At 32.8% G+C, this 127,473-nt stretch overlaps 11 protein-coding genes across 20 annotated transcripts; 5 read left to right on the top strand and 6 right to left on the bottom strand.

Moving 5' to 3' along the window:
• Positions 1-28,774: 28,774 nt before the first annotated feature.
• On the top strand, positions 28,775-31,594 carry LOC147408006 (1-aminocyclopropane-1-carboxylate synthase-like). The gene is made up of 4 exons (XM_086436829.1): positions 28,775-29,096; positions 29,212-29,343; positions 29,440-29,600; positions 30,399-31,594. The coding sequence occupies exons 1-4, from the start codon at positions 28,929-28,931 to the stop codon at positions 31,387-31,389; spliced, it is 1,452 nt and encodes a 483-aa protein (XP_086292955.1). The 5' UTR covers positions 28,775-28,928; the 3' UTR covers positions 31,390-31,594.
• A 2,930-nt stretch (positions 31,595-34,524) lies between these two features.
• On the bottom strand, positions 34,525-39,960 carry LOC147408005 (1-aminocyclopropane-1-carboxylate synthase-like). The gene is made up of 6 exons (XM_086436827.1): positions 39,820-39,960; positions 38,237-38,326; positions 37,834-38,023; positions 37,597-37,728; positions 37,314-37,474; positions 34,525-35,647 (listed from the first exon to the last, which is right to left on the bottom strand). Exons 1-6 carry the CDS (start codon positions 39,834-39,836, stop codon positions 34,663-34,665), a joined length of 1,575 nt encoding a protein of 524 aa, XP_086292953.1. The 5' UTR covers positions 39,837-39,960; the 3' UTR covers positions 34,525-34,662.
• Positions 39,833-40,445, bottom strand: LOC147408004 (transmembrane protein, putative (DUF3464)). The gene has a single exon (XM_086436828.1). The coding sequence runs from the start codon at positions 40,403-40,405 to the stop codon at positions 39,833-39,835; it is 573 nt and encodes a 190-aa protein (XP_086292954.1). The 5' UTR covers positions 40,406-40,445.
• A 1,437-nt stretch (positions 40,446-41,882) lies between these two features.
• On the bottom strand, positions 41,883-54,557 carry LOC147408003 (protein neprosin-like). Its single transcript, XM_086432648.1, has 9 exons — positions 54,520-54,557; positions 54,215-54,278; positions 46,950-47,120; positions 45,484-45,570; positions 44,293-44,502; positions 43,313-43,480; positions 42,828-42,881; positions 42,582-42,728; positions 41,883-42,305 (listed from the first exon to the last, which is right to left on the bottom strand). The coding sequence occupies exons 1-9, from the start codon at positions 54,555-54,557 to the stop codon at positions 41,913-41,915; spliced, it is 1,332 nt and encodes a 443-aa protein (XP_086288774.1). The 3' UTR covers positions 41,883-41,912.
• Positions 54,558-55,442: 885 nt separating this feature from the next.
• Positions 55,443-60,690, top strand: LOC147408002 (uncharacterized). 5 transcript variants are annotated; one of them, XM_086436818.1, is made up of 3 exons: positions 55,443-55,601; positions 57,154-58,951; positions 59,982-60,688. In XM_086436818.1, exons 2-3 carry the CDS (start codon positions 57,170-57,172, stop codon positions 60,309-60,311), a joined length of 2,112 nt encoding a protein of 703 aa, XP_086292944.1. In that variant the 5' UTR covers positions 55,443-55,601; positions 57,154-57,169; the 3' UTR covers positions 60,312-60,688. The 5 variants fall into 5 exon arrangements, with proteins under 5 accessions (XP_086292944.1, XP_086292946.1, XP_086292947.1 ...); XM_086436820.1 differs by lacking the exon at positions 55,443-55,601 and adding an exon at positions 55,607-55,731; XM_086436821.1 differs by lacking the exon at positions 55,443-55,601 and adding an exon at positions 55,738-55,895 and having other exon boundaries at positions 59,982-60,689.
• Positions 60,691-61,176: 486 nt separating this feature from the next.
• On the top strand, positions 61,177-72,188 carry LOC147408001 (signal peptide peptidase-like 1). 4 transcript variants are annotated; one of them, XM_086436823.1, is made up of 4 exons: positions 61,177-61,330; positions 64,306-65,188; positions 68,701-68,901; positions 71,838-72,188. In XM_086436823.1, exons 2-4 carry the CDS (start codon positions 64,391-64,393, stop codon positions 71,952-71,954), a joined length of 1,116 nt encoding a protein of 371 aa, XP_086292949.1. In that variant the 5' UTR covers positions 61,177-61,330; positions 64,306-64,390; the 3' UTR covers positions 71,955-72,188. The 4 variants fall into 4 exon arrangements, with proteins under 4 accessions (XP_086292949.1, XP_086292950.1, XP_086292952.1 ...); XM_086436824.1 differs by having other exon boundaries at positions 61,317-61,457; XM_086436826.1 differs by lacking the exon at positions 61,177-61,330 and adding an exon at positions 61,357-61,494.
• Positions 72,189-75,912: 3,724 nt separating this feature from the next.
• LOC147408000 (late embryogenesis abundant protein At1g64065-like) lies at positions 75,913-76,575 on the top strand. Its single transcript, XM_086432647.1, has one exon. The coding sequence runs from the start codon at positions 75,913-75,915 to the stop codon at positions 76,573-76,575; it is 663 nt and encodes a 220-aa protein (XP_086288773.1).
• A 4,804-nt stretch (positions 76,576-81,379) lies between these two features.
• On the bottom strand, positions 81,380-81,946 carry LOC147407999 (late embryogenesis abundant protein At1g64065-like). Its single transcript, XM_086432646.1, has one exon. It carries the CDS (start codon positions 81,944-81,946, stop codon positions 81,380-81,382), a length of 567 nt encoding a protein of 188 aa, XP_086288772.1.
• Positions 81,947-86,669: 4,723 nt separating this feature from the next.
• On the bottom strand, positions 86,670-87,236 carry LOC147407998 (late embryogenesis abundant protein At1g64065-like). Its single transcript, XM_086432645.1, has one exon. The coding sequence runs from the start codon at positions 87,234-87,236 to the stop codon at positions 86,670-86,672; it is 567 nt and encodes a 188-aa protein (XP_086288771.1).
• Positions 87,237-93,480: 6,244 nt separating this feature from the next.
• On the bottom strand, positions 93,481-95,191 carry LOC147407997 (putative membrane-associated kinase regulator 2). The gene is made up of 2 exons (XM_086436816.1): positions 93,960-95,191; positions 93,481-93,815 (listed from the first exon to the last, which is right to left on the bottom strand). The coding sequence occupies exons 1-2, from the start codon at positions 94,888-94,890 to the stop codon at positions 93,736-93,738; spliced, it is 1,011 nt and encodes a 336-aa protein (XP_086292942.1). The 5' UTR covers positions 94,891-95,191; the 3' UTR covers positions 93,481-93,735.
• Positions 95,192-101,125: 5,934 nt separating this feature from the next.
• Positions 101,126-104,183, top strand: LOC147407996 (reticulon-like protein B5). 3 transcript variants are annotated; one of them, XR_015176941.1, is made up of 5 exons: positions 101,126-101,785; positions 102,353-102,547; positions 102,650-102,979; positions 103,599-103,668; positions 103,743-104,183. XR_015176941.1 is itself a non-coding variant. In XM_086436815.1 (5 exons), exons 2-4 carry the CDS (start codon positions 102,383-102,385, stop codon positions 103,907-103,909), a joined length of 402 nt encoding a protein of 133 aa, XP_086292941.1. In that variant the 5' UTR covers positions 101,131-101,785; positions 102,353-102,382; the 3' UTR covers positions 103,910-103,953; positions 104,055-104,183. The 3 variants fall into 3 exon arrangements, 2 of the variants coding, with proteins under 2 accessions (XP_086292941.1, XP_086292940.1); XM_086436815.1 differs by lacking the exon at positions 102,650-102,979 and having other exon boundaries at positions 101,131-101,785; positions 103,743-103,953; positions 104,055-104,183; XM_086436814.1 differs by lacking the exon at positions 102,650-102,979 and having other exon boundaries at positions 101,132-101,785; positions 102,367-102,547.
• Positions 104,184-127,473: the final 23,290 nt, after the last annotated feature.

Raw genomic sequence — 127,473 nt, 5'->3', positions numbered from 1 at the left:
AAAATCATTTAGGACATATTTAATTGCATGGGAAATCAAAATTTAGTCCTTGGAAAAATGATACGGGGAAATGAGGATTAGGGGGAAATTAATTTTATTGATCGATCGCATTTAGATGATTGTGACAATGGCGACGACAACAGTGACAACCAACAATAATGATTCTCGTATGATAGAAAGAAGATTAGGGTTCTAATTCATGGGTAAATTTCATTTTCCTATGAGGATACTTAGAAAAATAAAATAATTCCTTTGTTGGAATTTTGGATGAGTAAGGGGAATCCATTTTTCATGGAAAAAACAATCTAACAAATGAAAATTGAAATTCTCGCCCATTTTTTTTTTCAATGACAATCAACCATACTCTTACTAATATAAAAATAATAAATATTTAAATCATTAATGATTATGTATCTTTTATAAAAATCAAAATTTATATTAAGAATCACGTTAGAGTGACCTTAAATTGGAACCTCATATCACACTTCTTGATCGACGTAAAAGTGGATAGGAACCATAGATGCTTTTTCACTCATATCTCGTTAAAACATTTATAGTTCCCATATACTTTCACGTCAAGAAGTGCGATATGATGTTCAGTCTGAGGTCACTTCAGCATTATTCTTGTATTAAATTGATTTTTTGTTTTTATTAAATCAAACCATTTAACTTTTTACAAAACTTAAAGGTTTTTTAAAATTAGCCTATTTGAATTGACTTCATGGAGATGTTAGCATCTTGCACAACTTTAGCTTTTCAAAAATATTCTTGAAATACTTTTATTTGATCATATCAATAAATCAATAGAAGACCACAAGAAAGTTGAGAATGTCATTACAAACGATGAAACAAAAAAGACACATTACTCTAATTATTTGTTTTGAATTCATAATAGGTTTTGTTGGGTGTTTTTGGGTATATATTTGATCCAGTATTACATATAGGATGGTTAGATCATCAAATGGGCAGAGTATAATCCTCATCTCTTGCACTCACAATATCTCGAAAGCACCCTTCAAGTATTTTGTGTTTATTATTATTATTATTATTATTTCTCGATTTTTTAAAAATTTAATAGAGTCATGATCGGAAGCACCCTTCATTACTCCAATTATTTGTTTGTTTGTTTGTTTTTTTGTTTTTTTGTTTTTGTGTGAAATAAATTACGTCCAACTAGGGGGGCTGAATGAGTCAAGATCGAAACCAAGGCATATGGGACTGTCCCTTGGCACGTGCAACACTAGGTAAGTGAGGGAACACCTTCGCAGGGAGTCCTGAGGAAATATTGCTTATATTAGGTATTGAACACATAACCTATGGATTCTCACTGCTTATAAGATTTGAAATTAACATTGAGTCACCCCCTCAGGATTTTGTTGATTAATCCTTCACGTAAATATTGATAGGAATTGATTGGTTTGTTGTTCATCGTGGGCTTTTACATCTTCATGGATTTATTTTATTTTTATTATATTTTGATTTGAATATTTTATTTAATGGAGAAGCAATGAATTTTTATTTGAATTCGTATTAGTAGCTTTTCTTTTGTAGTTACCATTTTATTAAGAAAAAAGCCATACTAATTAAAGTCTATCTTTATGGTCATTTCTGTTTCTTCTTCTTTTTAAAATGAAGTTCTAAGAACATTTTTTTAAGGAAAATAGATATCTAAAGTGGCGACTTCCTTGTTTATTTGAAAAAAAAAGAGAGAGAGAGAGAGAGAAGAAGATGAGAAGTGGACATTGTTTTAATATCCTTCATTAAATGCCATTTGCCCTCAATTAATTAATTAAACCTAATCATTGATTATAATAAATAAAATAAATTCACATATTTTGATTAATTTCGATTTTCTAAATCATTCTCATAGGGGTTCTAGGCCAATTTATTTTTTAAATCATTCAAGAAAAAGATTCATTCTGTTCACAGAAAATAGGAGATAAAACTATTAAAATTAACTTGTTCTTTTCATCCAAGAATTTGAATATATACATCACTCGATAATTTCCTTATTTAAACCATATGAATATAACTCAATAAAAAAGGAAAATCCCTTGTTATACACCACCCGACTTGATTATTGACAAAGTGAATGAAACCGTCATTTCTTGAATTCTCTTTATTGATTCAAAATTGTGGTGTAACATGTATCCCTTGTTAAGAGGAAATAATTAATTGAGAGAGTCACTAACGCCACACCAACTACGTGCAACTCTTTGATGATTTTCATGTGAATTGATGTGGCATTAGTAAAAGTTTGCGTGGCAATAGCAACTCCTTTAATTAATTTGTGGAGAAATTTATCAAAATAGAGAATTTTTCAAATTTATTAATCAAAATGGAGCATTATATATCTTATTTCTGAAAATGGTAATTTATCATTTTTGAAAATGTTTTATTTTATCAAAACGGTAAAAATAGTAGTTTTCATATTTATAATGTCAAAAATACTATTTTTTGATTTCATGTCAGAAGGATCCTTCTGACACTATATAAAATACATTTGGATTTTATGTCAAAAGGTTTATTCCGACAAAAAAGATATTTTCGATAGCAAAGATATGAAAATTACTGTTTTTACCGTTTTGATAAAATAAATATTTTCGAAAATAATAAATTACTATTTCGAAAATAAGATGTACAGTTCACCATTTTGATAGATAATCGATATGTCGTGCATGTTTTGATAAATTTGCCTAATTTGTTAGCATGACAAAGAAAAATCGCTAGTATTGGATGAGAGGACTACCTTCAATATATAGAATTTTAGAATTTGGATAGAATCTCTACTCTTCTAATTAGCTTGTAGACCACCATTCACTTAAGAAAGATTTTTTCAATTTATTAATAATAATCAGAAACACGAAACAAATTTCATTAAGGTCAGGAAAACACAATATCTTCGAAAGAGTGCAACCCATCAAATATGGGAGTGAACGTTAGCGTCCTTCCTTGCATCTGGCTAACATGCACCAGTAGCGGTGGTGTGTTGTTCACTATAGTATTCTTCTCCTCCGTAGTCATCTTAGAAAGTTTCTTACAGTCCTCCACTTTCTTCAATTTAAGAATCTCTGTTTTATTAAACGAAGTAGGCTGCAGAGGAGGCAAACCAATCTCATCCCCAAAATAATCAGCACAGATTGCATCATCACCATACACACAACTGAACATCGACATGGTCCCACGTGTACGAACTACTTCTGAATCGTCTGATTAATTATCAACGGCCACAAAAGAAACCTGAGAATCACAAATCACAAAAGGAAAAAAAAGATTATGATGGTAAGATGGGAGAGAAAGCTTGCTTTATATAGAGCTTGTAGAGGGGGGAGACGGGGAGTTGAAAAAGGCAAAAGATTGGTCAACGCGGAAGTTAGACGAGTCAACCCGACTCATTGTAATTTTGTTATGAGTATTCTAAAACTCATTCGAACCAACTCATGGTGGAGTTTAGTTTAGAGTAGAAATTTGGGGAAATAAAAAATAAAAAACGCACACACACACACACACACACACACAGAAAAACAAAATTTTCAAATATTTAATGAATTTAGTATATATTTATTTGATTCATCCGAGTCAGTTTGTGAGTAGACAAGCGAGACGAGTTGAGTTTTGATGTTTTAAGACGTAGCTTGTAGTTGTAGGTACGAGGAACGTTAGGTGCTCAACGCGTATTACTTGACCGTCAAGTTTGACTAATAGCATAGTTGGTCAATTTCTTTCAAGTCCTAGCTGGAGTAGAACACAACAGCTGAACAGGGAAACTAATCCATACCTATTTGCAATAATTTTACAATAATACCCTTCTTAGATGTTGTCCGTCAGGTATTATTCAACGTGGCATACCACCTCGACTTACATGATAGGTTCAAGAATCATAGATCTGCTCTTCTCAAGATATAAAATTACAATTCCCCATAAAAAAGTGGAGTTTTGTATCTCGAGAAGAGTAGATCTACAATTTTCGAGCCTGTCACATCAAGTAAGTCGATTGAGTATGTCACGTGCTTAAGTCAGATTATCACGACCCTTGGTCAAATTCCTTTCAAGTTCTAGTTTCAGTTGGAGTACAACAAGTAAAATTAATCCATACCTATTTGCAATACTTTTACAATAATACCCTTCTTAGAAGTTGTTTCTAAAAATGATTTAAATAAGAGATGCGTCCTAGAGTTTGGTGAATATTTGAGAATTGAGATATCTTTCTTGTGTTTTCAAATTGATGGCTGACAAATGCTTTGGGAGTTGATCCTTCTTTTTCAATTATTATTTTTAAAATGTTAAATTCTACATTTTAAGAAAAGTCGTCATTACTTTATTTTATTACTTACTCTTTCTCTTTTAAATATATAATTTGTTGATTTTTCTATTTAAAAACAATTATTCCAATCAGATATAAGTGTATTAGTGTAATAACTAAGGTCCTATGTGGATACACCGCTTCACGCAAGAGCAAAAGCTTAATCAAAGTCGTGCTAAAGTAAGATTGAAATGTATGTTAAATTTGACATTCTTATATGTTGGTGCACACATAACCATGGATGTTTTTTACTCGTATCTCAATGAATTTTTTTTATCATTATGCGTGCACCACTACATCAGAATGTACAATCAATATATATTTTAATGTTACTTCAACATTAATCATAAAATATAAGATAAAAAAATTAATTATTAAAAATACATATTAAATAATTTTTTTTAAATAATATTCAAAATTGGGGTTGTGAAATTTTTATGGGGGGAAATTACCGTGTGATCATGGAATGCCCAAGGTGAAGCTACCTTGGGATGAGTGGGGGTATAATCCCACTGAAATTTTTGAAAAAAATAATGCTGATTTAATCCTCATGTTTTGATTGATATTATATTTACCCCGTTCAGACTGACGACATGTTTTATAACCCCCACCGAAGCATTAAAATTGTAAAAAAAATAATAAAAAAACTGACTTTACCTCTTATGTTTTGATTAGAATTAGATATACCTCCCCCTTTTTCAAATTGGCGATAAACTCTTTGTCGGGTCCTATTGAATTTTATTTAAAACAATGAGAGTTGCTTTTGCACCCCAATTTTTACTTATTACACCTTAATTAAAAATAAATGAAATAAGTTAATTGCTGAAAATAAGTAAAAGTTGGGGTGCTAATAGAAACTCTCTCTTTTCTTTTAGCCTAATCGTAATTGTACACAACCACTAAAATTGTTTGAACCGGTGTTATAGTGTTTTGTATTATTGAGATAATATTTTGAGCAAAACCTTTTGTAATGTTTGAATGGTGTGTTTTAATATTTAATTATGATGTGATAATTAATTTAAGAAATTGGGATGTAATTACTAAAAATTGAGGTGACAAAAGCAACTCTAAAAAAAAAGAAAAAAAAACAAAAAAATAAGGTGATTTAGCTCCCCCACATTTTGTATTGATATTAGAGAGACCTCTGTACTTTTCAAACCCATGACGTGCATCCTAAGCCTCGATATTCTTGTACTCACACTATATTCAAAATTTTCAATTTTTTTGTAAAATCTCCAAAGTAGGATTTAACCCATTAAATCAATGAATCAATTAATTAATAGATGATTTTTTAATTAATCATTGAAAATGATAAAAAATTTATCGTGTAGTAATCTAAGCTGCACGTGTGTCCAAACTAATTAAGTTGTATCAGATGCAGGTCAGCATGCAGGCATTGCTCTTCAAGCAGGGCAACTCAAAGTAAAGATTTCCCTAGTCTGACTTGAGGGGCAGCATAGCATTAAGTGAGACCATGCCAACCAAAAAGGGCAGGCTAGGTCATAGAATAACCATAAGTCTGATACACGCACGTCAATCTTAGAGAGTTTGGAAGAGATCTCTACAATTTAGTACAATCAATCTAAAAGATTTTCATTATGTGAACAACTCTGCATAGTTAGTGGATATCTCATGATTACAACTTAAAGAACAGGAAACTCTGATTTACGAAAGGGAACTATAAATAGTATAATAAGCACTGTTGAAAAGAATCTTTTTGAAGGATCATAAGTCTAACCAATTTTATGAGACTATTTCTCTTCTTCTTTAATTTGAGTATCATAGTGATTTTGACAAGTACCACGCCACCAGAATGAGGGAGGTGCTCGAAGCGACTTTGGATCAGTGTGGCACGGTCCATCAGAGTCGTTGATCAGATCACGATCACATAACCCTCATTTTTTTTTTCAACATATAAATTTAAAAAGAAAAAAAGGATTTGAGAGAAGTTGAAGATGACGTGTCCTATAAAGACATCTAAAAATGCCATTTGTATATTTTTCAAAATTTGCTCCATTTTTATATGAAATTTTTTTGAACTTATTTGAATTAATCATTTTGAACCCTTATCATATTATTACAAAATCTGATTTTTTTTATTAGGACTCATGAAAAATGACTTTAGGACCCTCACTCCCAACATCTATCTAACTTTTTAGGAAAATAAATTTGATAAGTTAAGCCTCCCGTTTTGATCAATATTATAGATAAGCTTGTGTTTTCCTACTTCACAGGGATTCCACTGAATTAAAAAAAAAAAAAAAATGATGATCCAACCCCCCTTATTTTGATGGATATTAGAGATATCTCGTGTTTTTCAAATTGACGATATGCTTCCATTAACCTTAATCCCTACCTTCTAATGAAAAATGACTTAAGGGCCCTTATCTTCAACCGTTATTGACTCCCAAGAAATATATTAATAAAGTTTGGATTTTTTATATCAAAATTTATCGTCATCAACTCCCTTAAAATTATTTCTTATCCTAAAAAATAAAATTTTGAAATATTAAGTCTAAGTCAAGAATTTTAGCAAAGTCTTCGACATCTATGATTTTAATAGAAATCTTTTATCACTATTATGATTATTATTGGACTATTATATTTAATTGAATTAATTTATTTTTTATTAACGGGCCGACGTGATAATAGCCATAGAAAAACAATCACAAGGAGGGCAAATTAAGTGAAAATAAGAATAAACTAATTTTCATGGATTTATCATAAAATCTCAGAAGTTACAAAATTTAATTGAATCAATAAAAGAATATATAGGAATTACAAAATAGAATTTAAGGAATCAGAACGAGACGATGGTTTCGAAACAGTTCAACCCGTCCAACTCGGCAGCGAATCTTGGTGTCCTCTTTTCCTGCAGTTTCCTAACGTGCGCCGGTGGTGGTGTACTCTTCGCCTCCTTCAAATTCAAAACCCCCTTTTGGTTCGACTCGTTCTTACTGTACTCCTTAAAGTACGCTACGGAGGAATCCACCGTCTTCCCGAAGTATTCGGCACAAACTGCATCAAAGGAACTGAAGATTGACATCATGATTGGAGCTCTTCAGTCGTCTGATCAAAGATCAACTGCTGTAGTTGTAGTTGTAGCTGTAGAGAGAGTTGTTGTTGTTGAAAAAGTGAGAGAGGACTTGATTTTATAAAGGGGGGTAGGGGGGGACGTGTTGTTGTTTCTGTGAAAGAGAAGTGGTTTGACATGTGTTTAGTGTTCTACACGGACCTGGAACTTACTTCGTCAACGGTCAAACAAAGTAGACGCAGTCAACATACATTCATCTATTAAACGGCTGAGATGGGAAGAGAAGGAAGAGTTTCCTAGAGATGGCTTTAGAATTAGTTTCCTAAGAAATATCTACTTAATATCGTTTTGTTTAGCGGTCAGAGAAGTTGGACGCTAGAATGTTCTTTTCTTTGACTCATTACGCATACAGTAGTAGTGCTTTCTCAGTATTTTCTATGACTAATGACAAATGCAAGCGGTAAATATACGCGGTCTCTATGTGGATGATGTGGTAAGGGTACATAATTGCAGATCTTTTCCTTGAGTATCCCGAAGAAAAAGCTGTGTCCTTGCCACGTCAATCGTGTACAGATTATTATGATTTAGGGCTTAAATGGGTCGGATTCAGTTCGGATCCAAGTATATCCACATTCATATCCGACTTTCTTTATCAAGATTTGAATCAATAACCAAATCCAATTCAGATGTTACTAGATAAACTATGTCTGAATCATCCTGATCTCACTTAAATTGGATTCAGATTTGACCTAATCAAATTGGATCAGAAAATTCCAAAAAAGGTTTCAATTTTTTTTTTTCTTCTGCGGTTGCTTGTTAATTACTATAGTAATATTCTATTTTACCATTATAATCATTTTATTTTATAAGAATTAATGTTATGTTAGGTTAAAATAAGTAGAAAATAATATTTGAAAAAAAAAATCTAAAAATATAATTTAGATTTTATAACTATGGATGCTTTTTACTCGTATCTCAATGAAATTTTTTTATCGTTAAGTGTGTACACCACATTAGAATATACAATTGATGTACATTTTAATGTTACTTCAGCATTATTCAATCATAAATTATAAGATAAAAAAATTAATTACTAAAAATACATTAAATAATTTATTCAAAAATAATATTCAAAATTAGGGATGTGAAATTTATATTGGGGCAATTAGTGGTCATACTAGTCGAACCATAATAAGGGTATACAAAATACATCCTAGCGAAGGACATGAGACTACTAAAATGTAATCAAAGCTCTATCCCATGCTAGAGCAGTAATTGATTTTTTAATGCTATTTAATTATAAAAATTAATTTACCCTTTTAATTACAAATCAATTGCTAGTAATAAAAATAATTTGTTTAAATATTTATAGATTTTGTCGTTCAATGTGCACTAACGTCTCATGATTTCATTGTCCTTTTCAAAAGCAATTGAAAATAGTTTGAGAGGTTTAAGGCTCTATCCTTGGCCATGCTTCCAACATTTAGCGAAAAATGTTATCAACGGTGTTGTTGAGCTACCGTGTGAGGGTGAAGCTACCTTGGGACGAGTGGGGGCTATAAACCCCATTGAAAATTTTGTAAAAAACAATGCAGATTTAATCCTCATGTTTTGATCGATATTATATTTACCCTGTTCAAACTGACGACATGCTTTATAACCCCACGAAGCATTAAAATTGTAAATATATATATATATATATATAGGGAAGGGATCAACAGACAAAGTCCTATACAAAGTCTTGGACAAAATGTCATGTCCGTTGGATTTGTCAAAAATCAACGGTGGAGATCGTGTAAGACCACAATCAAAGTGATTTTACTTAAAAAAAATTATAAATTACAACCACCTCCTCGAGTATACCCAAACCAAAGCAAAAAAAAAATCAGCAGCTCTCGTCTTCTTCACTCTCCTTCAACCCTCTCCCCCTCTCTGTGATTTCTGACAATTGTAACTCAGGTGACGACGATGATGGCTTAGCTGAAGGAAAAAATACTACATCCAAAGAATCATCTGAATCTAAAACCTAGACCATGGCCAAGATTCAAACCCCATTTGCAAATCCTAAAGACCATTCGTTTAGAATTGCCTTGTTGTGGAAATGTTTTCCAAGCCCAAATCACCCCAAAAGACCATGTTTTTAGCCCAATTTAAAATTCTAAAAGAATCAACCACAAACATAAATGAATTGTAAAAAACCCAAATTGGAAAAGTGAAGAAGCTAATAAATAAATTGATTTGAAAACTAATAGCTTTAGTCATTAATCCAGCAAGAAAAAAAAAAATGAAAACTCGATGAGTAATCATAAATTTTTGATGAAATTCCACAATGAGGATAATTAGGTCTTTGAGACAGATTTTCATGATCGTTCAAAGCGAAAAAGATCAATTTTTTTTTTTATTGAGGTGAAGATCAAACGATCGGAGACTTACAAGTTTGATGTTTTCCAAAGCCATTTAGAATTAGAATTGAAATTTCAAGTGGAATCACTGAATTCATCTTTTGAGATGAAGTCACAGAGAAGAGAGTGACGATTGTCATTGTAGAGCAATATTTGGGGTTGTGTGGTTCCAGGGAGGTAGTTGTAATTTGAAAAAGTTTTGAGTGAACCAATTCATCATATGCCATTTAATATATCTGCATCGTTGGATCTTGACCCATCCGACGATCTAAGGGATTTGTCTAGATCTTTGTGTTGGAATTTGTCACGTGAACACGACCTATATATATATATAGGGGGCGGTTCGCGGGACGTCTTGCAAAACGGTTAGAAAATCGATGCAGCTCAACCGTTAGATTTAGAGTGATTGATGGCTGAGATTTAAGTTTTTAACTCGAAAATTACTTTACAGCTGTAAAGGATTTCAACATAAATTCTCTGGTTTTTACAAACACCTCCTCAATAAAAAAAAATTATTTATTTAAAAAGACGTCATTCTTCATATTAAAAAAAAAACTGATTTGACAGATGAAATTTTTTTTTATTGAATCCGGCCATCTCTCTCTATCAGCTTCTACAGAGAACCAGACCAGCTCTCTCTCTCTCTCCATCGGCTTCTACAACGAACCAGACCACATCTCTCTATCGACTTCTACATACATTAAGATCATGGATAAACATTAGAGAAAAACTGTGGGCACACCTCCCTTGACCACAATCTCCTCTGAAATACTTTTCTATAATTACCTAAAGAACTCATCTACAAGACTACAACTTCTACCCACAAAACAATCATCTACAAAAACCAGTGTATCAAGTTGTTCACCCTAATCTCATCTTCTGTTGAAGGAGAGAATCTTAGGTTGAAACTAGTCATGCCGTAGATGACGGAATAGGGGGAGAGTTACAAGGCAAAAAAAATCCATTGTGCTTTCTAGGGAATGAACTTCAAATGAGAAAGAGGGGAGTTGAACTACAATCCATACATCTAAACTTGGCTTCATGTTCAGGATGCAAGATGAAACCCTTTGGTTTGATCTACATTTGCAACCCTGCAATAAAATCCTCCACATTTCATGCCCTCATACGCCTAAGACGATGGGTTTGGGGATGGGTTTTGAGAAAAAGAATCTGTTTTTTCCTTACAATGCATCATCGAGATTCATTTTCATCCAACGGCTGACATGCTCGTTCGCACACTTCTCTCCCACGAACAAGCGTGGGCTAGCCGGACTCAATTAAAAAACTTTTCATCTGTGAAATCAGTTTTTTTTTAAATGGAGATTGATGTCTTTTTAAATAAATAATTTTTTTTATTGAGGAGGTGTTTGTAAAAATCAGAGAATTTATGTTAAAACCTTTACAGCTGTAAAGTAATTTTCTGAGTTAAAAATTAAATCTCAACCGTCAACTACTCTAGATCTAACGGTTGAGTTACATCAGTTTTCTAACCGTTTTGCAAGACGTCCCGCGAACCGCCCCCATATATATATATGGGAAATGTTCAGCAACAAACATTTTGGCAAAACATTTTTCAAAACATGGGTTAGAGGTTTTGGAATGGATTGATTTTTGGTGAGGATGATCTCTACGGTGAGGAGATCATCCTCACCAAAAATCAGCCCATTCCAAAACTTCTAACCCCATAAAAAATGGACGATCCATGATTTTTCAAGTTGTAAACTGGGGCTAGAAGTTTTTGAATGGGCTGATTTTTGGTGATGATGATCTCCTCACGGTAGAGATCATCCTCACCAAAAATCAGCCCATTCCAAAACCTCTAACCTATGTTTTGCCAAAATGTTTGTTGCTGAACGGGATCATATATATATATATATTGACTTTACCTCCTATGTTCTGATTGGTATTAGATATACCTCCCCCTTTTCAAGTTGGCGATATACTCTTTGTCGGTCCTATTGAATTTTATTTAAAACAATGAGAGTTGCTTTTGCACCCCAACTTTTTACTTATTACATCCTAATTAAAAATAAATGAAATAAGTTAATGGTTGAAGATAAGTAAAAGTTGGGGTGCTAATAGAAGCTCTCTCATTTCTTTTAGCCTAATCGTAATTGTACACAACCACTAAAATTGTTTGAACCGGTGTTATAATATTTTGTAATATTGAGATAATATTTTGAGCAAAACCTTTTGTAATGTTTGAATGGTGTGTTTTAATCTTTAATTACGGTGTCATAATTAATTTAAGAAATTAGGGTGTAATTACTAAAAATTGAGGTGACAAAAGCAACTCTAAAAAATAAAGAAAAAATAACACAAAGTGATTTAGCTCCTCATATTTTATATCTATATTAGAGAGACCTCCATGCTTTTAAAACCTGTGTATCCTAAGTCTCAATATTCTTGTACTCACACCATACTCAAAATATTCGAATTTTTTTAATTTTTTGTAAAATCTCCAAATTAGGATTTAACTCATTAAATCGATGAATCAATGAATTAATAGATGATTTTTCAATTAATCATTGAAAATGGTAAAAAATTTACCCTTCATCCTCAAATATTTTTTTTTAACATATAAATTTAAAAAGAAAAAAAAGAAGATAAGGATTTGGGGGAAGTTGAAGATGACGTGTCTTATTAAGAAATCTAAAAACACCACTTGTATATTTTTCAAAATTTGCCCAAATTTTAATTGAAACTTTTTTGAACTTGTCTGAATTAATCATATCGAACTCTTATCAAATTATTACTAAATTTGATTTTTTTTACTAGGACTCATGAAAAATGACTTAAGGACCCTCACTTTCACCATCTATCTAACTTTTTAGAAAAACAAATTTAATAATTTAAACCTCCCGTTTTGATCAATATTATAGATAAGCCTGTGTTTTCATCCCTCACAGGGTTTTACTGAAATTCAAAAAAATCGATGATCCAATCCCAATGTTTTGATGGATATCGGAGATATCCTGTATTTTTCAAATTGACGACATGCTTCCATTAACCTTGATCTCCACAAACTAAGGAAAAATAACTTAAGGATCCTCATCTTCAATTGTTATTCACTCTAAACAAAATATAGTAACAAAGTTTGGATTTTGTAGTCATTGGAAGAAAATTCAATTAAGATAAATTCGTAAAAAATAAATTGTAAGATAAAGAAAATTTTGGAGAATATAGAAATGATGTTTTTAAAATTTTTTTATCAAAACTTATCATCTTCAACTCTCTAAAAACCCTTTCTTATTATTTAGACTTTAATGTTAAGGGAGTGAAATTTTGAAATATCAAGTCTAAATCAACAATTTTAGCGAAGTTCTGACATCTATATATCTATGATTGATTTTAATAGGAATCTTTTATCACTATAAAATCACTGTTACGGTGATGATTGTACTATAATTTTTATTTCATTTTATTATTTATTAACGAGCCGACGTGATAAAAGCCATAGAAAAACCATCACAAGGAGGGTAAATTAACTGAAAATAGAAATAAACTAATTTTCATGGATTTATCATAAAATCTCAAAAGTTACAAATTTTAATTAGAATCAATAAAAGAATATATAGTAATTACAAAATAGAATTTAAGGAATCAGAACGGGACGATGGTTTCAAAACAGTTCAACCCGTCCAACTCGGGTGCGAATCTTGGTGTCCTCTTTTGCTGCAGTTTCCTAACATGCGCCGGTGGTGGTGTACTCTTCGCTTCCTTCAAATTCAAAACCCCCTTTTGGTTCGACTCGCTCTTACTGTACTCCTTAAAGTATGCTACGGAGGAGGAATCCACCGTCTTCCCGAAGTATTCGGCACAAACTGCATCAAAGGAACTGAACATTGACATCATGATTGGAGCTCTTCAGTCGTCTGATCAAAGATCAACTGCTGTAGTTGTAGCTGTAGCTGTAGCTGTAGCTGTAGCTGTAGAGAGAGTTGTTGTTGTTGAAAGAGTGAGAGAGGACTTGATTTTATAAAGGGGGGTGGGGGGGACGTATTGTTGTTTCTGTGAAAGAGAAGAGGTGTTTAGTGTTCTACACAGACCTGGAACTTACTTCGTCAACGGTCAAACAAAGTAGACGTGGTCAACATTCATTCATCTATTAAACGGCTGAGATGGGAAGAGAGGGTAGAGTTTCCTAGAGATTGGTATAGGAGTAGTTTCCTAAGAAATATCTACTAGTATCGTTTTGTTTAAGGGTCAAAGAAGTTGGATGCTAGAATGTTCTTTTCTTTGACTCATTACGCATACAGTACAGTAACAGTAGTGCTTTCTCAGTATTTTCTATGATTAATGATGAATACACGCGGTAAATTGTACGCGGTCTCTATGCGGCGGATGATGTGGCAAGAGCACACAATTGCAGATCTTTTCCCTGAGTATCCCGAAGAAAAGATCTATGATTCTGTGTCTTTGCCACGTCAATCGTGTTCAGATTATTATGATTTACTGCGTGCATTCACCGGATTCATTTTCTATTGATTCTACGGATTTAAATGGGTCGGATTCGGTTCGGATCCAAGTATATCCACATTCATATCCGACTTTCTTTATCAGGATTTGAATCAATAACCAAATCCAATTCAGATCCTACTAGATAAACTATGTCTGAATCATTCTGATTTCACTTAAGTTGGATTCAGATTTGACCTGACCAAATTGCTTGATTCTGATCAAATTCGATCAGAAAATTCCAAAAAAGTTTCACTTTTTTTCTTTTTCTTTTTTCTTTTCTACAGTTGCTTGTTAATTAATTACTATAGTAATATTCTATTTTACCATTATAATCATTTTATTTTATAAGAATTTATGTTATGTTATGTTAAAATAAGTAGAAAATGATATTTAAAAAAAAAATAATCTAAGAATATAATTTTTAAAACAATATATAATTCAAATCTAGGCGGATGCATGATGAATCAATAATGTCCCAAGGTGTATTTATTGTACTTTAACCATTAACAAAACCCTTAGGGCACACCTTCTAAATGCAAAAGCCAAAGAATACATGACATCTTATCAAACTATTAAATTCTGAATCTTTGAGTTTTACTTGTTAGAAATCGAATAAAGATCATGGTTTAAAGTCAAGACTAGATCATGGACAAGACCAAGTTGTTGTCATCTCATGTCGGATGAGATAAATTATTCAAGTTCGTTTAGAATTTTTTTATTTATTGAGAAGTTCACAATTATTTGTTAGTATATTTATATGTAGGTAATTATAATTTTTTTATAAAATAAGCTAGATTAAAAGGTGCTTAGTCACAAAATCACAATTCATCCAATCAGAGAGATATTATTGAAAAAGGGGAGAAGAGTGAACTCTAAGTATTATTGAAAAGGTGATGGAAGAGAAATAACAATAAACTTGAAGAGGTATTCTTGTAAAAAGATGAGAGACAAGGGAATGAAGTTAAATTTATTCCTCAAGATGTGTTTAAAATTGAATTTGTTCCACCATTCATGGTGGTAAACATTGGGGGAAGACTACCATTGTGTTTTATTATATAGATTATAATATATTTTATCATTTTAATTAAATAATTCACATTTAATTTTGCAGAAGGTTCCCTCATTCCAAATCAAGGGATTTTATTCAAGAGTTGCAAAACATGTTGTCTTTGGGTTTTGGATCATGTGGTGCACAACGCAAATACAATGTTTTAAAATGTGCTTCGATTTTAAAAACTAATTAAATAATTGAATCAGCTAAAGAAATACAAGGAAAACAACTATGGTTGATAGTTGAAACGCACCCGTCAATCCCTTGATTTAGCAATATATATAATGAATAAAGGTTGATTTACCAAAACATGCGTTGATATGGGAATTTCATATTTTTGTCCATCTTTTTTGAGAATTTTTCTGTGAATCAAATGAGAAAACAATATAATACCAAGGGATTGACCTAGTAGCAAGTGGAGCCTTGATAAGCTTCTCAGGAAAGGTAGGTCAAGTGTTCGAAACCCCATGAAACAATGAATTCATAGGGCCCACCCTAATTGACCCTTAATTCAACTAGTTTTACATAGGACTTTCCGAAGGGGTGGTGCATGTGACTGTGGGATTAGTCTCACCCGAAGGACATGGATACCTACGATAAGAAACAATATATATATATACTAGCATATGCCTGTGCCTATGGCATGAGTCATTCACTTTTGTGCCTTACACGTCTAAAAATCAATGATGACTATATATTTGAAGAACTTAAAACATTTATTAACCTTGATCTCTAATCAATCTGAAGTAGACGCTTCAGATCTTTTATTGCCATGTCATTAGTGATCGCCAAACCAAAAATGTTGGTAAAGGCAACATACTCAAAGAAGGAGAAAGAAAATTATAATCCATCATACACATCGGATAGGACAATTGAATGAGACATTGAGTATAAATACATATTTAGCATACACATTTAGGCTGTGTTTGGAATGAAAGAAATGGAGAGAAGAGAAGAGAAGAGAAGGGAAGAGAAAATAAATGAATTTCTTTCTATTTCTCTTGTTTGGATTGTTAAGTGGGGATAGGAGAGGAGAGAGAAGAAAAAAAGGTGAGTTTTCTTTCTCTCCAAAAGTGGAGAGAAACCATTCTAAAATATTTTATAATTCCAACTCTACCCCCTAGATCTCTTTTTAAGGTATTTTGTAGATTTTGATTAAAATAATTAATTTTTTTAGAATTTAAATATTTAATATAGAAATAGAACATGATTTTAGGACTAAATATTTTCTACTACCTTATTTTATTAAAAATTATTTTAATTTAAAAATATGTAAATCAAATAATCAATCATTGTTAACCGAGTTAAAAGGTTTGTTTCATCTAAAATGAGTTGACTCGTTTTAGACAACTTGGTCTCGTCCATGGATGAGACGAGACATCAAACCGAGCTTTGAAACCATTCGATAATGGGTATCCCTATAGACAATGAACCGGGCCCTTATCTGGGCTTTGCCCAATGCATAGACCATGGTCTTCTTGTCCAAGGATTAGTCATGGGGCACGTGCAACGCCCGCACATCACATGCACCAGGTAAGAGAGCGTGCACCCTCGTGGGTGGCCCCTAAGGAGTTAATTCTCATATTGGGTATCGAACTCACAACTTACGGGGATTAACAACTTATCAGTCCGAAATTGCCATTGAGCCAACCCCTCAGGGTTACAAACAATCAACTTTTCTAGTGACTTCTAATTATTATATTTGATTATTTACCATCAACTTTATTATTATTATTGTTGTTGTTGTAGTACTGGTTATAGGCGGAACAAGATATGGCCCGAATTATGCCTGTCGATCCGTTCGGCTGAGGAAATCCAATCCATGTAATGGGTGGATTAGACCAAATACAAAAGTCTAGGTCCAAGCCCAGTTCAACCCGCATGTTTTTGGACCTATTAAGTATTACCGTTAACTAGCACAACTCCCAAGTCCAGCTCTAAAACTGAATCGGGCCTAACCTACCCCAGTACCGACACAAGCTTAAAACCACAATCAAAACCTAATCAATGCCCGACTGGGCCAAAACGCGGTCCCTTGGGCCTTGATTGTCCTAGCTTGAATACCATAAGGTTAGTGAATAATGTCCTAAAATGTATTTTCCATATTTATGAGAATACCAAGTTAACTTTTTTACATTAAAAAAAAAAACCCCCAAAGCAATATTAATTTTATTATCTATTACTAGAATAATAGTAATTTTTAAAATTTACATTTTTTAAAAAATTGTATTGTTCAACATTTTCTGAAATTTCTAGAATCTAGCATTTTAGATTCTCATTTTATAAACCCTCTACATAAATTGTTGGATTGTCTAGTGATTTAGGAAAAATGCAGAATATTCTAATGATTTATATATGAGTTGTGCTAGAATGACCTCAATGGGGGATACCTTGACATGGTGGCACACTTATGTCCGTAGATGCATTTTACTAGTATCTTGGAGAAAATGCATCTAGAAGCATGCACGCGCCACCTTGTCAAGATGTCCCTTGTGTCTCTCCAATGAGGTCACTCCAACATTAATCTTTATACACATATATTATTTTAGTTATGCAAAAAAAGGTGAGAGACTAAATGTCAGAAAACATTGGACATTTTAAATTGCATTTGGTAATTTTTGAAAATTTACTATTTTTTACATAACAAATAACAAAATGAATGTTCTTTTAGTAATTTGTACTTTAAGGACATGTGGTTGGGCTTCCTAGTTTTTCTCAAAACTATTACTCAATGGATCTAATATGAGAAAATTACTTAAAGGACCCTCGCGGAAGGGTTTCTTTCTAAATAATCCCTAAGTTTCCAACGGTACCATGGCAGGACATTTAGTAAACTTTTTCTTTTTAAATGGTCCTTGGACCTCATCTCCCACATTTTTCATGATTGAATGCTTTAAACGTTCAAACTCATTGTATTCATCCAAAATTTAATTTTTGACATCTCTATTGAGTTTCAAAGACTCATTTTCGTCGAAAAGGATTTAAGAAAGAAGAAGTCATTTTCAAACATTTTGAAAATGTATGTACAAAGCAGGATTTTTTTTAGTTTTTGGATGAAAATTGACCAAAAATGGTTCTTTTGAGTTGAAATCACCATCTTAAGTTTTTAATTGGAAAATTTTGAAAATTGAAAATGGGTTGGTTTTACCAGTGTCGAGTTCAACAATAATAAAAAGTGGTGAACTCGATAGCAAATAAAAAAGCGGTGAATTCGACAGTAATGAGGGACCATTAATAAAGAAAAAGTCTACTAAATGTCTTATCAAACTACAACGCAAAACTTAGGAACTATTTAGAAAGAAACCCTTCCACAAGGGTCTTTTAAATAATTTTCCCATCTAATATAGGATTTTCTTCCTAAATGCCCTTATTATTTGGGCTTAAATTTAGCAATCGAGTTACTGAATTTTGTTTGATTAAATGTACCCTCACCTTGAGAAATGTTTAAATTACCCCCAACGTACTTATTCTCACCTTTTTAACCTAGCTAATTTTTTTAGTAATCGTTACGATTCATTCTGATGATTTGCGACGATGAATGAAGAACAAAGATTTCATACTCATAAATTTAAAGATTTAGACCTAAATTTCAATCTATTCATACAATTTTTCGTGAAAAATAACATATCGAGATTAACATACTCATGATTTTGAAGATTTAAATGTCATGTTCAATTCAAATGTCCATTGTACTATTATTCTCTATGCATTTATGGTGTTTCGTGAAGATCCATCCACTAGAAAATCCCCACTTTTCAACTACAATCAATTCACTAGTTTTGCTACGGGGCAAACTCCACTTGTTATTTGTTTAAAAGAAATGAGTTTGTCATTTTGTAAAAATAGCGAATTTATCGTTTTTGAAAGTCCTCGATTAGATAGATTTTCACGAGATACTCCAAATGCATATATAATAGTAATAATGAAACAAAAAACTTGATAAAGAATTACATTTTGATTAAGATTGGAGTTGACTAGAGGTTTGTTATTTCAAATTTTATGTGAATCATGAACCAAATGTATGCCACGTGCATTGGAAAACAAGTAAAATCCAACCACTTAAAGTATTCCGAAATTTTCTCTTCACAAACCAATCACTCTTGTTTTTTTTTTTTTTCAATACACATGGCAACATGCAATTGGTTCATCAACTTAGTACATAAAATTCAAAATAACAAATCTTTTTTTTATTTTTTATAATCGGGTGTCCCTTTAGATAGTAGATCGTGCTCATATCTGGGTTTTGCCTAGTTCATAAACTATGGCCTTGTGTAAGGACTAGTCCTATGACACGTGCAACGCCCACACACAAGAGGTTAGTAAGGGTGAGTGGCCTCCCAAGGAATTAATGCTCATACTGGATATTTAATTAGGCTATTTTAAAAATTAAAAAAATCAATAAGGAGGTATTTAGAAAGAAAATCTTATATAAGTGAATAAAAATTCACTGCTGAATTATTAATTTATCATCCAAAATTTAGAAGGTATTTAGAAATAAAACCCAATATAATTTTCCTTGGTTTCCAAGGAAAAATTCTACTATTCCTACATTAATTTGGTCTCCCCCTTAAGTCATATAAGGAGACATAAATTGTGACAAGTTTTGTCAAACCAACCCCCTCTTGGGACCACGAAAGCATTAACTAAAGAAGAAAAATAAACAAGACTTTTGCTCCGTCAAACACGGAAAAAAAAAAGTTATCTATTGCTAATTACCAACCCATTATATAAATCAAATGCTAATTACCTACCCTTTATATAAATCTAACCATTGAAGCAAATATTTAATCTGACGGTCAAAATCATTTGATGAGTTCTTTGCATTAATTTAACGGTCAAGATTGATGGAATTTATTTGGATGAGCTGTTCTTGCTTACGTCATCACTAAGTTGAAATTTTCAATGTGAGAAAGTCATACTGACCTTCATGAGAAGTTTCAGCCGTCCACGTGTTAAAATCTAAGGTTTGATTCTGGTAAAGAAAATTACCCCCTATTAGTGGAAAAAAACAAACCAACGGGTCCAAATGGCTTGGTGACCAAGAACACGAGGTTACGGTTGACCAAAATCTCAGACAGTCAAATTTTTTGAACACGTAGCCAACACAAAAGTCAAGGTTTCTTAGTTGGACTTCAGACAAATTAGGAAAAACCTCTAAATAGCCTACAAAATTAAGATTATTGGAAATTTATTTATATAGAAGAAAAGGATAAGTATATGCCTTAGGGATTGGCTTCGTTGACTCAAGAATTAACATCGACGTTGACTGTATAAATACAAAATCCAACAGTTTGAAATATTTCTTGGATTTCTGGTCGATATTTCCCCATGTTTTTTTGATCTTAGGCATGTCACTTGGTGGAATAATAATAATAATAATAATAATAATAATAATAATCATAATAATGCCTATGATGAATTTCGGCCATAGAATGGATCGAGGAACTAGGGACAATGCCGACAACAATTCCCCCTCCCCGCCCACTTTATTATAAGGATTGGAAATCCTCTTCGTGATTTCCAAGAAGTGAGAAAGAAACAATAGGAGAAAGGAGTGTAGGATTGGGTCGCGCGCGGGCTGCCCCAGCTCCCAACTCATCTGGAGAATGAATTGGGCCCCTGTGTTGATGATCTACTAGTTGATTCAAGATCTGGGTGATTCACCCCATTTAACTAGTGTCAAACTAGGTTAGGAATACAAATCGGGACATATATATATATATACAAATGACATCCCAACCGTTGGATGTTATATTTAGATGGTTTGAATCATTTATTATTTCTTAAGTCAATAGAACCCGACCCTTAACAAAATTATACTGCTTACAAACACTCCATTGAAATGATGTTCGAGATAACATATAATAGAGAAAGCTCAAATCTCTATTATAGTACAAAATCACATGGTATAATAATCAAAACATAATTTTATTTAAAATTTTCTTACATTGGTGAGGAAATTAATCGAATGTTTATAGATATCAAATAATTGTGAATGTTTGGACCAAAGTGACCATGATTTTAATTTGAGATGATGAGCATCCGTGCCGTGTGCCAAGGATAACCACATTATATAAAGAGTCCACCAAACCAATGATTTGGATCGATTGGTGCCATGGGTTATGGTCAAATCATCACCAATTGCTCGTCGACACCTGTAAGAAACAAATTAATGAAAATAAGAAGAGAATGCAAATCCAATTCTTGCCTCTATTTTTGTTTATTAAACTTTGTAATTCTTAATTAGTGAATAATTCCTTTTTGGATAGGTGATTTTGATTAAAATTTAGTTCAAGAATGACTTATGCTGACTTAGTGGATCGATCGTGCGCAGACGCTGACAGTACTGCTTATCTTGATGTGACATCCTTCGGTTGCGGAAAAAAACTAATTTAATCATAATTTGATTAATATATATAATTAATCAACAATTTTACCTTACTTAACCATCTGTTTTAGTTAATATAATTAACCTTGATTAGAGAAAGTATGAAATTGTTTGAGCCAAATTGAATTTGGATTCATGACAAACATTCCACTTAAGTAACACGCAGCAAAAATAGTTTAGGAGTCAAAAAGCTGCCGTTTACTTTGAAATAATGCTACAATGAAGATGGATCAAATCCTTTATTTAGAGATCTGCTATTGGCACCTCAACTTTTACTTGTCACACTCCAATTAAAAATAAAGAAACTAAATGAATGATTAAGAATAAGTAAAAATTTGGGTGCCAATAGAAACTCTCTCTCTCTCTCTCTTTTGTGCTAGATTTCTAGTATTTTGGTTTACAATTTTATATGAGCCTCGTCATAATTGTAAATAATTGCAAAAATTGTTTGAATGAATGTTATAATGTCGAGAATATAATTTCAACTAAACCTTTGGAATATTTGAAGAATATGGTTTAATCTGTAATTGAGGTGTGTTAGAATATTTTAAGAAATTGAGAGTGTAATAAGTAAAAGTTGGGTGCCTATAGTCCCAATATATTCATAGATACTGACCACCTAATATTCTTCGAAATTCAAACTAGTAGATCCTTGAATACTATCAACATTGTACGCAGATCCGTGAGGACTTCACCATCCTTTTTATATAATTTTTTTTTTCTCTAATACAATCAAATTCCCCATTAATCAGTCTACCATCATTATTTTGACTTGAAGACTTTCTTTTTTCTTTTTCAAATCATCATATCTATTTAATCTGCTTTTACTTTTAGATCCACACGTGCCAGCATTTTTTTCATGATCGAATGGCAAGAATCCACCGACCCATGCAACTTTTGGGACTCACACATTTCTTGATCATGTTATATGACATAATTATGAAATACAATATGAGATGGTCATAATTATAAATCATGATTCAAGTAGAGTCGTGATCAATGCAGACGGTTTTAGTACGAGGTTAGGTACGCGTGTGATGTGCCAAGGATACAGAACCATAGATCTTTTTATTATTATCAAGATATACATGAAAAACATGTGTAGTTCTATGTCCTTATCATGTCAAATGCATACCAAAATCGCGTGCATTTATCATTATTCTTTCAAGTATTCTACAATTTCAAATCACTAACACTTTTCTGACTAAAATGGTAAGGAAAAAAAAAGCATTATTAAGGCTCATCTATAGTTAAAACAAACTTTGAGATTTGTAAAAACCTCAAGATTTGTTACAAGTCTCGAGTTTTGTTTCGATGATGGATGAGTACCAAGACTTTTTTTTTTCCCCTTTAGTTAGTAGCTTGACTAAATTGATTCGGAGAACTTTTCTAGAATTGAAAGGATGGGTAAGTCTTTTTAGGGTTAACACCCATTTTTACTTATACTAGCATATGTTCATGTAAGGAATGTAGACATGAGATGTTCATTGTTGAACCTCAATATTACATTATTTGGAGTCGCCACTATTCTTTTTTGAAAATAGGTGTAAATGAGTACTCATATCAATTTTTTTAGAAAAATTATTTTTCATAGCATGATAGTGACTCTCGTTCATTGAAAATGTATGGTCTACCTAAGATCGAAGTAGAGAGGTCCGGTTAGAGGATGGGAAAGGTGTTAGGCAGCCCATCCTTTTCACCATAGGTACTTACCTTGAAATTTCCCCATCTTCTTCACCATAAGTACTTACCTTGAAATTTGACCAAATTTTTTTTAAAGAAACTTGAGAAAATAACAACTGCATGAAAATGTATGCTTGGAGGTGGTGTATGCAATAAGTGAAGATGTTCCCTTAAAAATGGGTTTTGATGTCAATATGAGACATTTATGACATTTTATAGAAAATGATGACCCTTATAACCTACATTATTTTTATGAGTAGGAATATTGATTTAAGACTTTAGAGAGACTCCATAATGAAGTTTCCTTAATGTCACAACCTTAATGCATGTATGCAAGGCTAAAAACTTAATGTTTCAATCCTAATAAGAGGGTGATACATTTCTTCATCATTGTCCAACATATGTGAGTGGGTATATGATATATAATATGATGCATTAGATATGTTGTAGGAGAGAAAAGGCTTCAACTCCCATCATTTCGGCCAAACCAAAATCTAACTTATAGGAGGTGGGAGAGGGTGTGCATTATATCCTAAAGTTTTCTAGAACATACAAGTGCTTGAAAATAAAACATAATCTACACCCATCTTGTCCCTTAATGTTCTTGAATGAGTTTGAGTTTTGAGAGATGAACTTGAAGGTTGAGTATTTTAATTGAGGGTAGATGGTTAAAGAGGATATGAGTTGTTGGTTGAAGATTGAGAGATGGATACAAGTTCTTGAGTTGAAGGCTGGGTTAAGAGAGGGTTAAAGAGATGGAGTAGGGATTTTAGTAGAGTTTTAAGTTTAGAGATGGGGGCTTGAGAACATGAATTACTCATAAGAAATTGGGTTATTTACAGAGTTTTTGAAAAACTTTTGGGGATAAGGTTGTCCAATCCAAAAAATAATGAGAATGGACATGAGATTTTCATTATTTTTTTTTTCATTTTTATGAGGGTAAGGGTAGAATTTATGAGAATAAAAATATTTTTTATCTTCGATTTTTTGATAAATAAATGTGAGAGAACAAAAATATTTTTTAAGGTGAGTAAATAAGTAACATGTGTAAAGGTGAAATGGTAGGTAAAAATTAGACCTTGATTTATTTGTAAATAACTCATAAAATAATGATAAATATATACTTTTGAAATTGATTAATGGGATAGCTTCATGTATGTACTTGAAGATTCCCACCTTTTAGGGGCAAGATTAGAAATTCTCCCTATTTTAAAGATTTTTATCACAAACCAAAGTGCCTTTTTAGTTTAGCTACACTTTTTGAAAATTGAATTCTTGGGTTTTTACAAGGGAGTTGACTCTCCAATTAGGTTGGAGCATTGGGTATTGAGACTTATGAGAAACTACCATGTGTTCTCTTTTGGGAAAATGTGTAAGACTATGGGCTTAGTATGGATTTTATTTTAGACTTGGGTTATGAACTTATGATGATTTTATGTATTTGGGCTAGGTTTGAAAATGAGCTTAATATTGGGTTAAAATATGGATAATGGATTGATTAATAGAGAATGGATATGGATTAGGGAGCAAGTATGAAATTGGGTCGGCCTATAGTTAGGAAAATGGGTATGAAATTGAATTAGATTAAGGACAATGTTTAAGCATGCAAAACAATATGAAATGATGCATGTGTGTATGCGTGTATGAAAAATGTGCAAAGTGGTAATGTGGGCTCGTTGAAAGGCTTTAAGTTCTTAATTGAAATCAACTTAAGAAAATTTGAATTTTTCTTGTAGATTCATGCAAATTGGAGTGTCTACAAGAAAGCAAGGCACAAGGTTGCCAATACCATTTTTCAAATCTTAAGAGATATTACATACCATAATCTTTATATCTATGCAAAAAGGCAAGGAACAAAAGAAGGTCCCTCTTATGACTTCTCCCTTCCATTTTCAAATCAAAATCATTCTTATAAGATAGGGGTACATTTTATGCATCATTTAGTTCATTTTCACACTATTTCACATATTTACTCATAATGTAAAGCATAAATTGTTGGAAAGCATGGAGTTTTTATGCAAAACATAAAAGTATGAACCTCAATTTTTCAACCTTATTAGAGTCTAAAAAGGGTTCAATCTAATTCAAAATTTGAGTAACGAATTCAATCTAATTTTTTTTATTTGGAGTATATCTAAATAAAAAAATGGTTTGCATATGATTTGATATCCATTCATTCGAGTTGGATCTGGGTCGGATACGCTCCTTAAAAAGGCTAGGTCAAATGTTCAAAACCTCACGAATCTTGAGATCACTCTCTAGGGTCTGGTTGACCTTCTACTCAACCAATTGCATGTAGGACTTTCTAAAGGCGTGATGCTTGTGACTGTGGAATTAGTCTAACTCGAAGGGTAGGGATGATACCCACGAGAAGTAAATAAAAATAAAAATAATGGTTAAATAGAATAGTATAGTAATTAACAAAAAAATATAGTAGAAAGTTCAAGAATCAGGAATTATCTGACCCAAGTCAAGCAATTCAGGGCATTTGAGATAAATGAAAAGCAAGGATTTAGATATGATTTTATTTAGTAGGATCCAAATCAATTTGGGTCCAAATAAAAAATTTGAATTTGAATATGGACATATTTAGATCCAATCCGAGTATGACCCATTTTAATCCCTAAGCCTTATAACTTTTGCTATACAACTCCGATTGAGATGAATCTCATATACTAAGTGAATCATTAGAAAGTCTAGTTGAACTCATTCAAGTTATAGCTCAATCAAAGTATATTAAGTAAGGTTTTGACATATTTTTACCTAAACATAAAAAATCCAGCATCCCCCACAAGCATCGGTGATTTCTAGGATAAAAATCCCTGAGGGTAGCTCCTAAGGGGGGGGTGTTCGAAATCAAGACCTCTACTTCCCGAGGATGGTCTTGGCCATCTCACCAACCCTTTAGATGGTTACATTGTCTCAACTTAATTAGTATAAAATGGACTCTCTCAAGAGTTTTTTTAATATCAAAATTGGGTCGAAGTAGTCCTTAATCAACAACCCTCTAATTATTATTTTTATTTTTCTTTTTAAAGTCTTTACATTTAACAGTCCAAAATCCTAAAAAAGTATAAAATTCAACAGGTGGAAAAAATGAAGTGACTAACACATTCCTTTGTTTAATTTGAATCTACCCAAATATTTTTGGTTTTGATAATGGAGTTATTTTTATTTAAAAGTACTTTTTTTTAAACGAAAATATCTAATTTCAATAATCATTCGCACCTTTAAATTTAGTGAATGATGATGATTCCAAAATTTCAATAATTTTGATTTTTCTAGAAAGAAAAATTACATTGTTGCTAGGATTGCAACTTTGGTGGGTTGGAGGGTAAACCCAGGCCCAATCCAAGTAGTAGAACCCTCAACTCGAGCTCAACTCAACCACATCATCGGACTGAAGCTCACTAACCCAAGCTCAACCCGAGTTTAATATTATAAAATTGGGTGGAGATCGGGTTAGCCTAAGTTTAAATGATTTTGGGTGGTTTGGTCGGGTTGGGCTCATTGAATAATCATAATTTCATTTTGATTAGCAAATAAATTTAATATTTTCAAAAAATATGTACAACATAAAAAACAAAACTATTAGTAAATAAAATCGCATACAACCTTCAAATCCATCATTAAGAGAATATTTAGACAAATCATACTAAATCAAAACTCACATTAATATTAATTAATTGTCCACAAGTCATGATAATAAGATGAAATAAAAAATCTATAATTAATATAAAATATTTATATATTAATATATGGCATCAGGTTCGAGTTGAGTCCAGTTGCTCGTACCCTCAACTCGAATTGAAATCGAGGTTGAGATATTCTAACCCAAGCTCAACTCATTTTCTACATAACTTGACCTAAGCTCACTCATCTATCGGGTTGAGCCCGGATTGAGTTTGTGCCTGCCTGCCCAGGTTGCAACCCTAATTGTTATAATAAAAATTAAAGAATCTATAAATAAAAGATAAACTAATGAAAGTTATTTGTATTAATTTTTGTCAAAAGAATAAGTGTTAGATAACTTGTAAACTTGAATGTTAAATTTCTAAGATATCCCGTCAACAAGGAGTTTGAACTTTCAAGACGACAGAGATGTCGATAGGTCAAATAATAGATCTTGCAGTGTGGAAATTCCCAACCCACGCACAACCCCTGGGCTTGAACTCGGGTCCAACGCAACAAATGTTTTCAATCACGCAAACAAATTAGGCCCGTGCGATAACCCATGTCGTCTAATAGTGGGTCCCTTGAAAGGTGTACCCTCTAAAAATCTCACTTTTCACTAAGTACCCCCAAAAATAATGTTGTGGCCGTGAAATTCTCCTAAATACAGCTGTGACCAAAATTACATGCAACAAAAGTCAAATTGTCCGACAGCCGCCTAACTAATGCAATGAGTCAGAACAATTAATGTCCTCAGTTCTCATCTCTCTATTCCTTTAAGTTTCAAAGGTCGTAGATTTACTGAAACTTCTTGCAACCTTCACTTTCCACCAAATCTTCCTCTAATAAGTCAAAGTTAAAAAGAGTAAAATAAAAAAAAAATTGTAATTTAGATCTGCTCATCTTTTAAGTTGGTGAATATTTGAGATACCCTTTTATTATTTAATTTTATAACATACCCCTTGACATAGGTCTTCAATGAAATATTAATTAAAAATGGCCATAATATTCTCATCTTCGATCGATCCCTTATAAAATATTCTTGTACTTTTTTTTTTTCAACAAAATGGGGATTTTCTTCCCATTATAAAATAAAATGTTCGAGCTTATCAATAAAAAAAAAAAAAATACAAAATGCAATTAATATGATCAAAATACTGTCATCTTGGCGTACTTGCCAAAAATTCCTTGATTTTTGTACTGTATCGATAGTATCCATCCCTTATGTTAAAAACTTTGATTTACCTCAAATAATAAATAAATAAAAATAAAGCCCCAATTTTATTTCCTTGACTTCAACTCATATTTATTTGGTAAAGTCATTTAAAGTGAAAAACAAATTTCATTTTTATTTTTTTTCATTGATTTGGAAGGCTAAATAGTTGAAATCGAGTAACTAATCAAATGGGGTGGGAATAGGTGACGATCTTTTCGGGAAAACCCAAGGTGAAAGAATGATTTTGAGGGAAAAATCAAGTGTCTTTGGCAAGATATTCAAGAGTATGGTATTGTGGTAAATTTTCTATTAGTATGTCAGTCAGAACTCAGAAGTATCCTCTGAAATTGAATGTAAAAGGGTATATAAAATATTAATCAAAATTTGGAGGGGTATATCTGAATTAAAAGAATAGCAGGAAGACCCAATTAGCAATACCACAGAAACAAGCACACGTAACACGTAAGTGCTGATGTCTGACCAAACCACACTCGTTTTCCCTTCTTGCATTTATTTCAAGGACTATTATTATATAAGGACTTTCGAACTTTCAAAACTTATCAAAAAAAAAAAAAACTTTCAAAACTTTTATAGTCCTTTTCTTTCTCTACTGCCTATATATTTCGATCCCCTTCTCTCCTTTCCCTCTATCTCTCATTCATTTAAAATTTTCTCTACTTGTTCGATTTTTACTACTAGTAGTTTTCTTGCAAGAATAATGGTCTTCATGTTAAGTAATGAAAACCTTCTGTCTAAGCTAGCAACCAACGATGGACACGGCGAAAACTCACCTTACTTTGATGGTTGGAAGGCGTACGACGATGATCCTTACGACCAAACCAATAATCCTAAAGGAGTTATCCAAATGGGTCTTGCAGAAAATCAGGTTTGATGAAAAACCCTTTACTTTGTTCTTTTTTATTTAATTTCTTTTTAAGAAACCGAATTAAACGACATAAGCTTATGTTATATGTTCTTAATATGTTTGTTATATATTGCAGCTTAGTTTTGATGTAGTTGAGCAGTGGATTAAAACACACCCAGAGGCTTCAATTTGCACCGCCGAAGGCATTAACTTGTTCAAGGACATCGCACTTTTTCAAGATTATCATGGCTTGCCAGTCTTTAGAAATGTAATGTGGCTTCAATTATTATATTAATCTTTGTGGTATAGTAGTGCTAATGTTGATAATTAATATATTAATACGATTAGTGGTAATAATTTTCAGGCTGTCGCGAAGTTTATGGGGAGAGTGAGAGGAGATAAGATTACATTCAATCCAGATCACATAGTTATGAGTGGTGGTGCCACTGGAGCGGCCGAGACAATTGCCTTTTGTTTGGCTGATCGTGGTGATGCTTTCCTGGTCCCTACGCCTTATTATCCTGCGTAAGTTCCCTTCCTTCCTTTCTTTCTTTTAATTTGTATAAGATTTCGATTTAATCGAAACATAAAATACATACAATAATGTAATATAGGTGGGCATACTAAGATGGGTTTAAACTAAACTGATTTAATTTCCATTAACATCTCAAAGCCTTATTTCAAGAATTTGGGTCGATCCTCCAATTATGACAATAGCCATGTCTCATGTTAATTTATGGTTTATTGGGGGCTACTTTTTTTATTTTTAATTTCTTAGTCTAATATGCTAATTCCATTGAAAATTGAAAGAAAACAACTGACCCCCAAATTGTGACATAAATTAATATATTATTTCATTCAATTACCAAAACTACCCTTTATGAATAATTGTGGTTGAAAAAATCAAAATCAATTTAAAATTTTAAGTCAATTACTATTTGTTTTTTCCCTTTAATTAATTTAATTCCTTATATATACATCAAATAATTTGACCTAACCTCAATTATGAGTGTGCCATAGCATGAAAAGGACCATTTAAAAAAAAAAAAAAATTTCAAAAAGATGTACAATAGATTCTTCTTGTAATGACTTTACCCAACCATATAATTGTTACTGAAAACTATGTGAGGGAACTTTCTTCCTCAGTGGTCCCCAACATCTCTGCCCTGCTACTTCTTCAAGTTAGCTACAGACATTAATTCGAAGTGATGGCCAGCTCTTACTGGGCCATACTTAATCTCAAATAAACCATTTTTAGATCACATCTACTCTTATATTATATGCAATCAATTTTACTTACAAAATTTTTGAATTCTATTGCAGATTCGACCGAGACTTGAGATGGCGAACAGGAGTGCAATTGCTTCCCGTCGTTTGTGAGAGCTCTAACGATTTCAAGATCACAATACCAGCATTAGAAGCTGCATATAACAAAGCTCAAGAGGACAACATCAAAGTAAAGGGATTATTCATTAACAACCCATCAAACCCATTAGGAACCATATTAGATAGAGAGACACTAAAAAGCCTAGTGACCTTCATCAACCAAAAAAACATCCATCTAGTCTGTGATGAGATATATGCTGCCACTGTCTTCAACCAACCTGAATTTGTAAGCATCTCCGAGGTAATAGAGGAAGACAAGGAGTGCAATAGAGATCTCATCCACATTTTGTATAGTCTCTCAAAGGATATGGGTTTCCCAGGCTTTAGAGTTGGCATAGTTTACTCATACAACAAAACTGTAGTCAATTGTGCTCGAAGAATGTCAAGTTTTGGACTAGTTTCCACGCAAACACAGCACCTAATTGCATCAATGTTATCCGACGATGAATTTGTTGATAGGTTTGTCTCTGAGAGTGCGATGAGGCTAGGGACAAGGCATAATGCTTTCACGAGGGGTCTTTCTCAAGTAGGGATTGGTAGTTTGAAGAGCAATGCTGGTCTCTTTTTTTGGATGGACTTGCGGCATCTCCTTAGCGAGCCCACATTTGAAGCTGAGATGACGTTGTGGCGTGTTATAGTCCATGATGTTAAGCTTAATGTTTCACCGGGTTCATCTTTCCATTGCGTGGAACCTGGTTGGTTTAGAGTTTGTTTTGCAAACATGGATGATGAGACCATGGGAGTTGCTCTTACACGGATTCGAAAGTTTGTTTGTAAAGGCAAGGAGGTTGAGGTTCCTGTAAAGAACCAACAACGCTGGCGGAGCAATCTTCGTGTTAGCTTCAATAACTCTCGAAGATTCGAAGATATCATCTCAACACCGCACATTTTGACACCTCATTCACCTCTTGTTCGAGCCAAGACTTAAAAAGAAGTATAACCAATTGTGTGCAGTTAAAGATTGTTGATTTCTCTACAAATAACTCTCATTCTTTCCCATTTTAACAATGTAACTTACATTTTTTGTGGGATTAGATTTGTTTCAATTGTATTTTCTCATTAGTTTGTATTAAACACATAAATAAACAGAAGAATAAATGATTTTTCTTGTGAAATTTCACATATTTGAATAATTCAACTCCTTATTTCCAAGTGAAAGGATCTCATCATTGCCCATGGACATAGGCAATCTTGTTGAATCACATACTTTCTGTGCCGTGCTCTCTTCTTTTCTTTTTAATTTGTGTTTTATTTTGATTGTCATCTGTTTCTTCTTACACCTATTTTTCCACGGCAATCGTCGAAGTGTCAATTGTGTGTATAACAACTAAACAGTTAATGCAAATAATATATGGGGAGGCCCCTACATTCTCAAAGATATAAATTTTGGTTAATTAGATATGGATTAGAATGAATTTAATTTAAAGGCTCTAGCTTGATTTTATATATGTGATTCATGTAATCGAAGAGTACTTAGAAACTCGACAATTGGTATCAAAGCATCAGCTGAGCTGTTGAATCAAGTCAAAACCTAGGTCTAACAGTTTTCTTTTGATGAAATTGTTTGAATAATTACTAAGGATCATGTTTGATCAATGATGTTGGTATGAAATTGTGCATATGAACAAGAATAAAGATTCAAGTTAAACTCTAACATTCATCGTGCTAGGATGAAATTGATTATCATCAAATGGTTGGTTGTGTGCATAGCCAAACCGATTAATTGAAGGAAATAATTAATCAAAATTCCATTTCACATGGCCGAACTTGGCCCACTTATACATGGTTCAACTTTTGGTCCAATGAATCAGACACGACCCATTTAGAGAGTGATACCCAAGTCATGACGGGTGAGTTGGGTCTAGTCAGGTTAGCCTGGCTAACTTAGTAACATTTAAAATCTTCCTGAGGGTCATTGGGTCCCACATGGATTATCAAATTGGCAATCCAACACCTCAGCCCTATAGATTTCATGGAAAAACTCAAATTCAAAAAAAAAAAAATTCAAAATTCAAATTTTTTTTACATTACTCAATCTAAGGTGTTGAAAATGGATGGTCACAGAAGTCCAAATTTAAAATTAAAATTTAATGATGAAAAAGAAATTGATTTTTTTTTTTTTTTTTTTTTAATTTTTAGAATTTTGTCCTCTTCCTACAAATTTGTGGCATTGAATCATGTTTTAGAATGTGGCAAGGAGATGTGGTTAGGAAATTCCTTATGTAAGGATAGTGTCCAAACTTTACGTCCGACTAGGGGGATCGGAATACCCAGGGCTGGAGCCGAGGCTTATGGGTCCCTCCCCTGAGCAGATGCAAGGCTCACACATCACACACACTGGGTAAGTGAGAGTACGCCCTCGTGGGTAGTCCCAAGGAAATACTGCTCATACTGAATACTGAACTCACAACCTACGGACTCCCACTACTTATTGGATCCGAAATTGCCGTTGAGCTACCCCCTTGGGATTATGATCCATATTCGTTGGTCTCACATGAGTTGAACTAAGTAAATTTGAATGTCAACTGAGCTAGCCGAGATAATCCTTGCCCCCTAAAGAGGGGTGACTTTTTATGGAATTCCTAAGGTCTGTTCATTAGGATTGTTAATTTCTATTTTGATAATTCTCAAATAATGTTTCTGAATCTAGAGCTTTGGCTGAATCTCTAAGAAGGATTAATATTGAGATTTCTTCTAAATGCTCTAATGTTTTAGAATCAATGTTAATGCTACAAGATGGGGTAGATAAAATAAAATAAAAAATCTTTTGTGGATGATTTATCGGGGATGCTGAGTCCACGGCTCCACGTGTAAATATTGGGGTGCATGTGCCCCCTTCAAATAGTTTGTATCTTTTATATATATTTTTATAAAATCCTCCGCTTGACTAGCAAAAAAATGTTGAATGTAGGACCAGTCTCCAATATTTCGATTCTCTTAATTATACAATTCTAGAGATGAAAATCTTAGTCTTCAAAGTAAGAACTTTCCTACCCACTTGTGTGTAGATTCAGTCCACTCTCTCCAATGGCTGGAAATTGTTTGCACATATGGATGACTTTGACGATCCTTCATCTCCACCCCATCATGTATGAAACCAATCTAGAGCCTTTGAATCAAATCAAATCCAGATCTATTAATTAATTAACCAAAATTTCTATCTTTGAAAAGAACAAAATCCTATGGATGAAGCAAGATTGTCTTACTTGCATGTACACTGACTATTTAGTCGTTATACATACAAGTCACACACGCTTCCACGGGTATCATAGAAAAATAGGTGCAAAAAGCAATAATAACAATCAAAATAACTTACAAATCAAAGGTAAAGAGAGTAGGACGTCGAAGTTATAGTTCAAAATCAATTAGACCTTGTCCAAGTGTATGTGTTGGGGGCGGTCTAAGGTACTTTCGGTCAGGCTTGTAATTTATGTAAGTACCCCACTTTATGGTGTTTCTAAAAGGAAGGGTTTTGTTTTCTTTTGTTGTAAGTCTAAATTTTTTCTTGAGAAAATGATAAAGAAATAAAGAAAATCTAAAGAGGAAAGGTTGAGAGGTTTAGGAAGATTGAGATCTAGAAGAAGGTGAAGTTAATGATAGAGATGATTCCTTATATTGATTTGTCTCATTTTCTTCATAGTGAAATCGAGCTCTAAGACTCTTACTTCCAAGGACACAACCTTTAGGTGAACCATATAAAATTTCATATTGTGGGTATTGCGTTCTTACTCTTTCTTTGTGAGATTGTTTATTTTCCATACATTTGCTACATTAATTGAGTTTATCCTTTATTACCATTATCAAACAAGGTATTGGAAGGAGTGTCATACAAAGTGTTTGGTGAAATACCCAATAGATGTTTGATCAAATCACTAAATGAATTTCATAAGAGTGTTACCATACACTACATATGACACATTATTTATGAGGTTTGGTACATAAGATTTCCTGCATCCATGGGCGATGATGAGTTTCTTTCACTTGGAAATAAGGAGATGGATTAATTGTTCAAATATGTGAAATTTCACAATACAAATCTTTTACTTTTTATTCACTTTATTCATACAAACTAACGAAATACACAAACAAATCTAATCCCATAGAACGCAATAAGTTGCATTCATTGAAAGGGAAAGAATGGGAGTAATTTGTATACAAAAGAATTCGACAATGTTTAACTGCACAAATATCCTACTTTATTTTAAGTCCTGGCCCGAATAAGAGGTGAATGAGGTGACAAAATGCGTGGTGTTAAGACGGAGTCTTCGAATCTTTGAGACGAGAAGCTAACATGAAGATTTCTCCGCCATTGTTGGTTCCTTACTGGCATCTCTACCTCCTTACCTTGAAGAACAAACGTTCGAATCCTCTGAAGAGCGACTTCCATGGTCTCATTGTCCATGTTCGCAAAGCAAACCCTAAACCAACCAGGTTCCGAGCAATGGAAAGATGAACCCGGTGAAACATTAAGCTTAACATCGTCGATGATAACATGCCATAACGCTATCTCTGCTTCAAATGTGGGTTCTTTGAGGAGAAATCGTAAGTCCATCCAGAAAAAGAGACTGGCATTACTCTTTAAACAACAAATGCCTACTTGAGAAAGGCCCCTTGTGAGAATATTATGCCTTGTTGCTAGCCTCCTCCCATTCTCAGTGACAAACCTAGCAACAAACTCATCGTCAGACAACATTGATGCAATTAGGTGTTGGGTTTGTGTGGAAACTAGTCCGAAACTCGACATTCTTCTAGCACAACTCACTACATTTTTGTTATAAGAGTAAACTATGCCAACTCTAAAGCCTGGGAATCCCATATCCTTTGAGAGACTATACAAAATGTGGATGAGATCTCTATTGCAACCCTTGTCTTCCTCTACTATTTCGGAGACACTTACAAATTCGGGTTGGTTGAAGACACTGGCTGCATATATCTCATCACAGATTAGATGGATGTTCTTTTGGTTGATGAAGCTCACTAGGCTTCTTAGTGTCTCTTTATCTAATATGGTTCCTAATGGGTTTGATGGGTTGTTAATGAATAACCCCTTTACTTTGATATTGGCCTCTTGGGCTTTGTTATATGCAGCTTCTAATGCAGGTATGGTAATCTTGAAATCGTTTGAGCTTTCGCATACAATTGGAAACAATTGCACTCCTGTTCGCCATCTCAAGTCTCGGTCAAATCTGCAATTCAATTCAAAATTTGTAAGTCAAACTGACTACATAAGAGAAGTTTCTTGACTACATGATCATAAAACTTTTGGTCCAATTTCGTGATCAGATATGATTTTGAAGTATTTCCATATAGGGATAAATTTATTATTCGTCCCCCATAAACTTTTAGTGATTTTACTTTTATACCCCATTATTTTTTTTTTTTTGAGAAATAATGTAATCGGATATTTTAAATCAAAGGGGTATAAAGGTAAATTCACTACAAAGATTTCTGACACAAATAAATTATTTGGGTATGTAAATATTTCAAAATTGTATTGGATATATAATTGGACAAAAAAATTCATCCGTTTCCATATTTTCACCTTTTGCAAATGGTTTATTTTAGAAAGTATGTGGCACCAAGAGCTGGTCATCAATTCAAATTTCAAAATGTTTGCAGCTAAGACCCTGCTTAAAATACTGCAAATCATTTGCAAATGCAAATAATTTTCTTAAATCAATTTTACTGGTGCTTGGTTAAACAATACAAATGATTTGCATTGCAAAAAATTTGCATGGATCACCTAAATTCTTAAGAAATTTCGACAAATGATTTGCGACACAAAAAATATCACAAATCATTTGCTAAGTCACAATAAAATTTTTTATTACAAAGATCAACCAATCACAAAAAAAGATTTGCAAGAGATTTACTAATGGTTACCAAGCAATGGTAAATCATTCATTAGAGACCATTTGCAAATGCAAATGATTTCTAGTGTACCAAACAGGGCCAAAGTTGCAGAAGTAGGGCACAAGGGTAAGGGAGATCCATTGCGAAAGATGGTGTTCATGTTCCCTCACATAGTTTTGTAACTATTATATGGTTTAGTAAAGTTATTGCAAGAAGATTAATAAACCACACCAATAATTGAGGTTAGCTCAAAAGATTGGATGTATCTAATAAATTAAGTTGAAGCCAAAAACCTTCTAGTTGAGTTACAATTCAAAACCGAGTTTGAGTTTTGTTTGTTTTGTTTTCTTTGGGGTGGTGTAACCACCTTTTAAGTAGTTGAATTAATGAAATAGATTAATGATTTATGTCCCAATTTAGGGGGCAGTTGGAAGTAGTTTTCACAGGGCCCGGGCATATTTTTTTAATGAAAAATCTTTCAAAAATGTCCTTTTTCAGATTCAAAATGACGATATAAGCCGCCCATAACAATTAACATTTTATTTTCTTTCTATTATCTATGGAATCAACAAATTAGAAATGAATGCACATTCATGAAAAATATAAGAATAGCCTCAATAAGCTATTAAGTTAAGATAAAGTTGATTAAGGTATGTTTTTGTCACACGCAACGAAGACCAAGCCAGTCAGAACCGAACGAACTAACAAGTTGAGGGTTTAAAAGGGTGAGAGAAGCCCAACAAAAGAAAATGGATTAAGGTACTAATGAGAGCATATATGAACATACTTGTAATAACATGAGACGAGGCTTGTAGATATAATTGGAGGAACATGATTCATTAAGCTGACACAAACTCTTGAGAAAGGATTTGATATATGATGTTGGATTCAATCCATCTTAGTATGTCCCAAGTAAAAAATTATTCAATGCAATTTATCTTTCCATTAAAGCAAAAAAACTAATAGAAAAATAGAAGAAAGGAAACAAGGGAAGTTTACGCGGGATAATAAGGTGAGGGGATGAGGAAGGCATCACCAGCATCAGCCAAACAGAAGGCAATCGTCTCGGCAGCTCCAGTGGCACCACCACTCATAACTATGTGGTCTGGATTGAATGTGACCTTACTTCCTCTCACTTTCCCCATAAACTTCGCGATGGCCTAGAGATTATTTAACACTAACCTTATTAATATAATTAATCACTATCACAAGTACTACTACCATAAAGATTAATATAATAATTACTCCAATAATGGAAAAGAGAAGCTTCTCCATTTCTTACATTTCTAAAGGCTGGCAAACCATGATAATCCTGAAAGTTAGCAATGTCCTTGAACTCATTAACTCCTTCGGTTGTGCAAATCGAAGCCTTTGGGTGTGTTTTTATCCATTCTTCAATCAAGTCAAAACAAAGCTGCAAATATATATAACAACCATAATGAACACTAATGTAAGTTTAATTAATTCCATTTTCTCGAAAAGAAAATGAAAATGAAACGAAGGGTTTATCATCGAGAACCTGATTTTCTGCTAGACCCATTTGAATAACTCCATTAGGATTCTTGGTGGGGTGAAAAGGATCAATGTCGTAGGCCTTCCAACCATCAAAGTAAGCCGAGTTTTCACCATGCCCATTGTTAGTTGCTATCTTAGACAGAAGGTACTGTTGATTGTCTAAAATGCACTCCATTGATATTCTTCCAAGAAAACTATTGAGTAGGAATAGTAGTAATTAGAAGAATCAATGAAAATTATTGAGGAAAAAGAGATGAAAAAGAAAGGGAAGAAGATAAAGGAGATATATAGGCAGTTGAGGTGGCATGGGTAAGATAATAAAGAAACAAACAAAGAAGTTTTCAAAGTTCAAACGTCCAGTATAAAGAAGGAAAAATCTACTGTGTTTGTTGGTTGGTCGTTATTACTTGGGATTGCAAGTTGCAACATGCATCATCATGTACGTGAGCTTGAGACACTGAGCAAAGTTGTGTATTTTCCAATGATGACCAAGTATCCTGTAGAACATACAAGAGTTTTTTACTAAAAATTAAAGACTAAAAGAGCATTTTTCATCTAGAACAGCTATGTTCTTTCAAATATACATAATTTAACCAAAAAAACAAGTTCATTTTTTTAAGAAACATCGATCTCATGTTTGGTCTCATGAGAAAATCACTAGTTTTTTAAAATTGAAACCTAAACCATTCGGAATCATATTGTATCACAAAAAGCAGCCTTAGACCAGATGGCCATTCTATTCAAAACCACCTTTGCCCTCTGTTTTACAATTGTAGACCACTTTTTAAATATGGGCCTTCTTCATATGCTGATTTTCTAACTAGAAAAATTCTTCACTCCGTCACTATTCGACTGACGTGGAATGGAAATGGAATCATAGATCTTTTTTCTCAGGATACAGAACTGCACATCTACATAAAAGATGTGCAATTGTGTATCTTGACGAAAAATATAAAAAAAAAGGTCTATGATTCTTTATCCATTCCACATCAGCCGAATATTGTCTTAGAAAATCATTATTCATTGTTAAAAGTATTATATTTGAGTTTTGTTTTAAGAGATCGGTCGTGGTTCATGGCTGACGTAGTAAAGAGAACAGAACAGAGCAGAACCGCACTTTTTTTATCCTGTGTATCCCGATGAAAATTATCTATGATTCTGTGCCCTTACCATGTCAGCCGCTTACCCAACTAGATACGAAGACCGTGTACATGCATTCTTCACGACTCTTTAGAACAATACTGCCTTAAAACTAAGCTGACGTGTTAGTGTGCACAGAATCATTGATGTTTTTCCTCGAGATACAAGTTGTATAGTGTACAAAGTATTGTAAAAAGTGACATAGGGTGTCAGTGTGGCACAGCTCAAATATCTTAAGACTAATGATTTCGTAACTCAACCTGACAGCAAATGACTCAAAAACTCACGGACGTGTCATGTAAAAGAGCCGTAGATTTTTTCACGCTCGGGATACACAACTGCAGATGGCAGTATCCCGAGAGAAGAATCTATGGTTTTGAGTCACGTTGAGTTACAAAATCAGCACTCACATCTTAAACATTCCTATAATTTAACATCTCTAATAAAAAACATTTATTTCCTTCAATAATTTCGAAACTTGAAAATCCAACTAGACTCAAATATCTTATGAGTCGAATCAACTAGCTGACTCACAAATCCACTCATGTAGGACTGCAGGCCAAATAAATATAAATTAATAATTTTATAAAAATTTCAAAAATAGTTATTTTTCAATATTTTAAAATTAAAAATCATATTCCTTTTTTTTTTTTTTCCAAAAATAAAAATAAAAATTAAGACAACATAAATCTATCGAGTTTCTAATTTTAAACTCGGTGTATTTCCCAGTTGCCTCAGCTGGTTCAAACTTCAAACAAAGTTTATTGGTTTTGAAACATAAATTTCATCTTGAAGAATAATACATGTATGTTTTAAGAACAAAAACAAATAGCAAAGAAACATATATTACATCCTTAAAATCATCATCTCTTGCTCTCATCCTCATCTCTCCACAACTCAGGCCAATTCTTCTGAACTTCTTCCCATCCAAGAACTGTTCCCTTCTTCTCTGCATCCAAACTTGTAGATAAAGTCCCATATGCAATCCCAAGCGCCGATGTCCCAAATGATAGTAACGTCGTAACGAAGGGAAGCCAAAGAGGTACATCCCATATTTCTTGTTCCTTAAGCGCGCTTAATATATATAACAATGCTATGCCAATGGCCATTGGAGTTCCAACGTAAGATAATATCCGTATGATCATTCTATCCCAAACAACTTGTGGGATCTTGTCGTCATCATCGTTGTTATTATCGTTGTTGCTTCTGTTACTCTCATTCTCATTATTTCTTCTCTTCTTCTCCGAAACTGTAACCGCTGTTGGACCAAACCCTTTTGCCTCGGCTTGAAGTTTCCATGATTTCTTGGTGAAGTAAGAGAGATTAGTGTTGTATGTAGGAGATTTGGGGTGAAGAGTATGGTTTCTTTGTAGATGGGGAGAAGACCTTGTGTTTTGTGAGGGGAGTAGTAGTAGTGGAGAAATCAGAGTGTTCATGTCTTCTTTAACTTTATTTCTCTTGTGTCACCAAATATGTATGTACCCCATCTTTAGAATCTTATCCTAAAGGGATGAATGGTTGTGCCTTGGCTCAATAGATATTTGTGTTTGATGTGTGATTCAGATGTACCCCTTGGGGTTTTGGTGAATATTTGAGAAACCCCTTGACCATGATCTTATTTGATAGACTAACCACTCATTAAATGACTGAAATGCCTTCTGTTAAGAGTAGTTGGATATGATGCGCTGTAATCAGGTGAGAATAGAATAGATATTATGAAATTAGCTTAGATTAGGTTTACTTGTATAGAGTTACTTTGTTTTCCTGATAAGATTTTTTTTAATTTCTATACAAATCCTATTAATTAGATCCCTTGTAAATCAACTAAGAAAGTGAATGGGTTAGATTTAGGATTTGATAACTTTTACTAATCCTAATCGTTAAAAACTGTTGATCTAGTGGTTTGGATGTGTTATAATGCTTTATAATGTTGACTTAACAACTTGATCTTTAATTAGGGTGTGATATATAATTTAAGAAATTGAGGTGCGAATAGAAGATCTCTCTTTTTCTTTTCCCTTTGATTATGCAGGGTACATCCCATCCTCACAAATGTTTTCCAATGTATCTAACCTCTCAAAAGTTTTGTAATATGCAATAGAATAAACTAGGCGGTCACCCAACTTAAAGCACATAACTTGAGGGAGCAAACCCCCCATTTATAGTTTTACGGTGTCATATCACCCTCTTCTTCAACCTCTGATTTTCCCCAAAAAGAAATTTGTGTTCAATCTCTAGGGTAAAAATTTTAAGGCCTGTCTTCAATCTCAAAAGACCATATCTTACAATCTTAAAAACTGTAGAGAGAGATAAAATGTTTTTTTTTTTTTGGGTGCAAATCCATGAGTTGAATGGGTAAAAAAAATTAGCCTGGAGATTGAAGAGGTAGAAAACAATAGGTCACAAACAAAGTATCAAAGGTTTTATATATATATATATATATAGGGGAGGGGGGGAGAGAGAGGGGACTGCATGTGCCCCTAAGTTAATTTTTACTATTGAATTTTTAGAGTTTTGGGTTGCCATCCAATGACCCTTACTAAGATTTGAAATCAACCTATATAAGTAAGACTAATCTGATTCTTATATGTATGCACATGCCCCTGTTACAAACAACTCTAGAATGGTGAACCCGAATTTGAACGCAATCAAATAACATAATGGAAAAATAGGTTCAAACTCATATTTAGCATGGTCATGGATTAAAAAAGTTGAAAGTTTAAGTGGCATACTTGAACGGGGTACACCATTTTATTTTTATATATGGGTGTCTTGCTAAGGAGACTTCTAGGTAATGAACAACCCAATTTTAACTTTTATGTCAACATAAGCTTATTGAATGTGTGTGTGTGTGTGTGTGAGAGAGAGAGAGAGAGAGACTGAATGTTTTATTTTTGTTTATCAACAGAAGCTTATAGATCTTTAAAAAATAATAGGTTTGTCTTATGCAACACAATTATCTCCTCCAGGCCCACCCACCCAGAATGTGTGTCCCAAATCTTCTTCAAATCCCACATAAGCCAAGGCATGGCAACCCACCTCGGCAAAAGTTTCCAAGCGAGATGCCTGAGGATTTACTAAGAAAAACGATGTATTAACAACTTTGAGTTGTTTAAACCTACATGCATTGTCATAGTGATGACTGGGGAATTGTCCATTCCCCATAGGTGGACTAACTACGTTTGGAGGGCTTGTTGCCCGTCCTCCCCAAGCAACGCTGGACGCACTTTCACCTAAATGAGGGAGTATTTCTTTCGGCCAATAACCCACAACTATATCTTTCTCTAGATCCGGTTCACGCCCAATTGCCAACCACCAATTACTAGTTGCAACATCCTGCAATTATAAAATAGAAAGTCACGTAAATAAGTGAAATTAACTATTACTAATAAGATTTATTTTGTTCCAAAGTCCGGTTGAACCTTGTTGGATTACCAGTTCAGTTCGATTTTTGAAAAATGGATAAACAGGAAAGAGAGTTAGCGATTGTAATTAAGAATATGAATATATATATAAGTTTGTGATGAAATTAAATGACAAAATGGGGATCATGTTGTGTATCCAATCAATCAATAATTCACATATGTTGTAGATATATAATGATTAAATTACCTTAAATATTAGCATTCTAATTTCATGTTGAGGTCCATCATTTATGGAGACTGGATTTATTTGGTCTCCAATAAAATGTCGATTGTCAATTTCTATAAAGCCACTGCAAAGTAAGTTGAAGCAACCTTTCTTAAACTCATTATCTGCCTGTTAATATGGGGCCAAAAAGAAATATCTTTGTCAAGTGCAATATGTAATATAAATTTATTTTAGAAAATGGTGTAAAGTTAAATCTTTATAACTCACCGTCCAATATGCAAAGCTTCGAGTTTTGTTGTCACCATAAATTATTGGTGCCACCTGTTAAATTACATGTTTGTCAAAAAAAAATTTTAATTTAGTATTAAACATGTTAAAATAAATAAACAAAAATGTCTATTTTGTATTCTTCACAAAAAGCCTTTATATAATACAATAAGTCAAGTTAATCATCCTACGGTGCAAGTTCGAGGCATTTCAGGGCCGGGTCACCTAGAAATGCAAACAAGTCGAGCCAGTCGAGTCGACGATGACATTGATCATGAAATGAAATTTAAAATTTATCACTCTCTACTAATACTACTACAAAAATAAATAAATAATAAAATAAAATAATAATAAAATGAGACATCATGTTTTATGAATATTATAAAATTATCTTCCAAAATTTTATAAAAAATGAAAGGTGAACATATATAGATGAAACAAATAAATTAATTAATTAATTTCTTACAGTAATAGATGAGCCTTACCATCCAGCCAGCTTGTAAACTATTAAGTTCATTATCTGGACCATTTTCAATCCATATTAGAGCTGAACTAGTTTGGGCTTCTACCACTGTTGGATTGTCCACTTTCATGTAAGCTCCAACTCCAAGATATGCATTTGTTGGGTCATTCTTGGATCTAAGATTCGCAATCTGCATAAAAAATTAATTTCAATGATTTGATAGTTAACAAAATGGAAAGTCAAAATAAAAAAATTCATGTTTTTTTTTTTTTTAAACGGATATGTTAATGTAAAGATTAATGTTGGAATGACCACAGTAGGGGACATCTTGACATGGTGGTGAACGCATGCCCGTAAATATGTTTTCTCCTAGATACGAATGAACAATTGCCCACCACAACGTCAAGGTGCCCCTCGCTGAGGTCACTCCAGCACGACTCTAATGTAAAATACTTGATTAAAATAAAATAAAAATATCTTTTTTCGTTTAAAAATGTATTTACATAAAGGGTGAGATTTTTTTTACCAACCTAATGCAATTTTAGCTTTATAACATCAAACACAATGTGAGAAAAGCCTATGTTTGACAGCTCAAAGATGTCGAATTTCATAAAATTTGGCAGACCAAGGCTTTTTTTTTCTGCAAAGTTTTCCCGTAGTGAAAAGAAATTTGAAAACATACAAATTTTGATGATTAAATTTATAGACCATCAATTCTTGTAAAAGTAAAAGGGTGTAAGTTTGAAAAGTTGTTTGTTTTGGTAAATAATTGATACGTTGTGCATGTTTTGATAAAAAAAGTTTGAAAAGTTATCTGTTTTGGTAAATTTCTCTATTTTAAAACTATATGATAAGACAATTTTTTAAAAATCTCTCTTCCAAGAGTTAAAAAACATTTAATAAAATTTACTCAGATGAAATTTACTGGAAATATTCCCAATAATATTATTATCAGGTTGAAATGGATATAAATGAGCACTAATTTTGAAGATGATAGCTTACATGTTGACCAATGTGAGGGGTCCATTGTGGATGAATATTTGCACCAAAAGATTTCGAGAACGATTTAGCTCTTATTAAATCTTCCTTTCGAGTCCTTGGAATTGGGACCGTTCCTTGTGGGCAACCTATACTTCTTGGCATGGACCTTGAACTTTTATCTACCCTTGAATTTTCATCGATCAACTCTTTTGGAAGAGAAGTAGGTCTCATCTGAATTGAGAAACTCAAATAAAGAAACTTGTAAAAAAATCAATCACCAAGATTTTCTTGAGTGAATAAAATAGAGCAAATTACCAAAAATGGAGCATAAAAATTGAAAATTTCTCAAAACGGTGCACTATTCAAATTAATTCTGAAAATTGTAAATTATCATTTTCAAAAATAAGTTTGTTTGTCCAAAATGATAAAAATAAAATAAAATGAACAACACTTTTTACATTTTTGGTGCCAAAAATACCTTTAGAGAATCCTTCTACATTTTTACCTTTCACATTTATTAAAATCCAACTCTTTTATATATTGTTTGGTAATATAAACATTTGAGGTTATAAATATAATTTGAATATAAATTAAAAGAAGGGTAATTAAGTATATTCAATATAAAGTTTAAAAAGAGTATCATGGATACGAAACAATTGTAAGAAAATATTGTTCACTTTATTTCTTAGCATTTTGGTATAAAAAATAAAAAATAAATCTTATTTTTGAAATGATAAATTACTATTTTTGGAATTAATTTGAATAGTACACTGTTTTGGGAATTTTTCAATTTTCGGTGCACGTTTGGTAAATTAGACAATAAAATAAGGCTAATTTTCCAAAACATGTGCAAAACATTGTGAGATTCCCAGCATGATATTTCTTTTAATTTCAAAAATGCTAAATTTATCTTTTTTAGGAATTAAACATTTTACTTAAGTATGGAAAAAAAAATTATTGTTTTATAAAGAGGACATTTTTTAATCATTTACAGAAACTAAGGTGAGAAAAATATTTTATTATTTTATAAAATAGAAAAAATTTCCCACTTCCATTAAACGTTTTAATTTTAAAAAAAAAAAGGTGAGTTTATTATTTTCAAAATTAAAATAAATAGTGCTTTGATATAGGTATTTCACAATTTTTTCTACCTTTTTGGAAATTTTTCATGTAATAATAACAAAGGGAGACGAAATAAAAGAAATTAGATACCTGAATTTTGTGATTCTTGAGCAAGGGATGGTCAAGTGCAGGTTGTCTATGAATATCGATACAATCGATTATGTCCCCTTCTTCAGTCTGGAGAAAAGTTATCAAACAATAAGCATATATAAAAAAAAATTGAATATTGATATAAAGTTTGCTTAGGCCTACGACACATGCCCTTTTTTAGGAAAAATGGTTAAAATGAAAAAAATAATAAAGTTGAATGAGAATTATTGAAAATTTTTAAGGTTAAAAGGGTAAAAGAGGGAAGATAGTAAAATTGGAGAGATGTTATTAAAAATAAGAGAAAGAGAAGATAATAAACTTAAAGAGGTAAAGAAAAAAAGCAATAAAGTATGGTAGTGTGAACCTCCACTCTATTATTGTTGGAATGAGATATTTATACCCCCACAATTGTAGTTGGAGTGGATTGAGGTTAAAAGAGTAAAAAGAAAAAATAATAAAGTTGAAAATGTATTATTATTAAGAAATGAAGAGGAGAAGAGGAAAGACAATAAAATTCGTTAGAGGAAGAAAGCATGAAAGATAGTAAAGTTAAAAGAGATATTATTGAAAAGTGGGTATAAAAAATAAAAGATATTATTGAAAGGGGATAAAAGGAATGACACTAAAATTAAAGGTGGCGATGAGGAAAGAAGATAAAGTGGAGTACTGTGGACTCCACTCCACTATAGTAGGGGTGAGTCATTTATCCCTACAAAATTGTAGCAGAGTGGGACTCATATATATATATATATGGGAACGGTTCGGCAGCCCTAAAGTTTGCCAAGTTTTGTGTCAAACATATTTTGTAAATCACTTTTGATGGGGTTAGAAGTTTTAGAGATCATCCTCACCAAAAATCAGCTCATTTGAAACTTCTAACCCTAGTTTACAAGTTGAAGAATCGTGGACCGTCCAATTTTTATAAATCACTTTTGATGGGGTTAGAAGTTTTGGAATATGCTGATTTTTGGTGAGGATGATCTCCTCATCATAAAGATCATCCTCACAAAAAATCAGCTCATTCTAAAGCTTCGAACCCATATTTTGAAAAATGTTTGGCACCAAACTTGGTAAACTTTAGGGCTGCTGAACCATCCCCTATATATATAATACAACCTAATATTCAAATATAATAGCTAAACCCAAAATAATAGGGTGATTTACCAAAGCATGTGCTAAAAATTGAAAATTTATGAAAATGAGACATTGTCCGTAGATAATATATCATTTTTGAAATTGAAATATTTTTGTTAAAATAAAGTAAAATTCACTGTTTTATAAAATATAATATTTTTTCAACAGTTTTGTTGAAATTAAAATAGGAAAAGTATTTACTGTATTATTGAATAGGGAAAAAAATCAACTTAAATTATAATTTACTTTTTTCAAAATTAAAATGAATAATATACTATTTTCAGAATTTTTTAATTTGTCTATTTTTTGATAAATTTCCCCAAAATAATTACCTGAAGAGTCTTGATGGGGGGTTTATTGAGAATCTTGAGCTGTCTCTCAAACTCCGCATCTTCTTCATTACAGATACTCCACCCACCACCCTCCACTGGATAGTGGCTCACAACGAAACACAACGCTACTAAACCAATAGATCGAATTTCTTCTTCTTTTCTTTTGGTTTTCTTTAAAATTTATGAAAAAAATGAACATTCGTCTTTATATAGTTCAATAAATGATACTAAGAGTCCTGTTCAATTTAATGTATTAAGTAATACTAGGACATATTTCGGATGAAATTAATGACACATTGAAAAGTATTCCATATTAATCTTATATGCCAACTCATTAATACATATTGTTTCCGGATTTATACAATTAAGACTCTTATCTCAAATTTTATATTGCTTTATTAAGAAAGATTAATGACAAAAATATATCAAAGAGAATTGGATATTTAATTGGTTAGGAAAAGCATGCTCCCTACCAAGTAGAGTTTTAATTGTTGTCTTGTTTTATTTAGAAAGATTAAACAACCAATTAGTGATACATTCAGACAATTTTATATTGGATTCAAAATAAATGCAAAGTATCCCTATAATTGGGATTTTTTTTCTTTCCAAATTTAATCTATAAAATCTAGAGGGCTGAGGTGTCATTTAGGCCATATGAACCTTGGTCCAAGTTCTACATAGTCTTTTGGTCCATGTAACATTTTCCCATATATTTGACATGAGGTTAAATGGAATGAAGGACAATCTATCTTCGCAGACCACATGTTTTTATGTAGCACCCATAAACACTGGTACCAACATGTATGTGGAGTACAAATTTTATGAACTTCAAAAAACAAGAAATCCAATGATCGAGATTTATAAGAATCCAATAATACACTTCTTAAAAATACTTAACTCGAGGATAAATCTTAACAGTAAGATTTTGAGACATTAATGGGATCATGTGTTTTTCACATGAGTCACTATAGCCCGATTGATGAGTTACAAAAAATCAGCCCAGTTGAAACTTCTAACCCATGTAGGAGAAGTGGTTGTAAGCTTCTAACCCATTGTGTTACAGTGTTTTTTCACAACACCAACAAGATGTCATTTATTTTTTCAATTTATTTTACAACATCGCCAGGTGTCGTAGAATCTTGAAAATGGATGACATCTAGGTGTTGTAATAAATAATTGTCCCCCAATCCTAACCATGTGTGTGTGTGTAGATCAGGATTTTTTTTTTTTTTTGGGGTGGGGGGTGGGGGTAACCCATATATCCAAAACATATGTCAAATTTTGTCCCTTGAATTGTCTCCCATATATATATGTGGGTAGCGTTCAATGGCAAACTTTTTAGCAAACTTTTTGACAAAACATTTTTCAAAACATGAGTTAGAGGTTTTGGAATGGGCTGATTTTTGGTGAGAATGATCTCTATGGAGAGGAGATCATCCTCACCAAAAATCAGCCCATTCCAAAACTTCTAACCCATGTTTACAAGCTGAAAAATCGTGGACCGTTCATTTTTTGTAAACTGTTTTTGATGGGGTTAGAAGTTTTGGAATGGGCTGATTTTTGGTCACCGTAGAGATCATCCTCACCAAAAATCAGCCCATTCCAAAACCTCTAACTCATGTTTTGAAAAATGTTTTGCCAAAAAGTTGGCCATTGAACGCCCCTATATATATATATATATATATGTGGGAGCGGTTCAGCAGCCCCTTATGGTGCCCCATGTGGTGCCACGCATTTTTTGTAAATCACTTTTGATGGGGTTACAAGTATTGGAATAGGCTGATTTTTTGTGAGAATGATCTCTACGGTGAAGAGATCATCCTCATAAAAAATCAGCTTATTTTGAAACTTCTAACCCTAGTTTACAAGTTGAAGAATCGTGGACCGTCCAATGTTTGTAAATCACTTTTGATGGAGTTAGAAGTTTTGGAATGAGCTGATTTTTGGTGAGGATGATCTCCTCATCATAGAGATCATCCTCACAAAAAATCAGCTCATTCCAAAGCTTGTAACCCATGTTTTAAAAAATGCGTGGCACTATGATGGGGCTGCTGAACCGCTCCTATATATATATATATATATATATATATATATATGGGTAGCGTTCAATGGCAAATTTTTTGGCAAAACATTTTTCAAAACATGAGTTAGAAGTTTTTGAATGGGCTGATTTTTTATGAGGATGATCTCTACGGTGAGGAGATCATCCTCACCAAAAATCAGCCCATTCCAAAACTTCTAACCCATGTTTACAAGTTGAAAAATCGTGGATCGTCCATTTTTTGTAAACTATTTTTTATGGGGTTAAAAGTTTTGGAATAGGCTGATTTTTGGTGATGATGATCTCCTTACCGTAGAGATCATCCTCATCAAAAATCAGCCCATTCCAAAACTTCTAACTCATGTTTTGAAAAATGTTTTGCCAAAAAATTAGCCATTGAACGGGACCATATATATATGGGTTCTGTTCTCCACACAACATTAGGAAGACTATGTTCGGAGACAAAATTTGTCTTGCATGACTTATAAGTTTTGGATTTAGTTGAATTTTTTTTTTTTTTAGGATGATCTCTATGATGAGAAGATTATCCTCATAAAAAATCAACCTAATTTGAAACTTTTAACCCTATCAAAATTCAAAACTTTTAAACCATAAAGGATAACCGTTATCATCCTAACGTTATTTGCCAAACACTACCCTATATATACATACATAGAATGAATTGATCTTCTGTGAAGATAATCTCTATTGCTAGAAGACCATTCTCGCAAAAAATCAGCCCATTTTGAAACTTGTAATCCTAATTTACAAGTTTAAAAATATGGACCGTCAATTTTTACCGTTCATTTGTAAACCACTTTTGATAAGGCTAAAAGTTTTGAAATGAGCTGACTTTGTGAGGATCATATGATACAAATACTCACAAAATCACATATACCATTATGGCACATGCATTGTTTCTACTATTGAAAATTGCATATGTGATAGCATATGAAAACAATGGATGTAACACCAGAAACTACTATAATAAATTTTGATTAGGATTTCAATAAGGATCCAACTTGATAACTTATTAGTTGGTGATCGATTTTGAAAAAAAACTATGCCTTAGTTCAATAGGACCTGATAACAAAACATATCGTAAAATATAAAAATTATATTCTATATTTTGTTTATATGTATAGGGGCATGATCGTGAACATGTTTTGTTTTAAGCGGGTTAGATATTTATGAATGAGTTGATTTTTGGTGAAGAAGATGTTTTGGCGAGGATGATCATCTTCTCCACAATCAACTTGTTCTGAAATTAAAAATCCCATCAAAAGTGATTTACAAAAATGAGATGGTCGGGGTCCACCTTCCTTCAACTTGAAAACTGATCAAAATAAAAGGGTCTACCTTGTATCAACTTTAAGTCATTTTATTCCGTATAACCTATAATTTTGAAATGGAAATTTTTTCGATTGACATGGTCCGTACTTAGTGATAATGGTCCAATCAAACACAATATTCATGTGGGTCCCACGAGTAGAATTTTTAGAGATAGGAATCCAGCGAAATATTGGATCATTCTTACGTAAGTTAAATAAGGGTATCTAGACAGGCCTGTATATTTGAGATATACCCGGTCACTTCGATGTTCTAAGAGAGACCACTTAAAATGACCTATATGCCCTTTTTCTCAACCTCTAATTTTTCTATCAAAAAATCCGATTATCTTCAAAATCTTCAAACTCTTCCACCTAAAGGTAATTCTTTCAAATTTTTGGAAAGTTTCTTGTTGTGCAGAAATGTAACAAGAGTAAAGATAAAAAACAAAACGAACACATAAGATTTATGTGATTCGATAAATTACCTACATTCACAGAATAGAAGAAGAAAAATTCACTATCAACAATAAAGATTACAGACTCTCTATTAACAGCCACAAGGAACCTCACAAAACAAAAATACCTTACTCAAAAATACAATATAAAAAAAAAAAAAATCGAACTGAGGTCTGGAACGAAAAGGAAATGTCCATTTTGATACTACCTTGCCTCTTGATGTTTAAGCCCAATAGAAATACTACACAGCTCACAACACTTCTTATATCTATTATCTCGAAAGATTCTCCCTTGATATTTCAATAATAATAATAATAATATTCCTCGGTTTTGAACTTCTCCACAAATCTTAACTTGTTCATTTGATTTGAAAATGAAAAGAGATTGAATATTCATTTTCAATCTTAAGAGTCTATCTTCTTAAACATTCAAAATTCAAGAAGAATATATATTTTTATGGAGAAATAGAATAATGGATTTTTAAATGGATAAATTTTGATCCTAGAGGTTAACAAATTGAAGATGAAGTATTTCCAAGGCAAACTCGTTTTCAATCTAAAGATTTTATCCCTTTCAACCTTCAAGTATGAAATTGAATTAATGAGTTAGAAACAGTTTATTACATAAAATTAGATAACTTAAATATGATAGATTTTTGGTTGTATAAAAACAAGAGGATTTTTTTTGCTAAAAGTTATGTGTAATGATTTTCTAACACCTACATCACAGAATCATAGATCATTTGCCTTGGGATACATAAAATCATAAAATCTTTTTATTATGTATCTCAAGGCAAATGATCTATGATTCTGTGATAGGGACATAGGGGGGGTGTCATATTATAATCACTCAAGAGTTATATATATAAGGGTGTTTAAGTCATTTTATATTAATTTTTAGACGAAACCTAAGTCAATGTGGGCCTGAAATTAGTTTGAAAACATATGGAGAGATCTCTAATATTGATTACAGTTTGAAGAGGTAGGCCTAAAATTCTAAATCACCCCCCAAACTTCACCTAGAGCAAGATAGTAGGTTTCTCATTTATTCACCAAAACTCGGAGGCCTATGTCTAAAATCTAAATCACTACTTGGAGATGTTGAAGGTTAGGGCATTTGGGTCAATCTTTATCAGTCTCTCAAGGAAAATTGAGGTCAACGAGTATGTTATCAGTTAAAACTACGGTCTCTCACATATTAACCAAACATTCAGGGTTATATCTAAATCGAATATATATATTTTTTTGCTCTGCTTTACAAAATCCGGATCCACCAATCACATGAGTCCACTTGTAATCAATGACATCTTCAATTTACAGAATTACCCTTATTAGTTACAAAATTACCTTTGCTATGCTTGACGTGGCACACTGAAGAGTCTGTTAGCCAAAAAAAAAAAAAACCACTCATCTAAATGGCCCCATAAAATGAGATTGCTTAAATTTGGGGTTACGTCATGATGGAATTAGTGTTGGTAGCCATGTGCTCACGTCCTCTCTCCGTGAGTCCAATGTGGCCTACCACCTCGATTTTGCCTCTTCTCAATCTTGTTACACAAAACACACCAAAATCTCCTCTTCACCCCCTGCTGTTCCTTTTAAATATTTTCATGATGGGACAAAATTGACCTTACCAATGACAATTGGGGGGTGGTAACCCTAATATCGATTAGCCTTTTCTATATATTATTATAATATCAAAATAAAACATATATATATATATATATATATATTTGAGTTAAAAAGATTATATTTCATTGTTATTCCCCCCAAGTAAAGACATATTTACAATGGGGGACTTGTCCCCACAAGAATTTTCTAAATTTATAGATTAATGAGCTATTGCATCATATATTAATAGTAGATAAACAAATCCATTATTATTACTCTTATAATTTTTTTTCTACTCTTAGTCCCCCCTTCAGGGCAAAATCCTGGCTCCAACCCTGCTTATAAGTGTACACAAAATACTTTGTGATACACATTAGAAACATATATTGTAGAAGAAAAAGAGGTTGTAAATGATCCTAAGGCCTAGTAGTAGGATAAATTATGCCTTTACTTATGGTGGGATTCGAAAGTTGGCTTGCCATGAAACAACATGTTCCCACGCTAGGGATATAATTCAAATATAATTGCATTTGGTGAGGAGACTGACGGTCCCATGTCAACACATAATTTATAGTACACACGATTGTCCAAGAGGCTAAGATCAAGTAAAGCATTATTGACATTAAAAAGAGAATTAATCAAAGAAACCTTCATAAAAGGGAGTAAGAATTCATGAGCACGATTATTAGATTCTTGTTAAAAAATAATTTGTGAATTTGATTTTAACATAAAAAAACTATTTGGTAAGTACTACGTTGGTGCCTAGAGATAGAAAAGGAAATTGAAGCTAGGTTGATCACAATGGAGATCTTGAGGTGTTAAATTGACATAAAAAACATCCACAAGTCTTAAGCTTGTTTTGTATACTAGGAATAAAATCAAGGCCTTGTGTGGAAGCTTAGATATTTTTCGATTACATTTTTTTTTTTAAATTGACCTTTAAAGGAAATTTGTTGAACACGCCGTACTCATAAAAATTTAATTTTAAGGAACATTTTCTTTGAAAAAGAGAGGTTTATTATTAGACCCGTGCTGGAGTGACCTCAATATTCTACCTCATATCACACATCCTAACATGAAAGTGCATGGCAACCATGAATGCTTTTCTACTTGTATCTCGATGAAAGGCATCTATAATTTCTATACACTTTTATCGATGGATGTGCGTTGCAAGGTGTACAATCTTGAGGTGACTTCAACATTGTTCTTATTTTTATTATTTTTTAATCTTACATTCTTAACTAGAAATTTTTTATTTATTAGCAACATTTCTAAAACTTTAATACCATTTTATAGAGTGTAAATTACAATCTATAATTACTTGTTATTCCAATGTCACCCATTATTCCACTTATCACATTAGACATACGAACATGTGTTTGCCTCTACATATCACATTTTGAAGTTTGTTAAACCCTAACTGATAGGGTCATTTGTGGGAATACAATGTCATATATCTTCGTCGTACACCTATCACATTGAGATAAGTGATGGGAAGTATCACGATTAATCCTAATTATGGAGGAATCTCTACAATAAGGAAAATTGTTAAAATATTAAGGAGCACAAAGTTTGTAAATGAGAGGTAAAGAAAGATAATTCATTAAATTTTTTGCTAGACTACTAATTTGTTAGCTAATTTGAACGTTGGACTATTTTTATTAAGTATTACAACCAATGAACAATTCAAGATAAAGAAACGCTAATGGGTTGGCTCAATGGCAATTTTGGACCGATATGTGATTAATGCTCGTAGGTCATGAATTTGATACCCAGTATGAACATTAATTCCTCAGGGGTCACCAATGAGAGTGCATCGTAATTTACCTGGCGTGTGTGACGTGCAGGCATTGCACGTGTCCCATGACTAGTCCTTGGACAAGACCATGGCCTATAGACCGGAAACAAGCCAGATATAGATCATGTTCGTTGTCTACCAGGATCATGGTTTTAAATCCCTTCTGAGACTGAGATGACTCAAACATATCGAAAACCTCATTCATGGACGAGATGCCAAAACGAGTTTTAAAACCATATCAGGGATACCAATTATCCAAAAAAGGAAAAGAACTTAAGATGAAGAACACAAAAATCCAATTAATTTATACAAAAAATCTTGGTATACAAGATACTTCATTCCCCTCCCTCCTGTCCCACTACTCATCCACATTCCACCCAACCATAATATTTGAAAAGTCCATAAAAGAACATAAATAACAAAGGAAACATTGAATTCTCCATTTATGTAGATCTAAATCTTGATTGTCAAATTTTTTATGGTAAAGCATTGCATCAATGTTGAAGTTGACTATATAAATTCTAATCTCAATTGTTTGGACACATTTCCCAAGGTTTGAGAAGAAGATTAAATTTTCTCCTACCATAAATGATACACTAATGCTAGAGTGACATTGGATTTATTGCGATTTTTACATTTCTGATATGGTGGTGTGCACATAACCATAGATGCTTTTTCCAATGTCACCCAGAATGACTCCAAATAATATTGATGTTATAAGCTGCCCTAAAATCAAATCAACTTGCCCACAGAACAACTTTTAAGGGATTTTCAACTCAAATTTAATTTAACAAAAAAATGGGATTTTTTTGGAATAAATTGTGGGCATTGAAAATTTTTCCCCCTTAGGGCCATACTTACGTCTTCACATCAATTCTCTTGTAAGAGAAAGGAGAATTACGTAATTTTAAGTCGAATCCGATAAAGTGCTTTTCTATTACATGATCTCAATTTAATATTCGATATTTATTGATGTTTAAAATAGATCAACATTAAAGTACGGATACAAAGAGAGAGAGAGAGAGATTCCCTGGAGTCCAATCCTCTGCTCTTGGAGTTGAGTATCTTACCCAACTCCAAGTTTTATTTTTACTGTGTGAATTTATATAAAAGATTTGATACAACACCTTCAGTAACCCATTCCACTCGACAGAAGATCAACCAAGGTGATTTTTACAGTAAGAATATGCCAGGTGGCAAATGAAAGGATATGGAGTTGGGTAGTTTACTCAACTAGAGGAGCAGTGGAACATCCACACTCAAAACTTTGAAATAAGGAACCAAGAAAAGGAAAGAAAGCGCACACCATCTTAGAAGATTTATCATGACTTGGCTTTTTTTTAGCGGACAAAACGAGGACCAATGCAGGCTTCTGTCTCTCACATCTTAATGTGATCTCACAACACTTACTCTCAGGCATGCTCTCTCTCTCTCTCGAACTCTTTTTGTTTCTTGCTTTGTAGGTCTTGTGCTGGTTTGTCTTTATTGATTGCTGGAGAATTTTTTTTTAAGAAGCTTTTTTGGGTTACAAATGAGTGTTTTCTAGGTGGGTTTTTGGTTCTGATGTTTGTAGGTTGTAGTCCTAGAATGAAAATTAGGGTTTGTGATAACTAATCTGGTTTGTCCCTCTAAGCTTAAAATGATCTGAAGATATATGATCTGTTGGTTTTGTTTGAACTCACTTCTTTAGAGATCTGGACTATTCACAAGGTTTTTTTCTTTGCTAAAAATCTTTTTTTTTTTTTTTCTTGAATATTACTTTATCTGATACAACATTTGGGTTTTTTTTTTTAACGGTGTGGTAATTATTAGTAGGATTTATGTTATTTGTTTATTTTGGTTTGGTTTCTGTAATTTGAAATTAATGAGTGTTCACATTGGATTTACAGGGTAACATTTTGTTTTGAAATCTGTTAGTTTGGTTTGATCCCCTCACGGTTCTGTAATCTAAGCAAATGGGTTTTGAATTTCCATGTCTACAAGACTGCAACTATGCAAGATCTGTTATGGTGCATCATAGTTCACACGTTTTTTCCCTTGTTTTATTATAGAATCTCATAATTGCAACCATGCATCTTGTGTTTATGGGATTATGACACATAGAGATGGGTAAAAGACAATGTCGGTAGGAGACATTTGGGTTTGAAAGAAGATTATGGACACCACTTCCATTAGAATTTGCTTATCTATACATGTTAGTTTTGTAGATCAGATGCATTAGCTTTATAGAATTTGATTAAGAGTCGTGATAATATGAATCCCCCATGTGGCATACTCAATCGACTCCTTGACGTGGGGTGTGCTAGAACCATAGACTTTATGCTTCGCGATACACAGCCGCACATCCCCATATACACAACTGCACAGATTATGGGCATGTGTGGTTGTGTATCCCGAGGCATAAAGTCTATGGTTCTGGCACACCCTATGTTAGGAAGTCGATTGAGTATGCCACGTGGGGGACTCATATTATCACCACTCTTTGATTAATCTTGATTAATCGTTTAGATTCCTAATGATTACCATGACTAGAATCTCACACACAAGCGAGGTTACCATCATGGGTTCTGTTGTCGACCCTGATGTGTGAATATATGCCGGTAATGTCTCTTTCCGTTTATTATATTAGTATAGGAGGCGGGTGATCTGACTCTTTATTCTTAAAGAATTATTTGAGACCATATATTTTCAACAAGTAGAGTTCTCATATGTATGTGCATTTCTATGGGTATACATGGGTTTCAATTGACATATAGCATTGTTTCAATTGTACCTTGGTAACCAATTAATTCAACCATTTTCGAATGGAAAAATCGTATAGTTTTCATCTTGGCTTATGAGTTTGCAGTTTAATGTTTTCTTTGTCAAATTTGATTTTAACGAGGGATTGATTATTGTTATATTCTTTTTGGAGTGCTAGAGTGTTGTTTCGATACAATCGTGATTTGTTTATTTCTATTTCCTGCAGTGTCGTCTATCTGTCGATGGGGTTAGACACAGACTTGGAATTTGAGAAGTATTGCAAAGTAGCGCAGAGCCCTAAAGTCGATCGTCCTTCATCCCATGGTTCAAAATCTGAAGAGGGTGACAAGAAAGGAGAACCCATGATCAGAAGCTATCCCTTCAGGAGTCAGGATGATGACTTCATAGAAATTAGCTGTGATAAATCACATAGTTCATTTGATGGGGTGGCGGGTAATGAAGTGTTGAAGAGGGGTTCTATATATCAAAGCTCGAGAGAAGTAAAGAAGAAAATGGGAGCCCTTGAGGAAAGGAGAAAGATAGAAGTGTCATGTAGGAGTGACGCCACTTTGTCCTTTGGGATTGTTGATTCTTTGTGTGGGTTAGATGAGACCATCCCACTTGAGGAGAAGAAGAGATCATCACTGATGTCTTTGAATGTGGACTCAAATCAAACATCTGTTTCCAAGAATCATATAGAATCAGAGTCTCTGGAATTTCTCGATGTTACCGATCAAGTTATCTCATCAGATGACTTCCTTGAGATCTGTATGGACTCAGATGACATAAAACAATGCTCTCCCCTAAATGACAGTAATGGTCAATGGGATAGAGACACAATGCTCATTTTGCACAAATCCTTGTCAGAGAAAGTAGGAATGTTGTATTCGCCTTGCCAAGCAGAAAGCGATCACTCCAAATCGAGCCCTAAAGTTCGTTTCAGCCCTTTTAAAAGGATGCTCGATCCGTTTATGAAGTCCAAGTCTCAGCGGAGCCCGTCAGTATCTGTTGCAGAATTAGGTGATGTCACAAACATTAGGTTGGAAAATGTTAAAAGAAACAGAACACGTAAATCTTTATTGAATGATTTCTCAAATGTAGGGCATGGTATCGAAACTAGTTCTCAGTATGTTGAGAAAGACCACGGTTCAACGGTGAGCTCTTCACCAGCTCACCTACATGGCCTTCTTAACTTGGAGTTTAAAAATGGGGTGCCATTGTTTGAGTTCTCATTGAAGGATCCGGAAGACTTCCTTGCCGCCAAGACATGGAGCGGAGACAAGTCCTTCAATTGGGTTTACACCTTTCACTCTATGAACAACAGAAGGAAGAATAATAACAGCAAATGGAGTGCAAAAGAAAAGCAGAAAGGGTCCTCTATGGTTGGTCAGATGCAAGTTTCGTGTTATTTATGTTCAGAAGTGAAAAATAGTGGAGCATTCGATGCTTCTATGGTTACCGAATTTGTTTTGTGTGATGTAGCACACTCAAGGAAAAGCTTGTCTACCCAAGAGAGCACTCACTGTGCCACTGATTCCATTAAACCATCCAAGTCGAATGATGTATCTGTTCCTTTGGATCTCAAACTCCGGTTGAGACATACTTCTTTCAGTGATGGTTCTGATGCATCTTCAACTCCTTACCCTGCAAAGTTGCATCCAAATCTTGAAATTGCAGCCATTGTAGTTCAAGTTCCATTTGGAAAGAAAGAAAGTTTGATAGACAAGCGAGATGATGACATTGTGGTTAAAAAACATCCATATTTATCTGATTTCTCAGCTGTCAATCACAGAAGTTCGGCAAATGTGAAGGTTGTAATTCCATCCGGATCACATGGTTTGCCGAGTACTGAAGAAGGTGGTGGCCCTTCACCATTACTCGATCGGTGGAGATCAGGCGGAGCTTGCGATTGTGGTGGTTGGGACATGGGTTGCCCCCTAGTTGTTTTTGACAGTCCAGGTGTTCAAAACATGGCTGATTCTCCATCCATGGAGAATCAACGGCCTCTCAAATTCTTCTTTCAGGTATGCTTCTTGTTTGATCCAGATGGTGCAACTTGCCTCATAATTGGAACTACTGCTTTTAGTGATTGGTAATTATGTATTCTGGGTCTTGTAGATGAAGTAATCATTACATAAATGGAATGTCAAAGACACTTGGCTGACATACATGCTAACGGCCAGGACCATCATTTGATTGGGTCCTAACTAGGAGATCGTTATAGTACATATTTCTCCCGGATGATCACTGCCATGGTCACCAAGTCGGGGTTCGGGAATAAGTCGACAATGTGAAAAATCAGTAAAATTTAAAATAAAAAAAAAGTTGGAAAAAATCTAGCTAGAATTAGGGCTGAGTAATTGTTCATGCTACATGGTGGTTTCATAATATATCGTATAATCCCATATTACAATAATAAATCACCCAACTCGATATTGAAATTACCCATGCATCCGTAGCAAGTACCACAAGTCCTCAATGCATCCAAGGTTTGTATTGTTCAAACTCCAAAATATAAAAAGATAACAACCATGAGTCCAATTAAGGATTCATTAACCGATCAACATCATCAAAATCAATGTCATCCTCATTATACGATGTTTCATTGGTAAAATGGTTACCATCTTCTTTATCAAGTTCATATTTTGTTAGTAATGCATCAAGGTCATTTTGCATTTTTATCGATTTAATCGCAAAGTTCATGATTTAATCATGAAGTTCATAAGTCTTTGACTTTTTAAAACAGTTGTGATTGAATCAGAGAAGGAAAATGTCGTGATTTAATTGCAACTCTTTTCAATAAATCACAAAATTTGGTGAACTATGATCACAGTCACCTGATTGGCAAACCCCCACCATGCCACCTTGCCTAGGAGATCTTTCCTAGATATAGTAACCCCGACCTTCCCGGTTCAAGAGGATGGATTCTAATGCATCTACTTTTCCTTCTTTTGAGACCCCCACAAATTATTTGATGTATTTAACCAAATCTTTATATTCTTATATAGCCATTAGTAGTCTCTTACTGTTTATTTGTTTCTGATTTCTACACAGGGAGCCAAAGACGAGATTCCAGCATTAACCATAAAAGCTATTGATGAGGGGTCATATTCAGTTGATTTTCACGCTCGATTTTCGACATTACAGGCCTTCTCTATTTGTGTTGCTATCTTGCACAGTACGGAAGTCTCCAATGCGGTTGGGCAAGAGAGGGACAGACAAAGATTGCAATGCAATTCACTGAAGTTGCTACTTGAAGAAGAAGTGAGATTCTTGATTGAAGCAGTTGCAGAGGAGGAGAAAAGGAAAATGACAAAGAGACTCGAAGAAATCCCTCCATCTTTCAATCTCAATCCACCTTTTTCCCCGATTGCGAGAGTATAGTTCAAAACACCATTTCTTGATACAGTTGACCCAGCCAACTCTGTGGGAGAAAACCCGGGTTACCTGAGATTGATGTCGAGAGTATCATAAATTCCCCTAAAGGAGTCGAATTCCACTCTGCGGCCGTTATTCAATTCTTTGTACCACTCTTTTTTAAGTAAAAAAATTTTGTATGACCACGGCCTTGTTCATATTGTTTAGTACATATTTTAGAAAGAAAGTTCTTAACGTTGTTGAAGAGAAATTCTTCCACTCTTTTGTAGGTCTTGTACAATCTTGAAGTTAGCAGTTACAAAGCTTTTCCCATCACTTACATTGATCATACAAAAGTATAAAGTAATAAGAAGTTTGTCCTGAAACTTCATTCACAAATGAAACTCTCTTTGAATCATTATGGAATAAAATTAGAAAATCATTTTTATTTTGATCATTTCTTTTCTGTTTCAATTGTAAGGAATACATTTTATACTTTGGAACGTCCGACCTTAATAACATCTATTACTTGAAAACGAGAATCACTGCTCAAACTCATTAATAAAACAATGCCAATTTTTGTAAAAACGTGTTTCCCAGTGTGAAAGGCATGAGAAACTCCACTTGATCAACGGCACCCACATTATCTTTAATTTTGATTTTATTTTGGTATACAAAACAAGGCCTATATTCTTTATATTGTTCTCGACTTGCCTAAGTCAAGTCGTTTATATCATTCAAATATTGGAAAGTGAGATATGAGGTAGAATCTTGAGGTCACTACAGCATTATTCTTTTTAAAACCATCTTGAGGTCATTTTCTCTCAGTCTTCCAGAGAAGACCTACGTCAAGGGGAATGTCATCAATTTGAAAACATGAGTACATCCCAAGATATTCACCAAAATACGGAGGGGTATATCTAAATCACCCAACTTCGGTTCTCAAATTTCATTATCAGAGATATACGGTACAAAGCTCGAATGAGTTTTTTCCGGTGTTGAGAGGTCTATTCCAATTTCTAAGTTCCCACTCTTTCAAGTCAAAGGTCAGTCACTCTCTAAAAATCCCCCTTTTGTGTGTGTGTGTGTGTGTGTGTGTGTGTGCGAGAGAGCGAGAGAGCGAGAGAGAGAGATCTCAATCTTTTCGATCGTTTTCTTCTCCAATTCATGAAGGTTTTTTGCTTCAAAATTTTTGATTTCTGTTCTTCAGGTTTTTTCTCCAGTTAGTATGACTTTTCCTCATTGAATTATAAATGTATGATTGCGTGCTTTCGTGAAAAAAAAAATACATCAATTTTTGTTTGATTTGGAGCCCTAGGTCGTTGTATTTCAAGAGTAGGATAGAGATTTATCACTATCATTAGGTCTCAGAGCTGAAATTTTACTGTTATTGTTTGACTTTATTAATTAGTTTGGGGAATTTGATCATCCCTTTTTGGTTTTTTTTTTTTTTTTTTTTTAACATCAAAACAGAAACTTTAGGAAGGATGGATGCACTTTGGACACCCCTCTTGTTTTATAAGAGACCCTATACTGCCACTTTTTTTATATAAAAAAAATAAAATTAATTGAGACCAATTAACGAAATTATGTATCATCATCAGCTAAACAAATCTTGTTTCACCATTCATATCTGTCCAGAACCATGTCTTCTGATATTTAAAGAATTTTCATGTCCACTTTTGCTATCTCAATTCACGTTCTTTTGATTCTTTGTGTTGCTTTTTTAGATCCTTCAACTTGTACATTCTATCTAAATAGGGCTATAATCGAACTTTTTTGAACACATCCAAACCATCTCGATTGATTTTCTTTTAGTTTATCACCTATTTCTCGAATGTGCTCATTTTTAATTTCATCTTTCCTAGTTTTTCAATTTTTCTTTCAATAAAATTTACTTTATCTATAAATATATAAAAAAGCCTTTCCTAGTCTTTACATCCATCCTCAACATCTCATCTCTGCTACACTTAATCTATTAACATGATGTTTCTTGACCATCCAACAGTCAGCTCTATAAAGCATACTGGTTTTACTGCCATTGGTTTTCCTTTAATTTTATTGGTATACTTGATTACTGAGCACTCTAGAAGCACCACCACTAACTATCAAGCTCTGATTCTATGAGCAACATTTTCCTTATTATCTCCATCCTTATGTACAATAGACTTGAGATAAGGAAAATGGTCGCTTTGAGGTATTTTTTTTACTACCAATTTTTATTGAACATTCCTCTTCATAAGTCTTAGTACTAAAATTACACTCGATATACTTGGTCTTTGGTTCTACTTATTCTAAAAGCATATGTAGCTTGTCATCTCTCTCCCATATTTTAGTTTTACATTAACTCCATCTTTAGTATCATCAACTAATACTACATCATCTGAAGTGCCAACTTAGCTAAGTGGTAAGACATGTGGAGTGTTGTTCCCTCATCTTAGATTCAAAATCCCTTGAACCCAACTTCATTTGCTAACTACTAACCCATACCTATCAAAAAAAAAAAAACAAACTAATGCTACACCATCTACAAATAACATGCATCAAGGTACGTGTTTTGACTATGAACAATTGCCACATTTATAATTTATACTAATTGTAACTAGGAATTCATTTGTCTCCTCTCCATTTTCTCTCACACTAGTCACAACCCTCCCATACATGTCTTTAATTATGTTACTATATACATTCAGGGCTCCTTTCTTTCCAATACTCACCAATTAACACTCTAGGTATGCTATCATGTACTGAATAAAAAATCATGTAGGGGTTCTTCTTTTCACTGACATTTTCTATCATTTGTCTAATTAGAAATATTGGCTCAATGGTTGATCTACTTGGTGTAAACCCAAATTAGTTTTCCGGTGTATTTGTTTTTGGTCTTAACATTTGTTCAATCACCCTTTCTCATAGTTTCATAGTGAGACTCATAATATTAATACCTCGATAGTTGGTACAAGTCTTTATGTCTCCTTTATCCTTATATATAAGTACAATATTTTTTTCTCCATTCATTCACCATCGTTTAGTCTTCTATTGAACTGTGTGTGCTCTCGAATCTCCCATGTATCTCTTGTCAGCCCCAATTTTCTTATTTTTTCCTTTAATGCACCTGCCATTATCTAAGTTTCTGATAATTCTTTTTTTTTTTCAGATCACGCTAACCTGTAGACGTCTTTCTCACCTTTTATATCGCCCTATCTATTTGTATATATTACTATATGCCTTATGCTTAGTTTCCCTTACCATTCTCTTCGCTTCTTTTCTTCTTGTTCTTTTTTTTTTTTTGGTTGTATTTTTATATTTCTTAAGTTTTATTGGGTTCTACTATTTGTCACAACTTGTAATGGATCTTTTTTCGCTAATGTTTAGGACATTACCATTCGACCACCAAGTTTCCTTATCTTCATGTTTTTTTTCCCATGGATTCCCCAAGGAACTCTTTTGTCTTTTAATGTCTTTAGCTATTTCATCCGACAACATTGTAGTCTCAACTTCTAAGTGCCACTTTTCTTCCTTTATAAATTTATTTAAGAAATGAAGATATATATAACATCCCAAATAACAATTATATACACAAAAATGAGGTTATGGAGAAAAGAGAAAGAAGGGAAGGGAGGAGTTGCAATGGCAATCTAACAATAGCTCACATTTGATTCCATCCCCTCTCTCTATTTCTCACTCATAAACAGTTTCTTCAGAACTTAAAAAAACTTTTCTACATAGGTAGAAACTCAAATCGAAGATCTTTTTCAGAGAAGCAGCAAAAAAAAAGGTGCAGTTATTAACAAATAAAATGGGGTTATATGCACCACCAACACTACTTAATTGCATTGTAAAAAATTTGGTGTGGCATTATAAGCTTCCTTTTTTAAAATGGGACGCATTCATTGAGCGTCCCATTCATCAAAGTATGGCGTGCAAAGATGGATGACATGAGTTCCTACACTCTATTTCTCTTCATAAGTTGTTTTTCACGTTGCATGCATTCTCATTTTCTTCTCAGTTGATTGTTTTGCAGGTTACTTGAATTTTTTGGTCAAGTTGGTGAAGTCTTGAAGGTTTGGGGATCTGCATTGAAATTCAATTTCTGTGTTTGTTTGATAATGGAGCCGATATGGAAGCTCATGTCTTTGTTTGAGCCTGCCCCTATCGCGCTCATCTTGACAGCAGTAGCTGTCACCTTTGCGTCAGCATTGCGGGCTCTAAATTTTGAGAAAGAAATGGAGCGGAACCGCGATTCCTTGGAGTCGTCAATCACATTAGATTTGTCCCAAGCTCTTATGATCCCTATTATGAGCTCATGCAGCTTAATCTTAATGTTTTATCTGTTTTCATCTGTCTCACAATTCCTTACAGTGTTTACAGCTATAGCTTCAGTCTCCTCACTCTTCTTTTGCTTCTCACCTTATGTCACCTATGTCAACTTGAAGTTTGGGTTGGTGGACCCATTTGTGTCACGATGCTGTTCGAAATCCTTCACACGTGCTAAAGGGATATTGGTGTTGGTGTGTGTTGGAATAGTTATTGCGTGGCTTGTTTCAGGGCACTGGGTGTTGAACAACTTGTTGGGCATTTCAATTTGCATTGCGTTTGTGAGTCATGTCCGCCTTCCTAACATCAAAATATGTGCGTTGCTCCTTGTTTGCTTGTTCGTCTATGATATTTTCTGGGTTTTCCTTTCGGAAAGGTTCTTTGGGTCTAATGTTATGGTCTCCGTTGCTACACAACAAGCATCTAATCCTGTTCACACGGTAGCGAATAGTTTGAGTCTTCCAGGGCTGCAGTTAATAACAAAGAAGTTGGAGTTACCGGTCAAGATTGTATTCCCTAGGAACTTAATGGACGGGATCATACCTGGAAATAATGCTACAGATTTCATGATGCTTGGTCTCGGTGACATGGTATGGCATTTTCTGTTCTTTAGTTATTTTACAGCAGCAAACTTATTAGGTGGTTTTCTAGCTAACCACTACAAGAATTTATTTACTTGTTTTTTTTATTACTGCTCACAGATTTCATGCATATTTTTTTTTTTTGATAAATAGAAATTTCATAGGTATCGAAAAGAGTTACAAACAACATTCGGTTAAGATGACCAATTGAAACAAGAAGATCAACTGTTGCACAAGGAATCCCAATGATAAACAAACTCCTCTAAGAACACCCCTTTGAATTTGTGGTACAGTTTACACGAAAAAAAATAATAGTCCTAAAACGTCAAAAACAATGTCTGTAATAGAAGAATCCTCCCAATTGAATATCCTCTTATTTCTTTCCAACCTAAGCCCGCAGGTTATTGCAAAAGGAAGTAAATTCCAAATGATTCTCTTTCTCCCTGAAAACAGATTAGACTCCCAACCTTTGAACATAGACAATGGCGATTTATGAGTGATTGAATACACTTTAAAAAGTTGAAGGAAATGGGACCAAATGAGATAAGAGAATTCACAATGAATCAAGATATGATCAATTGATTTCCTGTCCGAAACACATGAAACAATCATAATTGGGGGTCACAAACTTTTCTTAATAAGGAGGTCAAGAGTCGGTAATTTGTTGTGAGATGCAGTCCAAGAAATAATAGAAAACTAGGAAACTACATTATTTCCAATAATATTTTTCATAATTAATTTTTATTTTTATATTACTAGGATCAATTTTATATTATGTTTATTGTTCAATACATGAAATATATATTTTATATTTTTCATAATTAATTTTTATTTTTAAACTGAGGTATCCAAGCCTCTTAGAGCACTTGACTAAACCTTGAGGCACATGCCCCCACCCCCTCACCCACACCTGCCAAGTAATTTTTGGGATAAATCCCTGAGGATGGCCCCTAAGTGGGGATTCAAATTCAGGATCTATGTTTCCTGAAGTGTGGTCCTGACCATCTCACCAACTCTTACTTTTTTTTTTTTTAATATTAATTTTCCCGATGTATTCCCAATGTTTTCCCACGTTCTAGACTTCTGCCAAATTTTTTTCCTAAAGTTTTCCCAAGCTGAAATGTCCCTAACCCCAACTTTGTCAATATGTTTCGAATAAGACCATGACATACATTGGCAGGTAAGACAATGACTCCTATGGTATGCTTGTACTTTTTCTTTTCTTTATGTTGCATGAACTCTTAAAAAAGGGTGAAATACATGAAAGATTCTGACATGCCATGGTCTATACTGTGATATTGTTCTCTTATTGAGTGATAGCTATTAATATTCTTAATTGATTATGATTTGTAGCTAATCTAATTGAACTTTTCTCTGCAAAAATATAACACAGAATATATGTATTCTTTTGCTTATGCGCATATGGTACTGATGTAGGAAAACTAACTTTGATACCAAAATTGATTTAGGACAATAGGATTTTGTTTGACGTGGGGTTTAATATGGGTCATAAGGTTTTGATAAGCTTGTTTTAGGGTGCTGGAATTTAGGATTCAATGGGTTTGGAAAGAGGGAATTAGGATTAAGGTATAAGGTGAGAAGGTCTTGTACTAGCTAAGGATGAGAAGTTAGCTGCATGAAGGTTCTTGCACTAAGGATGAGAGAACTAATGTTATGGGTTTTTTCTGTGGGCCGATATGGGTTTGATGACTGGGTTTTTTAGGTTTTATATAGCTGGGTTATGCGGACAAATAAGAGAGAGTACTTGTAAATCTTTAAATAGAGTCATACCACTTGAATTTCTACTTCTATGGAATTTCACCATACCAGGTTTTTGATGGAGTCACACCACCATAATAGGAGTTTTACTTGTCCAAAAAAATAAATAGGTGGAAATAAAAATTAAAAATAGAGGAGTTATACCTTAAGAAGAAACTAAGATTTGAAGAAGCACATTGCGTTCAATTCTATTCCCTTAAGAAAGAAAGCAATATAGGACCTTAGGCATGGGGTGATCCCCTGTTGTCCTTCTGGGGTGACCTCTTGTTCTTTTTGGAATAGAGACTTTTAAATAGAATCCTACTACTAACACGACCAAAATATGGACACTCAATAATCAAACAAACAGAACAGGAATTCCACTAGTTGATCATACCTGTGACCCACATAAGCTAGTGTCAACCAACTCAAGATTCCTACTCTTTAGGCTGTAATAGAACCCACTTTTGTGCTGTTGGCATCTCTAAAATACTCATTTTTAACTTTTCATGTTTGAGCTATCTACCTGATCTGAACTATCGGACATAGATATGGTTTTGGCTTTTTTTCGGATCGGCTTCGGCTTCGGCTTTGGCACTCTATCTCTGAACCATATGCCTGAACCTAAGAACTTTGCATTTTTCCGCAACAGAAGCAAGACACCTACTTTTTGTTACATAAGTGGAGCCCAGTTATGTCTGTTTGACCATAACATAAACCATATTTTATGACTTGAACGTGTCCACATAATCACATATGGCTGGTGTGAACCACACAAATCCCTTATAGCATTCAATCTTCGTAAGGGATCCACTTTTGGGGCCTTATGAACAATAAAAACAACTACCTAAGGAGTTGAAATTTTGCTTTATTGGACTGCTGCAACAGGCTCTAGAAAGAACTGCTAGTGGATTGGACCACAGACTTGAATTTTTTCGGATTTTATATTGATTTGGGCTTGTTTATGAAGTCGAAAAGCACCCAGAATAATTTGATTTCGGCCTTGGTTTTGTGTGCATAACTTATGTGCCAGACATATCATCATAAGATACTCATCATATAATCCATTATTATCCGTGTCATTCCATAAAATTAATTACTTTGTTCTGAATGATTCATAATATGATGTTGACCCCATGAATTGTACTATTCAGAGTGTACCAAATCCAATACTCTGTATCCTCAGATTTTGACAACCATATATGTATCCATGCAAACTAAGTTTTTCCTAAAACTTAAACTCAAAAGAGAGAAAAGAAAGAAAGAATATTAATGCATGTTCTTAACAAATTAGCTAATAATAATATCACCTAACGTGTATAGCAAGAAATGCATATCCATAAATGCAATTTGAAAGTATTGAGAACTTAGATTGTTGATTTAGATGGAACAATGTTTAATTTGACAATGAAGTGAGGATACATGATTCTGATTTTTCTTTCTGCTAAAGATCTTTTGTTCTTATAAGTTCAGAACAGTCTTTATGGGGCATGTTGAGGTTTACAAGTAATTTTTTTGTCATTATTGTTAGTGTTTGCATATAATCTTTTTTACTATATGGAGTAGTTAGGCATATTATGTCTTGATAATGTTTCTTATATTCATTTTCTTAACTCAGAAAACTATTTATGAATCTTACCATTAAATGACTTGGATTCCAATTCAATTTGAATCGTAAACCTGATGATGTTATGATCCCATTCGATTAAAATAACGATGTTCCGACAAATTGCACACTTTTGAGTTTTGTGTTGGTTTTGTAGGCTGTTCCTGGCATGCTTCTGGCATTAGTAGTCTGTTTCGATCACCGAAAGAACAGGTATTTAGCAAGTCATTTGGATACACCTGCCTCCAAAGAGAAGAAATACATATGGTTTGCAATTTCTGGATACGCCATTGGACTGGTTTTTGCTTTAGCAGCTGGAATCTTGACTCGTTCACCACAACCTGCTTTGCTTTATCTGGTATGTCCCCATCTGTATTTCATTCCAAGCTACCTATCAGAAAAGAGAAGATAAAGTTGTGTTTGGTTTTGCCAACTATTATTTTCCGGATCATCTTCTATTGATCGCAGAGTTGACCTTTAAAATTTTATCTGAAAACAAATTTCTCTCATGTAATAATTGTTACAAATTAAAACCTTAAGCATCTTCCAAAGGAAATGACACCTTTAGCATAGAATGATTTGATTTGCGTAATAACGCCTGAAAATTCCAATGCCACTATAATCCTCTCAACCGTAGGTTCACAGAGCTACTGAGATACCAGGGGTAGCATAAATAACATCCGAAGCTTTTGTGGGGTGAAACCATCTGATGGAAGAGGCACCTTCATGGAAGCAAAGAAGCCTTTTTGTTTCGTTGCTGATATTTCAAAGACAGAACTATAGCCATAGAAGCACCTCCTATGTCATTCTTCTTTCCAAGAAAATAACTAGGGCTTGAGAGAGAGAGAAACTGAGGTGGAGCTGTGGAACCATGGAGGATGTTGATGATGGATTTGGGGAAGAAACCTTAGGTTCTTGCTTGAGGTCGATGGATTTCAGGAGATTTTGTTTTTAAAGAGAAAGTATGGGTTTGGGGAAGAAACCATGGAAGATGTTGAAGAAGATGGGTTTGTGGAAGAAACTTGAGGGTTCTTCATTGAAGACGATGGATTATTTATTTAAGAGAGTGATAAAATAGGTTTTATATTTGAAATCAGATTGGATATTCATTGGATCGGGTTGGGATTAATCCTCAACCAATCCAAAAATTTATTGAATCCATTAATTTCAATCTGAATCTGCTCTGGACATCCAAATTCTTGATCCAAATCCAATTTTTTCAGATTGAATACTGGATAAAATTTGGTTCATTATCAACCCTACAAGAACAGTCTCTATAATAGATATGCAGTCAGCACTACATGAACCACACAATGAGAAAAAAATATAAGTATCATTGCGGCGTTAGTTTCACATCCTTGTATAAGAAATCGTGCTTTACCTATGAAAGGAACCGCAGAGATTAGATGTTTCCTAGTAGAATGTTGCATTCTACATCTTTTTCAAAGGTTCAATTCCCTTGTTCACGTTCCACGAGGCTCCATGAACCATTTTTTAAATCTTTCACCCCTCGCATACATTAACTAATTTTTTTCATATTCTTTTTATTTTACATTGAATGAAAAATGTTGCTAGAATATTCAACTTATCAAAACATGGATGATTGTGTGTGAGCTTAAATGAACGTTATAAAATGCTTAAAAAACATCAAAATAATAGGATATAGTAGTATCTAACTGATCAAAATCGTATGTTTGAGCTAATATGAACTTGTTCTACGCTTGATGTTTATATAAAAAAGATGGTATATTGACAAAATTATTACATGTCATTTCTACTAATGAATAAATATGTTTGCTATTTTTTTTAATAGATTTTATCAATATTTTGAATAATGTTTTCAAAAAAGAATATCTCAATCAGATTTTATTGTTTATTGAAATATTTTAACCAAAGTCTTTTGCATTTTTATACCTGAAATTTGATGGTTCGATCAAAATTTACAATTCACCAAAATATATTGCAAAAATGAACATCGATTTCCACCTAAACATCTACAAAAAGAAATTGCCTGTTAAATTTCGTAGCAAGCTTTGTGGAATGGAAATATGTTGGTATCTTTTGTGGAGATATTTCTAAATTAATAATAAGCTTACCAGAAGAAAAAACTCTTGCAATATCGAAGGCTGTGTGTTTTATTCTACACTGCACTTGAGTTGTTCATATTAAGACCAACACGGAAGAAACAAAAATACTGAAAGGGGCAAAGGAAACTGAAAAGCTTGAAATCACAGGATGAATGCCCAACCAATTTGATCCAAGAATCTTTCCAAACATGGCAAGGTGAACCTAGGTATCTTCTAATTGCTTTAGATTCCTCCAATCTCTAACAAATTTTTGGAGAAGATTAGGCACCACACTATCTTGATATTTCTTATCGAAGTCTCTTTGCAGGTATACCCACTGACACTAGAGAAGATTGATCAATTGAGAAGAAGAGGAGAGTGGCAGTTACTCTTCTCATCAAGATAGTGCGGTGTGGACCTTGAACTCAATTTTTTGGCAACATAATCCCCCCCCCCCCCCCCCCCCCCCCTCAATTTGTTTCAAATCCATTTTCCCCTACATTATTTTTCCTACTTGTTCCTGGTACCCACATTAGGCATAATGTTCAGAAGTCCTTTCCCATAACCATTTCTTGCACATTTACCCCTCTTGGCTCCTTCTCTAGTAACAATTCTATAACTACTGCCTTTTATAGTTTAGGCAGGCAAACCATTAAAAACATTGTTATTGAAATACATAATTGAATGATGGTGCTTCAATGATCTGTTGGAGACAATTAGTTACACAAAAATAAAGTATGAATCTCTTATGTAGAGTGTAGACCTATTGTATTGTATAATTTATTTGGACTTATATTAGAATGGTGAAATGGACTTTTTGGAAATTCTAGTGATGTATGTGTCATGGGTGAGATTTGGTTCTCTCATTTTGTCTGAGAAGACGCACAAAAGGCCTAGATGAACCGAAGATGTTCCAAGAACTATGGAGGACACTGGGATAGAGGCTCTTCTCAGGGATAAAGAGTCGGCTAAATTTGACCTATGACAGCATGTACAACATTGCATTTAAAGATTGGATGGCTATATTGTTGTTTCGTACAACTTTTCTTCGTGATTCTGTTCATTAAGTTGGAACTCCTATTGGGTGGCTTTTTTTTAATGAACCACATTCCTCATCAGACACAAAATTCCTGGAAGAATCCTTTTTTTTTTTTTCTTTCAGTTGTTGTTAGAAATGCCACACAATCTTATTTACATTTGTTTTGACATTTTGTGATTATGACTTCAGGTTCCTTCTACATTGGGACCTGTCATCGCTGTATCATGGATGAGGAAGGAACTCAAGGAGCTATGGGAAGGAAATGATCAAGACTTAAGGGACAAGGCTCATGTAGTAGAGGTTTGAGCTCCGTTAATCACTTACAAATCCAATCTATACCGTATATTTCCATTGGTAGAGAGCAGTCCTCTTTAGGAAAAAAAAAACACTTGTAAAAGCAGGTTAATGTTTTTGAAAAGTTGTCTTTTTTTTTACATTGAACTTTTTCAAGTACTCCACTTTTCTACAGCCCAAAAACAGCTGCTACAGATTCATTTCAGTTAGCTTTATTAATTAAAAGCTTAAGGCAAGTTTTTTTTTTTCCCGCTTGTGTGTGTGCGCGTGAGAGAGAGAAATTTGTAATAGGTTCTGTAATGGGATCTTTCTTTGTTATTGGTAGGAAAATGTTGGACTGTCTGCGTTCAACAGTGTTGGACTGTCAAACCGTTGATTTATTAAATTGTATCTCGAGGAAAGAAGTCTATGGTTATCTGTGCACTGCCATGTCAGTGCAGTGTTGAATGCAGGCAGTGTATGACAGACTCTTATTGGTACTAAATTTAAGGATGGAGTAGCAAGTGAGTTAAGATTTACATACCTTCAATGGAGTGTTCTGATAAATAGTCGAATAAAATGAAAATCGTGTCATGTAGTCTCTCTCTCTCTCTCTCTGCTTCGCACTTGATTGATTGAGAAAGTGATTTCTTGATTTGTAGATAATTGCTTGGGAAGTCTGATTCTCTGTAGAGACTTCGTATAAATTTTCTTGACCATTATCTGATCGGCTGAGAAGGATTTTTGTGCTTGTAGAGAAGGGCTTTTGGGTTTTATCTTCTTTTAGAACTGGAGTCCAAATTTTTTGTTGTAGAATCTTGCTTCTTCCTTGAATGAATGCTTGAGAGCTTTTTCTCTAGAGAGGGAGCTTGTGTCTTGGCAAAGAAAGTGATCAAGGACACTCAACCATTTCATTGAGATGTTGTTATTGCCTTAAAGATATATGGCATTATTTTGTAGGAATCCTTGAACAACGATATTGAATTGTGACATCATTTGGAGTACAACCCTTCTTTTCCATTTCCTTGAACAAATCTGCAGCTTCATTTAACATTCCTTCATTAAGAAAGCCTTTGATCATTGTTGTATATGTTACAATGTTCGGTTGCAAAAGAATTCCTTTTCCATCTTTTATGTTCCCAGCTTTGCACATATTATCAATAGTGAAGTTGCAAATTATAATATCAGTTTCATTCCACCAAATTGATGACATACCCACTTTCTGCCAAATTTTTTGAGTGATTAGACCCTCCTCAAATTGGTAATAAGATGCCTACATTTTCAAATTGATGACATGCCACTTTGATCTTCTACGGCTTTACTAGAGTAGCATAAAATGACTTAAATACTCTCATTTTCAACTTGTAATAAAAAAAATTCTTAATTTTTTCCCTTAAATGAGTCATCTCCAAGTTCCCTAACCTCTATTGTAAATTAATCTAAATATAAATTTCATCTTCAATCTATCGTTTTGAACATCATCTTAATCTCTTTGTAGAAAATCATAGAATTTTCTAAATATAAATTTCATCTTCAATCTATCGTTTTGAACATCATCTTAATCTCTTTGTAGAAAATCATAGAATTTTCTATTAAAAAAAAAAAATCTCATGATCTTCTAATTGAAAAATCTTATTTATTTTGATTTGAAGCTTAAATTAGATTAATTTAAAGGTTGAAAATTATGGTAAAAATTTCTTCTAAATGGTTGAAGGTGACTTATTTTTAAAAGAGAAATCAAAGGTATTCCGCTTTCAAGTTGAAGATGAGGGTAATGAGGTTATTTTGCATTAATCTATTGAAGAAGACTAAGGTAGAGGGTGCATATAGGAATTTTGGTGAATATTTGAGTGACCTCCTATGTTAAACTGTTGGCATTACTCTTTGACTTGGGTCTTCTTTCATAGACTAATGACAAATACCCTAAATGCCATTTCTTCAACTTCTACCAAAAATGTTCCCCAAAAACCAATCATCTTCAAGTTCATCATGATGTAGCTACAACAAAAATGTTTTCACTAAAATTTTTAGTAGTAACTTTTGAACATTAAATGATGAAAAATATTATGACTAAATATCAAATTTCTTATAGTGACTTCAAATCATAAATTCAAATGAAATAGTTTTTTTTTGGGTAATAAAACATACCACAATTTAACTGATAAAAAACATATTTTAAAAGTTTTTTTTAGGAAAAAAAAAACTCACAAATCTCATGATGTATTATATATATATATATGGAAAATGTTTGGCACGCTATTATTTGCCCAACTTGTTTTGTCCTACATGGGTTAGAAGTTTTGGAATTGTCTGATTTTTGATGAGGATGATCTATATGGTGAGAAGATCATCCTCATAAAAAATTAGTCCATTCCAAAACTTTTAACCCATGTAGGACAAAACACGTAGGGTAAAACGTAGGATAAATAGTAAGGTGCCCAACATGCCCTTATATATATATATATATTTGTGTAAATTCTAATATATATTTTGTATTTATCATTTAAGTCCTGATAAAATGACTCGCTAGGTGACATACTCAATCGACTCACTAATGTAGATAAGTTTGGAAATTGTAGATCTTTCCGCCTCGGGATACACAGTTCCCTCGGTATACATTTTTTTATGGGGAAGTATAATCGTATATACCGAGACATATAGATCTATGGTTCTTGAACTTGTCACGTCAGTGAGTCGATTGAGTTTGCCACTTGGCGAGTCATTTTATCACGACTCCTCATTTTTCCCCCAAAGTTTTCCCTTGTTGTTTTCAATCCGTATTCTGACTTTTTGACTATGCTAATACGTAAATTTAAGGGTGATTATGAAAAATTACCAATATTTATCTATAAATAGAAACAATTTAAACAAAATTGTCTTATAAAAAAACACACTTTGTAGTGTGCTTAGCAATCAAATGGTGGTGGAAAATGAATTTTCACAATATTCATTTTTCCATGACCATTTTAAAAAAGAATTAGAATTTCTTTGGAAAACAAATTCCTTGTAATCAACAAACCCTCACTATAACACTTCGTGAAAAAAGGGGTAATTTTAAGATTATAATGAAAAATGCTGAAATCAATTGATCAGAAAATGGTCCATCAAGTTGAGGTATTGTGTGTAGGCCCAACAAGAGATGGGTAAATCATTCATGAATCTATGGTCTCAATTATGCCACGTGGTATTTAGATGAAACATCATTTCAAGCAAACCTTTTGTCCATTTGCAAGGATTCGAAAGTAGAACGTTTTTTTTTTTCTTCCATTCGTGAAGTGTAAGAATACTTGTCTCTGGTTCTAAAGAAAAGGATCTTCGACCGCAAATTACTTCAATAGGTACTTATAGGACAAAATGACAATTTAATCCCCTATCACACATATTCACACTTGAGATACGAAAATAGATGGGTGTTGCTTTAACTTAGCCCCACCTAGGAAACAATGGAAGCAAAGGAGCCCAGACAGAGACTCGGAGCTTAACTCAATTTCAACCAACAAAACCACCGATTCACATGTCAGTGGGTCATCAAGGTTAACAACACAGACTATAGAGTGCTTTAATTTTGACTAACCTTTTTTTTTGAAAGTCAACTCAAATAATTATTGAGTCAACTCAAATAATTATTGAGTCAACTCATCCATTTGGTTGAGTCAACTCAAAATTACATTGAGTCGAATCAATAAAACTAAATATTTGTATTTATTTAAAATATTAAAAAAATTATTTTTAAATTTTTATATATTTAAAATATTTTTTATTTGACTCGTTGAACTGCACTGGCGAATTTTTGACTTGGACTTCACCAGGTAGATATCCGAGTCGAGTGAGTCGAGTTTTCTAGTTTCATCAAATCATATAATATAAGACCCTCCCCATACTCCCCAAGCATCCAAACAACATAATCAACACTTCACCCTTTATTCTTCCACAAAAAATATATAAAAAAAATCTTCTCTGTTGTGAAATTCCTTCCAAGATGAATCATAACATGGCCGAGAACAACCCACCGAAGCCGTGGTCACCCGTCCATGGCAGCGTTCAAGCTCATCGAGACGAAGAATCTGCGGCAATTCAAGCCAATGAACTCCTTCGAAAGAAGAGAATCGAATGGTGCCTATGCATTGCTGGTTTGACAATAGTTAAAATCATAATATTTGCATTCTTGGCATTAGTCGTATTTCGTATCAAATCGCCTAAGATTAAAATCAATGCGGGCGCCATCATTAGCAGCACCATTAGCACCACACCCACACCTGCCTTCACCATGACATTGAACACCCAAGTGTTGATGAAAAACAATAACTTTGGAGCATTCAAGTTCGATAGCGGTGCCATGATCGTAACTTATAGAGGTTTGAAGGTTGGGGAAACTCAGATTCCCGCGGGGAAGGCTAAGATGAAAGGTACATGGTGGATGAATATTTGTACAGATGTGAAGTACTCTGATGATCATCAACTAGGGAATAATTCAAGCCTACTTGGTACTGATTTAAATTCAGGATTATTGGTGCTGAAAGCTAATGCTAAATTGAAGGGTAAGGTTTCACTAATGAAGATCATCAAGCGAGGTACATATGCCAAAATGAACTGTAATATTATAATTCGTATCGCCAACAAGTTGATTTTGATTCAGAATGTTCATTGCAAGTGAAGTAGAATGCAACTGGTTTTTTTAATTTTTAATTTTTTTTTGCTGTATTTCAATGCGAATTGTGAACAAGGTGATGTAGAACGTTAATTACAAGAGTGACATGGAATTAATGCATTTAATTGTTTTAGTTAGTTTGATTTTATTTTTAAATAAAGAGATCAGATTTATTACTGCTTAAAATCTACATTTGTAATATTTAATATTTAATATTCTCTATTTATCTATATTGGAATTGATATAACTTAGTTGGATTTAAGTAAGATTTTCAGATTTATTGCATGAAGCAGATACTAGTGATGCAAGATTAGTCAGGCTGGTCAGACCTCACATTTGAATTTTTATTATAAAAACTCTCCCAGAGATCTTACTACTCAAGGAAAACTTAAGTTATCAAGATTGTTATTCAATTAATTTTGGAGTGGGATCTACATTCTTTTAAAAGATTAAATATCTATAATACTTTCATTTTTAAAATCAAATGTTTATTAGATCCTTTCTCTTCATTCAATATCAATTATCTCTCCCGAAATCATTATTGAACCAACATGACCATGTTAGCAATCTAACAACACAATCTTTTAGATTTCATTATAAAATTTATAGTTAAAAAATAGAAAAACAAAGAAGAAGAAGAAGAAAAGAGGAATAATAAGTATTTGATTTAAAGAATTAAATATATTATAAGTATTTAATCTATTAAGATGATGATGTGGATCCCACTCCAAGCTTTGTTGGATAACAAGTTCGATAAAGTAAGTGTAATAAAAATGTAACAATGAGCCTGCCTAAAAGGTTTCAATCATTTTTTTTTTCAAAAAATAAGGGATCAGATGCTTTATCTGATAACTAATAGCATGGATAGTTAATTCAACAATCATTTAAGAAAATGTCGATTAATTCAATTTTTGCACGATCCACACTCCACAAGAATGAGTAAACATTATTTTTTATGAACTAAAAAATACTAACCTATGATTCCTCACTCTATAATCAATTCCAACTATGGATTGTTATGTTACAAGGAAGAAATCATTTTACACAAGTAGACTACTCGAGTCATCTCAATATTGCTCACGAATAAGATGAGATCACAAAAAGCTCAATAAGTGATTAAGATAAAATTGATTTGATCTTTCTTAATTAAATTTATTATAATATATAAATAATTTTATATGATTAAAACATAATTTTAGAACTTGACTTAAATATTCATTGATTGATTGAAATAAAAAATTAACAAGTCAATATAAATGAGTCAAATAAAATTATATTGAATTTATGAATACCTTTTAATAAATTAAAAATATATTTTTTTCACAGAAATATTAATAAAGAAATAAATTGGTTAAGTTTTTTATATGACTCCGTATATTTTTAAATCAAACTACTTTTTAAAGTTGTTAAAAGGGTATTTCAGGGATTTTTCTTAAAAAGATCCTTAACAGGTTAATATTTTATGGGACCGACTAGTTGCCAACTACCCATTACCAATTGCGTTCCATCACTTAAAAAATTCCCCTTTGCACTCCATTTGAATGATTCCACTCAAAAAATAATTAAAAATTGTTGCACTCCTTTTCTTTTATAGTTTTTTTTTCCTCAACTATACCTCAAATTATTGTTGGTTCAGTAATTTTTACAAGAAATATTGTCATTTTGGAACTATTTAGAAAGTTACATTCCACAAAAATTGAAAAATCAATACTTTAATAATAATGTTGCAGTGACCTCAAGATTATACCTCATATTGCACATCCTGACGTGAAAGTGTGTAGGAACCAAACATGCTTTTCATCGATACACAAATCAAAAAACATCTATGATCCTTACACTCTTTCATGTCAGGATGTGCGATATGAGGTACAATCTTGAGGTCACTCCAACACGACTTCTACTTTAATTAAGTTGGAGCCAAAGAGATCACGAGCAAAATCAACCACAAAATATGAGCAAAGTAGAGGATGAGCATAGAATACAAAACTACTAATTAAAATAAAGGTTAGGTCCTAAAAGATTGGGTATTGGAGTACAAGTAGTAAGTTACAATAGAGGTTATAAGAAAAAACAAAAACAAAAATAAAAGATCTGTTAAGATTGGTGGGCAACCATCTATTAGTGGTGTGCAACTGGTCGGTTCCTATTTTATTTAGTGAGATTTAAATGATCTGTATTATTTACTAGGGACCATTTGGTACATATTTTCAATAAAGAGTACTTCACAGTCATTATTCTTTTTTTTTTTTCCAAAGATGGAGTTGGCTGTGGGGAGGATTTAGCTTAAATATAATGTATGTTATGGAAAAATATTATCTTGGGCTTTTTCTTATGGGCTTTTCTAGTCTCGAATCAAGAAACATCTGACGTAAAACGTTAAATGTTTGGTTGAGCTGAGTGGAATGGCTCTAATTTCCTAGGGATAATCTTTCTGATTTTTCATCTCAGCCGTTTGTTTGATATTAAACATCAAACCTGATTTGAGACTTTGAGGCTAATGGTCATCTTTTGAAGATATCAACGCTCCTGGGCGACTAATATTTCTGACTTTTGGTCTGGGGTACGTTTGCCATCACTTTGAAAATTGAATATTAGAATACCAATAGAAGCTTCCAGAGAAAATTACACAATGGACCTGATAGAGGGACTTCTTTCTAAATATCCCACCTAACTTTTGGGAGGTAACTTAAATAACCCTGATAGTAGACTTTTTCTTTCAAAACACCCCTCACCTTAATAAAATTTATAACTGTAATTTTCTAACCTCTTTTAACTTAAATAAGTTTTTTTAACGACGATTGTAATTCATTTTGACGATTTATGATAACAGATGATGAGTTAAAGATACAATTATAATTTCAAAATTTTAAATATAACTTTTAATCTATTCTAACAATTTATGACAATGAATGATGAACGATTAATGATAAATTCATAATCTTGAAGTATGAAGATTTAAATATAAGATTTGATCATATCTGACATTTGTGTTATTATTATTATTATTATTATATCCCTCAACTCCTAAGAATGACTTATGAAACAAACACATGAATCCAACACCTTAAATACAAAATCCAATGGTTGAGATTTATCTTAGGGATAAGTACCTCTGAGATTTGTGTTGTCAAGATACTCTTAAATCTCAACCATTGGATTTTTTGTTTGAAAGGTTGGGATCATGTGTTTTTTTCAAGAGTCATTGTTCGGAGTCAATGGATTCCAACCCTATCATTATTATATTATAATTATCAAGTATTTTATAAAGATCATCTGGTGCCAAGCTCGATGTTTTATGACTTTTCAATCTCACCACTAGATGAATCATCGCAAAAAAACTTAAAATTCATGTAGAATGATAGTGAAATTGATGCTTAAATATATTTATAAAAAAAATGTTCTTTGATTAAGATTAAATTTTGGATAAAATCAAGCATAAATTTTTATGATAATTAATATTACCACATGTACACCAAGTTTGACTAACGCCACACCAATTGTGCGCAATTCTTTGTTAATTTATATAAGAATTGGTGTGGCAATAGTAACTCTCATCTTTATTTGAATGCTCGTTTCATTATTATTATATATGCATTTTAGATATTTGGTGAAGATCTATATAATAGCAGAGATCGTCAATCATTTAGATCAATCTCTGATCCTATCATCGAGATCAATCTAATACAATTCATCTTGATCTATGATTACAAATCGTTAATCACAATGATTGATCATGAAAATTTGAGATTGACGATTTAAAGTGTCACTCTCAATGATTTGATTCGTCTATCACGACAATTTGAGTATTATGTTGTATTTAGGTGTGGCAGGCATTAAAAAAGAAAGACTTTACCAACTAGGCCATTAATTAATCGTCTAAAAGTCAGGGTGCATCTAGAAAGAAATCCCTATGGTAGGGTCCATTAATTAATTTTCCGTTAGATTTTAGACCTGAAAAGACATCCACGCATTTTACTTTACAAATTACGTGGGTATTCGGCTATGTTGATAATTGGATCGGAAATTTGTCAAATTAGTCCTACTTGCATTTATTACAAACTACAAAAATTAGAAACATATATAAATTTTATTAATTTTTTTTCATTTATATTGGTAAAAAGAAAATATTAAAAAAAGCAAATGGTTGAATTTTATGTCAAATAAAAATATATTACTTTATAAATACTTAGAAAATAATTGTAATGTTTCATAATAAAATAAACATATTATTATGTTCTTGACAAAAATATTATACATGGTCCAATAATTATTGGTTGAGTTTCTAAGCCGACTTGATACATTTTTGGCCTAACTTGGTCAAGTTGATTAAGATAGCTGGTTTTATCCAATTTTGAAGCTGAGTCGCTAGAAATCCAATCCAATCCAATGAAATCAATTCAACTTTCATTCGATCCAAAAAGTTGTGAAGCTGTAGTTTTGACTACCATATTCTCTAGATGAACAAAAATTAATGAAAGTTAGTACAAAGAGTTCGATCAGTATTAAAAAAAACAAAATCAAATCCAATATAAAAACTTAATACGAAGAATACATGAAAGAACACCATTTTACATATGTAAAGAGTAATATAAGTGCTCTCTCTTTTATTTTATTTTTTCTAAGAAAAACAATAAGTAAAACAAGTGAAATAAAAACATATATGGATATCCATACAATCAATCTCAAATCCTAAAATAGTTCATAACTCATATGTCACGGTTCGATAGTAGAGACCATATGATGCAAGTAATCATAGTGATGGTCTCACTCCGGACACTAAACTGGCCATGACACTATATATCTCCACGTTTCACCTACAACTGATGCTTCCAATCGATATTGGGTTTGTTCTAATAATTATGATGCAATTCATTTCCCCTGATTTACGTTTCTTCATAACGTGCATCACTGTCGATTTCCCTCTCAACCTGGCATGGCTTCTCAATGTCAAAATTCCCGAATTCAATTCATTGGGAAGGTTTAAATTACCTTGTAACAAATTTGAATTAACGTCCACCGCAATCGGCAACGTTCGAGTTTTACGAGCCTTAGCCTTCCCTTTAGAAATCTCGGCTGCACCGACTGCGGTGTCTTGATAATAAAGGGTCATCGTGGTATTGTCGAATTTGTATTCGCCAAAATTCCTATTCTTGATGGTGACCTCGGCGAGCAACTTGATGGCAAAGGATGTCGGCGATGTATTAATGTTATGATCGATGAAGGTTATGGTCTCAATCCTAACCTTAGGACTTTGAACACGAAGAACAGTTAATCCCAATCCTGTCAAGACAATTACTTGAAATACGACGAAAATACTACCATATATGATCCATTTCTTCCTCTTTTCTCTACGGGTTTCTTGCTTGGATTCCAACATGGCTAACTATGCGTTATTCGATCGATCGATCGATGGCATGTATCGAAATCTTGGAATGAAATCAGTTTTGCTTGCCTAAGATGGTGTTGGCTGTTTGGAGGATTTAGCTTTAAACAAGCTACTTATATAGTATTTGTAATGGAAGAATATTAGTTTGGGCTTTGTTTATGGGCTTTTCTAGTCTCAAATGACGTTTGATAGAGTATATTAAATGTATGGTTGAGATAAGAGAAAAAGCACAGTTTTCCTACGGATTGGTATTAGTTCCCATCTTAGACGTACGTTTGACGGTAAAACTCAAACATAGTTTAAGGCTATTGGAATTTAGATATTTTTCTTTTTTTTGTTGACCAGAACGCGTGTGGACGACTTTTATTTTTGAGTTTTGGTCTCCGATGGAGTACGGACACTGTAGCCGAGAATATAATTGAATAAAATAATAATAGAAGTTTCTAACGACTATTTTAAGGTTCAGCAAACCACTAAGATAGGGACACGTGGGAAGATTAAAAGTTTATAACTATTAAATCAATTTGTAAACAAGAAGGAAAATTTAGGGATAATTGAAGTATATTTTTCAACAGTCGTACATAATGATTATCATCATTATTATTATTATTATTATTATGGGTCAGATCTCTTGACTCCTAAGAATAATTCATGAAAAAAACATATAAATCCAACCCTTTAAATACAAAATTCAAAAGTTGAGATTTATCTTAGGGATAAGTATATATGAGATTTGTGTTATCAAGATACTCTTAAATCTCAATCATTGAATTTTTTTGCTTAAAGGATTGGGATTGCATATTTTTTTCACAGGTCATTATTAGGAGTCAATGGATGCAAACCATATTATTATTATATTAAAAGTGTCAAGTATTTTATGAAGATCATCTAGTGCCAAGCTCGATGTTTTATGACTTTTCAAGCTCACCACTAGATGGATCGTCACAGAAAACTTAAAATTCATGTATAATGATAATGAAATTGATGTTTGAATATATAAAACAAATGTTCTTTAATTAAGATTAAGTATTGGGTAAAATCAATTATAAAATTTTATGATAGTTAATATTACCACACCAACTTTTACTACCGCCACACCAATAATGTGCAATTCTTTGTTGATTTATATAAGAATTGGTGTGGCAAAATTCTGATGAGACTATCGTTGTTCTTCTCACCGGAGTTAATAATAATCTTAGTTTTACCTTACTTGTGGGGCAAGTAGGGGATCGAACCCAAGAGAAAGGAGGAATAGAACTAAGCTAAGAAAATAAAATTCAAATTAACTAAAAGAAATTAAAACTGTTTTTTTTTTTTTGTATTTTTGAACTTATAAGAAGATGTAAAATTGCTAGAAAATAAACTAAAGTAAATGAAATTAAAAACAAGTAAACTTATGAATTAAAACACCATTGGAGGTGGATCTACCTAAAACATGTTAATGAGCAATTTCTAGTCTCTAGCCTTTTTATAACTCAATCATAAGGGCTTGGTGTTAGCTCCTTAGATCGGAAAGTTTTGCAATTAAAATGAAATAAAGGAACAAAAACAAAGTAGAATTTCTTGAGAACTTCTTACTACAAATTATCTAATTTAAACATACTTTATCTTGATCTAATCTAAGCATAAAGTATCTATATTAAGAATAAAATGTGCAAGAAACTTAAAGAGAATTCATAAGCATTTTAAATAAAAGAAAGGCATAAAATTAGAAATAACACAAGAACTTGCTTTAGGCTTTTCCACTCTCCAATGGAGGGGAACTTAGCCTAATGTCATTGTAAGAGAGGGAAGATAAGAGATGAAAGAACTTTTCTTCATTTCATGGAGAAAATTACAACTTCTTCTTCTTCTACTTCTTACAAGACTATTTAACTAAAAGAAAATAACTAGAAAATGAAAATACAAAAAATAAGAGAATAGACTAAGAGCCTTAGATTAAAGGAGTCTTGGATAAGAGAACCAAGATGGGACCCTTTCTTTAGAAATGAAGGCTTTATTTATAGAGAAAAATGTGTGTAGAAGAGTCTAAAAGTAGCTTCCACTTTTCATTGTACAAAAAGACAAAAGAGGAGAATATGAGTTAAGGATTAGGGCATTCCAAAGGATTAGGGCATTCCAAAGTGGGCCCAAATGCTTTTGCCTTGAGATTTTGATTCCAAATTGTTGATTTTCTGCACAAGAAACACACGTAATTAGATTTATCTAGTAAATGAATTTATTTATATATAATTAAGCCTAATTAACATGCAATGTGGTGGTTTGAGGCTTATCATGATTATTATCTTAATATAGAGAAATAGGTACAAAAATCAAGATAAATATCCAGAAAATGTACGTATAATTGAGTGTTTGGAGACACTCATCACACCCCCAAACTTACCTTTTTCTAGTCCCTAGAAAATAAAACTGCCACTTTCGCAAGCACCTCGACTGCATTTAGCGAATGCAGCAAGCCCTTGAACCGCTAGGTTATCCCTAGTGGACGAGTTTGACTCGTGAGGGTTTGCAAAAAATATACCCACAAAATTTGAAAATAACTTTGAAGTAAAAATAGTCAAAATCAAAACTTATATTGAAAAGCACAAGTCTTTTTTTTGGTTTTGTCAATCAATTAGAAGTACTGCTTGGTATAAAGTCCCAACCCTTATTTCTCTATGACAAAACTTAGACTTAAATTGACCTTTGAGCGATAGTGATTCTAACTTAGAAATTTAAGAGATTCGATTTCCCAAAATGAGTTTCAACCTTCTAACTACTCAAGAATAACTGGAGTAACTTAGGGTTTAATTCTAAACTTAGTATCCTGTCTGGGGTAGTGAGAAGTGTGGATATTCACTTTAATACCTCTAAGGGGCTTTATCTGTGATATTCCAGTATACTCACATTTTTACACTTGATGGCTTTCACCCTACTAAAACTTTACATAAACTTTTGGATCTTTGACTTTTTCTTTTTTTTTTTTATATTACTTCTTCACTATTTTAAATACAAAATTCAAAAGTTGAGATTTATCTTAGGGATAAGTATATCTAAGATTTGTGTTATCAAGATACTCTTAAATCTCAATCATTGAATATTTTTGCTTAAAGGATTAGGATTGCATATTTTTTTCACGGGTCATCTTTAAGAGTCAATGGATTCAAATCCTATTATTATTATATTAAAAGTATCAAATATTTTATGAAGATCATCTAGTGCCAAGCTCGATGTTTTATGACTTTTCAAGCTCACCACTAGATGGATCGTCATAGAAAACTTAAAATTCATGTATAATGATAATGAAATTGATGTTTGAATATATAAAACAAATGTTCTTTGATTAAAATTAAATATTGGGTAAAATCAATTATAAATTTTTATGATAGTTAATATTACCACACCAACTTTTACTACCGCCACACCAATAATGTGCAATTCTTTGTTGATTTATATAAGAATTGGTGTGGCAATAGCAACTCTCATTTTTTATTTGAATGCTTGTTTCACTATTATTATATATGCATTTCAAATATTTGGTGAAGATCTATATAGTAGCAGAGATCGTCAATCATTTAAGTCAACCTTTGATCCTATCATCGAGATCAATCTTTTACAATTCATCTTGATCAATGATTGAACATGAATAATTGAGATTGACGATTTAAAGTGTTATTCTCAATGATTTGATTTGTCTATCACAACAATTTGAGTATTATGTTGTATTGAGGTGTGAAGGCATTAAAAAAGAAAGACTTTACTAACTGAGCCATTAATTTATCGCTTAAAAGTCGGGATGCATTTAGAAAGAAATCCCTATGATAGGGTCCATTAATTAATTTCCATTTAGATTTTAGACCTTTCAAAGACATCCACGTTTTACTTTACAAATTACGTGGGTATTCGGCTTTGTTGTTGAATGTTTGTTTTATAAACCAAACAGATAATTGGATAGGAAATTTGTCAAATTAGTCCTCCTTGCATTTATTACAAATTATAAAAGTTAGAAACATATATAAATTTTATTAAATTTTTTTTTTTCATTTATATTGGTAAAAAGAAAATATTAAAAAAGCAAATGGTTGAATTTTATGTCAAATAAAAATATATTACTTTATAAAGATTTAGAAAATAATTGTAATTTTTAATAATAAAATAAACATATTATTATTATGTTCTTGATAAAAATATTATACATGGTCCAATAATTATTGGTTGAGTTTCTAAGCCGACTTGATACATTTTTGGCCTAACTTGGTCAAGTTGATTAAGATAGCTGGTTTTATCCAATTTTGAGACTGAGTCAATAGAAATCCAATCCAATCCAATGAAATCAATTCGACTTTCATTCGATCCAAAAAGTTGTGAAGCTGTAATTTTGACTACCTTATTCTCTAGATGAACAAAAATGAATGAAAGTTGGTACAAAGAGTCCGATCAGTATTTAAAAAAAAAATCAAATCCAATATAAAAACTTAATACAAAGAATACATGAAAGAACACCATTTTACATATGTAAAGAGTAATATAAGCGCTCTCTCTTTTATTTTATTTTTTCTAAGAAAAACAATAAGTAAAACAAGTGAAATAAAAACATACAATCAATCTCAAATTCTAAAATAGTTCATAACTCATATGTCACGGTTCGATAGTAGAGACCATATGATGCAAGTAATCATAGTGATGGTCTCACTCAGGACACTAAACTGGCCATGACACTATATATCTCCACGTTTCACCTACAACTGATGCTTCCAATCGATATTGGGTTTGTTCTAATAATTATGATGCAATTCATTTCCCCTGATTTACGTTTCTTCATCACGTGCATCACTGTCGATTTCCCTCTCAACCTGGCATGGCTTCTCAATGTCAAAATTCCCGAATTCAATTCATTGGGAAGGTTTAAATTACCTTGTAACAAACTTGAATTAACGTCCACCGCAATTGGCAACGTTCGAGTTTTACGAGCCTTAGCCTTCCCTTTAGAAATCTCGGCTGCACCGACTGCAGTGTCTTGATAATAAAGGGTCATCGTTGTATTGTCGAATTTGTATTCGCCAAAATTCCTATTCTTGATGGTGACCTCGGCGAGCAACTTGATGGCAAAAGATGTCGGCGATGTAGTAATGTTATGATCGATGAAGGTTATGGTCTCAATCCTAACCTTAGGACTTTGAACACGAAGAACAGTTAATCCCAATCCTGTCAAGACAATTACTTGAAATACGACGAAAATACTCCCGTATATGATCCATTTCTTCCTCTTTTCTCTACGGATTTCTTTCTCGGATTCCAACATGGCTAACTATGAGTTATTTGATCGATCGAGTGATGGCACGTATTGAAATCTTGGAATGAAATCAGTTTTGCTTGCCTAAGATGGAGTTGGCTGTTTGGAGGATTTAGCTTAAACAAGCTACTTATATAGTGTTTGTGATGGAAGAATATTAGTTTGGGCTTCGTTTATGGGCTTTTTTAGTCTCAAATGACGTTTGATAAAGTATATTAAATGTATGGTTGAGATAAGAGAAAAAGCACAATTTTCCTAGGGATTGGTGTTAGTTTCCCATCTTAGACGTATGTTTGATGGTATAACTCAAACTTAGTTTAAGGGTATTGGAATTTAGATTTTTATTTTTTATTTTTTGTTGACCAGAACGCCTGTGGACGACTTTTATTTTTGACTTTTGGTCTCCTGTAGAGTACGAACGAACACGTTTGCCGCCATCAAAATTGAATAAACTAATAATAGAAGTTTCTAACGTGACCAATGCCATTCAGACTATTTTAAAACAATTAAGAATTTCTTGGATGCAATACTAGGAACACGAAATAAAGACATGACAAGTCATATCATGCCAAATTGGTCTCAAGAGGCCAAATTAAGCCTACTAAAAAGAAGAGAGAGAGCTCTCACTGACTTGAAATTATGAGTTACAAACTAGATCGTAAGGTAGGATATATCAGATATTCCTAATAACCAAATCCAAGCATTGGGCCTGATTAAACCTGAACCAATACAAGTCAGATCAAATATTTAATAGATAATCCCCTAGGTTGATCCAATTAATTTGCGCCTTAAGGATAGATGATTCAGCCAAGTAAGCTGACCCCTTATCCCACGAGTTTACTAGTAGATTCGGCTAATTATTAGGTTAACCCTCGTCTTAACACGCTTTCTATTAGGTTGGTTCGACCAATTAGGCCGACCTCTCATCCCACGAGCTTACTAGTAGGTTTGACCAACTAAGCTAAACCTCTCATCTTAATGCATTCAATACTAGAAGGTTCGGCCAACATGCCTCTTCACACTAAAAGGTTTGGTTGATATGCTCCTTCGCACTAGAAGGCTCGGCCAACAAGTTCCTACACACTAAGAGGTTCGGCCAATGTACCCCTTGACCCTTAAGTGGCTCGTCCAACAAGTCCCTCTACACGAAGAGGTTCGGCCACCAAGGCCAATCCATCTCCTTGACTAATTCCTCAAATACCAAGAGGTTTGGCCATCAAAGCCTACCCATTTTCTTAACCTATTCAATGATATGTGGTTCGGCCTACTTGGCCGACTCCTCTTAACACCTTTTACATTATATGATTTGGCCAATGTGCTCTTGTCACCATTTTAGATGGATCGGCCAAACGTGCCTTCCATCCTTAAGAGGCTTGGTCAACAAGTCCTTTCACACTAGGTAGGTTAGCCATTAAGCCAAGGAGAAATCACGTAAAAACTAAAGAGGCAATCTTATGCCAAACTATCCAAATAGCACAAATTACACTTGATACTTGAAGGAACCACGGCTACATAACTTGACTGAGCCAACTCAAGAATTGAGTAGTCATTGATTCAATATGGTTACACATTTAAGGTCATCCCTCATGTAAGTTACAAGAACCATGAGGAGTGAGTCTTCATTGTCATCAATTCATCATGGGAATTAACTTTCATAAATGTTGGACAATATGGGAAAAATGTTACAATTGAATTTACTACATCCTTCAATGACTCCAACTTATAAATATGGAGACTTTTCCCACTCAAGTCAGAAGGCACAAGACTCACTTACTCTCATTCTCTTCTTTTTTGTTTTGTAATTTAAATAAGATCTAACTTGATTGTCGAATGCTCATTGACCAGCATCACACCAATGTCTTTTCAGGTTAAGGCAACAAGACTATGATTAAAGACTTAGAGGCTTCACCGAAGAAGACGATCAGAACTTGAAAACTCCATCAGAAAAGTGGATTAGTCATTTATTATATAGCATGTATCTCGAAGAGGAATCAATCATTTATTGTAACTAGTATCTCGAGAAGTGGGAGATCCAAAAAATCCCCATAGTTAATAATTGAACAAACAAGATATGCAATCTCTTCAAATTATTTTTAACACTCACGAATTATGAACGAACTTAATAGTTGAAATAGAAGAAATCCATCACACAATTAGTATGGAAAATCGTTCATTTTCTTAGAGAATACTCACGACCCACCTTTTGATGTAGGATTCTCAATTGGTTAGATCCATGTGGTTGGGGCCAATCCATTAAGAGTTGGATTGGTTTGGGATCGCATATGATAGTTTATTGGAATTGGTCCTTTCGGATCCAAACATTATCCATAACAATTTGATAAATAATTCATATAAGCATCACATATTTAAACAATGTATTATTATTAATATTAATATATTTTTTTTATGACCGGGTGTTCGAACTTATGTCTAACTAGGGGAACCAGAATAGGTAGGGCTAGACACAAGGCATATGGGTCACTCCCTCGGGCACGTGCAATGCCCTCACATCACATGCACCGGGTTATTATTATAAACTTTGATCCAAACCCCAATTTACTAGATCTAATCAATCAAATTTCTACTATTATTTAATCCATTAATATCCTATTTTGATGGACCTTGAACAAGCTTGTATGAACCAAAGATCTTTAGGGTCATGACCTTGACTTGGAGGATAATAATAACGAAATTGATAGTCTTTGACCAGGAACAAGTATTAAAAATAAATGGAAAGAATCTTAAAAAAAATACGAATTATTCTTCCTCACGCAAATCTTTGGGAAGTTTCCATACTTAGGAAATTTCTATGAAGAAAAATTGAGGAAGTTTCCTTGAAGAATGAAATAAATATTAAATAATACTATAACACCAGTCCTGAAGAAAAGAATTTGGCACTTTCAATGAGAATATGAAACAACCCTACCAGATTTTGGCACACCAAATTTTACTAATAACACACCATTCCTTTTGAAATTAAAGGAGTGTCAAAATGTAGATTGGTGTGTTAATAGAAACTCTCTATTATATATAGCCCTGCATTATATATATATATATATATATATATATATATATATATATATATATATATTGGCTAGGTCAAACTGATGATACCCTTTGACCTGCATCATCATGCCATTGAGTCATCAGCTCGGAATAGACGATCGATGGAACCTACTTGACCTGGTTGGTTTTCAAGGTGACATGACCACAAAATATCGATGAAACCAATTTGTTGAATCAATTTAACAAATCATCGACCGAGACTCGGTCTAGTCAACTAAAAAATGCACCTAGTCAAGTTAGAAACCCAAGTTAATTGACCATATGTTATTTTTTGGAGAGCAAAAATTATGTGTTTTATTAACTTTAAAATATAAAAAACTAAATATATAGGGAGCATTCAAGGGATATAAGTAAAAACATATGTAAAAATAATTACTTTTCAAAATATGGGTAAGAAGTTTCAAATTAAGCCGATTTTTTGTGAGGATGATCTATATGATGAGAAGATCATCCTCACAAAAAATCGGCTTAATCTGAAACTTCTTACCCATATTTTGAAAAGTAATTATTTTTACATATGTTTTTACTTATATTGATGAGAAGATCATCCCCACAAAAAAAAATGATTGAGATCATCCTCTTTAAAAAATGATTATTTTTCATATGTTTTTACTTATGTCCCTTAACGTTCCCTCTTAAAATATAAAAAATAATTTTAAATTATTATCATATTAAGTTCGGGTTGGGCAAATCAGGTTGCCCCATACTTACGCCTGATCCCAACCCAATTTGAGCGAAATTTTTTTTTGTTGTTGTCTGAAGTTTGAACCCCCATGGCCAAACCCAAGGCATAGGAACTGACCAAGGTCAGGTTCAACCCAACAAGTTCGGGTTTAGCCCACCCAAGTTGCAGTCATAGTAGGGCTCGAAACTTGCTTGGGTTGCGCTTGCGACTTCCATTGCCAAACCAGCTTTCACTAACGGCACCTCAAGTTGTGTGCAAATTCTTTGGTGATTACATATGAATTGGGGGTGGTATTAGCACGTATCCTAAAGATATGTCTCGTATCCCTAAGATGCATTCTATTTCACATTTTAATGATTAAGATTGCGTGTTTCTTTTCATGAGTCCACCGATATACATCGTAATGCACATCATTTCAGGCCGAACTGGTTACAAGGTCGCGTGCCCTAGCCCAACAAGGATTTGACAGGTTTGGAAATTGTGGGCCTGATCTTCCTTTGTGGGCCTAATAGATATGACCATTTTTCTTATTTCTTTGATCGGGCTGGACAGCTCTAGCAGGCCAAAGGGCTTCGTCTAAGAACCCTTATCAAACAATTAGCGTTGGGGGGCGTTCAATGGCTAACTTTTTGGCAAAACATTTTTCAAAACATGAGTTAGAGGTTTTGGAATGGGCTGATTTTTGGTGAGGATGATCTCTACGGTGAGGAGATCATCATCACCAAAAATCAGCCCATTCCAAAACTTCTAACCCATGTTTACAAGCTGAAAAATCGTGATGGGGTTAGAAGTTTTGGAATGGGCTGGGCTGATTTTTGGTGATGATGATCTCCTCACCTCTAACTCATGTTTTGAAAAATGTTTTGCCCAAAAGTTTGCCATTGAACGCTACCCATTAGCGTCTATCTAACTTTTGAATAGCAAAAATCTGATCATATATTTTATTATTTAATACCTTCAAACTCGTTTGATTCAACCCAAATTACACTGAGTTGACTCAATCATAAGCTATGCAATAATAGATTCAAGTATCTTTTTTTCATCATTGTGTCTTTCTTCGAGGTTCGAAATTCTTTTAAATATCTTGGCGTGATCTTACCATATTTCATCATGATCCTTTTGAAGCTCTGAAGTTCTTTTTCCACGTTATTTAGGGGTGAAATTAGGATTTTCTTATAAGGACATGGTTTTTAAACTTGTTCGAGACCGAGATGTATCACCCGAGTTAACTCGATATCAAAGCTGAACGAGACCAACTTACAAAGTCATTTTTTTGATCGAGTTTTATGTCTCACGTTATATTTTTTGAGTTATCTCACGAGACGTCTCAAACGTATTGGAAAACTCATCCGAGACAACTTGGTATCGGAGTTGAACTAGACGAGATGCGATACCGAGTTTAAAAATCATGTATAGGGAGGCAAACTATAGTCAATTGATAATGTTAATAATTACTTTACCAGAGAAATGATGAAAAGAAAAGAAAAGAAAATAGGATAATTTTTTTTTATATAAATAAGATAACATTAAGAAGGGAATAAAAGAACTCGATAATCAAAACAAAAAATTTATTTATACACTTATTTCTTGCATCATCAATTACCCTTTTGGCTCTATCCTTCTAGCATTATTTTATGGTTCAAGCAATTTTTTCACAAAAACTCTTTTTTGTTGAGGTTGACATTGATACGATACAAATGGCACCAAAAGAGGTATTAAAGTCCTACGATAAGATGCCCATCAAAAGAAAATAAAAGTTTCAAAGAACGAGAGATTGTATCCACTTTGTTTTTTTTTTTTTTTTTAAATCCATTTAGAAATATAATGTAATGTTTAATTTGATCAATATTTGAGATACCCCCCTATATTTGTAACCGATGATTCACCAACTTTGATTCGTGTCTTATTCCTTAGAAATATTGTAAATGACCTAAACACCTTCATCTTCATTCTCAAGCTAAACCCATTGATTTTCCTTTAAAACCAATCTTCTTCAAGTTGTTAAAACCTCTAGGGTAAATTATTTTTAATTTGCTCAATCTTTTCTCGATCTATTGTACTCAAAACCTCATCCTTCTAGTTCTTCAAAACCTCATCTTGTTATTGAGTTTTTAATGGCATGAAGAAGTCCTTCATTTTTCTACAAGAAAATCTACCCTTCTACTTTACCGAAAATTCTATGTTGTTATTGAGGTTTGAAGGTTGAAGAAGATAGATTTATAAGGTTGAAAATGAAGTTAAAGACGACTAATGTTATTTGTCGTCTAGTGAGACTTGTTGGAGCAATCTCTTGGCACTGTTATTCGTCGTATAAATCTTTAAACTTTAAAAATTCTTCGATCCAAACAATTGTTGGATGCTCTGAAACAGTTGTATACTTTAAGTTGAAGATGATTGGTTTTGAAAAAAAAATGAGGACTTTCTGGTAGAGGTTGAAGAAGAGGCTATTTAGGTCATTTCGTTATTCTAAGAGAGAGCCTAGGTCAAGGGGTATGCCATCAATTTGAAAACACAAGGGACATCTCTAATATTTGGTGAGCAAGTCTGTATCACCCATATTTTTAAATCTTTATCTACAGATAAAGATTGAAGATTTGATGTTGAAATTACACAGATTACTTTGATTCTGTAGTTGAGTGTACTCAATTACACAAGAGATCTCTTGCAGTAAATCTTTTTTTTCTTTTTCTATGGAAACATTTTTCCCTCTTTTTACCACTTTGAATTCGAAGAACAGAGCTTCAATTTCGAGTGACATTAGCTTTCTCCAGACGAATTTCTCGACTTCTCGTGAGATGGATCGCTCATAGATCGTGTCAGCAGAGACGAATCTGAATCTGAAAACCAAATAAATTTAAACAAAATATAAAAAAAATTGAAGATTTAAATCAAATTAACAGATTTGAAGATTATTTAATAAAACTAAGATAAAATTTCTTCAAATTCAAACAAATTTAAATCAATTGTGATCAGATCTATACCTCTAGAACCACTAAACGATCTTTTACAGTGAAGAATTGCACTCTGAATCCCATCTTGTTGTTCCAACAACGAATCATCACGTCTCCTCACCCCCATTGAAACAGCTTCAACACCAGAAGAAGCCGATCGACTCTTCCCCAAATTCTTACAAACAACTCGCAATCCTCCCTGTAAGTTCCCCTGTTTCTGTGATTTACAATTACTTATGCTCCTCCTCCTCTCTGATTGATCCGCCTCAACTACTTTGTTCTTCATCTTCGAAGAAGAAATTCGAATTGATGAGATCAATTGACTAGAAAACCTCAATTTCTCACCATATCTTTTAGAAACACTAACATACAATGGTTTGATCTTCTTCAAACACTTCTGAACCACCTCCTTCGCAAATTTTTTCTCCTCTTCGGAACTCTGCTTTTTCTTGATTTTGTTTCCAGATCTTCTCGAACTCGAACTGTTATCTTTATTAAAGAGAGAAACAATCGGGATTTCTTCGACATTAAATTTCATGTCTGGTTGCTTAGGATCATTTGTTTCTGTGTTTGTAGACGAATTTGGTTTCTTAAACCTTAACATGAAGACGCGAAACTTTGTTGCGGATTTGAAGATTGAAGCAGGGAATTTCGGTTCGGAAGGGTTGAACTTGAACCCGGTCGAGGATGATTCGGTTCGCATACAGAAACTCGAACCGGGCGACTCACAATCTCCTTCTTCATCGTCCTCGCTATCTGTCTCTTCGTTGTTGTGCTCATCCTCAGAGACTGTAAATTCTAAGTCAAATAAGGATCCTTCGTCATCTTCATCTTCTTCAGTTTGCAGCACAATTTGGCGCACGGTAGCGGGAGTGGGGGTGCGTATGTTAGCCCCAATGGAATTGGTGGGTCCACCACCACCATTGCCTCTCCAATACTTGAGTAAGCTGTAAACTTCCATTGTTAGGAGGCAAGAGTAGCAGAGTAAGAGAGAGAGTGGTAAGCCGTAACTCTATTAGGCTCTTGGCTTTTATTGTGTTTGTGGGGTTGCAGGGAAGTCACGTGACCATAGACAGACGAATATAGGGACAAAGTGTACATCGTATGCCTTAAAAAGCTCGGATAATTGACTCGGATGTCTAGGTGAATCAACTCTATGAGTCACGAGTCAAGTTGGGAGCATCAAATGTGACACATAATTAGGCTAGTTTCTAATGTGACTCGACTCAACTAGTCATGAAAGAAACCCAAGTAATAAAAGGCTTGAGAAATGTTGAAAGAGGCCAAAGTAGCCCATATTTTCTAGCCTCTACCCTTAGAGCTATCTAAACCTACCAGGTAATCTAACTGCACAATGACCTCTCAATGATATGTAGACTATAATCATAAAAACAAATATTTTATTGTTTTAAAATGTAATAATGGAGCTAAAGTGTGGAGGAGATTTTGGCATAATTTTAATTCTTGTCCCAGACTAAGATGACTAGCCTGAGTTGTCTCAATCTCATTCAATAATGACACGGATTTATATAATTTTTCAACATCCACATCGTCTTGCGAGATAAACGAGATGTCTTGGATGATATTTTGAAAATCTCATATGAGTCAGTAAACTTAGTCGAGTCAATTGGTTGTAGATATTGATTAAAATCATTAATTTTTTTAGAATTTAAATATTTATTATATAAATAAAACATGATTTTTTACTAAATTTTTTCTAATCTATCTTAATTTATTAAAAAATTATAATTATTTTAATTTAAATATATATAAATCAATCAACGTAAACAAAGTTAAATGAATTGTCTTGTTCGAGATGAGTTGACTTGTCTAAGACAAGTCAATCTCATCCATGGACAAGACAAGACGTCAAACCGAGTTTTGAAACCATGGACATTGACGATTGATGAGAGGTACCCAAGACGAGTTGATTCATCTAAGACAAGTCAGTCTCATCCACGGACAAGACAAGACGTCAAACCAAGTTTTGAAATCATGGACAGTAGTGACATTGTTGACTGATGAGAGGTACCTATTTTCTATCAATCGATAGTTCAACTAAATGATTGAAAAATTAGGATTAAAATCTAAGAGTTTAATTTTTTTAAACTTTATCTCCTTTCAATTCAATATTTTCATCATGGGAAAAATCAAAATGGTCTCATCAAGACATTCTGAGGCATTCCGAAGTATTCCCAAAATCTTAAATCAATATTTCATTTGGTTTTCAATTTCGTTTTCAATCAAAATTGGAATGTGATGTGCCAAAGTGGACTCAGATACCCATTCTAGGTGTTACTAAACACCACTTTATATTTCGTCTTCCCTTGGAAAAGATGCGACTTGGTGACCTTGCCCTAGTATCCTTTAGCTGACCCATGGAGGTGGTTAGTCTTTAATGAGCTTTGTACATGTGCAGTGTGCTTTACTCTCACTCAAAAGATGGGGAGGAGTAAAATTTTCATTTTAATTTAATTAAACACAAAATAAAGACCCAAAGCTTCGGTCTTTACTTTTCAAAATTTCTTTTTTCTTGAAAATGGTTCCTTTCCTTATTCTTAAAGAGCTTTTCAAATTCAAAGTTTACAACTTCAAGCTTTTTTTTTTTCCTTTGTTCTACTAAGTTTGGTTGGTTTCTAATTTAACCCAACTTTTTAAACCTTTTAAACATATTTTTCTTTGAAAAAAATAAAGTCAAAGGTTGAATTAATTGCTTTAGAAGAAAGAAAAAAAACAAACAAAAAAGCACTATGTCCATCTTTTCAAAAAGACTGAAATGCTACACTATACTTCTTTCTATATGTCTACGCACTTGATTTCTTTTGAAAATTTCTTTCTTTTTCCTATTATTTCAAGTAACAATGAGAGATTTCTGACTAGAATTTTTTTTTTCAGAAGAGATACCTTTTGACTAAACAATGAAACATATTGAAATTATTATGCTTAAGAAGGTATCCAACCAACATGGAGACATTGAAACTATTATATAAAAGTATTCAACCAACATTGGGAGATTTTTTTCACGATTTTTTAATCATAATAGACATTTAAAATTGAATGATTGAATGGCGATTAAATATAATCTGATAGAGAATGCTGACATCCAAGACAGAAGCCTTGGACGTTAGCAACCTTCACAACTTTGTATTTTTTAAAAATAATTTATTATTTATTTAATTTAGTGCAAATAGGGTAGGATGCACTACATGAAAACTGAAAAATTCTACAAAAAAAATTGACAAGCCAAGACCCATGAAATTTAGAAACTGAATTTTGACGGTCTAGGACCGATGAAATTCTTGATGTTCCTAGATTTGACGGTTCAAAGCTATCGAATTTCTCTCATCTTTCATTAATTTGACAGTTTCGAATCGAAAAAAAAAATTTTGACATTGAAAAATTCGACGCTAGTTTAACCTCTTGGTCCGTCGAATTTTATGAAATTTGACGGCTCAAACCAGTCAAATTTGGACTTTTTTCACATTGTGATGTCATCATTATTAAATGGTATCTTTATGAATATATAAATTAAATAAATAAATAATTATTACTTAGAGTAAAACCCTATGCGAGTACCCTGTTGACGTCCTAACAATCAAGAGAAAGAAATTACTAAGTAGATTCGAACGACAAAATATGAGCATAATCATCATTCTTAAGCAATTTCACATCAGTAGATAGTAGAGTACTTAGTACTGGTCTCCATCATTTTTAAAAATAGATCTCTCCTCTTTCATCTGAGCTTATATTATCTCATTCAAAAACTAACTTGAGATTCTTCAAGCACGCTTACTGAAGCATCTAAATGTCCTTTTTATCTAACAACACATCTAACTTTATCTATTCACCCAAGGTCTCGTGATTGTGCCGGCAATCTTGATTGAGACATTCTTCATATTGTGACTTTATTTATTTCATTCTAACATCAAAGTCGTATTCAATCGACCCCACCTATTTAAGCTTTACTTTATTAATCTCATTTGACAAATATTTTTCTTACTAACATGGTAAGATTTTTAGTATTACTAAGGGTGGTTTTGCTCAGATGGATTACCACATCGGCTATGTAACACTACAGAGGATTTGCTCCCGTTTCTCAAATAGATGAGCTTAGTTAATATTTTACATTTAAAAAAAGGCCCTTACACACACGATCAAATAAAGATTATAACTAAAAATAGGTTCACCAAGATCAATATATATACACACACGATCAAATCAAAGCGCTAGAAATGATCAATCACCTAGCCTTTGGTGGTGTGTGGATCCACCAATCGGTGGGCCAATTATTTTGGAATCATTGGGCTCAAAATGTATACTAAATGGGGATTATTGTGCACTTTCACAAAACCGATCCATTGACATCTTAGTTTTACACTAATGTGGCCTATACAATTATTTTCTCGTAATTACCAATGAATTGGGCTTCCAAATCTGATCGACCTGAAAAAACATGGGTTACGACCCCAATCTTGGGCTTACAAAAGTAAGGACGTGCTCAAAATGTCCTACCCCATTAATCTCGGACAAGTCAGAGACTATGAACCTGTTTAGATAGAAAGTAGAAGGTAGTTTCCTTTTAACTTTTTAAAAAGTAAGGATTTTTACTTTTTTTAAATAAATCCAAATAAACTTTATAATTTTTTAACTTTCAAAAGTCAAAAAATTACTTTTTATGTAAACTTGGCCCTAGACATTTTATATGCACATATTTTATATAGTAAAATATATTATTTTTAATAATAAAAAATAACTAAAACATATTATAAAATAGTAAGTTTACTCTCATTTATAATCATTTTTTGAAGTATGATAGAGTTAGATCCATCCTTCAATGAAAAGCAATATAAAATCACTCAAAATTAGTTTGAAAATTGCATAATTTTTTATTATATAAAATCAAAATCAACCCGACCTCAGCTCGATTTTGTCAGGACCAGGTTTGGGCTTTGTCGTTATAGACCTACTAAAAATAAAGTGCTAGTCGAATTCACAGCCCACCTCTTTAGGACCATGTTAGGGCTCAACCACACCCATTTGCAACATCGAGTTACTAATCTGATTAAAAATAAGCTTATCGATAAAAAATAAAAAATAAAAATACTAACAAACTCACTAGTACAAAGAACAAGTTTAATATATATTGTGTACCAAAAGAAACCAAATGTTATAATAGATTCTTGTTCTTGTTAAATTGATCATCTTGATGGCACCTCTAACGACAGCGTCATCATCTTTGTCGAAAATCCAATTCTTGGTTAGCAATATCAGTGATATATAGTCATTCAACTCTACCTTGAGCAAATTCAATATTCTCCTCGTTTTTCCAACAAAAAAATCTTAAATAAGCTAATCAACAAATTAATTGATGATATATCGATTTTATTTTTCTTCAACATTCAAATCTCAAGAACAAGATATGATTTTTAAGGAAGTTGGAGATGATAGATTTTGGTATATAAAAAAAACACTAAAGCATCATTTATATATTATTTCCCGAAAATTTCCCAACTTTATTACAAACCACAAACTCCAACTCAAACCAATTGACAGAGATTTAGAGAAGATAAAATTATAAACCGTGAAACATTTAATAGACTCAAAATTTATGGGATTAGACTTCGTTAATAACAATCGTTAAGATTATCTTCCCATCTACATTTGTTAAAAAAGTAGGATACAAATTATATAGTTTGGTAATTTTTGGATTAGCTCCCCAAATTTTGTTATTAGGGAGAGTTGGAACTGTTGAAGTGTTGTTAAAAGAAGATGGGAAGGTTTATTGGGCTTAATTGGCATTTGATGTGTGAGCAAAAACTAGGGGCTATCGTTTTGTAAGAACAATTCTCAACTGTTGGACTTTGGTAAAACAACCAGAATATCCATTATGCAAAATAAAGTAGGAGTTGATATTTTTCTCTTTCCAAAAGACAAAATGCCACATTTGGAGTTACATTTTGTTGGCTAACTAGTAAAATAATATTAAAAATATATGACTGTCTATCCAAATTAAGAAAAATATAACAAAAAAGAAATAACATTTTAATTAAATTAAAAAATAGGGTAAATTACACTTTGACCCCCTGTATTTAGGCATAATTCCATGTTGAACCTCTAAAATTTAGATAATTGCACTTACCTCGCTCATAGTTATCTAAAGGGCTCATTTACCCCCCTCCCCCTCCTTCTACTTTCTGTCAACCAAACATTTAAAAATTGATTTTTATTTAAAAAAAAGATCATTTTACTCTTTTTAAAAATATTATTTTTCTTGATAAACAAAAATATCCCTGTAGAAAAATGGGTTCCTCCTTAAGAATGTGAATGCTGAGGTGGGGACTTTTTAATTATCATTTTAAAAGTTATTTTTTGTATTAATAAAAATAAAATAAAAAGGTAAAATAGTAAACTAATATTTGAATTTTAACAATGTTAGTGAAAGGGAAGGTAAGTATAATTATCAAAATAATAAGAGGTCAACATGAAATTATATCAAATTATAAGGGGTCAAAGTGTAATTTACCCTAAAAAAAATTACCATATTAATTTGATTATTAACACCAACCAGCAAAAACGTGACTGTGCATCCAAATGATCAATTATAATGGGATGAAATAAGTCAACAATTAGTAATTAAAAATTACATAACTTTTATTCTAAAAAATAACAGTACGGACCTATATCACCCAATTGGTTGGTACTGATCCGAACCACAAGCCCACCAAATTTTGATTGGGTTCGATGACCAAAACATGTCGGTTTAATTGCAACAAATTTTCAATTAGCTCATTGAGCCAAATCAAATTATTACGTTTTCTATTGTTAATATTTAAAATTTGAATTATTATATTAATTTATCTCTTTATCTAAGAATTTTTTTAACATTATAATATAGTTGTAACTTGTATGCTTGAATTATCTTCGGGTCCATAATACTTCCTTGTCATCTCTTCTCATCTCCCCTCCTTTTTCAATGATACATCCTCTAACTTTATCATCTTTTATATTTTACCCCTTTAACTTAAAAGAGGATGCATGTACCTATATTATAATACAGTTTTGTGGGCAATAAATCTCCCTTGTAATTAGTATGGCAGGGTTCACATGACTTCCTCTTCGATTTATTAAATTTAATACATTTTCTTATGTTCATCTCTTTTTTAATAATACCCTCTCTAATTTTATTATATTTTTTTTTTTACCCCTTTTAACATTTAACATGATGTTTTTAAAATCAACTTCCAACTCTCCAAAATAAAATGTAGTGTCTTTAACATAATTTAAATAGAGCAGCTGAGAATGGTGTAAATGGGTCAGTTCTAATTCGGTTCTATAAGAACCAAAATCAGAACTATTAAATTTTCTCAATCCCTATTCTTAGCTGTTTCATTTCTGGTTCACAAATCAATGGAAACAGAATTGGAATCGACCAAAAATTTCTCTTTAAATGGTTTTGATCCTCTGATTTTATCGATTCATAACGGTTTTGTTTTTCAATCGGTTTGGTTCAAAGATACCCGACTAATCGGTTCCAATAAAAAAAAGGACCCGGAGCAGCCCAATTGGTTCCAGGTCCGGATCGATTCCGGTTCATAACCGCAATTATACCGAAGGACAAGAAGAAGATCAAAGTTCCAACTCTCGAAGAGTCGAAGTTCTGTAAGAAATCAACAATGGTGGAACACGTAGATGATTCAGGTTCTCAATCAGAATCTTTAGTGGATAAAATCACAGAGAAGATACACGAGCACGATTCATCTTCTTCGTCTGATTCAGATAACGAGAAACCTTCGTCTCCTTTAGCCGTTAAATCCGCGATTTATAGGCTTTTCGGGAGGCAGAAACCCGTGCACAAGGTCTGTACGGATATGTTTTCGATCAAAATATTAGGGTTTTATAGTTCATGTAAAACCTTGATTAAAATAATAATAATAATAATCTGTTATTCGTTTTTATGTTTCTGAAAAATTATGGAAATCAGGATTTTTTGTGTGTTTTTTTCCTTATCGTACACCAGGTTTTATTGGTGGATCTGACTGGAGAGTTGATCGATTGAGTTTTATTTTTTAACCAGAATTTAAGAAATCTTTGAATGTGTGTAAATATATTTAGATTCGTAGATGTCATTGTTTCTTTAAAAAATCACATTTTTTGTCTTTTTAAAGATTATAGTTTTTTTTTTTTTTTTTTTTTGCGTGTGGGTATTTTAAATTTTTAATTCATTTTTCCTGCTACGAATCGTAAAGCTTGTTTGAATCGCCATTTTTTATAAAAAAGTTTTTTTTTTTGTTCGATATTCGTTTTTGCCACAATTTCGATCCAAACTGCGCTTAATGGTGTTATGTTATTGTTGTTTCAATATCTCAAATACTCTCTATTTTCCACTCTATGTCTATCTGAACCTAATTTTTTTTTTTTTCTAGATCTTTTAATGCAGCTGCTGATGCTCTCTTATGGAGGAACAAGAAGATTTCTTCTGGAATTCTTGGTGGAGCGACCGCAGTCTGGGTTCTATTCGAATTAATCGAATACCACTTGGTCACTCTGGTCTGCCATTGCTTGATACTCTCTTTGGCAATCTTGTTTCTTTGGTCCAGTGCCACCACCTTCATCAACAAGTGAGCAAATTGATAATTTTTAGAGCTAATTTGATTTGATTCAGTTTTTCTCGTCATTGTTTGATGTACTCTCGATGGGTTTATTGGCATACATATCTTTAGGTCTCCACCTCATATTCCAGATGTTCATCTTCCTGAGGACCCAGTCCTGCAGATCGCTTCTGCTTTGAGGAGTGAAATCAACTGCTCTCTTTCTGTTTTACGGAACATTGCATTAGGATGCGATCTGAAGAAATTTCTTGCCATATATTGATATCCACCTTGTTAATGTAGTTTAATTTGGGGGTGTCAATGGGTCGGCTTCAGTTTGGTTCCACATATACCTACAATTGAAACCTAAATACAACTCGGATCCGGTTCTTATCAGTTTCAATTCCAGGGATAAATCGTTGGAATCGAAACCAACCCTACAAATAACCCATCAGATATCTGGTAAGATAGACAATTATATTTGAATGAAAAAAAACAAAAAAAATGTAATTCCTCACTTGATAGTTGATATGAACAATGAATTCTTTAGGCCAATCAAATCAAACTTTTGGAAAGAAAACCTTAAAAAATTAGGATGTAGAGTCTTTGTTTGTAGTTGGGACTGAGAAGGAATATTAAATATAAGTGGTTGTTTGTGTAAAGAGAGCAAAAAAACAGAGATTCCATATTCTCTTTAAATTTAATTTTAGCTAAAGTACATTTACTTCTAGTTACCTCATTGATTAAATTTAGTATGTCCCTAAGATGGCTACCCATAACCGAATCAAAAAATAATTGGATCCATGATGGTAGTTCCAAATCTGACTAATTGGTTTCAGATATGGGTACCCATTGACACCCTTAGTTTAATTGTTCCAACACAGAGAAGAACTCGGAGCCCTATAGTTAGCCAAATTAATAAGTTCATTCTGGATCTTATGAGAACTGTTTCAAATGGAGGTTTTTAGTCTTGACACTTTTGAATCAAATTATCTATCTTAATCCAACCGTTTGAATTGTTCAATCTTATCCCTTTTGTTATTTTGGACTTTGTAAAATAATGGTGTTTTGGTTTAATTAGGTGATTGCTGGCCTGTGGGTTCTGTCTATTGTGGGGAGTTGGTGCAATTTCTTGACATTGTTCTATATAGGTAATAAAATGAATCTCTCTCGATTTATAGTTTCTTGTATCTCCAACAATGTCTTACCTATTTTTTTTAAACAGTGTTTGTTTTGCGGCACACGGTGCCTGTGCTCTATGAGAAATATGAAGACCAGGTTGACCCCATCGCTGATAAAGCAATGATTGAGATCAAGAAACAGTATGCTGTGTTTGATGCCAAGGTTCTCAGTAAGATTCCGAGGGGACCATTGAAAGATGAGAAGGCATAGAGAGGGCTAACTATCGGGTTCCTTAAAGAACTGGTTCTTTCAAGGTGTTGACTCTTTATCCACCTCTGGTTAGAACCCTTTATTCCTATTTTTTGTTATTTGACATGTTCAGCTTCTTCACTTGGATGAATATATTGTTTTGTAGGATTGGTTCCATTTTGATGATCTTCATGACACTTGCACTATTAATGTTTATGAGGGTATTTGCATGGATGTCCTCACTTTGAGTGATTGCATGACAATGTCAGTATATTGAATATCTATTTCTTTTTCACTGTCAAAATCTAAGCATTTGCACTTTTTTTTTTTTTTTTTTTTTTTTTTGGGGGGGGGGGGGGGGTAAAATGCTTGTATCTGAAGAATATTTGGTTTGTCTCCCTTGGGAGCATGGGATGACTCACTTGGTGATTCTTTCATATGGCTAGTTATGCGAGTGTATGGTCAACAGTGTTACCTTGGTACTTCCAATTTCCAAGTTTTTGCCGTATCAGGCTATCAACAGTCGACATGACCACGTTTCACCTACACAGTTGTTATACATATGTTAGAATCTGTTTTCTATAATATTTTTTGCACAAATGAATTAACATTGAGAATGCTGATCCTTTAATTCTAGTAACAAGCAATGTTATCAAATAGCATATGCGGTCGCATATTGCACAAAATATTTTTTTATTTAAAAAAATAAATAAAAACAGTAAAAAATAAGAAAAAAGGGGGAAAATGTTTAAAAACCCAGAAAAATATAAGAAAATAAAAACAAACCTATAACAATATATTTGGATTTTGGATAACACTCATTTTTCAAATTAAATAACATTGATTACATTTAGTCATTTAATAACGAGAATAAAAGAACTCAAGAAGCCAATAGTCAATAATATATAACTATTCATGATACGAAAGTGACCTATTTTAATTATCAAGTTCTAGTTCTAGTTCTAGATAATTAAAGTGGATTCTGCTTTAATGGTTTAATCATTGGATACTATGATCTTATGTTAGAATGCATAAACTCAATATTTTGAAAAAATAAAGTAAAAATAATATTTAAAGAGAATATATGCAAGTGAAAGAATAAAAGAAATAGCTTAGAATAATACATGAATAGGGGGTGGAAATAGGGTAGTTGTTGGAGAAGATAGATTAAAAAACAATTTGAATTTAATGCTCCAATAGTCAAATCATTGCCCATTGGAGTAATATGTCCTCTCGTACTGTATATGCCATCACATACTTTTGTATGACATAATAAACCAGAAACCCTAAATAGCATATGCCATGATGGCATATGCGATTTACTCATAGAAAATAGTATATGCGATCGCATTTGACAACACTGGTAACATGGATATGTATCCAACTCCAAGTTCCCTTTATGTGCCACAAGTTCCTAGAGTAACACTTGAAATATCTTTTGCGCCACAAGTTAGTATTTGTATGGCCAAATCATCATATTGGAAATTTTGAACGTTGAGCAACCTAGTGCTTTGTCATGTATATTTTGGGCTCGGTACTTGGATTTGATAGACCTGTGGTGACCTTGGAATACACATTCATGAGTTTGTATATCCACAGTAGCTGTGTTGGACCCATTGGATATATTTGTAAGATCATGGATATTATTATGTATATTAAGAACTATTCAATGGTAAGAATGTGATGTAAATTATTTTGTATGCTACCTGATAATAATGCCATGGACTCACTCAAACACATGCATACGCACAATCAAAGTGGATAGTTCACCTATTTGGTTTTGTTCCTTTTTTTTTTTTTTCGTTTTCCCATTTTTCTTTGTTTGCTTTCTTGTAGATTCATCGATAACCCTTGTATCCAACATGATTATGTAGAATATTCTATTATGCATATTATGAAATATTTGATGATAAGATGAGAATGTGACACAAAAATTGTATTTTTTATATATATACATGCGTATCAAACTCTATATATAACTTACATTGCACAACAACTTTTTATATCTCTCCCCCAAGTATTACAACAGACTAGGGATGTGATTGCTGCATCATTCCTCATCTCCCTCTCTTTCTGAGCAAGATCTGTGACCCTGCAAGCTCCCAATTCTCAAATCTTGAGACCTCTTAACAAAAACAAACCCAACAGATGAAATTATCAGACATAAACCACAAAAACTATATCACAATAGGTCGCTTTATGTTTCTCTCCTTCCTTGCCATCAACATCAGTGCCACATATCATTCTCTAACACTCAAAACAGTGTTGAAAGTTCTCCTAAAGATCTTACAAAAAATTTATTAAATGAGGAAGTTTATTGCCGTTTTGTGTTATTGCCGGTCTTCCATATTCGTTGTTGACAGTCCAATGGTCAAATGATGAAGCACTTTATTCACAAGAGAGAGTTTGAGTATATTTCCGACTAAAAAACCAAAGGGCTCTTGGCTCAATACATGGAAATACTTCCACCTTTTCTAGTTCTTCAACTTCTCAAGGGCCAATTTTTCCTTTTGGCAGAGTGTCATTGGCAAAACGACATTTAACTCCTTTCCTCTCCAATTCCTTTATGAGAGCTGCACCAACCCTGGCTAACATGGCAGCTACCTCTGTATGAAGCTTGCCTCCTCAATTACATCATGCCCACATGGCAGCCACCTACTTTTGAAGCTTGCCTCCTCAACCACCTTATCTCCAACCATTTCAGCAGTATTATCCCTCATACCTTCTGCCGATTCTAGCTGCTTTAAGAGCTCATCCTCATCAACAAAACCACATGGTTATGTGGGGATTAGAAATGTATAATTGTTATCTGCACACAACACTCCATGCATTTCTATTGATTGGGTTGTTACATAAGAAAGTTGGTGCGGCAACATAACCTCTCCAAGTATACATTGTTGGCCATTATCATCATATGGGTTAATGTTCTAGATTTATTTAAATTAAAAGTTTTTTCTCTTAATTAAAATAAGGAAAAAAAAAACATATTACAAGTGATGGTAAATTATATAAAAATAAAAGCACTTTGGAGATAGAGAAAACATTCCAAGGGAACCCAACTAAAAACAAGTTTAAAAAAAAAAAAAAAAACTACTCTCATCTACTCCTCCCATTTTACAATCAGCCCCACTTAAACATCAATTCTTAAGAAGAATACCCCTACACTCAGTTGAATTTCTTGTATCAAAAGAACATCAAGGCTTTAATATTGAGAAAAATATTGTGGATGACCTCTTCTTTGCCTTCAAACACCCTACAATTTCTTTCATTCATGTGCCTTAACACATATCGAATGGAAGCAATGTCCATTAGATGCAGCCCCTTGAAGAGGAAGCGAATTTGCAACATCTTTCCCTAGTAAAATTGGGTCAAACCCTAGCCATGTTTAATTCAGAAAAGAACCAACACCAACCATGTAAATATGATATCCAACAGTTGAGATTTATACATATCAAGATAACAAAAATCTCAGGGATACTTATTTCAAAATAAATCTCAACCATTGAACTTTATGTTCACACGGTTGAGATTATATGTTTTTTTCCATTAGTCATTCTTCACGAGTCTACGGATCCTTACCCATATGTATGTATACTACAGTGTTTACCCCATCACTTTAACTGTGCACTCCCTCTGGCTTTGATGAAAATTGGAGATATCCCTCTGATTTTCATACTGATGAAATAACACTGAATCATGGGTCTTCCATGAGATACTAATATTGATCGAAATGCCGTTATCTGCAATTTATTTGATTAGGATAACTACATGGAATCTATGGCATCCACATATTGTTTTTCCTTATAAAGTGCCTCAAAAGTATCCTAAAATCTAAAACCATAAAGTACTGATTAGATGTGAAAGGCTAAAGGAATAAAAGTATGCACATAATAAGAACACAGGGCATGGGTTGGTTCCTCCATAATTGATTTTGCCAAAAAATCATTCTAACATAAGCATTTCTTTAAAAAAATGTTGTCGAAAATCTAAAATTTAATTTTGATGAAAGAAAAATTTATGCTAACTTGTTTGGTTTACTAACCCGATTTTGATAGTATGTGGGCATCCAAATTTGTTACAGACATCCCAGGTACCACATGACATTAACTTCTAGGCCCACTTACAACATGAATGTTTGCGCCATCCCATTATATTTCTATACAAGATATATATATATCAACTGATTAACAATTTTAGCCATTGAGTTTGAGTATTTTTCAAGAGATCTCTAGACGGCAAATATCCAAAAATGCCCATTAAAGAAATTTGTATAAACTGCCATAAAAGGTGGGCCAGACGTGCATGGTACGTCGTTATCAAACTTTTGATATGTTGTAAACTTTTCTCTTATTTTCTTGAGAAAGTGACATGGTTTTGGAGATGTGGGATGAAGGAATCAGAGCAATTATTCTCTGTCTCCCACTGACAGAAATAGCTTTGATTTCAATTCCATATCATAATATATTAGGTCCGCCTAGCCAGGCCGCCCCCCCCCCCCCCCCCCCCCCCCCCCTTGATGTAAGAAGAAATCAGTTTTGTTTTTGACGGATAATGATATCTTAAAATACTCCTTTCAAGGATTTGAGCTTATATTCCCATTCCTAATATAAAAATGGGCATTATAGTAATTCTCTCTCCTACAAAATAGATGATTTTAGATTACCACCTATAAAATGCAAGATTACGTTTAAACTTCTTACTACTTTTTTACTTTACGCAAGAGTTGCTCAATGAATCTGTTGATTTGGAATCATGTGATCGGTAGATGTCACATATGATGAATCAATCTTTTTTTTTTTTTTCTACGTTTGTCACTCTATCTTTGTTAGTGCGTCTATAATGAATAATGACTCATGAATCAAAAACTTTCAATTGGGACTGATTCTGTCAATTGGGATTTTTTCTTATTCTTGAATATTTCAAAACATCTCTGAACAAGGCTCGAATACCATGCCAAATGTGTTTGAAAAAAGAAGAGCAAAACAAACGAAATATGCCTAATAGTCAACCAACCCTTGGACTGCTATGAAAAATACTATTGGATTTCAAAGTGGCACTATGAAATAAATAGTGAAATTTTATTTTTATTTCAAATATCGTTTAAAATTTTAAATTGTTAAATCAAAATTTCACTATTAAATCATCAACAAAAAGGAATATTGACTTTTAGTTAACGGGGTGAACCTAATATCAGATTTTATAGGGGTGCAAACCTAACATCACCAATTTCCTTGGAGGTATGACCAAAATTCTCTGCATAAATACAAATCATGTGATGGTAATTTAGTAAGGACTTCTAGAACGATGTTGATTTTGATATAATTCTAGCAAGACTCAACCCAACCTTGGCCTGACTTTGCTAACCTCGGTTTGGGTGCTAAGATTTCTAAATTAATTATGAAAGAGTCGTGATAATCTAACTCCCTCACATGGTATAATCAAAATACTCTCCTGACGTGACTTGTGCTAAAATCATAGACTTTATGTCTCGAGACACACAACTGCACATCTCCTTAAATATGCACAATTACATATCCTGATGAAAGAAAAATCTATGGCACATCCGAGAGTATTTTGAGTATGTCACGTGCCGGTATCAAATTATCGTCTGAACGACTCGTGCCTGGGCTTTATACTCTGTAGTAATTTAATTAAGCATTATAAATTAAATTTTATTTATTTATTTATTATTATTTTTTTTGCCTTAGTCAATCTTCTGTCCATCTTCTCTTTCGTCTTTCTATTCTTCTTTTTAAATGTTTTTCATGGCATCTTATGTATGATGTTGCCTTTCTAATGTATATTTATTTCACACTTTCCCACTATCCATGTGCGTACCTAAGTGCGCACATGAGCAACCAGACAACCCTTCAACCTTATCAGCATGGTTGGCTCCACTAAACGGATAGAGCCGTTACTGGGAATTCGAGAATTTTGTAGGAACCTCTTGGTTATAAGACACGTGTCATTTTGAATTATTTCATGTTGAATAATTTTACCAAAATTCGAAATATCTCCTTAAAAATGCCACGTGTAATTCATTGGAAAGGGTTTCTTCAAAGACTTGAGATATCTCTCTCTCTCTCTCTCTCTCTATAAAAAGACATTTAAAGAGTCCAATGGTAACATCCTTTTGTAACTTTGGTTTTTGAAACGCATTTGATAATTTAACATATTGTACAAAAAGTAGGAATATTTTGGTTATTGTACTATAAATGATTTTACACAAATGCATTACATTAAGTACTTTTATAAAAAAATATTATTGAGATTTTTAATATTGATAAAATTATTATATCATCATATAAATAGTAAAATATCCCTACTTTTTTTTTTTTTAATATTAAAAGATTTAATAAGAAATGTTTATTAAGAATATTTTTCACAAGACACGGCATTTCACATTGTGCTGACATGGAGGTGTACACAGAATTATAGATGTTTTTCATTCATATCTCGAGGGAAAATATCTATGATTCCTTGCACACATCCAAGTTTAATGCAATGTGAAATGCAGTGTATACATTTTTCTTTTCAAAAAATTGAAATTGTAGAGAATGTCAATATCTTTATTAACTAAGTGGATCCTTTGTAGTGTTTTTTTTTTCCTATAGTTTTCTATAACGATTTTCAGCAGTTACGAGAGTTGATAACAGTAAGGTATAAAATTAGGTCGTTCAAATTTAAAAGTCTAACGGTTGTTGATTTTCTCAGCCTTTGATCAGTTAAGAAAGAAATCTTATTTATTTTTTAATTCGAAGTTATCTATAAGCCAGACCTTAGAGTTTTGTGGTGTTATTTTTTCTCAACTTGACGGTCCGTGAAAAACTGTTATTTGGAAAAACACGCTATTAAGGATATGTTCCCCTTTATGTATCATGTGAGCATTCATCATGATTCTCCATCTTCCACCCAATTAATTAGTTAGGTATCAAACACTCAATTAAAACGACTACTTTCCATATCTATCTTCTTTATTTCATTTTCTTTTTTATTTAATTTGACGCTGAGGATAGGTATCATCATCAAAATGATGATTTGCAGTGAGATGATCTCTTTACTTCTTGAAAGAATCGTGATAATATGACGCTCCCCTCTGAAAAACACTCTTATCAGAGAATCATAGATCATTTGCCTTGGGATACAAAAGAACAAGATTTATGATTTTGCGTATCCTAAGGCAATTTGTTAAACGGGGACGTCATATCATCACAACTTTTCTTAAAAAAGTCCGATTCTTACTCACATGGTTAAATGTATGGAAAATCGGATTATAAAATTAAATTAAATTACCTTAAAAATCTTGAAAAATAATTATTTTTATGAAGATGGGTCTGAGGTTAAAAATAAATAACAATCAGTTTTGAATCACCTTCACGTGGGTTTGATCATGTATATTAATTTAAAGAATCGTGTTGAAGTAACATTGAAACTGACATCGTTTGGGACATTGGCGTGCACAGAACCATAGATATGAAAAGCATTTATGGTTCTATAATAGACACATCCACGTCAGCATTGCCTCAAACGATGTCAAATTTCAATGTTACTTCAATCCTAATTTAAAATGTACGTCAGAAAAACAGCTCCCCATGTTTGTACATTTGATGTCAAAAGAGGAGAGGTTCTATTTGGAGCCGGCAGGCACTAACTTTGTCATGGTTTTTAAGATAAAATAATTCATTTTATTCAGGATAATTTGGAGGTTTCCCAACCCTGCCATGGGTTTTGATGAAATCTAGATACCCTTTTGAATTTCCAAACTCATGACACACCCCTTGATCGTTGTCTTCCTTGAGAGACTATCAAAGAATGAGACTGACATACTATCTATCTTCAACCTCTTGCCAACAACCTTTGATACAAATATATTTCCAAAAGTTCATGGTCTCCAACTTCACCGAAATCCCTATCTTGGTTAGTTTGAATTTCAAGATAGAAGATGAGGAAAATCAAGGGTTTGGAAAGGAGGTTGAAAATGAGGGTATTTTAGTCATTTTACTAGTTTTTATTTGAAACCAAATTTTAAAATCCAGGGGGTGCATCTTTAATTTTCACCAAAACCAGGAGGTGCAACTCAAAATTACCCGTTATTTTATATATATATATATATATATATATTTGTAGTCTTGCTGTACAAATAAAGAAAGATTAAATTTTTGATTCCATCAGAATTTTAATATAATTAAGGACGTTTTAAATTGATATATTCGGACATGATAGCTTGTAAGAATCATAGGGAATATTACTTGGAATATAACTATGCCATGTAAGGAAGAACAAAACCAAAATAATTGGCTTAAATAGAAAATTTCATATAAGATCAATTGGATTTAATAAATGGAAAGTTTGATATTTTAAGTGTGGATTGGGTTCCATTGACTCAGGAAATAGCACACAATCGCGACTAAGTTACGTCCAACGCACAATTGAATCTTATCCTTGAGATACGTATCAATATGTACTAGGATAAACATAAAATCCCAACCATTGAATGTTGTGTTTACATGATCATGAATGGGTCGTATTTCTTGAGTCAAAGGAATCCAACCCTTTTACCTTTAAGTATTATAATCGTATTCAAAATATAGACATTTCAATTATATATATAGAAAAATAAGAGTGTTCTATGAAAAAAGTCAATTATTCTGTAAAAGTTAATAAATCAATTATGTTTTATATGTTGGATTATGATTTATATAAATAAATTTAACATTAAATTGAGTTTTAATTTTCTTTTCAAAAATGATGTATAGTGTGTAAAGATGAACTAATGAGATTCATTGTATCTAATCCAAACTTAAATTCATGAACAAAAGTTAATAAATCTAGATGCATTGATTAAGATTCATGATTTATGTTGGTTCATAGATCAATGTTCATTTATTAATTCTAGATGAATGAATTTAGAGATAAACCTAAGGTTGAAAGGTTTTGTGAGCCATGTATCAATTTATTGTGATACATTTCTCAAGTTCATCTCCACCACTATATAAACTCATAATCCCATTGATTTTTCATAGCTCACTCAATTTTCACTTTACTATTACTATTTATGAGAATTTTTTTTATATTTCTTTTGGACATCCTAAAGAGGCAAAATACAAGTTCTTACCGAGTAGTGCAAACTTGTAAAAGAGCGGGATCGAGTTTAGACTAGGTTGAATCCCAAAGATAGTGTTGTCATGTTCCTTTACACAAACAAGAGGCTTTGACTATTTTCAAAAAGCATTTACACGCCTCTTAATTAAATTGATTTGATCGGAAATTATAATTTTTTATTTGTTTTTTTTAAAGAAATCAAGTTCTATGCTCGATTTCCAACATTATAATATTTGGTCATATACTTGATTTTTTTTTTTTTAATTTTTCTATTTTTAGAATAATTATATGATTTACGATTATATTTGCTATTTACTTATTTTCCATTTTTGTAAACCTACATTCAATGTAAATGTGTAAAAGTTAAATTCATGGGAAAATTACTAAAAGAGAGTTAAATATTTTAATATTTACAAAAAATAATATATTTTAAAAAAAATTACCAAAAACAAATTAAGATGTTAGACAATCTAGCGTTTTAGTAACTCGATGGACTGTTCAACATTTTAACTGGAGGTTAAATTATTGAGATGTTAAAGCAAGCTATTACAATGTTGGACAATCCAATGTTTCAATCATTCGGAGGGCATTTTTGGTAAAGCAATGTATTTTGACACATTAAAACATTGAACTGTCCAGCGACTCAATTCGTTTTTGGTAATATTTGAAAAATAAATAGATTTTTTTTGTAAATACTGAAATATTTAACCCTCTTTTAGTTCCACCTTCGGATGTTCAAGAGTTGTTCTTGATCCCGGGGATTCAAATGATGAAGTTGAGGGACCAGGGGAGGTTTGGAACCCTTGGGTGCTCATTGGCTCACGTGCTTTCTTCTATTTGATCGGAAACAAGAGACAGAGATAGGGATCCAGGGGCCTCGACGCAATTGGGCCGGGTCTTGATGCTCCTTCTCGTTCAGAGCCTGGTGAATCGGGAGAAAGAGAAGTACTTGTTGGGATGTCCGGAAATCACCCTCATATTACATTGACCCTTCATTCCTTTTCTTTGGTAGTAGAACCACTTCATGGGTTTCAGTACTTCCATTCTTAGTAGTTTTTCCTAAAGTCTAAAATTAATAAGATGCCTGACCAACAATCATTTTTCATAATGACAAAAATCCCCATTCGAAGTGTGCCTAATGAACCTGTTTTTTTTATCAAAACATCAAGTGGAGTTTTTCAAAATTTTAGATTTTTTTTTTAATCTCAACTGATTTTTAGATTTGAGTCCAAAATTCCAGTTCAACATATGTTTTTCAAACTCATTTTCTCCCTTGCACTCCCTTACACTTGGAGGAATAATCACAGTAATTGTTCAGTTCTGATAGCACCCTTTTTACACACATGGCTTTGAAGTTTGAAAAGTGAGAGTAACATTAGTTTAAAAAAAAAAAAAAGCAAAAACAAAACAAAACAAAAAAACAAATAAAACTAAACAAATAAATTAACCAAACAACTTTGAAATTTGAATCTAATGATCTGAATGTTGAAAAATCGTTATGTTGTTTGGGTTAGATGTGAAGTTTGAATAGATTACATGCATTACCAAGAAAAAAAAATGGATAATCATAAAAGAAATGATGGCAAAAGAAGTTTACAATTTTGGTACGAACAATTGATATTACTCCTATTTTTCAAACTTCAAAACTCTGCGTGGAGAGTGAGCTATCAAAACCTGATTAATTATTGAGTGATTATGTTTCCTTGAAGCGTAAGAGAATATGGCACCAAAAAACAACGCTTGGAGAGATGTTGGTGGAGAGTTTTTCCAGAAAGAGAGGTGAAATGTGGATGAAAATAAATTTTTTAAAATTTATAATCTCAATGAAAACACATATCCCATAGGCATTTTATATTGAAATGTGCATATTCAACATTTCAAGTGTTCAAAACCGCACGAAACAATGAATTTCTTGGGACCACCTTCCAGGATTCAATTGATCCTTGACTCAACCAGTAATACATAGGAATTTTCCAACCGGGGGGGGCGTATGACCATGACATTAGTCTCACCCAAAAGGTGAGGATAATCACGATAAGCAAAATAAATAAATCATTTCAATGAAAAACCCATGTTGAACATGCATTTTTCACTGAGGTCTGTTTCGTCCTAATTTGAGAAAAAAAAAAACATAAAATGCTTATGCAATGGAGTTTTTTTTTAAATCTTTTTGTAATCTTAAAAAAAAAATCATGATATAATTAGTTTAAAAAAAAAATTTCATCAAATTATCTTTATAAAGATCATACATCAAATATCCATTGTTAAAAAAAATGGTAGTTTCAAAATCCCATATATATATATATCCAAGAGACTATCATAAATAACTAAAATTTTCTCATGTTCAATATCTAGTAAAAAAAAAAAAATTACTCACAGAAAAATCAATCAGAGATTTAATAAAATCTTGGATCAATCAATCGCACGAACCCACATGTATTGAAGGCATCTCCAAAATCAATAATCTTCAATCTCAGTGCAAATTTTTTTTCCTGTGTTCAACCTTCTCATTCTATCTTCCTCAACATTCAAATCTTTAGAATAAAATATGTTTATCTTTATAGAAGTATAAGATAGATTTCTCAAAATTAGTTATCTTCGACCTTGAGGGGTTAAAATTTTTTAGCCTCATTTTCACCTTTAATTTCTTGTTCTTTTTCATTTTCATTTTTTAATTAAAAAAAAAAACCTTTCAACAAACCTAAGAGCGAGATAGGATTTTTAGGAAAGTTAAAGACGTTGGAATTTTGTGTAGAAAAGTCAGTTTTTTTTACAAGAAATTAAGACAAGGTTGAAATCTATGGATTGAAAATGATCAAGGTTGAATAGGTTAACAAATTTTCCCATCAAAGTTGAAGAATTTGAAAATGATGGATTTTCGATTAACACCTTGAAGATGACAAATATTTACAAGGAAGCTAATCTAGAAGACAAAATATAGACAACGAGGGCGTATCATCAATTGTAAACAAACGGTACCTCTAATATTGAACAGTGGACGTCTAAATCACCCATTATTTCACAAACGACCACAAAGTCATAATCTCATAGACGTTTGCAGGTAGCATCCACTTAGAAGAAACCTTTGAAAAACCACAATTTTCCACAAAAATAAAAATTAAAAAAGAGTGTTTGAGGGGAACCAAATTTGACCATATGCTTGGAGTTTATAACATTTAAATATCAAATCAACTAATATTTATTGTATGAGCAGACATCCACAGATTGATGTCTTACCACAATTGGAAAATAAAAAAAAAAAATTCTTGATATATGATCATTTGGAATAGTTAAACAGTGGAAAAGTCATATTCATTGACGAAAATCGAACTTTTATTTCATCAAACGATGTAAATGGTGATTCTCATCCTTTGTGATTTCTAATTTTGTTCTAAGATTCTCGTAAATGGTTCTATTGGTAGATCAATTGCCAGAGGTTGCTTCACCTACCTTCAAAGAATTGCTCTAGTTTTGGAGGTCTCATTAATTATTCAAAAACCGTTCGTACTTTTTCTTTGTTTCAAAATATTTTAGTTAGTAGTTTTTCTTAGTTTCAGAATATTTTAGAAGAACATTCTTATTATTTGACTTAGCAAAACGAAACGTTTATGAAATTTTAAATGTATCATAATGTTTCAGAATATTTCAATAGAATGTTCTTATTGTTTGACTTAGCAAAATAAAACATTATGAAAATTTATATTTTTATGCTAACTTTCATTTGAAATAATTCTAATAAAAAATAATCATATAAGATGAATATTTTGAATAACAGAACGATACCATATATTAAAACTTCCCAACAATTAGGATGAATTTCCCAAACATAGATTTGATTTTCTTTGGATACAATCCAATCAATCCGATAAATTGAAAAGGGAATTGATGGTTCACATTTATCACCAAAAATGATCAAATTTAATGTTATAAATTATCAATCAGAATATTTATATGTGAAGACAAAGAAGGGATAGGTCCAAAATACGTCAACATCATTTGCTAAAGGACAATACGTGAGACGTGGGATGGGTTATTGTTGACTGACCCACACCTCAATTTGCAGTTATCTTTCTCTTTCTCTTTCTTTTTAGGCTGATTTACACACACCTCCATGTTTTTGGTTAATATTTGAGATAACCCTTATATTTTGGACCTGATACCATCCCCTTGACCGTGGTCTTATCTTCTAGATAATGAAAAAAATAATTTAAGTGCCCTCATCTTTAAGTCAAGTCAAACCCTTGATTTCTCTCCAAAATATATATATACACACAACTAGGTGGAAGTAATGGAAAAAGCTAAGCTCATCTCTTTGGAGTTATAATATATCATCACGTTCTAGAACGATATCTACAGGAGCCCACTCTAGAGGTGTCAAATGGGTACCAATTTAATCAGATCTAAATCATGATTGAAAATGAAAACCCCAATTCAGATCCTTATTTTCAATATTAGGAATCAAACCAAATAAGAATCATAATCGATAAGTTCTACCTTATAGGTACTCAAAAGCGAGTTGTTTTACGATTTTATCATATCATAAATAGTTGAAGGTTTTATTACCTTAAGTTTATTACTATTAAAGAAGATGGATTTTAATTTTTGAAAAAAAAAGTTCTCATATATATATATATATGGATGGTGTTATTACGACCCCTTTGCGACACACCATTTTGTCTTATATGAGCAAAAATGTTTGGAATGGGCTGATTTTTTGTGAGGATGATCTCTATGATGAGGGGATCATCCTGGCAAAAAATCATCCCATTCCAAAACTTCTAACCCCATCAAAATTGATTTACAAAAATTGGATGGTCTAAAATTTTTCAACTTGTAAACATGGGGCTAGAAGTTTCACAATGAGCTGATTTTTGGCAAGGATGATCTCCTCACCATAGAGATCATCCTCACAAAAAATCAACCCATTCCAAACATTTTTGCCCATATAAGACAAAATGGTGTGTCGCAAAGGGGGTCGTAATAACCCGACCCTATATATATATATATATATATATATATGGGTCGGGTTCCTGCAACACACATATAGACAATGTGTTTGTCTTATATGGGCAAAAATGTTTGGACTGAGCTGATTTTTTGTGAGGATGATCTCTGTGATGAGGGGATCATCCTGGTAAAAAATCATCCCATTCCAAAACTTGTAACCCCATCAAAATGATTTACAAAAATTGGACGGTCTATAATTTTTCAATAAAAATTGGACGGTCTAGAAGTTTTGGAATGAGCTGATTTTTGGCAAGGATGATCTCCTCACCACAGAGATCATCCTCACAAAAAATCAGCCCATTCCAAACATTTTTGCCCATATAAGACAAAACACGTTATCTATATGTGTGTTGAAATGGTTGTCGTTTGAACCTGATCCTATATATATATATATTAGATCAATTTGTAATTATATTATTGATCCTTTTGTACATGATCTATTGTGTTTTTGAAATAAATTCTTTTAGCAATAATTTGTAAATGATATTTTTCGTATTTTATGACTAAAAACATATTGGGGTATGAAAGAAAAATATAATACTAATAGTAATCAAGTTTTTTTTATGTTCTGTCCATTTATTAAGAATTGTAACCGATGGGTACCCGCGGTTTTTAGGGGTTCCGATTTTGGTTCAACTAATTTTAAAATTATATATATATATATATATATATATATATATATATATATTATATATATATAATTTTGATTCTAAAATTGTTAGGAAAGGAATTGGAACTGACCCATTGATATCCCTAACCCACTATATGGTGATTTTTATTCTAATAACTTTTCAAGTTCTCTGAATAGTGATTTTCCTAAGTCATTCCTTCCACTAATCCTTCTAATGTACACTTTGTGAAAATTTTTACAATGGTACCTTGTTTTTGTGTCTCACCGTATTCTTTTCCCAAGTGCTCCATTCAAGATCTAAATCCGAAATGTTGTGTTGGTTCTAAAGCCAAATAATATGAACTCAACCAATAGCCCTTACATTTGTGATACTTAGGAGTATCGATGGTTAGGTTTTGGTTCTATTCATCATACACCCAAAATTAAAATTGAAGGTTGTGTTTGGATTGAGAGAAGTGGATAGAAGAGAAACTCATTAAAAGAAGAGAAGAGAAGAGAAGAGAAACTTAATTTCTCTCCATCATGTTTGGATTGACATGAGAGAATTTGGGACAACTTTGAAATTTTAAAATATCTTAAAAGAGATCTAAGGGTAGAGTTGGTATTATAAAATATTTTAAAAGGATTTCTCTCCACTTTCGGAGAGAAAGAAAACCCACATTTTTTTCTCTCCTTTTCTTTTCTCTTTTCTCTTTTCTCCTCACTTAACAATCCAAATAGGAGAAATGAAGAGAAATGCATTTATTTTCTCTTATCTTCTCTCCCTTTTTCTCAATCCAAACACAACCTAAATAAAATATTGGTTTTGGTTCTTATCAATTCCAATTTCATGTATGTAACCCTTAGAACTAAAAGTGATCCTATAGGATTTAATGTCCATCGGGTATTTATCAGATACCCAATAAGATATATAATTTTTAGTTTTATCGATTGCGTGAGGTACAACCATAACATATGTAGCGCATTAAAATTTAAATATTTATATAAAATTCATTATATACCTATTAGGTATCTGAAGGATACCTAATTCTTAATGAATCCTTTAGATATTTATAACTGAATAAAAAATTCATTGGGTCCATTATGATAGACCAATTATTGAATATAATGGTCAAGCCTTCAAATAAGAAAACCTAAAAATATGTGGTTGCCAGGAAATCAAAAGTTTTCAAGCATTTCGTAGAAGAATTCATACCAACCAAAAGTATTATCTAACTCGATGTTTAGGTTCCCACATACAAACGTTAAAATTGAAAATAATAATAATTATAGTATTACACCCTCCCCATTATAAATAGAGTCATGATAAAATGACTTGCCAGATGGCATACTCAATTGACATGACAAATTTGGAATCCTAGATCTGTATGCCTCGGTATACACAATTGCAATTCCCTATAAAAAAGTGTCTCTCAAGCGAGTCATGTATTCCGAGGTGGAAAGATCTAGGTTTTCAAATTTGTCCACGTCAGTGAGTCAATTGAGTATGCCACATGACGAGTCATTTGATTAGGACTCTTCTAAATATTAAAATTAATGTTACATCTTTGTAAAATTAAAAAAATCACAACACTTGCTTCTTGATTTAAAATGAAGATTTTATAAGTTGAAAAACAAACAAAAATTAGAAACTCACATTTAGGCTTTTACCTCCACTTGTTACATAAAATATCCTCACCCAAAATCAGCCCAATATGAACTTCTAACCCCAACAAAAGTGATTTATAAAGAAAATGATGGTTTACGATTCTTCAACTTATAAACAGGGGGTTCGAAGTTTTGGAATGAGCTGATTTTTTGTGAGAATGATCTCCTCACCATAAATATCATCCTCTCCAAAAATCAACCCATTACGAAACTTCTAACCAATGTAGGACAAAAATTTGGTGGCCAAATAGTTGGCCCTTGAATATATATATATATATACACACACATATAGGTCATGTTCAAGGGCCAACGAGTTTTGTCTTATATGAGTTAGAAATTTCTGAATGAACTGATTTTTAGTGAGGATGATCTTTATGATAAGGGGATCATCTTCATTAAAATCAATTCATTATGAAACTTCTAACCCCATGCTTACAAGTTGAATAATCGTAAATCATCTATTTTTTGTAAATCATTTTTTATGGGGTTAGAAGTTTTAGATTGGGTTGATTTTTGGTGAGAATGCCCCGTTGGCCTTTGAACATGACTCATATATATTTATATTGTGCGTGTAATGGCATTTTAGTAATTTCAATCATAGAGGTGTCGGGAGTAAAATTTCAAATTCAGTATTAGTTTGCCACCAATCAACTAAGATCACTTTTTAATCAAAATGTAGACTTAATCCTATAGAATTATGATAAATTGACACCTTTTGTATGCTCTCCAATGTGGCAATGCATAGAACCATAGATCATTTTCTTCGGGATACACTAGGAAAAAGATCTATGGTTGTATTCACATGCCACAAGTGTATCACTAGTAAATCCTATATGGGGTGGGGAGGAGGTTATGATACCGTATAGGTAAACCTAAAAACTAATGATAAATCAATGCAACAAAACATACACAGTTTGCATGTGACAAGGGCACAGAACAATTGATCTTTTCCTTGTATATCCCGAAGAAAAAAATCTATGGCTCAGTTCCCTTGCCATGTTAACTGCGTACAGATCGCTATGTTTTGCCACTTTGATTTATCATGGCTCAAACCTAAAACGCCCTAAAAAAATTTATGCATGGGAAATTTTGCCATTAAATTGAACTTAACATTTGATTAAGTTGGAAATCTAAAAAAAAAAAAAAGAAGATCTTTCTATGCAAATACATTTGGTGTCAAAAGAGAGCCGGCATGGAATTTTATTTAAAATTGGATATTATTTGAAGGAACTCCATTTGGTGGTCCTCTGTGTGCTACCCATGTTATAAATTTAAGGTAATCTTGATAACCCTCTGGATTTTGGTGAAAATTAGAGATACCCCCCTAGGTTCTCGAACCCACAACTTACCCTTGACCATGGTCTTCCATTATAGAAAAACATAGAATGACTAAAATACTATCTTCTTTGACCTTTTGTTCAAAACCTTGACCTTTTACTCCCCTCATAGCCAAAAAAAACTTCTTCCCAAAATCAATCTCATCAACCATTGAGGTTAGATGCCTCGGGATCTTGAAGAGATTTAAGATGGGGGTATTTCTGTCATTCTATTATTCTGTCTCAAAAGGCAAAAGTCAAGAGTGCATGTCATTAGTTTTAACTTTCAAAAGTGGGGTTGTATCTTTAGTTTTCACCAAAATTCGGGGGTTGTATCTCTAATTACCCTTCCACATACATATCTTTGTAGTTTGTACTTATCCAAATATCTTTTGCAAATGACTTTAACTAATGAAAAGGAATATAACTCAGAATATTACTGCTCTCAAAAATAAGAAAGCAAAAGACAAGACAATTAAAATAGGAAGTTTAGATATTTTGATTACAAGTAATTATATTGTGTAATTGGGTTGGTCACAAATAGCATCCAATGCCCATGAAATCATGCCATGTATTTCTGAGAAGCTTTAAAAGTTAAAACCTAAGCAATTCCCAACTACTTTTTTCTTTTCTTCATGATTAAAAATAAAATAAAAAGGAAATTAATCTTTAATTTTCTTTTCACATGTCATTATCTTATTGCATTATATTAAAGGAAAAATTATTTAAATGAACTTGGTAGAGGGATTTCTTTTTAATTAATCCCTGAGTTTTTGCTGGTTGTTTGATAGTCCATTTAGTAAAACTTTATTTTCTTAATGGTCCCTCTACCTCATCTCAGGTTATAATATTTTTGAAATATCTAAATTATCATTTTTTCATCTTCTTCACATACTTAAGTTTTTCAATTATTTTTGACAATTTTTTTTTATCATGAATGATAATTGAAAATGATATACTTCTAATTTTGAATATTTACATGTATATTTTGATTTATTTCGATGATTTAAAATAAAATATGAAGAGCGAAACTAAGATTCAAAAAAAAAATTTACAAAGTTGAACTCACCCGTTTATTTATTGTCGAGTTCACCAATTTTTATTGTTGAGTTTGATAATTTGTAAAAAAATGTTTTAACTCGACAAGAAAAATGTTAGACTCCACAATAAAAAGTGGTGAGATTGATGCTGGTAAAACCCACATAATTTCATTTTTCAATTTTTTTCGATTAAAATACATAGAAAGATCAACTAAAAACTTGACATGATGACTTGCGTAGATGATTTCAAAAAAAAAAAAACCATCCTTGATTGATTTTCATCTAAAAGTGAAATAAAAAATTGAAAAATTATAATTTTTTACACATCTTCAAAATAGTTGAAAAATCCTTGAAAATAATTTATTATTCCTACTCAAATCCTTTCCATCGGAATGTAGTCTTCGAAAGTCGACTGGGATGTCAAAAATTCAATTTGTTTGGACAAAAATGATGAATTTAAATGGTTAGGGAAATTTAAACATTTCAATCATGAGAAATGTGTGAAGTGGGATTTAGGGACTTATTAGAAATAAGTTTTTTTTTTTTTTTTTAAATATTATTAAGAGAAGCCCCAAAACCTAGGGACTAATTAGAAAGAAATTCCTTGATCATGTCCTTTAAGTAATTTTTCCAATATTAAATCAAATGTGACCCTTAAGATGTTTGATCACATTTGTTGAGTCCTCAATGTTTATTATGAACTTAACATAATATTGTATGAGTCTACATTGATTAATAGACGCCTTTCCAAAAATGGTAGTAATTGCCATATTAGAGATATTCTTAGATCAACTTCAACCGAGAGCTACTTTAAAAGTTCCCTTCAAATTGGCATCTTATTCAAAATGAAGGCTCCAAGTCACTTTTCTACTCCAATGGGTTCCGTCTTCAAATCGCTATTCATTACTCCAAAACATTATTCAAACACGGTAAAAATTTAAAATATATATATAGGGATGTTCATGGGACATGAGCAAAAACAATGGTTTTTCAAAATATGGGTCAGAAGTTTCGAATTGAGCTGATTTTTTGTGAGGATGATCTCTATGATGAGAAGATCATCCTTACAAAAAATCAGCCCACTCTGAACCTTCTAACCCCATCAAAAGTGATTTAGAAAGTGGACCATCAATTTTTTACTAATAGTTAGTAATCACTTTTGATAGATTTTGAAGTTTCAGATTATGTTGATTTTTTGTGAGGATGGTCTTCTCATCATAGAGATCATTCTCATAAAAAATCGACTCAATCCAAAACTTCTAACCCATATTTTGAAAAAGTAATGTTTTTACATATGATTTTACTAATGTCCCATGAACTACCCTTATGTATATATAGATAGTAAAAAAGAATATTGCTATTGGCACCCGACTTTTACTTACTCTACTTTAATTAAAATAATAATTGTTATAGGCACCCCAACTTTAACTTATTGCACCTCGATTTCTAGATCACACCCCAATTAACAATTAACACACTATCTGAACATTACAAAGGTTTGTGTCAAATTATAATTTCAACACTACAAAACATTATAACACTTGTTCAAACAAATTTAATAGTTGTTCACAATTATGATTAGGCTTATTTAAAATCCCCCCCCCCCCCCGGGTTCTCTCTTCCAAAATAAAAATCTAAGAATTATTGAAGTAGTTTAAATGTGATATAATGCTTTAATAAAAAAGAAAATCTTGCAAAATTTTGGAGGTTCACAATCAAACATAATTTGTGACAAATTCCCATTGAATTTGATCGATTAATTGATTTGGTTTAATTTTAAAAATATTAAAATTTTAAAATTTATAAGGGACAAAAAATGATATTGAAATCATGTTACATGAATAAAGTAGGCTAAAATTAACATTTATATAAAAAAATGTGATATAATAGGATTTATTGAAAGAGGTAAATAGTGGTAGAGGTGTAGCTTCAAATTTTCCCTCATCTTCAAATATGAAATAATGAATAATGATTTAAAGGGTTTCCTTAAAAATAAAAATAAAAATAATGAATAGTGATTTAAAGGGTTTCCTTAAAATTAAAAATAAAAATAAAAATAAAGGATGGTTGGAGTTTGATTTGAGTGCCAAAGCCTCAATATTTGAAGTTTTAAAGGACGGTCAGTGCTCTTATCACTGGACGTTTGGATAAGTGAAGCGGTGGAAAAGTTGTACGTTTGTCAATATAAAAGAAAGACAATGATATCTTGACTCAGGATCTTCGCACAATAATAATCTAATTTATTTTTCTATATGAATCAATTGTTTAAAAACCTTGATTTTCATTATTTAAGAATCCTCACCCTATCTACTTTACAAAGGTGGACCATTGTAAAGTGATTAAACATTTGTTGTTGATTAAGATCAAAATCATAAGTTTTTGATCTATTAGATTGCATTTGGTTTTAAACAAATTATACAAATGGATTTGAAGATCTAATTTTTTTTTTTGGATTATTTTGTGAAGAATCTTGATTTACAATTTCACATGATATAATGAGCATAAAACCTTTCAAATGATTTTTGAGATTCCAAGGTGTTAAGGAAGTCATTTCTCAAGACTATATCCTCTAAATCTTAATCAAATCTCCTTCGATTCCCACTTATTCGAGCATAATAATTTTTGTTGATGAGATATTAGCTTGGCTATGACACTTGAGTTTCCTTGGACTACTTCACATGCGGTGTAATAGATTTTCGTCTTCACAATCTCCTTGTACTAATTAAGTTCGAGTAGTGTGCAAATGGTGATTCCTCAATAAGTCTTCTTGGCGTTACTTGATGTATTAGAGTACTCTATGCAATAAAAATCACTTGACATGAAGTCGTTATAGGCAACTACGAGGAATACTTTATTCTTAGGGATTCATTGACCAACTTGTTGATATTTAGTCTACTTAAAAAAATCTAGGGCTTAAAATCAAGATTAGTTCCTAAGCATTGGGATGTACCAACTACCCATGCCTCTAGCACTTGACACCTTTATATGGTGTACCTTCGTCGTGCCCTACATTATTGTCATGTATAATAGAAATCTTTTATTCAATTAGTTCCCACATTTCCTTTTTTATTTCTCTAAAGAATTGCTCCGCGAGCACTTCTAAAGTGGTCCTTTAAAGGACTTTTTATAGGGTCCTCCACCAACCATGATTGAAAGCGAAGGGACTATGTCATCAAATGAAACACACATTGGTGGAGCTAGTAAGGAGCTGGTGCGGGCAATTGCCCCCACAGAACTTTGAGATGTCCCTATATTTTCAACTAATTACATGTCCCATTTGTCCCCACTCCCTCACCTGTCTCCAATTTTTGCCCCCACACCCTCACCTCCCTTCAATCGTATTTTTCAGCATAAATAATTTTTTCACCATTTAAATTCTTCAATCATACAAATAACCATAGTTTGCCCCCACAACAAGAAAATCCTGGTTCCACCCTAGAAACACATAGGACTGTTTCAAATATTTGCCAAGACATGGAGAGCTATATCTTTAAAGAAAAATTATTTAATACATCCTAACATAGTATTTTCTTACTAAATGCCCCCTAATTTTTTAGTGGCAACCTAATAAACCAATTAGTAAATTTTTTTTTAACTCAATGCACCATCACCTTAAGAAAAAGAAAGGTTTTAAAATACTCAAAATACCCATTGACACCTATATTTTTTTTTATTGTTCTAACAATCACTGCCCTTCATTTGAATGATGTATAATGATTAATGATATATTTGTCATTTTAAAGATTAATCTTCCCCAACAAAGAACAATGTCTCGTTCTTCAAAAATATAACTTATTTAACTATCATACGATCTTAATTCGTGTATACCTTATTTATGTCTTATTATACATCATAGATTTTTAAGATAGATTTCAAAACATTGGATTTTTGCGTTCACACTATCAATATTGTGAGTAAATGTATGATCTCATTTCATGAATCAATGATAAGTTATCGTTCCACAATAACCATTAAAAATCCACGAGGGCGCACCCCTCACTTATCTGATGTGTGTGATATGCAGGCGTTGCACGTGCTGTTCTAAGACATGATCATGTTCTATGGACTGGACAAAGTCCATATACGAACCTGATCCATTGTCTACAGGGATACACTTAATAATAAAAATAAAAATAGAGAATTACTATTGCCACACCAACTTTTACTAACACCACATCAACTATGTGCAATTCTTTGGTAATTAACAAAAGATTTGGCATGGCATTAGTAAAAGCTGGTGTGACAATAATAATTCTCTAAAACTAACCATCACAGATCTAAAATTAGGTAAAATAATTGTAAGGGTAATTTAGGTAGGACATTCGATTGAAATTTTTTAGTAATAGATTATTAGGTAGCACTTTTAGCAATAAAACGCTATTGTTGGATGTATCAAATAATTTTCCCATAAAATTTCGTATCTTAAGAGCTAAGACTTGGCAAGGTCAGTGGCTCTCTGTTCTCCACGCCAAATATTACGCCCCTACTTTCACGCGTTATCCCAACATTGTTAACTCCATCCTCTACTATACAATTTTAAACCAAATCTTTTCTCTAACCGTTAGATTAAAGTAAATTTTATATTGACTCAAAAGAAAATATATATATTCCACGTGTTAACATATTATTTGTTGAACATATAACACAGGTATGCATGAGGAACATCTAATTTTCAATAACTAGGCGTGAAACTGACTTTCCTTTCTCTTCCTCTCTTGCTCTCCACCTTCCATTATTTGTCCAGATTTAGATTTAGATTTTTCTGTAAAATTTAAGCGGTTCTCCTTGAATCTCTCTAAGGCCCACCACAAGTGGGTCCCACCCATTGATGATACCCACCTC

Source organism: Akebia trifoliata, chromosome 3 (genome assembly GCF_017979445.1).
Source record: "Akebia trifoliata isolate Shusen 1 chromosome 3, ASM1797944v1, whole genome shotgun sequence".
Taxonomy (NCBI): domain Eukaryota; kingdom Viridiplantae; phylum Streptophyta; class Magnoliopsida; order Ranunculales; family Lardizabalaceae; genus Akebia; species Akebia trifoliata.
Note: the sequence above shows the minus strand (reverse complement) of the source record. Positions and strands in the feature narration are given on the sequence as shown.

What these genes read in the sequence shown, in the direction of transcription:
- LOC147408006 (XM_086436829.1), top strand. Translation starts at nt 28,929, where the DNA reads ATGGTCTTCATGTTAAGTAATGAAAACCTTCTGTCTAAGCTAGCAACC. An exon ending in GCTTGCCAGTCTTTAGAAAT is followed by an intron (nt 29,344 to 29,439) that starts GTAATGTGGCTT and finishes AATAATTTTCAG; the next exon opens with GCTGTCGCGAAGTTTATGGG. An exon ending in CCTACGCCTTATTATCCTGC is followed by an intron (nt 29,601 to 30,398) that starts GTAAGTTCCCTT and finishes ATTCTATTGCAG; the next exon opens with ATTCGACCGAGACTTGAGAT.
- LOC147408005 (XM_086436827.1), bottom strand. An exon ending in GTTGCAACTTGCAATCCCAA is followed by an intron (nt 38,024 to 38,236) that starts GTAATAACGACC and finishes CCTACTCAATAG; the next exon opens with TTTTCTTGGAAGAATATCAA. An exon ending in TGGGTCTAGCAGAAAATCAG is followed by an intron (nt 37,729 to 37,833) that starts GTTCTCGATGAT and finishes ATATATTTGCAG; the next exon opens with CTTTGTTTTGACTTGATTGA.
- LOC147408004 (XM_086436828.1), bottom strand. Translation starts at nt 40,405, where the DNA reads ATGAACACTCTGATTTCTCCACTACTACTACTCCCCTCACAAAACACA.
- LOC147408003 (XM_086432648.1), bottom strand. Translation starts at nt 54,557, where the DNA reads ATGTGGATGAGTAGTGGGACAGGAGGGAGGGGAATGAA. An exon ending in TCAAGAATCACAAAATTCAG is followed by an intron (nt 44,503 to 45,483) that starts GTATCTAATTTC and finishes TTCTCAATTCAG; the next exon opens with ATGAGACCTACTTCTCTTCC. An exon ending in CCCCTCACATTGGTCAACAT is followed by an intron (nt 43,481 to 44,292) that starts GTAAGCTATCAT and finishes TTTTTTATGCAG; the next exon opens with ATTGCGAATCTTAGATCCAA.
- LOC147408002 (XM_086436817.1), top strand. An exon ending in CTCTCAAATTCTTCTTTCAG is followed by an intron (nt 58,952 to 59,981) that starts GTATGCTTCTTG and finishes ATTTCTACACAG; the next exon opens with GGAGCCAAAGACGAGATTCC.
- LOC147408001 (XM_086436823.1), top strand. Translation starts at nt 64,391, where the DNA reads ATGGAGCCGATATGGAAGCTCATGTCTTTGTTTGAGCCTGCCCCTATC. An exon ending in TGCTTGGTCTCGGTGACATG is followed by an intron (nt 65,189 to 68,700) that starts GTATGGCATTTT and finishes TTGGTTTTGTAG; the next exon opens with GCTGTTCCTGGCATGCTTCT. An exon ending in AACCTGCTTTGCTTTATCTG is followed by an intron (nt 68,902 to 71,837) that starts GTATGTCCCCAT and finishes TTATGACTTCAG; the next exon opens with GTTCCTTCTACATTGGGACC.
- LOC147408000 (XM_086432647.1), top strand. Translation starts at nt 75,913, where the DNA reads ATGGCCGAGAACAACCCACCGAAGCCGTGGTCACCCGTCCATGGCAGC.
- LOC147407999 (XM_086432646.1), bottom strand. Translation starts at nt 81,946, where the DNA reads ATGTTGGAATCCAAGCAAGAAACCCGTAGAGAAAAGAGGAAGAAATGG.
- LOC147407998 (XM_086432645.1), bottom strand. Translation starts at nt 87,236, where the DNA reads ATGTTGGAATCCGAGAAAGAAATCCGTAGAGAAAAGAGGAAGAAATGG.
- LOC147407997 (XM_086436816.1), bottom strand. Translation starts at nt 94,890, where the DNA reads ATGGAAGTTTACAGCTTACTCAAGTATTGGAGAGGCAATGGTGGTGGT. An exon ending in ATCGTTTAGTGGTTCTAGAG is followed by an intron (nt 93,816 to 93,959) that starts GTATAGATCTGA and finishes TTTGGTTTTCAG; the next exon opens with ATTCAGATTCGTCTCTGCTG.
- LOC147407996 (XM_086436815.1), top strand. Translation starts at nt 102,383, where the DNA reads ATGGAGGAACAAGAAGATTTCTTCTGGAATTCTTGGTGGAGCGACCGC. An exon ending in GCCACCACCTTCATCAACAA is followed by an intron (nt 102,548 to 103,598) that starts GTGAGCAAATTG and finishes TGGTTTAATTAG; the next exon opens with GTGATTGCTGGCCTGTGGGT. An exon ending in CTTGACATTGTTCTATATAG is followed by an intron (nt 103,669 to 103,742) that starts GTAATAAAATGA and finishes TTTTTTAAACAG; the next exon opens with TGTTTGTTTTGCGGCACACG.